The sequence below is a fragment of the Silene latifolia genome, chromosome Y (assembly GCF_048544455.1).
Source record: "Silene latifolia isolate original U9 population chromosome Y, ASM4854445v1, whole genome shotgun sequence".
Lineage (NCBI taxonomy): Eukaryota > Viridiplantae > Streptophyta > Magnoliopsida > Caryophyllales > Caryophyllaceae > Silene > Silene latifolia.
Window position 1 is genome coordinate 477178677 of NC_133538.1, and position 144179 is coordinate 477322855.

The following is a 144179-nucleotide window of genomic DNA, read 5'->3' on the forward strand; positions in this document are numbered from 1 at the left end:
TATTCCCATTAGATGTCACAAACGGACCTTGGTAGTCGATCCCCCAAACATCGAAGATCTCCACCTATAGTATGGCCCTTTGTGGCATTTCATTCCTCTAAGAGATATTCCCCGTTCTTTGACAAGCATCACAATGAATGATGAATTCCCTTGTGTCTTGTGGACAATCCGCTCGGATTGTCTTACAGCTTCTTTCTTTCTTCTTTTCTCCCTTTTCCTTCATAAAATCCTTGAGGATTTCCTCGGGGATGCAAGGATCTTTTCTCATCATTGCTCATCTACTATAGTATGTACAAAGGCCTTCTAATCTTGTCTTATCTTTGATGCTTGGTCATTGAATTCAATCAATTTAGCTTCATTTTGCCATGAAAATGCAAGGTTTGCACTCCTTTCCTACCAAGGACACAAAACCTCAAAGAATATGCAAAACAAATGACTAAAGAAGATAAATGACCCAAATATGCACTAAAAAGCATGGGAACAAGGCTAATTCGTAGACTAAATATGCTCTAATTATGGTCACATCACTACTAGTATAATCTAGTTAATTATGTTAGTAGTATTAAGGTTTTTTTTTTGTCTTGGGTGCAACATTGAGGAGGATCTCTACACTTGAGATTTGTTGGAAGATCATCCCCTTGCATTATAACACAAGAAGAAGTGAAGGTTGGAGACCTTACTTGTACCCATTTCATGCCTTTCTCAATGTAAGGAATCCGTTTTTCTTCTTCTTCTTTTGTTATGCATGCACTAGATATTCAATCACTATGTTAAAATGTTAATTACATCACTATTAGAAATGTCTAATAATAGGTATATAAACCTAACACCTAGGTCGTGGGGGATGACTACATTAGCCTCGAAATCATGCTATGGGTCTTCGGTTTCCGACTCCGGTCTCTTCATGCTTCGTCATTAGTACCGTCAATTTAGCTCCTAAATGCTCCATTTATGCATGATTTCCTCTCATTTTGCTTCATTTCCTACAAATGGACTAAAATTTTATAGAAAATGTAATAGGAAGCTAAAGACGCCGAAATGATCCTAATAAGTGCGAAAAACATGCGAAACGGGGATCAAAATGGGGTTAAAAGTGCGCTAAAATAAACCGCATCAAGTATAAACCCAGACTCGTATGTGATGGCAGGTCTCAACAAGTAGGTGTGGATTCGGGCTGTTCTTGGCATTGCATTGTCAAGATCATGGCAAATACACCAACTCGATGTTAAAAATGCTTTCTTTCACGACCATTTGCAAGAGACAGTTTATATGTATCAACCTCTTGGTTTTCATGATTCAAAAATCCGGATTATGTTTGCCTTTTAAAAAAGTCCATATACGGTCTTAAACAGGCTCTATGTGCGTGGTCCCAACGGTTTGCCGATTTTGTAGCGAAAATTAGGTTTTACCATAGTCGGTGTGATCATTCTTTATTTATTTAAAGAAATGATTCCGATAACGCCATGAAAGATTTAGGTCCATTGAGTTTCTTCTTAGGGGTTGTCGTCTCTCGACATTCTGGTGGTTTGTTTTTATGTCAATAAAAGTATGCTGATGATATACTTGAACGATCAGGTATGGCCTCGTGTAAACCGTCCGCTACACCGGTTGACACAAAGGCATAGCTAAGCGTTACAGGTACTCATTTCACTAATCCCACCCTTTATCAAAGCCTTGCAGACGCATTATAATACATGACCTTCACAAGGCCCGATATCACTTATGATGTCCAACATATTTGTCTACATATGCATACTCGTACAAGCGATCACATGATTGCACTTAAGCGTATTCTTCGCTATATAAAAGGTACTCTATCTTATGGCTTGCATTTGTATAGCACGCCTGGGTCAGATCTTGTCTCTTATACCGATGTCGATTGGGGCGGGTGTTCGGACACAGGTTGCTCTACTTCGGGTTGTTGTGTTTTCTTTGGAGATAACCTCATTTCCTTGTCTTCAAAGAGACGGCCTACTCTGTCTCGGTCAAGTGTCGAGGCAGAGTATCAAAGGTTGCAAATTTCGTCTCCGAGTCATGTTGCCTCCGCAATTTGCTTCTTGAACTTCATTTCCCACCGCGCGACACAATAATTGTGTACTGTGATAATGTTAATGCCACATATCTTTCTTGAAATACGGTGCAACATCAACGAACAAAGCATATAAAAATGGATGTTTACTTCGTTTGTGGGAAAGTTGTACGTGTGTTCGAGTACTACATGTTCCGTCTCGTCATCGGATAGCTGATATTTTTACAATATGGCTTCCGCACGTCCTATTTGATGATTTTCAAGACAGTTTCAACGTCCGTCCGCCTCCCGTTTCGACGGCGGGGGGTGATAGACTATGTTTTATATGTCAATATGCAGAAACTGTAGCGTGGTACTTAGGAACAGATTTAGAGTCTGTTTTATTTAATTGATATTCTCCTAAGTAATAGCTTGGAGTTAGTGGTTAGCTAATTAGTAGGCTTTTAGACTTGGCATTTGACTTGCTGACTAATCAGCATGTACAAATACGTTGTATTTATGTTCATGATAATTAGGCATCAAACTCCTTTATAAATTAAAGGTGGGATTTTGGTGGCTCTAAGGTGGTGGATACAGTTTAAGGTGTGGTTGGATTATGATAGAGGTGGTGTTAGATTGTGCGTGTGGATAGATTGGAGATGATAAAAAAGGCATAGTTAGGTGGTGGAGGTGTTGGTGGTGTTAGTGGTGAACATCGAAAATGGTGGGACTAAGGTACGGGATATTGACGTGTTGTGGTGGTGATGCTGGTGGCTGATTATTGGTATTGCTAGTAAAGGGTTAGAAGATGGTGGTAAGTTTAAGTGGGTAAAGATTAGCAAAATGGGTATAACACATTAATTTCTGATTTTTTGTTGATTTAACCACAATTATGACCTAATTTAGTTTATTAGGTAGCAATTTGAGAAGAGGCAATATTGTGAATAAAAAAGTATTAATATGTACTCCCTTTATTACCGTGATATGTTTACACTTACTTTATTTTGTGAGGGGGGAATAAAGGAAGTATAAACATATCACTGAAAAATCTTAAGTATAATAGATAGTAATTTGTAATTTTCGTTGTTATTATTAATGAGTAATAAACGATGTTTTGCCCATGGACAGTTCTAAAGGATGATTCATGTCAGTCGATCCCAAATCATTTTGAGATTATGGCTTTGATGTTGTTGTTGTATTATCCCCCATTTAACTAAGAGAATAAAAAGACTTGTGTTTTTCACGCTCAACTTCTACCACCTACTTAAAAGGGCCGAATTTTTCTAAGATACTACTAGCCCATATGCTTATTTCACTAATGGCTCGTATTCTAAGATACTACCTGCCATCATATGTTTCATACAGTTGGCCCATATTTCAAATCTACCCTACTCAATCAAATAAAATCAGAAAATAAAATCTGAATATAAAATCATTATAATCTGAAAATAAAATCGAATACAAAATCTCATACGTTTCATATAGTTTCATTTTTGAAGAAAATGACCCCACCTAAAATTACAATAAAATCAAAAAATAAAATCTGAATATAAAATCATCATAATTCGAAAATAAAATCAGAAGACAAAATCATCATATGTTTCATACAGTTTCATTTTGACGAAAGTAGTCCCACCTAAAATTGCAACTATAAATTAAACACTACAGATTGACTCAAATAGAATAATACATTAAAATTAAAGTTATACTCAAATTTACTTTCAAAAAAAAAACCCTTTCCCACGTTCAAACAAGCTCCATATCAATTTAAATATTCAAATTGTTTTTATATCGTTCTTTTAAATATAGCGTACACTTTTAAATTTCATGTTAATATACAACTCAATATACCAAAAACACAGAAATACCGTGCTTTAGCACGGGATCTCCACTAGTTAACGAGTAATAAGTTAATGTGAGGCCATATTATAGATCCGGAATTATAACGAAGAGAGTAAGATTTAGAAACATAATTCCCTAGCAAGTTACGACTCACGAGCCTTTTCAAATGAAATGTAATTGCATTATCATGTGTATTGACTCTTACATGTCACTATTTAGTAAGCCACTTTGAAGAGAATCTTAAATGTAAAACGGAGTCTAGACATATATCTAACACCGATTAACGATGGGTAGTAATTGGATATATAGGTAATTTTAAATGGGTTTCCCAATTACAACCATCTTGTATATGAATTTGTAAGTAAAACTATTGAGTACTATGGCCAAACTGTACTGGTGAATTAAATTAATATCCTAATCTGGCAAAGAAGGATTAAAAAATATGCTTGTATAGTTGTATGGCAATAAATCAACGTAGAGTTAGAGAGTGTACGTTATTGGCAAGGTAGAGTTCAAGAATATTAGAAATAGCAATGCAGTATACTGCTACAATTTCAAAGATAACCCAATCAAACACTCCAGTTTCCTCCCAAGCACCATGGTTTCATTAATCTTCTTGTTTTTTTTCTGCCTTTGTTTTCACATCAACGGGAGTTGGAAGTGACAATAGCTCAAAAGAACTGAATCATATATAGTGTACATGGGCTCAATTGATACACCAGAAAGGAATGAGGGTGGGATACTGTGGACATGGGGCCACGGGGGCGCTTCGGACACAAGCGTTTGTATTTGTGGAGTCGCCACCAATTTATTGAGGAAAATCGGAAACCGTTCGAATACCTCCTATCATGTCAAGACACAAAGTAGTGACATAGACACCAAGAACTCGTTACCCTTAGCATTCTATGTCTAGAATGACTCTCGTGGATGCCAATGAACACGGATGTTCACAGAGATCTGGATTAAGGGGTGAGGGTACGTATTAGGAAGATCTTTTGATCGAACACCTAATCCCGCCCGCCTCGATAGCGGCCTCTACTAATGATTAGGGAAAATCGTCTATACTCGATATATTGTCGATTATATGCATGCAATGCAACATCCAAGTTTTAATCCTAACATGTGAGAATTAACTAAGTCGGTTAACACGTAATTTAGCATACGATTAGGTCGAAGTAGGAATTTAAGCTCAATTATATGTGAAGGCATACAAATGATACAATAAAAGAAACACAATAAAATATAATAATGAAAATTACAATAATTACAATGGATTCAATTGATTTATGTCGAAAATACTTCCAAAACGGATAATTTGAGAAAGAGTAAAATAAATGAATAAGCGAACATGAATTAGGCGATAATACGATTAATAGTTAATTAAATACGTAAACTAATTAAACTAGGTCAAGACAGAACGGAAGTTCAGAGACAAAAATCAACCTGCAACAGCGCAAGAGTCAGCGCCTCTGAAGAGGCGCAGCGATTCTTGCGTCTGTTCCAAGGGTGAGTTCTGGCTCTGAAGCCGGAACTGCAAATCGTTAATGTTAATTGGTGAATTTAAGGATTAATTATGATATTTACTCGGATGACAGTGATTTAATGTGTTAATTACATGCGAATGAGTCATAAAAGCAATAAAACATGGATGAAACGAATGTCAACGAATTAATTACATGAATAAAAGATTGATTAGTGACATAGGTGAACTAAATAGGTTAAATATGACAAATTAATGACGAATGGACAGATGGAAATATATCAAAGGTCGAATTCCAGAAACTCAATATAAAAGAATCGAATCTCTACAACCCGGATTGATTTTAATGACGAAAACTCGCAAATATTGGATTACTTGGTATTTAATTCGGGGTTAACGATGAATTAAACGCATTAATAATGATAAACAATATACATGTGAAATTATTATGCTATTATGTCAAAGAATTGAAGAACAAACGAAGACAAATAACGAACGACGAATTGACAGAGGACGAAGGAAGAAGAAAGGAAGCGAGAGGCTGCGGCGGCCTCACGAAGAGGCGCGGCGAGTGCTGCGTCCCTTCGAAAGAGGCGCGCAGCGATTCTTGCGTCCTTTCTCGACGGTCATCTTCTGGTAATTCGTAAAAAGGGTTTTAAAGCATGGTTTTATAAATCGGTTTTAAGAAGTGTTTTCGATATAAACCTTACATTAATGATACAAAAAGTAAATAACAATAATAAAGGAGATATTTACACCCTCAGACTTACATGTTTGACGAAACGAGATGAACTAAGTTTATGATTAGTGATGCTCGACTCGAATGTAATGAAAGTTCCCTCGTAAGAGGAAAACGATTAAGATTAATTAAGTTGATTGATGTGGAAGTGGTCAAATTGGTCGGTCATGCAAATGAGGCTGGTACTCAGAAGGATCCGAGCTTACGTGGTCGAATGTTCAAGCACGTAGACGCCAAAAAGTAAGAACGTGGTCTAGAATGCAAAGGGAGAAGAGAAGGGCGGACACTCGTGTGAGAAATATGAGGAGCGAAGGCTCCCATTTATACTAATCGCGTGAAGGAATAGGGTTTTCGGAGAAACTTTGGAAGTGAATCTCGAAAAGATATGAAAAGATACGAAAAATACGCAGAAAAGGACCAGGGAAGAGCGCGGCGATCAGCACTGCGTCTCTTGGAAGAGGTGCGGACTGCTTTGCGTACATGTTTCCCAGTGTGGTTTCCTCCTGCGGAAGAAAGATTTCCGTGTTTAATATATGGAATAACGGATTAATCTTATTTTCCTTAATATTTTGTATGAATATTACGGGAAATTCTTTAACAAAGAATAAAAGATTGTGAAAGATTTATAAAATATGGAATAGAAATATCCGGAACATTCCAGCACATTCTGACTCGGGATTTAGCGGTTATCAGAAACTGAAGACGGTTTTAGGCCCGGACTCCAAATGTACTCTAATTACTGTCAAAACGACCATATCGGCGCGTAGATGACAACTAAGAGGTAGACATCAATGTTTGAGCAATCACTTGACTATAAACTTACAAACTGTCACAAATCGTTCCGCGTACCAAACATGCGGCCCAATCATCACCGGGTGATTTGCGGGAGGTGCAGAAATGAGGTATCTACAGAGCCCTCACTTTGACTGAGGCTTGGACAAGGCGAAAGTCAAAGTATAGCCATCAGGTCAATCGAAGATTACAACCTGACGACTATGGCGACGCGAGGCGGCTCAAGGGGTCTGAACCAAGGACCTGTCGTCGGGAATATTTTAGAGTCTGTCGACTATCGGGGAGGGTCGTTTAAAGTTCATTAGACTACGTAAGGAGGCTCACCAGCCATAAGAAGAGACCATACCTGAAACTTCTTGAGAGACGTTTCCGGAGGTTCATAGGAGCTAAGGGTAAGCGTGTGAGCTAAGGATAAGCGTAGGAGCTAAAGGATAAGGGCTAGCGTAGGAGCTAAAGGATAAGACCTAAAAGATAAGTAAGGATTGTGCTAGGGTGTGGGACCCTAAAGAAAAGCATCAACGGGAGGGAGGCCCAAAATGTAATTTTAAACTGAGGAGTAACTAAGGCTTTAGTGTAAGAACTCTGCTGTTCTAGGAACCTCTGGGGAACGATACCTTTTATTGAACTCCGTGGGGAAACAGGAAATATTGTAGGTAGCAGGACACAGGCGGGAACTGCTGGGAGAAATCTGCTTGGGTCGTCTTCAAACAAACTTCAAAAGAACTCGAGAAGGACGATTGTATGTCGCGAACTCTCGTTGGGGAAAACATTATCAGGAATTTATCTCCATGCCTCGAGAGATATTGTCTATCCGCTTACTCTCGCTGGGGGAATATAATGAAGGCGTGTCGAAACACCTGTCAAAGAATACCTGCTCGTTCTGACAAGCAAGGTCTTGGTAGCAATAAATAAAGTATAACAGTCTGTAGTTGGCTTAGAAATGCGGGTCTGAACGAAGAATCATCGTCGAACGGGCCAAAAAGATAAAATGGCATCGGGGAAGAGGCGCACCAAAGATGGGCCCACAAATAACGAACTCATAACGAATTTTTGAAAATTCGTATGAAGGGAAGCTAAGGAAGAGGCGCAGTAAGAGCTGCGTCTCTTGGAATAGGCGCAACACCTGCTTCGTTTGTTCCTGGAGGTGTCTTTTCTGCTTAAAAACGCGATGAAACAGAGGGTTTAACTCATTTGTTTCGAAACACAAATTCATCCATTTCTCTCTCAAACTTCAACCATTTCCGCCAAAATTTGACCCAGAAGCTTGCATTCGCCATGACTAATCGAGGTATGTATATCATTCTTGCATTAATCTTCTATAATGGACGAATTGGATCGACAAAATTTAGGGTTTTTAACCCTAAAATGTCGAAAATTTGGGGCTTTTCCCCTAAATGATCATTTGAGTGAAATTGAGACGGTTTCACAGCTAAACCGTAAATTGCTTCGAAAATGGCCTTAGGCTTGCCGATTTGCGATGAAACTTGACATTTGGAATCCTAGAATGATGGTTAAACTTCCTACAATCTCGGAATTTTAATTTGTGACGGCTTTTTCAGGACACCTTTCTAGGGCATAATCGCCGTTATAACGAAATGCTGCCGAAATTTTGACTCGAACCCATGACTAGGCTTCAACTTAGGCTCGACTTAACCCAAATCACCACATGAGTAATCGGGTTTGTGGGAATACGGCCAAAGATGGCGAGAAAAGAGCGACTTCGGGCTTCTAAAACTCGAAAATCCCCAAATCAAGGCTCGTCGTCACTTGACGCTGCCTAAAATTACTTTAACGTTGCAGGTGACGAGGCTTCTACTTCTGGGAGAGCTCCCATGGAGATATACACTGCTTTTGATGCTTCTCGTGCTCTCGAGGAGGCTTTTGCTGCGGCTAGGGAAGCTGGCGAGGTTGCTGAGGACGAGATCCTCGAGGAGGAGGTTTCTGAGGAGGAGGAGGCCCCGAGACGGGCCAACGTGGGGCGAGGTGGTCGTCATCTGAGGGGTGCACCTGCGTGGGCTGAGACCTGGGACAGCAGGCACTTGCTTTGGGCTGTGGAGGGTCACATGTCCTATAGGACGGTGAAGAGCTTGGTAACCTTGAAATCATTACTCATCACTCATCTTCTTTCGTTTCATTTGCTCATCTCTTTTCCAATTTCATTCAAACTAAAGATAGCTTTTGTTTCAAATCACAATAGGAGGCTGGGAACATCAGATCGTTCTCAGGCTACACGACGGCTATGGAGTACTACGAGAGGATGTCGACGGAGGAGCGGGCCATGATCGAGCGGGGAGTGTTCGGGGCCCTGGTGCAGGCTTGGAGGGATATCGCGAAGAGGAAGCTGCGGGCTAACCTTAGCCTGGTCCGCGCTTTCTTGGACCGATTCTGGGATACGACTTCCACTTTTCACATGCCTTTTGGTGAGGTGGGAGTCACGTTGGAGGACTACGGCATGATCTTTGGGCTGCCGTGCGGGAGTGAGGTGGTGGAGTGGCCGGAGACTGCCATGAGGGTGGACTCGGCCGAGGCTAGGAGGTTGATCGGCTGGAACTTAGCGCCGAAGGCTGTTACAGTGCCTGGTTTGGTGCCTAGTTCTTATGTCCGAGACTACTTTGTGGGGAAGACCATGACTCTGGTGGTAATCGACGGGAGAGAGACGGCTCCTCCTCCCTATACAGCTGAGTAGAGAGTCCGCTTGTGGCTCTGATGGTTCTTATCTTCGATCTACCTCGGAGACAAGGGAGAGAGGTTGTCGACGAAGCTTCTTCCCTTTCTTTCTGACCTGAGCTCCCTAGGGCGTTGGGACTGGGTCACTGCTGGTTTTGCGGTCCTCATCCGCTTCATGAGGGCCATGGTTCGTCCGGAGTTGATGGAGAAGGGGACTTCTCTTGGTGTTGTCGGCCCTGGACTACTGTTGGAGGTATGAACCTTCATTTGGACTAATAATCACTTCTTTTCCTTATCGAATTACGAAAGTTCGTTATTGACTATCTTGCTTCACAGGCGTGGGTGTATTCCTACTTTCCGAGCCTCTCGCCCCAGAGGACGGAGCTGCTAGAGAAGGCCTATCCCGTCGTGAGGGATTGGGTGATGTGTCGTACGAGGAGCAAGCGTTCCTCTCACGGTGTCTACCAGCGGGACGTGAACGCTCTTCAGCTGGACAGCGTGAGCATCTTACTTATATTCGTTTTGCTTCTTTATTACTTTTTACCGATCATAAGAATTATTTCTTGCTTTTCTTTTCCCAGAGGGTGCCCAGGCCTTGGGCGGAGTACGCTGGCGCTCCTCCTTTCATGGCTGAGGTCCTTCGACCTAGGATCTCGAGCCGGCTGCTGTTGAGGACGTCGATGGGTCCAGTGTGGTACTTGGACGAGCGCTTGGCTCGTCAGTGCTCTCGGGATGTCTTGACGGTTCCCATCGATCCTCCTAGGACGATGTTCAGGGAGCCTTCTAAGGCTGAGAGGGAGGCCGAGTTGGCTGGCATTGGAGGTGATGCCCTCCTTCTTCCTGGTGAGGACTACTCTGCGTTCCTGTACGGGAGGTTGGCGTACTGGCCGGTTGTGGTTAGTACTTACTCTCCTTTTGACCATTTCGAAAGTATGATGAATGATAATCGATTTAATGGTAATCCTATGTCTTTGCAGGAGGTCGAGGCGGCGGGCATCAAGCCCCCAGAGTACCTCGAGACCCTCGAGTACACTGACGCGACCGGGAGGACGACGATCTCCGAGCTGTGTGACTTTGACGTGGCTGTGACGGATGCTGGCTTAGACGATTGGCAGCATCTGATTCGGAGGGTGAGCCTCTAATTTGTATGATGTTCTTGTGTAAGAACACGTTTGATTGTATTTATCCCATTATTAAGAACTTCTTATTTGAAAATGCAGGTTGCGTCGTCCCGTTTTGTGGCGTTATGGAGGGTGACCAACCGGTTACGAGCTACTGCCGTCGAGGCACTTGTCGGCGGTCGAGGTCGTCAAGTATGAACCTTTCTTCATTTTTGAATTTTCTTATTTTCTTATGATTGTTTGAAATGATTGACATGAGCCAATTTCGTTGTTCGCAGAGGGAGCGCGAGCTGGAGCGAGAGCTTGCCCAGTCTCAGGAGGAGACAGGTCGTCTGCTGAGGGAGCTCGAGGTCCGTGACACCGAGGTTGCTGCTCTCGAGGCGAGAGTTGCGAAGTTAGGAGGCGACCAGCAGTAGCTTGGTTGTTTGTTGTTTTTGTTGGCTGTATTTTGTACATATCAGGACCTACATTTTGAACATTTGGATTTTGTTTGGGGCTCGAGCCCCCAGTTTGATGTACATATCCCCTTTTTGGTTGTATATACGACGGCCTGAGTGCCTTTGCTGCTGGGTTGTGTTGCTTGTACCTGCAGGTTAGCTTTGAGCAGGTTTGGTAGATGACGGTTTATGCCGTCACGCTGCCGAAATTTACATAGAAATCACATAGAACATGTATGCATACATATGGCCTAAATTAGCGCAAAACAAATGACTCACAAGTGCAAGAAATGCAAAAAAATGAAAAAAAAAAATTGCCGGAAATGACCGGACGGTAGGGAGGGTTACCCCCCAAAAAATGAAAAAATAGAAACCTATAAGTAAGAAATGTAACGTGGGACGGGAGTGGAGTGATTCCCCAAAAAAGAAATAAATGAAAGAAATATATAAGTTTGAAATTACATTATATAGGAGAAATGATTTCCTAAAAACAAGAACATAGAAAGAACTATGCAAGTGTGCTAAAATGACGAAAATGCTGATATTGCCTCGAAAAGCGCATCCGCGAAATTAGGAAACACGAACTATGGTAATTTGGACGTATTTACCAAAATAATAACCCGTATGAATAGGAAATTATTCGTTAAAGAATTTAGGAAAGATCTAACGCGGAAATTCACAGAAACAATGCTGAGGAAGAGGCGCAGCAGGAGCTGCGTCCCTTTGAAGAGGCGCAACAGGTGCTGCGCCTGTTCCCAGGTGTTTCCGTCCTGGCGGATTTTAGGAAACAGATTTTAGTATAAATAGAGACGTCGATAGAGGTTTTATTCACACAAATCTTCCGTCTCTTCCTCGTCTTATTACATAAAGTCCTCAAAATAAACATTCATTATGAATACTTTAGAGATTCGTCTAAAAGAATGAACCAACTAGTTTTCTAACATGGAGAAACACGACATGGGTGCTTATAATCTTGGATCATTGTTGAGTTTGAAGCTTATCAAGGTGGTCAAACCATTCCTAGATGCTTGTCTTGATTATTGGGACCCGAATTATCACGTCTTTGCTTTCCCTGGAGGTGACATTTGCCCATTTCCTGAAGAAATTGCTGCGATCGGTGGATGGGACCCAGAACACTTGCCTGCTATTCCTTCTACTTCACAAGGGTATAAGAAAAAATTTAGAGACTTGCTTGGATTAACAAGAATTGAGGCGGACCGTCTAGTGACCTCGAAAGGAGTGCGAATGTTGGACTTTATTGACCGATTCATTAACAAGGCCGACCCCACCGTCTCTTATGTTGCCAGGCGAAGGGCTTTTGGGTTTTGCTTGTTGCATGTATATGTCCTTCAAGGGCATGTTGATGAAGATTTGAGAGGTGATCCCCGTCTTCTGGGCCTAGTTGAGCAAATGGAACTGCGTAAGAGCCCAGCTTGTTTATGCTTAGGAGAGATCTTATTGGGTTAGGATAGCAGGAAAGCCAATCGTGACCTACCTTATTTGGGGGGTCCCATTATTCTGCAGGTAAAAGAACACCTTTCTTTTTCTCTCTTTCTTCTTTTTTTTTTGTTGTTTGTTTTTTTTTCGTTTGTTTTTTTTTTTTTTTTTTTTTAATACCTGCTTTTGGAGCGCCTTCGATTATGGAGCGCCTTCGATTAGATGGTTTGTACCATGGTGGCATCTCAAATCTGTCACTGGAGTATCTTCCTTGGATCCTACCCGATCTGTGCGCATTCATTGCTTGAAATTCATGGTATGCATCTTCCCGGAGAGGCTGATGAGACAGGTTGGACTGAAGCAGATGATCCCGAAGCTTGACATTGTCCCGCAGACTGCCGTGGCGCTTACTACAGAGAGCCGAAGGGAGTGGGCCATTAAATAGGCTCAAAGGAACATGTGGTTCTTGAACTCTTTTGTTAGTGCCTTATGGGTGTCAGACTCCTATCTGCGGTGGAGGAAGGCTACTACTCCATAGGAGCGTGAGAGATTGAGGAAGCGCGAGCCCGTTGACTACAAGGTGGACGAAGTGGAAAAGGAGAAAGAGAAGCATCTGACTGAGGGAGAGGAGGAAGCCGGGTTTCGAGTTATTCATCCTTCGAAGAAACCGAAGACCTCTCCTGTCGTGGACAAAGTGATTGACAAGAATGGGAAGGCTAGGCCTCGAGAAAGACCGTTGGTGATTAGGTCTGAAGTGGCTCAGGAGCGTCCGGCTCGAGGTCGTGATAAGAAGTATGACAAAAATGACAAGGGCAAAGGAAAGATGGAGGAATAGCGCAAGTCTTTATTATTGTTTATTATTATTATTATTGTAATAAGAATGTGGGGTTTTTAGAATCCTAACCTATTTTTATTTTTGTTTTAGCATTATTATAATTATTATGTAACGTATTATTATTATTATTAGAAATGAATGAAATAAAAGAGGTTAATTGGTTATGAAACCGTTTGTGATTTTCTATTCATTATTCTTGTCGAACTCCAAATGCAATTGCAGATGTCCTTCTATTTACATTTTGAAAGTAATGGGTTGTATCCCTTGAAGGATTGCCTACGTCTTCATTTAAAAATGAAATCAAACCCTTGCGCGTAGTTCGAGTAAATGTAAAAGAATAATTGTTCTAAGCAAGAGCTTGTAATGAACTTAGAAGATAAGCATGAGCTTTTACTTACTCTTAAGGTGCAATTTAGTTTATTTGATGATATGAGGATGACAAATTGTCAAAATGCAAGTGAAGAGTGACATTAGCTTATTTCAGCTTGGCTGGGGGCCGTTTATTTTAGTACCACAAAAGCGACACGTGAGGTTACGCGAGGCGCGTTTTTGTTCCTATTCTAGGCATAATACCGTTTTAGTTGGTCGAGGTTTGTCGAATTGGCGAATTCATTCCCATCTAGGTCTGTGATCCTAACCGCACCCCCTGTAAGTATGGACTTGACTAGAAATGGCCAGGCCCAATTAGGTTTGAATTTTCCCCGTGGATCGACAGGTAAAAGAGCTCTAACTAACTTGAGTACTAAATCTCCTTCCTTGATGTTCCTTGGCTTGACCCTTTTGTTGAAGGCTCGTTTGATACGTGCTTGATATGTTTGGACATTGTGTAATACGCGTAGCCTACGTTCATCCAGGAGGATGAGTTCTTCGTATCTATCCCTCTTCCAATCGGCTTCCGGGATTTGGCTTTCGAGTAAGATACGCAATGATAGTATTTCTAGCTCGACTGGCTGTACAGCTTCCATGCCATAGGTCAAATAGAAAGGGGCGGCCCCAGTGGGCATCCTAACTGATGTGCGATATCCCCATAAAGCAAAGGGTATTTTGCTTGGCCAATCTCGATAGTTGTCGATCATTTTCTTGAGAATTGTGACAACGTTCTTGTTTGCCGCCTCTACCGCGCCATTAGTCTGTGGTCTATATGGCGAAGAGTGGTGATGCCTAATTTTGTACTTGGCTAGCAATTGCCCAGTCTCGGCTTGGAAATGTGATCCATTATCACTAATGATCTCATGTGGGCAACCGTATCGACAGATGATGTTGTTTTGTATGAACTTTGCCACGTTTTTAGCCGTGAGACTAGTGTAGGAAGCCGCTTCTACCCATTTGGTGAAATAGTCAATTGCCACCAATATGAAACAGTGACCTCCTGTTCCGGCCGGAGTTATCTTCCCGATTATATCAATTCCCCAGCGGAAAATGGCCAAGGAGATGTCATCGTATAGAGCAATGAAGGAGGGACATGCTGTATGTTCCGGAAGATTTGGCAGTTGTGGCAATGTCTTACGTATTTGATGCAATCGGATTCCATTGTGATCCAATAATACCCCAAACGTGTGATTTTATTTGCCATCATGTGAAGGAAATGTAGATTCATATACATACTAACATACTCATATATGTCGAAATTAATTTGTCATAAAATTAAATGTGGATTTTATGCATGCAAACAATATGAAAAATAGAGGAGAAATCATATCCTTACATTGATGATTTCGATTTAATGGGCACAAGAGAGATCACCTTTCTCTCTTGTTCTTGAGCTTTCCAAATGGAAGAACAAGGATTCAAGTGTAGAATCCCTCCCAAAAGCATATACCCAAGGAATACATCTTAATAAACCAATACTATTTAGATCTAGTAATAATATTAGTTTTCTCATAAAAATGACACAAAATAAATTGTATTTTGGCTCTTGAAAATTTCGGTCAAGAGGTGATGTTTTTGTGAGATTTTATTTCTCTAGAATTATCATAAATTGTAGAGAGTTTTCAAGGATTTTCTTACACTAGGAAAAATAAGATGGGAGGAATGAATGATGTAAAAAGAGAAGAGCTTTCCTCTCTTTCTTGTTGGTGGCCGAAAAAGGGGCATTGGGTAGTATGCCCAATGCCTTTTGTTTTTGCTCTTCACAAGAGACTAGGCATGCAAGCCTACTACCTAGTGTCATGATTGTGTTTTTATTTAAAAATAAATAACACAATATTTACTAAACACACACCCATATTTCGGTTTTAAGTATAAAATGGAGAATCCATTTTATTTTGTCATTTGTCAAATTTGTCACATGTAACATGTTACATGACATGTTACGATGCAATGTATTTTTATCATATTAAAAATCAACATACTCATGGTCAATGGTTGTTGGATAGTAGAGGTTATTCTGTTAGTAGTGGGTATGAGTTACTAAGGAAGAAGTATCCACCTGTTCAGTGGCACAAGTATATTTGGAACTCGTGGTCTGTACCTAAGCACAGGTTCATTGGCTGGTTGATTACCAGGGAGGCTTTGCAGGTGAAGGAGAAACTGTATGCTTTTGGGATCTGCCCTGATGATCTCTGTATTTTGTGTGGGAGAGAAGCTGAATCTCATCATCATCTCTTCCACCAGTGTATTTACAGTAGAGGGATCCTAGAAGGGATGGCTAGGTTATGTGCTGTTAATATTCCAACTGATGATATTCTGAAGTGGATATGGCAGCAGCATTGGTCTAAAATCAAGAAAGGTATTCTGTGCTGTGCGTTTTCAGCCTGTTTTTATCACATATGGATGCAGCGGAATCAAGCTCGTCATGACAGTTGCCTTATGAGGCCTGCTGTAGTGCTGGAGCAGATTAGAAAGATAGTTAAATTGCGGATTAGTACTCATTGTAACCAAATTATTGGAATTGATAAAATATGGTTAGGGAGTATTGACTTGTGTAAATAGAGCTTCGACTCTATGTGAAATAGGTTGTATGGAAAACGGATAGGTTGTAATAACCTTGTTTGTGCTTAATGGAATTCTTACATTTCACCAAAAAAAAAAAACATACTCATAAAATATGTCATTTACAAAATCGACTAGTAATTCGTAATTACTTGTACCAAAATATTTCACCAATTTATAAATCGTATTTATAATAATTCATTCAAATTTAATTGTTTCTTTAAACAATAATTTCATCCGAGTAATGATACAATTCGATTACTCAGACCGTATCTCATTTAATTACATTTCAATTTGATACGTAAATTTTACTCACAAAATAATCCGTCAATTTTAAGTAGTTTAATTAACTCGTATCGGTATACGATTAATTAAAATAATCAATTAAGAGTATTTCCCTATAGGTATGACCTAAGGGGATCAACTGATCACCACCGTCGCACGACAGTAATGTCAAACTCTAGTCAGCCAATCATTACCGATATGTGTGAACCAGTTGACTGTAAAATATTACATCCCACATGTATTCTTAAAATGAGATTTAATAATGATATTTAAATCATGTGATCGCACTATTGTTGAGGACACATTTCCCAACAATCTCCCACTTGTCCTCGACAAGTGTGCGTCACCAATTCTCTTGTCCTATTACTATCTCCCACTCAATGCAAGGTGTCTTTCAGGTCGTACTTGCAAGTGATCATATCGAGAGTGGTTTCCTCGATCTGGAGAATAACTGATTGACCGGATTTATCTATCATAGATACCTTCCGAGCGTGGCCACGCATTTCCAGTTCATTACTCCTCGAGTGGCCCTGAGATATTGTTTTAACCCTGACAAGGGGATGGACAATTCCTATCGCACTCATTCCTTTCGACTAGCCATAGCCATCATAACCCAAAATATGCCCATTTGACCCCATTTACGAAGGTCGTAATAACACAAATCAAAGTTAATCTGAAACTGTGCCATCTTAGGTGAATAGTCTTTAGTCAAAAGAATCGACTCATTAGAATACTATAGTAGCTCTCGCCACGACCAGGCTATATAAATTTGCCAGAACTCTATAAGCGGTCATAAGGCCCGACAAGGTGTTCCTAACAATCTGCCTATGTGATCGACTAGTCATCTCACATGACTGTATGGCCCTTGAACTTGCCATCAATCGCATCACACTCTAGTCACTTTGAGACGTCACCTCATACAAGTGACTATGGGCGAATACTATGCTAATCCGTGTTCACTTTAACGGGGTTCAATTGTCTCCACAACCCGTTTGGATGTAACAAAGTATAATAAAAGAGTTTTAAAGTAAAACTCGAACGACAAATGTGATTATTACATATGAATATTCAATGCCTGATTACTATTTCATATTCTATAATCTAATTTGATCTTGTACGTAGTTGTTCATTACAATTTAATTGAAATGACATGACTTATCATGTTTAGCCTATGAGAAGGCTTTGGTCAGTAGGTTTTATCAACTTCTTGTACCTTACTCAACCTTAGTACATACTTGTTTTCCTTTGTAATGTATACATTTGCATCACAAAACTTTCTGAGTACGTGTCGAGATTCAATCAAGACATAGGTCCTCTAGCCTAAGAATAGCTCCCACTTTGTTTTTCACGATTAAGTGTGCGAGATTCATCCTCTTGCACATCTCATGATTGCAAGTGTACTCAATTTCCATTGTAAACATTTCATATTGTTCTTTATTGCCTAGAACGATTCTAGAAAATCTACTTCTTAATTAACATTGCAACAATGGTATCTTAACCATCCTGATGTGTTTTGATTATGGTTTTGTCGGAAACCATGCGCAATCTCAATTGTCAATTGTCACTTGTGTAACACCCTTACACAAAATTGCATCATAAACACTTTGCTTTACTTCCTTAATGCTTCTGCAAGCACTTAAGGGTAATCTTTATGGCTTACTTGGCAAAGATTACTAAAATTCGATTTTGAAAACAATTCATCATACTCAAAGTATATGAAGTGTTATACATCATTTTCTATTTAATTGATTTGGCAGCGGAAGCAAATGAAATCAATCAAATATGTTCAACTTAATTGAACTTAGTCATGAATCTTATCAACACAAGACTTCTTATATGACGCTAATATCACGTGGATTTATCTACATAAATCTAGATATTAAAGATGTATTATATTTACTCCAAAAGTCTTAAATCATTCTTAATGATCAATGTGTCATCCACATATCGGACTAATTAAAATTTTCGTAACTCCCACTAAACTTCATGTATAAACACAACTTCTCGATTTATCGAGAAACGTTTTATCACATGATCAAAATATTGATTCTTACTCATTGATGTCCTACTTAAGACCCTCTCTTAAGTTTCACATTATCTTAGGATTGCAAGAATCTAATAAACTCATGACATGTATTGAATACATTCCTTCTATTGAAGAAGTGGGTTTTAGATTCACTCGCCATGTATTTCATAACTTCATAATGAAACACAATCCCTAAGAAGATCCAAATAGACTTAAGCATTTCAATTAGTGCAAAACCCTTTGCAACCAATCTTGCTTTGAAATATTAGTGCAACACCCTTTGTCACTAATCAAGCCTTTTATTTCGGATTCTCATGGCTCTAAGCCTTGTATTGAGTTGTGACTTAAACACTCTTATGTAAGTCATATGTTCATTACTTTCTAGAAGTAATCAACTTGAATCAAACAATTTCTTTTGTAAGTTATAAGCTCTTTACTTTCTTAAAAGTAGCATGAATTCATCATTTTTAACAAGTGAAGAATTTAACCTCCTAGGTTTTGAAGAAACAACGTCTTACACAAAACGTCTCTTGTAGCCAAGAAAGACCAGTTTCTTGCGACATAAAATCTTTGTGGCACTCCTTGTGGCCCTTGAATAATTTCTCCCACTCTGTCTTCTAGAAATAAACTTGTATTTTAGAAAGATAGCTTCAGGAGCCGCAAACCCGTCGTTGTCGTGATAATAGAAAGGGAAAAATGAGCATTTGTTTCTTGTGAAAACTTACAAACATGGTACCATTACCATTTCATATCTCATATGATTTGATTTAGTGGAAAAATAATTTAGACAAAAATGATAAAATCCCCAAAAGGATCAAGTAACTCAAAGTAACTTGATTGAAGTCCAATCCATATCGAATAGCGTTTGAATTCTTATCCAATCATACATTATCCCATAATGTGTGTTTAAGAGAGATTAATTTGTGATACTATATCACAATTCATTTGGCTTATATCAAAGTCTTCACTTTGATAATCCCATCACGACTAAATCGTGATTCCTTGAACTCTTGAACTTCTTCAAAGATTTCTCTATTTACCTTATTAAGTGAACACACTAGTGTCAACTTAAATCGTTGGTAAAAGAAAATGATCAACCTATTTTGGATCAATGATTTTCAATCTCGATCTCCTTTTTCAACCAAAAGGCACGAGATATCTTGCTTTGAATACAAGATACGCATATACCATTAACAATCTAATGGTTTCAAGAGTACTCGATAACTCTTTGCGTTCATCATTCCAAAATTTTAAGGTTTAATCTTGGGTTACCAATTTGAGTCTTGCATCATCTTCATGATATATTATTCTAGTTTGGTTTAGAATATAATCACCTTGATGATGGGCTAGCCATACATCAAATCATGGTGTATAGGGTCACAAAAGTGAAACCTCTTTTGTATCTTTAACAAATTGTATTCTTATTTAGAGTTTATGTACTTAATAGTCACAATTAAGTACAACTCCAAACCCGAAAACTAGATTTAGTACACAATGACTCTATCTCTTGACTTCATTGTTGCTAGTCGTCATATTCTAATCATCCTATGTATCAAACATAATGATGAAAACCACCACCGGTTTCTAATATTGTGAAGTAATACTAGCAAAATTTATGTTTAATCAAATAAACATTTTACGAAGAAGGTCCCATTAGATGTCCCACAACTAACTTGTTGATTCTTCAATAATTTGGGGTAGTTTCCTTTCTCGTGTCTAACATTTAAGACAATGGAAACTTTATCGATCGGGATTGATAGGTTTAGTATCGCTATTCTCAACAACTTTACTTTTAACATTACCTTGTATCAATTCCATTATTATCTTTATTTCTTGAACCTCGTTCTCATCTTAACGGTTTAAGAGAATGCTCCCACTTATTTCAATGAGTCTTTGCTTTGAGAAGCAAAATTGAATTCATGAAGATTACTCTTCATTTGTTCGTTTTAGTCTTAAAACTTTCATTGAAGTGGTTGCGTTATTTTGGTCAATTACGAATTCTTGACAAAACTAATTACCAAAACAATTTATCGCTTCAATGTACTTAATTCATTTAAGTACATGGAAAAACAATCCATTGTAAGTAGATGTGTTAATCAAGAATCAAAAACCTGTTTGATAATGAATAACTTTTATCTATACTCTTTACAAGAGATCCTTAGCAATGGTTCATTTGAGGTTTTAGAAGCAAATTCATATTTGTCTTTAGTTACGATGTTATAAGGAGATTTTAATCAAAATCGAAATGATATCGTATATGAATTGTGGTAAAGAAATAGAACAATATGATAACGGAATAGTGGAAAACAAAACATTTATCGTTATAATAATACTTGTAAACAAGTATAGCATTTACATAGTGACCTCTACCCAACTATGATAAATGTTTCCAAGATCCAAATTCATATTAACTTGGGCACGGGGTAGCCGATGAAACCCTTATCAATATAACTCGGTGGATTAACTCTTTAATCGATTCTACTTTTAGAACTCTTGGTCGATAAAATTACTCTAATGTTTATCTATAGCCCAAAACACATCAACAAGGGCACGGGGTAGCCGATGAAACCCTTATCAATTACTTTTGTTGAGTTCAATCCAAATTTCGAATAAATGTGTCCATTATCCAAACCCACATTAACTTAGGCACGGGGTAGCCGATGAAACCCTCATCAACATGAATTCGGTGGATAGACATTTATCACCCACTTCCCCTACGTAACAAGGTTTGTACCCCGGGGTAGCCGAGTGCACTCCCTCGCGAAATAGGTTTTCATGGTTTCTACTATTTGGTAAGGCTATGTCTCAATTAATTGTTTTAGCGAGAGGTCATGTCAATTTATTATCCATCACGTTTTAAGTGAACTAAAGCGGTGAACTACGATAATTCTAATTGACACGGTCGATAAACTCGATAAAATAAGGATGCATGTTTTAGTTATGGCGATTTAGCGATGCATGTGACATAAAATAAAATGCAAGCATAAAAATAAATAAATCCTAGTATGGCCTTTCCTAAAATAGAAAAACTATTTAACTATTACATATTCGGAAACCAACTCCATTGGTCCCTTGAACTTCGGTTGTGGCACGCATCTCGAGGTAACACCGTCTTTATGTATCGTCATTCTTGAAGAAATCCGTCTTTGGGAACTCCGGAATGAATAAAATTACATAATAAATTACATAATTTCCTATTATACATTTGTAACTAAAATAAAATAAATCTATTAAATTACAAAACGGTGATACGAGATCACAATAAAATTACAACCGAATCGATATTCCCATACATTTCGGGAAATACCAATTAAAATCTAAGGCCATACTAAGTAAAATTACATAATTCAAAAATTACATAAATTAAAATTATGACAATCATAAAGAAAATGCAGCATTATAATATGTATGAACATGCCCAATTTTATGCTAAATCGCCTTTAATTAGCCAATATCGTATATTACTCGGTTTTTACGGATTTGCGTGATTTCAACATTTTACAATCACAAAAATACATAAACTCATATTTATGCATAAGTTAATTACCCTAACCTCTTAGGACTCAAAATTTAGTCTTCACTAATAATTTGACCATAATTAACCCATATCATATAAAATTGTTCATAAATGGACCAAAAATTACAAAAATAAGCTATTAAACTTCAAACAAATCACAAAACTTCAAATAAATTCAAAATTTGAAATTTAAACTCATGAACATTCTGGAAAAATACCATGACACTCATAATGTTCAAAAACTTAGGTTAAAAATTTCGACATTTTTCCGGAAAAACAATGTTGCGGTTTATCGGTTTTTAACAAAATAATCATAAAAACATGAGAAAAATTATATTCATTAACTTTTCAATTTTAGATCTGAAAATGATAATAAAAAGCAACATTTGTTGTTTTTCCTAAGTCATAGATTATGTTTTATTAATTTTTCACTAATAATGTCACTATTTATGCTATTTTTCTTCCAAAATCCATAAATCATGCAAAAAGACTTCTTTATAGCCAATTATTTTACACACAACTTGTAAAATTTCATGTGACAACATATTAAAAAACTATGACCAGATTCGAAATTTAACTCATATTAACCTATTTTTCACCTAAATCCGAATTTAATAATGAAAAATCCATTTTTCGAGCATAACAAGTCCAAAAATTATGAAAATTTACAGGTTATCTCAAAATAATATATATGACAACATATCCAAAAATCAATGGAAAATTCGAAGTATAGCTAATTTTAGACCAAAAATGACATTTTTACTCATAAAATCACATTTAAATGCCATTATTGTAAATTATGAACAATAAAAATCCGAAAAATTAACCAAAATATCCTAAAACATTTTAGGACCAGAAATATTAACATGCATGTAATAATTTCGTGATATATCATAATAACACAAATTTTACAAGTTTTATTTGTTATTCTTATAACTCGGAAAAACTTTTAACCAATTTGCATGCAAACAATCGTGGCTCTTGATACCGATTGAAGGAAATGTAGATTCATATACATACTAACATACTCATATATGTCAAAATTAATTTGTCATAAAATTAAATGTGGATTTTATGCATGCAAACAATATGAAAAATAGAGGAGAAATCATATCCTTACATTGATGATTTCGATTTAATGGGCACAAGAGAGATCACCTTTCTCTCTTGTTCTTGAGCTTTCCAAATGGAAGAACAAGGATTCAAGTGTAGAATCCCTCCCAAAAGCATATACCCAAGGAATACATCTTAATAAACCAATACTATTTAGATCTAGTAATAATATTAGTTTTCTCATAAAAATGACACAAAATAAATTGTATTTTGGCTCTTGAAAATTTCGGTCAAGAGGTGATGTTTTTGTGAGATTTTATTTCTCTAGAAATATCATAAATTGTAGAGAGTTTTCAAGGATTTTCTTACACTAGGAAAAATAAGATGGGAGGAATGAATGATGTAAAAAGAGAAGAGCTTTCCTCTCTTTCTTGTTGGTGGCCGAAAAAGGGGCATTGGGTAGTATGCCCAATGCCTTTTGTTTTTGCTCTTCACAAGAGACTAGGCATGCAAGCCTACTACCTAGTGTCATGATTGTGTTTTTATTTAAAAATAAATAACACAATATTTACTAAACACACACCCATATTTCGGTTTTAAGTATAAAATGGAGAATCCATTTTATTTTGTCATTTGTCAAATTTGTCACATGTAACATGTTACATGACATGTTACGATGCAATGTATTTTATCATATTAAAAATCAACATACTCATAAAATATGTCATTTACAAAATCGACTAGTAATTCGTAATTACTTGTACCAAAATATTTCACCAATTTATAAATCGTATTTATAATAATTCATTCAAATTTAATTGTTTCTTTAAACAATAATTTCATCCGAGTAATGATACAATTCGATTACTCAGACCGTATCTCATTTAATTACATTTCAATTTGATACGTAAATTTTACTCACAAAATCATCCGTCAATTTTAAGTAGTTTAATTAACTCGTATCGGTATACGATTAATTAAAATAATCAATTAAGAGTATTTCCCTATAGGTATGACCTAAGGGGATCAACTGATCACCACCGTCGCACGACAGTAATGTCAAACTATAGTCAGCCAATCATTACCGATATGTGTGGACCAGTTGACTGTAAAATATTACATCCCACATGTATTCTTAAAATGAGATTTAATAATGATATTTAAATCATGTGATCGCACTATTGTTGAGGACACATTTCCCAACATCATGGGCCCACTCATGTGAGGACCGCATTCTCCGTCATGGACTTCTTCCATTACTTTTCGCGCCTGTGAATGATCAAGGCAACGTAGGATTACACCAAGAGGTGTTCTTTTGTATAACTCTCCTTGCATGAGAACGTATTGGGAAGCTAGTAGGCGTATAGCGCGTTGTCCCCTTTTGTCCATATCCGGTGGATAGGTACCGTTGAGTTTAAAATTTAGGATTGCTTGGAACCAAGGCTCCTCTGTGACTTCCTCTTCGTCGGTGATTTGGTGGACATAAGCTGGCTCTAATCGCCGTCCGATGCACAAAGGCATTTCCACCATGTCATCTGGCATATTAATCAAAGATGCGAGTTTTACAAGAGCATCCGCAAATTGATTTTCTTCCCGAGGTAGGTGTAGATAGGTCACGTCATCAAAGAATTGGGCGACTTGGTCTATTCTCGCTTGATAAGGTGCTAAGCTTTCGCTTCGGATTTTCCAAGATCCCGTAACTTGATTGATGATCAGGGACGAATCCCCATGCGCTCGGAGGTTTTTAATGCCTAAGCTTTTTGCCGCCTGTAGTCCAATGAGACAAGCTTCGTATTCTGCCGCATTGTTTGTCACCTCGAAGTCGAGTTTGACAGAAATCGGTGTATGCTCGCCTTCAGGAGAAATGAGCCACACTCCTATTCCAAATCCTCTTAAGTTTGATGCTCCATCAAAGTAGAGGTCCCAGGAGTCTACATCGGTTTGGAGTATATCCTCGTCTGGAAATGACCAAGTATCTATTGTTTATCCATCATTGATGGGGTTTTCTGCAAAGAATTCGGCAACGGCACGCCCTTTTATAACTTTCAGGGGCACGTATTTGAGATCGAACTCTTAGAGCATCAAAGTCCATCTTGCTAATCGTCCGTTGAGGACGGGTTTCTCGAAGAGGTATTTGACTGGATCCATTTTGAAGTATATTTTGACGGAGTAGCTAAGCATGTAATGGCGTAGCGTCTTCGTTGCCTACACAAGAGCGAGGCATGTCTTTTCGAGTTGTGAGTATTTGCACTCGTACTCCAAGAACTTCTTACAAAGGTAGTAGATAACCCTTTCATCTTTTTCTACGCTTTGAGCTAGCATGGCGCCCATGGCTGTTTCGGTCACTATGAGATATAAACCAAGAGGGTGATCTCGTTGAGGTGGCATGAGCATGGGTGGTTTAGCAAATATCTCCTTGATTCAGTCAAACGCCTTTTAACAGTCATCATCCCACATGGTGTGATCTGTTTTCTTGAGCTTTTTGAAGATAGGTTCACAGATCATAGTGAGTTTCGATATGAATCGACTTATATATTGTAATTTTTCCAGGAATCCTCTGACTTCTTTCTCCGTTTGAGGTTGCGGCATTTCGACCAGAGCTTTGATTTTGGAAGGGTCTATTTCTATACCTCGTTGGCTAACGACGTATCCCAGGAGCTTGCCAGATGTTACTCCGAATATGCACTTCTGAGGATTGAGCCTCATGTTGTACTTTCGTAGCCTTAAGAAGAATTTGTGAAGGTTTTTAATATGCCCCTCTCTATCCTTGGATTTGACAATCATGTCGTCTACGTACACCTTAACTTCTTTGTGCATCATGTCATGTAGGAGTGTAGTTGCGGTGCGTTGATATGTAGCTCCGGCGTTGATTAACCCAAACGGCATAACCGTATAGCAATAGGTTCCCCATTGAGTGACAAAGGCGGTCTTGTGCATGTCTTCTATGGCCATCTTGATTTGGTTGTAACCCGCGTACCCATCCATGAAGGATAGTAACGCGTGATCTGCGGTATTGTCCACCAATATGTCGATATGTGGTAGAGGAAAGTCATCTTTAGGACTTGCTTTGTTTAAGTCTCTAAAATCAACACAAACACGGATTCTCTCGTCCTTTTTTGGTACGGGTACTATGTTGGCTACCCAGTCAGAGTACTCGGAAACTTTGATGAACCCGGCTTTGAATTGCTTATCGACTTCTTCCTTAATCTTGAGAGCCCACTCTGTTCTCATTCGACGAAGCTTCTATTTCACGGGTTTGAAACCTGGCTTAATTGGGATTCTATGTTCGGCGATATCCCTGTCGATCCCTGGCATGTCTTTGTAGGACCAAGCGAAAACGTCTTTGAACTCGTTTAGGAGGTCTATGAAATTGGCCCTTTCGGTGGGGTTCAGGGTTGTCCCTATCCTAAGTTCTTGGGGTTCTAGTTCGGTTCCTACGTTGATGGGTTCAGTGTTCTCTATTACTGGTCCCCCTTCCCCCTCTTGTAGTATTTTCTTGGCTATGTAGGGAGGTATCTCAATTGAGTCTGGGTCTGGGTCATCCTCGGTATCATCATAAATGAATTGCATTCAAGATAACACAAAGAGTAAGCAGAACCTGATTTATTCATATTAAAGTTAGAGAAAAGTTGAAACAAAGAAGCCATCTGATCTTTGGTCAGCGGCGGTAAAGGGACAGTTGTTGGGGCATTTCCCGAACTACTGTTACTATTTGAGGCTAAGCTAGGAGAAACAAAGGGAATGGGGATGACGACAGGAGGAGACTCCTTAGTGACTTCTCTAGACTCCGACTTCGACTCCGACTCTGACTCTGACTCGAATTCATCATCTTCTGCTTCTCCTTTGAACATCTCTCCTTCTCCAGTGGTGAGCTTGAAGAGGCTTCCTTGATTGTTGGTCCACTTGATTGATTTTCTCCATCCTTTCTGCTGATTCGCGTTTGTTTCTATGATTAACGCGGTGGGGTTAAAGTGGTTGTCTTGAAGTATCATAGTAATGATCTCATCCTGCGCGGCTCTAACAAATCGATCCTCTCCAAATAGCAGACTAACAGCTTGTTCGTCTAAGCAAGGTGCTTAACGAGCTTTGACGGAGCTTTGACGGTAGGAACCGTTTCTGGAGGAATGAAGTAGCAATCGTGAAAGATCTCGATTCCGGCTAGCTTCCTTTCGAGATAGTGCCAAGGTTCGGGAAATCCGTGAAAGAGTTCATGACTTCCTTCCCTAACAAAGTATCCATTTAGGGTAGGGAGATAGGGTCGCATTTGGACTCCTACGTACTTACGGTTTTGAACTTGAGCAAGCATCTCGAGAACTTCCTCTTTAGTGGGTTTGTATCCTAGGCCTAGTGGTATCCTTTTTTAGTTGCCTTTCTTGTAGGGTGCGAAGGTGTTTCTTCGGACAGGGTTCAAAGGCATTCAAGGGAAGTATCCCTGGGATTTGAGTATGTGGTTGACCACCAAGTTGGAGTAGGGATCGTAGTATAGGGGTGCCAATTCGCTTTCTATGACACTTATGCTTTGAAAGCCCCCAAGTTCATGTACTGGATCCGCAAGGACTTGATTATTTGACTTCTTTTCGATTATTGCCTTGATGGGCGACGAAATGATCGTCACCACTTTGCCGTTTAGTGGAATTTTGATCTTTTGGTGAAGGGTGGATGTTACCACTTTGGAGGCGTGAATCCAAGGTCTTCCCAGAAGTATGTTGAAGGAAGCTTCGATGTCCACTATTTCGAAGTTAACCTTTCGCTCAATTGGCCCTGTGGCTATGGTTAGGTTAACGAGTCCTACGACCTTTCGTCGTGTACCATCATATGCACGGACACCTTGATTGGTAGGGGTCCAATCCGACTCTTTCATGCCTATTTTGTATGCCGTTTTCAGGAGTATGACGTTGACCGCGGAGCCATTATCTACCAAGGTCATTGCACATTCTTCTTTAAGCAAATGACGGTGATGTAAAGAGCCAAGTTGTGACTAGCGCCAAAGGGTGGCAAATCTTCGTCTGAGAAAGTAAGAGGATTAGTTAGCCTCGGTGATTCTTGGAAGTCCAAGTTGACTACATCGTCGGGTATGGAGTTATGTGCTACATTTAGCTTGACCAAAGCTTGCAGTAAAGCTTGGCGATGTGGGAATGAGCTTGCTACCAATTGCCAGACTGATAGATCAGCCTTTTTCTTCTATAATTGCTTGAGCAAATGATCAGTAGCGTCATCTTCATTACATTTGGTGTGATCACGTTGGTTGGACCATTTGGAGTAGTACTTTGATATGGACGCCCCGAACGAGTTAGGTGGTCCACATCTTGGTCTTCACCATTTTGGACTATTTCCTTGACTAGGGAGTGTTTAATGAGATACTCGTCTTCATCGTCATCGGCCCATACTCTATTGACTGTAGCTAGTTCCCTCATTCTCATGATCTCGTCCTCTAATTGTGTGACTTGATCGACTAGTTTATCAACCACGGCGACTATTTCTTGCATAGTGGCATTTTGAGAAAAGATTAATGGCGCATGTTGTTTGGGTGTCGCATTGGGGTCATGTAAGGTTGTCACCACATTTTTCAATTCCCAAACTTGCCTATCCACACTTCTTGTCCATGCGATGAAGTCGGCAATGGTAGGGGAAATCGTAGAGTAGAACCCTTCAGTCTCGATCGCGTGGATCTTGTCTTTGACTGGAGAAATGAGGTGTGAACAATCTAAGGTAGATTCTTCACTTGTGATCACTAGAATTCCAAGAGGATTCTGAGTGATGTTGGGCTTACCTCCCGGCGGTATTGGTATTCGACCATCCTCTATCATGTCTTGAAGCACATTTTTCAATTTGTAGCATTTTTCTGTATCATGCCCCTTACCCCTATGATATTCGCAGTATGAGTTCTCGTCCCAGAACGCAGGTTCGGGCGTAGGTCCTATGGGTTGGAGTTTGCCTTGTTTCATTAGCCTTTTTAGAGCATTGGAGTAAGTGTCCCAAGATTTTTAAATTTCCTTGGTGGGGCACTCATCTTAGATGGCTCGAGGAGGTTAACTTCATCGGTCTTGCTAGTGGAGCCGTAAGATCGACTTGTTGAGCCTTGATATCCTCGACCTACCGTTTTGGACAGGAGCCCTTTACGGATGTCATCTTCGATCCTTGTTCCTAGTATGGTTAAGTCCTTGAAAGTTTTAATGTTTTGGTACCTTAAATGGTTGGCATAGATGGGCTTTAAGTTGTCCACGAATTTCTCCACGAGGGTAGCCTCATCCGGACATTCAACTAGTTGGGTACTAGTCTTCCTCCACCTATCGGTGAAACCTTCTTTGTCATTTTATGTAAGAACCTCTAAAGTGCGCATGTTAACTTGGATCTCAGCATTATCCGCATATTGCTTAGCAAACTCGACCGCGGCGTCTTCCTAAGTAGCGATCTTCTTGTGTTCTAGAGAGTAGAACCATTGCTTTGGAATGGTGCCAAGAGATGAAGGAAAGATCCTTAAGAACATCTCTGGTTTGATGCCTTTGATAGACATATAGTCCTTGAAAGCACGGATGTGGTTCAAAGGGTTTTCGTGCCCCATGAATTTAGGGATATCCTTCATGTTGAAGTTGGTTGGCAACTTGGAACTCACGGCCTCATACTTGCGATTATTCTCCCTATAAATGTCATCCCCTTTAAGATACAACAATTGCTCCTCTAAGTATTGGAGTCGTTTCTCAGCTGCAGTCATACCCATGGGAGGGTTTTCGTCCCTGAAGTCATTCATGAAGTCATCAACGACTTCACTTTCTCGAGGAGTCCTTGGTACAAACAAGAGTAAGTACCATGGTATGGATGACGTCAATCGCTATCCATCCTTAGGCCGAAATAAGAATTAGGACCGTTTAGACGGGACGATTGGTCGAATGGGTTGGGTTGGGCCTAGGAAGGCCGAATAAAATGATCTAGGAAGACCGAGTTATGAAAACCGACAATTGTCTTGTACAAACTATTCCCTAACCTTGATCAAGTTTCACCCTTTTGGTTACACGTAAGTGTATTATCCCCAGCGGAGTCGCCAAACTGTGGACATGGGGCCACGGGGGTGCTTGGTAAACAAGCGTTTGCATTTGTGGAGTCGCCACCAATTTATTGTGGAAAATCGGAAACCGTTCGAATACCTCGTGTCATTTCAAGACACAAAGTAGTGACATAGACACCAAGAACTCGTTACCCTAAGCATTCTATGTCTATAATGACTCTCGTGGATGCCAATGAACATGGATGTTCACGGAGATCTGGAGTAAGGGGCGAGGGTACGTATTAGGAAGCTCTTTTGATCGAACACCTAATCCCGCCCGCCTCGATAGCGGCCTCTACTACTGATTAGGGAAAATCATCTATACTCGATATATCGTCGATTATATGCATGCAATGCAACATCCAAGTTTTAATCCTAACATGTGAGAATTAACTAAGTCGGTTAACACGTAATTTAGCATACGATTAGGTCGAAGTAGGAATTTAAGCTCAATTATATGTGAAGGCATACAAATGATACAATAAAAGAAACACAATAAAATATAATAATTACAATTACAATAATTACAATGGATTCAATTGATTTATGTCGAAAATACTTCTAAAATGGATAATTTGAGAAAGTGTAAAATAAATGAATAAGCGAACAGGAATTAGGCGATAATACGATTAATAGTTAATTAAATACGTAGACTAATTAAACTAGGTCAAGACAGAACGGCAGTTCTGAGACAAAAATCAACCTGGCAGAGGCGCAGCAGTTGCTGCGTCTGTTCCAAGGGTCAGTTCTGGCTGTGAAGCCGGAACTGCAAATCGTTAATGTGAATTGGTGAATTTAAGAATTAATTATGATATTTACTCGGATGAAAGTGATTTAATGTGTTAATTACATGCGAATGGGTCATAAAAGCAATAAAACATGGATGAAACGAATGCCAACGAATTAATTACATGAATGAAAGATTGATTAGTGACATAGGTAAACTAAATAGGTAAAATATGACAAATTAGTGACGAATGGACAGATGGAAATATATTAAAGGTCGAATTCCAGAAACTCAATATGAAAGAATCGAATCTCTACAACCCGGATTGATTTTAATGACGAAAACTCGCAAATATTGGATTACTTGGGATTTAAGTCGGGGTTAACGATGAATTAAACGCATTAATGATGATAAACAATATACATGTGAAATTATTATGCTATTATGTCAAAGAATTGAAGAACAAACGAAGACAAATAACGAACGAGGAATTGACAGAGGACGAAGGATGAAGAAAGGAAGCAGGAACAACGGCAGCCTCACGAAGAGGCGCAGCAGGTGTTGCGTCCCTTCGAAGAGGCGCAGCAGTTGCTGCGTCCTTTCTCGACGGTCATCTTCTGGTAATCCGTAAAAAGGGTTTTAAAGCATGGTTTTATAAATCGGTTTTAAGAAGTGTTTTCGACATAAACCTTACATTAATGATACAAAAAGTAAATAACAATAATAAAGGAGAGATTTACACCCTCAGACTTACATGTTTGACGAAACGAGATGAACTAAGTTTATGATTAGTGATGCTCGACTCGAATATAACGAAAGTGCCCTCGTAAGAGGAAAATGATTAAGATTAATTAAGTTGATTGATGTGGAGTTGGTCAAATTGGTCGGTCATGCAAACGAGGCTGGTACTCAGAAGGATCCGAGCTTACGTGGTCGAATGTTCAAGCACGTAGACGCCAAAATGTAAGAACGTGGTCTAGACTGCAAAGGGAGAAGGGCGGACACTCGCGTGAGAAATATGAGGAGCGAAGGCTCCTATTTATACTAATCACGTGAAGGAATAGGGTTTTCGGAGAAACTTTTGAAGTGAATCTCGAAAAAATATGAAAAGATACGAAAAATACGCAGAAAAGGACCTGGGAAGAAGGGCAGCAGTCACTGGGTCTTTTGGAAGAGGCGCAACACCTGCTGCGTCTGTTCCCAGGTGGTTTCCTCCTACGGAAGAAAGATTTCCGTGTTTAATTTATAGAATAACGGATTAATATTATTTTCCTTAATATTTTGTATGAATATTACGGAAAATTATTTACCAAAGAATAAAAGATTGTGAAAGAATTATAAAATATGGAATAGAAATATCCGGAACATTCCAGAACATTCTGACTCGGGATTTAGCGGTTATCAGAAAATGAAGACGGTTTTAGGCCCGGACTCCAAATGTACTCTAATTACTGTCAAAACGACCGTATCGGCGCGCAGATGACAACTAAGAGGTAGACATCAATGTTTGAGCAATCACTTGACGATAAACTTACGAACTGTCATAAATCGTTCCGCGTACCAAACATGCGGCCCAATCATCACCGGGTGGTTTTCGGGAGGTGCAGAAATGAGGTATCTACAGATACTGCGAGTTTACCGCCACGGTTTCCACGGGTTTGCAGCACCTATGTCAGAGGCAGAGGCATCAGAATTGGCCATGCACCCTGGCAGTGTCTGTTTTCCCTGACCCTTTATTCCAAATTCAAACTACCTGATCATGAGACTTCCTTGAGGCTCAGACTTTATCTTACCGACCTACCACCACTGTTTTTCCATCCGAGGGGTCTGATACCATCATAGGCATTTTTGATACAGGTATGTTCTATTTTGTTTTACATTGACCAACACGGCAACACCGTATATAGTTTCAAACTAGTTTATATTAATGTAAATTTTCAGGTATCTGGCCAGAATCGAAGAGCTTCAACGACAAGACTATGGGTCACGTTCCCTCGAGATGGAAAGAACAGTGTATGGAAGGACCTGACTTCAAATCGTCCAATTGTAACAGGTATGATCTTTAATTAACTCTTAATTAGCTAAATAAGAAAATTAGCTAACTAATATTACAACAATTTGCATATGAAGAAAAATAACTGCCAATACTGTGATGTTGTCGCTTGTCTGATACACCTTCACAGCCCATTGTAATACTTCCTCAAAATCTAAACTCGTTAACAACCGTTTGAGTCCTGTCTCGAATGATGAGCGACATAAAGGAGATTAATTGTTGCCTTGTATTGATTAAACTTGAGGTATAAATACAAAGATTTCTAGCTACAATTAAGGAGTAGGTTACACTAAACTAGGTAACTAATTACCCTAAACTAGGTAACTAAATCACAAATAAATAATTACAATATTAAAAAATAATTACTTATTCTATCATACCCCCGCGGTTGAAACGGGAGGTGAACGAACGTTTAAACTGGAACGGAAATCATCAAAAAGGATGAGAGGAAGTCCCTTCGTGAAAATATCCGCTATTTGATAACGTGACAAGATATGGCTAACACGAACTTCTCCGCGTTCAACTTTCTCACGGACAAAATGAATGTCCATTTCGATATGTTTCGTACGTTGGTGTTGAACCGGGTTGCCGAGAGATAAATAACACTTACGTTATCACAATAAACGATTGTAGCTTTAGGCATAGGGACGTGAAGCTCGACCAACAAGTTGCGGAGCCAACACGACTCAGCGACAACATTCACTACCCCACGGTATTCGGCTTCAGCACTTGACCGGGATAAAGTAGGTTGTCGTTTAGATGCCCATGAAATTAAATTGTCACCTAAGTAGACGCAATAACCAGATGTAGACCGACACGTATCCGGACACTCACCCCAGTCAGCATCCAAGTAGGCTCGCAAGAGGGACGGAGCAGATTTCTGGAGCCTAAGGCCACGGTCAGCAGTGCCGTGGACATAACGAATAATTCGTTTAAGATCAGCCATGTGTTCGGTCATCGGGTTATGCATAAAGAGGCAAATTTGTTGCACAGCGTAGGTAATGTCGAGTCTAGTAAAAGTAAGGCATTGTAGAGTACCGGCAAGACTATGAAATAAAGTGGGGTCCTCGAAGGGGACCGATTGGACATCGCTTAATTTGGGTTTAGTGTCAACCGGAGTGGCCGCAACTTTACAAGATGCCATGCCAGATCTCTCAACAATCTCATTAGCATACTTGGTTTGTGACAAGAACATACCCTTGGAACTTTGCTTGACGGAAATACCCAAAAAATAATGTAGTGGGCCAAGATCCTTCATAGCGAATTCCGTTTTGAGATTACGCATAATTTGAGAGCGAAGAGCCTCGGATGAACACGTGAGTATTATATCGTCGACATAGAGTAATAAATAGGCTATATTCGTACCTTGTCGAAGAATGAATAAAGAGTGATCAACTTTGCTATGCGTAAAACCAATAAATAGGCTATATTCGTAATAAATAGCTTGTTTGAGACCGTATAAGGATTTCTTTAGGAGACACACAAAATCTGGCCGAGAGGAATCCCTATACCCAATTGGTTGGTAGATATAAACCGTCTCATTAAGGTTACTATGGAGAAAGGCATTTTTTACGTCAAGTTGGTTAATGGACCATGACTTAGATAATGCAAGGCAATGAACTGTACGAATCGTGGCTGGCTTCACAACCGGACTAAAAGTCTCTCCGCAATCGATTCCAACTTGTTGAGTCTTACCATCACCTACAAGACGAGCTTTATACCTTTCAAAAGAACCGTCAGAATTATATTTATGATGAAAAATCTACATGGAGCAAATGGTATTTACGTTCTTAGGACGAGGAACCAAGACCCATGTCTTATTATCAATAAGAGCTTTGTACTCGTCGTCCATGGCCAGTTTCCAATTTGGGTCACGAATAGCAGACACGGGATTCCTAGGAATTGGTGAAATGGCTAAGGTGTGAGACAAATTGTGTTCGGCTAGAGGTTTGACGCAGCGAAGGTTTGGTTTGTAAATGCCATGATCGGCTCGCGTTGTGGGTTTGGAGGCAGGGTGAAATTGGCGTGAGGCAGCAGCTGGTTGTGCCGTGGGTTGGGCAGGAGTTAACTCTGCCGTGGCAGAGGCAGGGGCTGTCTTTCTGTGGCAGGGGAAGTGGCTGGCTGAACCGTGGTGGGGGTGACCTGTGGAGGGGGGTCACGGTTGGATTGGTCAGGTCTTGTAGGTGTTGTGGCTGGGGAAGTCGAGGTCATATGGCGAAGGACATATGCGGAGACTTCGTCATCTAAAAAATCATAATTTCGAGTGTCCGAGCGATGGACAGACGCAAAGGGGAAGGTTTGTTCTGACGACTGATAATTATTTTATTAGTTGACATGTCAAGACACTTATAACCACGATGATCTTTAGGATATCCAAGGAACACACAAGGAGAAGACCGGGGTTGCAACTTATTTATAGTGGTAGATGGTACTAAAGGAAAGCATAAGCATCCAAAGACAAGGAGATGACTATAAATAGGTGTGCGATTGTATAGGATTTGAAGTGGTATTTTATAGGCAATGGGTTTGCTCGGAATAATGTTCAAGATATATGTAGCTATTTCAAGTGAATGATGCCAAAATCGAACTGGTATTGAGGCATGAAAAAGAAGGGTACGAACTATGTTATTAATGGAGCGAATTTTGCGTTCAGCTTCACCGTTTTGAGAAGAATTATGGGGACATGAGAGGCGAAAAAGCAACCCCTGACCCGTACAAAAATTTCGAAACAAATAGTTGACAAATTCCGTTCCATTATTACATTGAATCGTTTTAATTTTTCGCTCAAATTGAGTTTGGACGAAGGCATGAAATTTTGTTAATATGGAATTGACTTGATTTTTTGTAGCAATAGGAAAAGTCCATACAAAAATAGTGAAATCATCCAAAATGACGAGATAATACTTGTGACCTAAAGAGCTTAACACGGGTGATGTCCATAAATCACAATGTAAAATATCAAAGGGCATATAAGTACGCGAAATAGAGCTAGCAAAAGGTAATCGAACATGTTTTCCAACCGGACACGATTGACAAAACGAGTTAGAAGAATTCGAATTACAATCAATGAATTTATTTTGCCTAAGAATAGAAATAATAGGATCGCCCGGATAACCTAAGCGATTGTGCCATTCGGACGGAGCTAGAGCTGCAAAAGACAAAAACGGCGCGGCTGACTTTGTGATGGACGACACTGGATAAAGACCACCCCGACTCTCACACCTCATTAGACGAGTCCCCGTCCGCAAATCCTTCACACAAAAACCAAACGGGTCAAATTCAATACTGACCATATTATCGGTGGTGAATTTTCAAACGGAAATCAGATTTTTAACTAATTTCGGGGCAACGAGTACGTTTTTCAAGACTAAAGGAGGGTGTGGTTTGTTTAAGGTGGTGTGTCCATGACTATGAATGGGAATCGATTGACCATTTCCGACTATAATGCCATTACGAACGCTCGAATTAATAAAAGACGATAGGGTACCTGGATTCGCCGTCATATGAGACGTAGCACTCGTGTCCATGAGCCACGGTTCGGGTGGAGTGAGTCCAACAGTACACATAACCGCCTCAATATCAGTTTGAGACGGTTGCGATCTATCAGCAACTACATACGCCTAAGGACGAGGACCCAAAATCCCTTGCTGAGGCCGAGGTGTATAGGTGGGTCGCATCACCCACGAGCTAGAAGGATACGGGCAAGGTGGGTAACCCCAAGGAGATGAGGGCCACTGCCACGGCCCGTACCCTCCTGACCACTGTGGTGTCGCAGCAGGTGTGGAAGTAGCTAGAGCAGCGGCTGGAGACGATGGACTAGATTGCCCCTTGCCTCGTTTGCCACCCTTGTTTCCCTTCTTCTTCCCACTAGAACCATTGTCGCGACCACCCTTGCTGTTCCCTGAACCAGAACCCTTCGATGACTGTCCCCCATTATCGTTGTCAACCCCACCACGAGCATTGAGAACCTCTGATGAAGCCGTAGCCGCCTGCTTAGCCAAGCCAACCTCTTCGAGAGTCAGCATAGACCTAGCACGATAAAAGGCAGGTAACGGAGATTGTTGCCGAATAATGGTCTCAACACCTTGATACGCCGGAGATAGACCGGAGACCAACTGAAAAACCAGATGGCTATTAGATACAGGAGAGCCGACATTTTTCAGTTGGTCCGCCAAAGATTTAAGCCTTTGACAGTTGGCAAAGACGGAGGAGAAATCCGCCATCTCGACGTGCGAAAATTCCTGCTCGAGCGTGACTGCCCTGGAATTTACATTATCTTGAAAAATATCAGCAATACGCTGCCAAGCCTCCATAGCCGTGGACTCAGCCTCGACGATAGTTTCCAATAGTTCGGTGGAGACGGTGGAATAAATCCATTGCAACACCGTGGCATCGAGTGTTTCCCACATCTCCTTTTCGTCATTTGTCGAAGGCGATGGAATAGCGACCTTCGGTGTGATGATATGGTGAAGAACTCGATTTGATTTCGCATGTTTTTTGAACAACGCTACCCAAAGAGGGTATTGATCGTTATCCATTCCGAGTTTGACCGGAATGTGATTCGAAATGTTGTTGACGGCAAGAGCCGGGTGAAACGTCGACTTTCCTTCGGGTGCCATTGTTTTAGATGTGAGGTCAGATAGAAGAAAGAGGAAGATGATCGGAAGCGATTTCGGAAGGTGAAAACCTAGAAACCTGATACCATAAAGGAGATTAATGGTTGCCTTGTATTGATTAAACTTGAGGTATAAATACAAAGATTACTAGCTATAATTAAGGAGTAGGTTACACTAAACTAGGTAACTAATTACCCTAAACTAGGTAACTAAATCACAAATAAATAATTACAATATTAAAAAATAATTACTTATTCTATCATGACATTATGTCTTCTTTTCTGAACCTCCAAGGAAAATCGTTCTTGTGACCGCCTTAAATATCTTGGAAGCCTCATGAATTCTCATTTATGTTTGCATTTATATTAACACTCAACACCGAAGACTTCATTTTCTTTTTGTCCATTTTGATGAAATGTAATCCCTCCTTTTTATGGGAATTAGCAGAAAGTTAATTAGAGCGTGATATTACAAAAAGAGTTTGCCTGAGGTTCCGTCCCCCAGAGACACCTTTGGGCATGGTACTTGATAGATGAACCAACTCAACCAAAACCTTAAGGTGATGCCAACTATTATAAATATTCCTATTACGCTCCCTCACTCAAATGCCCATTAGGCTTGAAGAGTGGTTAGTTGTGCACCGGCTCTCCCGTACCGTATGCTGGTATTCCACGAACCCGACCTTCGGTCACACTAGCTCTGATACCATGATAGATGAACCAACTCAACTAAACCTTAAGGTGATGGTGGAGGCTCAACTATTATAAATATTCTTATTAGTACTCGCGTGGCGTCAACAGCAGCTGGGATTCCAGTACACAATGCTTCCTACTATGACGTAGCGGCTGGGACAGCTAGAGGTGGGGTCCTGGCATCACGCATAGCCATTGATACCCGTCGTGAGGTGTCAAAAATAATATTTATAAACTCCAACTAAAACTATAGCTAGCGGCAGTCGGGTCGAACCACAGAGAGGCAGACGTAATTTCTAGTTGTTTAAATTCGGTCTAAGGTAACAAAAGGTGGGGGTTTGATTGGGTTTGGTCTATAGCAAATAACAATAAAAGAAAAGTAAACTAATGAAATATATAAAATAAAGTATAAAAAGAGGTACTAGGATGGTCGGTTCGTTATAGTTTCGGCGGCAGCATATTAAAAAGGTCTAAATCAAAGACATGAGGCGGGAAATAAAGAGGTCCTCTAGGTCCACTCTTAACAAATAGCATCTTTCGATCTCGCTATAGGTCCCTAATATCACTAATACTGACTCTCGTCCTGAAAAGTGACTAATAATCTAAACTTTACCTATCTTTCGATTTCAGCATAGTTTAGTCATTTTAATTGGTGATCTAACAACTTTCCCTATCTTTCGATCTAATGGGTCAGTCATAAATTAAGCATCTAACTGGTCGCATGCATTCGATTCGTTAAATACAACATTAAAATCAATTAAAACGAAAGGTAACCTCACGTGGTCAGTCGATCGACCAGGTATGGCAGTCGATCGACTGACACGCGATTTCAGTCCAAATTAATACTACGCCGCTTACGCTATAATTCCCCTACATTCTAGAACAATTGATTTAGCTACTCATGGCTATGGCTAAAATAACAATAATATTGACGATAAAGACTACTGAATTCATGCTAAAAATAGTAGAACAAACAATTAACATAACCGATAATTGGCTTGGATTCTAACTAACAATTCTATATCTAACAACGCAATAAAGATGAACTGAAAGTAGAACAGAAGGAATACCGAAAATTGAAGAAGAATAGTAACGGAATGATTAGAAGTATGAATGAAAATTCGATGCAACCAATATTCCAAACCCTAACTATGATATTCTAAAGCTGAAGGTGAAACTTAGATAAAAACTCGATCCTTTATCTGATGTTCTAGGTTACGTTATATAGCAAACATACGTAACAACTTATTATCAAAACCTAAACATAATGGGCTTGATTTCCTCATCTTTTAATTCTCGTCTGAGTAGCGGGGTGGTCGATCGACTGAGATGACCGGTCGATCGACTGCTATACAGTGTACAGTAGTTTCTGGAACCCGCTTGTTGGTCGATCGACTGAAGGTAGTGGTCGATCGACTGCTTTAGCTGCTACTTGACTTCTATAATCTCGTGGATTTGTCTTTTGGGCTTTGAAATGCGCACCAAGCTCATTCCTCAAGTCAATACTTCACGTCAATTGCAATGCAGGATAGTCGGGGACGGGTTTAGCTCAATTTCCGTTGAATTCTTCACATTTCTGCAATAAAGTACAAAAACACGAAAGTAGACGGAAATTGGGGAAATGGAAGCTTAAACTACACAAATGAGCTCTGAAATGCGTGTAAAATGAGGTGCAAAACATCATATAAAAGAAACGCATCAAACTTCCCTAAACCAAACCCTTGCTTGTCCCCAAGCAAGAATAAGACTCGATCTAATGACCTAATGGAACGAGTTCAATCTCAGAGCGAAATGCAACATGTAAAGCCTAAACTAGTTTAATGCACAACCAATAATCAATTAGCAAATGAATCATGCAAATGAGTTATGGAGTCGTTAAAACTACTGAACCGTCAACTGTAGAGACTTATCAAATTGGACTCTCACGGGTCGCTCATATCACTCAAATAAGCACAGGTGAATAATGTAAAGATAGAAAGAATTCATTTGTAGTGACACTCACCTAACTACGACCTATAAGAACATGCCTGCAGTAAAATATGAAAACAATCTCTACAACCGTACATACGCATTCCAACCAACAAGAGACCATGACACATGCTGAGGTATATATGTGGATATGTGAGGTATGGGTAAAAAGAGGCAAAACATTTATGGAAAAGTGGAGGTACAGGTGATCAAGCTAGTATCGAAACGGAACCATATGGCAACATCCAACTTCTTGCTCAAAAACAAATGAACCGGTGCTATAGCAAGCACAAATCTCACAATCTCCAGGTATAAAGGTAATCAACTAACTCCCCATAAGATAAGAATAAAACATGGGAGCAAAAATCGCCAAAAGATAAGGATTTGAATTATGCGAATTGATTTTCTTCTCTTCTCGGACCATCCAGTTGATCGACCAATTATGCTAGTCGATCGACCGCTTTGAACAGTACAGAACTCTCTCTTTTTTTTTTTCGAATCTTTTTTTCTTTTGCTTTTGTTTCTCTCTTTCCTTTTTCATTTTCCAATCATCATCTCAACAGAGCATATGCCACCAAAAACGAGTAACAATCCCAAAAACTAAACTACTAGCTTGACAAAGGCAGGCTAAATGTAGGATGTAGTAAATAGGACAAAAAGGATATTTTTCGCAGTGTGGAGTTCATGGGCAAAACGAATAAAGGGAAACCTCTACCACATGTGTCAACTAACCACAAACGAAATGCATACAGGTATTAAGCAGATTAAGTTCATATTTATGCACATTTATGTAACATGTCTCATAAGGAGTACTACTCACATTCCTAGATGAACTGGTCATAGATGACACCAGTTATAGGCTCTAAATCTTAGAAATATGATGTAGTTTGCCAATTTTCTAAGTCAAGTCTCAAGTTCAGCAAATATTTAACGAAAACTCGTAGACTATGCATATATGATTCTACTAAAACCATGTTAATCAAGCAAGGCTTAGGCAGAAAACAGATGCAAATGCAATGTCATCCTTGAAATACTACCGTTCCGACTCGACCTATATGCTAAAATAAACATGCATTTTATTTGAAATTTTTGAAATTTTTGAGATTTTTTTGAATTTAAGAATGAAATAAACAATGCAAAACAAAATGTAAACGTGAATGCAAGCAAATGATATGCGACGCAAAACCCTTCCCCAAACCAAATCGCACAATGTCCCCATTGTGCAAAATCATGTAATGAAGAAAAGAGAAATGGGAATTTGCGGGAAAATAAACAAATAAAAATGACATGAAGTGAAAATCGGCAACTTACAAGACTTTAAGCGCAGCAAATGAAACCTCCCCAAACCAGCGTGAGCTAGGAGGTTTCAAAGAGGCAAGTTGATGCTACTAATAAGTACCTGAAAAGACAAACAAAATACCACGCATAAAATCGAGAAAGACAATAATGAAGCGGTATTATGTGAAAACTTGAGAAAAATAGAAGAAATAAATAAATGACGGAAGATAAAGTGGAGTAGAAAACTCCCTTAATTCCGCAAATCGACCAAACATAGCAGGAGAGAGGTCGTAAACAGGTACAGCAGTGCAGGTCGATCGATCGACCACATCACCCAGTCGATCGACCGAGGTGAAAGGAACAGTAGCTCCTGGAACCTGCAGATCAGCCGATCGACCACATCACTCAGTCGATCGACGGAAAATACTGCTGTTACTTCTTATTTCTTCGTATTTGCTCAATTACTTGAGTTAAAGAGGTCTAAAAACCTGCAAATGCACAATAATACGCGCCCAAAATTGCGCAAAACCCAAAATAAAGTCTAAAACGCATAAAATCCTAAGCAAGCAAAATAAAATGCAAAGTTTCGCGCGCACAAAAGCTATAAAAAGTGTTTAACAAAAGCAAATAAAAAGTTTGGAAAACATGTGATAACCTAGTAGTTGATCAAGAACGGCCACGGAATGGCCCACTTCGTCGGCTTCTGGCTACTAGAGGTAGCCTCAACGGTGCTTATCTTCTCAGCTGCACCCTTCTTAGCTTCCACGTCCGTATGGCTCAACGGATATACACTTTCGTCATCTCCCCAGTCAATGACCTCTTCTTGCTCATCAAAGTCCAAGTCGGACTTCCGTGCCTTGACCGGTTCGTCATCAACTTCCTCATCAGTGGCATAGCTAAGGCAACAAGGACCTCCTCGTGAAACGATTGGTTTATTTGCGGCTGGAGTGACTTGCAGCTCTTCCTTCCCCAAACCAGCTCCTGCAGTATCAGAAATAGACAAATCTTCCTCCAATTTGCTCCCAATCTGGGGGCGGAGGGGTTACAACAGGAATAGAGATAGGTAAATCAGGAAGCACAAAGTACGATTTCTTGTCAGAAACCGTGTTACAAGTCACAGGCCACATGGGGTCCTTTTTCTTAGATGGCTGGGCAAAAACAATAGAATGCTTGCCCACTTTAAAAGTCAAGGTTCCTAGACCGACATCTATGACTGCACTAGCAGTGTGCAGAAATGGCCTACCCAAAATAATGGGAATGTGGGCATCCTCAGGCATGTCAAGTACAATGAAGTCGACGGGGAAGAAAAACTTCCCTATTTGGACGGGGATGTCCTCTAAGACTCCTATTGGCTGGACCGCATGGATCGGTCGACCATCATCTTGTCATATCATATCACTGCGAACCTAGTCAATTTGAGCTTCCTAGCTAGACTCAAACGCATGACGCTTATACTAGCTCCTAAGTCACAAAATGCCTTCTCAATAGAGAAGGTACCCATATTGCAAGGAACAGAAAAGCTACACGGGTCCTCTAGCTTATGGGGTGCAGTATTAGACAAATAAGAGTATGACTCTTTGGTTAATGCGACAGTATGCACATTTTCAAGGGACTTTTTCTTAGACAAGAGTTGTTTCATGAATTTAGTGTAGGCAGGCACTTGATTGACCAACTCAAGGAAAGGAACTTGTACATTCAAACTACGAATAACCTTTTCAAATTTATTGAAAGATACATGTTTCTTTGTCGGCACTAGTCTCTCTGGATATGGGGCTGAGAGAAGTACCTTAGCCCTCTCTTCTAAGTCTCGCATGCCGGCATCCGTGGACTTAGGCTGAAAATACACCACCTTCTCCCTATTGAAGCTTGAACCCTCCTCAGACCGTCTCAAATGTGAGCCATTGACCGACATTGGGTCGAACTTCGGAATCGGGACGGACCCATCAGCACTCGGGTCTTGCCCCAATACTTTCGGAGTTGTCGAACCCCGGAACAAATGGTCTCTTAAATTATCGGGCATTGAAGGACGAAATTTCTCAATATCAGCAGGGGTCTCAGTCGATCGACCACCTTGCTCAGTCGATCGATTGAGATGTACAGTTCCAGAAGCTCCTGTAACCCGCATATCAGTCGATCGGCCGGGTATATCGATCGATCGGTGATATACCAGTAAACGCCTTGTTTTTGTTATTTTTCGTTAAAGCTTTCTTTTGACTCGGTTCCGCCTCATTCTTTTCAGGGGCATCCTCGACCATAGCAGGCCCCTCCAAGGTAGACCCGCTCCTCAAAGTAATGGCATTCAGGGTCTCTTTCTGGTCAGTTTGAGTCGGTAAGTGTCCGGGAGCTCGAGTGGTACTCTTACTAGCCAATTGAGCAATTTGGCTCTCTAGTAGCTTCATCCCGGCCTCTCTAGCTTGGGACTCCTTCAGCAACAAGTTCTTGAACACAGCAAAATCAGAACCATGGGATTGTTGTTGCTGCTGTGGCACATAGGGAGGCTTTTGGTATTGTTGTTGCTTATGATGAGGGGGGCATAAGCTTCTTTGTTCTTCTTTGTTGTGGAGGTTGAGTCGGATTCAGGACGTTCTGGCTACTCCACCTCAAGTTGGGGTGGACATTCGGCTCATAGTACGTGTTTGTCTGCCTATAGTGTTGAAAGGCGGCAGAAGACTAAAAGGGGACAGAACAATTTTCTCAGACATACCCCTCAGCTCCACATCTTCTACAGACGAAAGGACCGTCTGAAACAGCGTTAACATGGTACATCCCACCTTTAGAAGCTCCTCCCAATTCATATTTGTCAAACCTTGCAGTCATTGTTGTCAGAATCCCGATTCGATCCTATGATTCTACGATTTTACGATCCAAAAATGCTTGACCGATCCCGGATCCTACGATTCTATCATGTTTGTAGAATCTTACGATCCTATCTATTTGAAATTTTCTAGAAGTAGAATCATAATACGATTCTATGATCTTACGATCCTACGATTCGACTCCTTAGTAAACATATTAAAATATATTTTTATATATTGACATCGTAAATTCTAAATTTCATGTAAGTTGTAGAAACATGTTCAAGAAATGATACTAAACTCATTAATTATCGATATTTTGTGTATAAATAAGTGTTTTGATCTTCAATTATATATTTTTACCAAATAAAAAAACTATATTTAATGAATTTGTAGAATCTTACGATTCTACGATCCGATTCTACCGATTCGATCCTACCCTCTCCATCGATTCAAAGAAGAATCCCGATCCTGACAACATTGCTTGCAGTGAGAGCTTCTAGTGCAGCAACAGAGGAAGATTCAGCAGCTCTCCTCTGGTTTCCTCTCGAATTCCCATATTCAGCCTTATGAGTGGCCAAATCATCGATGATCTTCCACCCCTTAGTCTCTCCCATGTTCTCAGCAAATCGGCCATTGGCTGCAGCATCCAAAATAGCTCTCTGATCGTCATACAGCCCATTATAGAACTGGTTACAAAGACTCCATTTTTCGAACCCATGATGCGGTATGGTTCGCACCAGTTTCTTGAAACGGGCCCATGCTTCATGAAAGTTCTCATCAGGCCCTTGTTTAAAGCTCGTGATCTGAGCTCTAATGGCATTCGTCTTTGAGGCAGAGAAGTACTTTTTGTAGAATGCCAGGGCTAAGGAATTCCAGTCGGTGATCCCATGAGCGGCTCGGTCCAGATCTCTATACCACTCCCTTGCAGCATCACGAAGGGAGAAAATGAACATGGTCTCCTTGATCTGATCTTGGGTCACCGGTAGGCGGGGTATAGAGCAGCAATAATCAATAAAAATCTCTATGTGCTTGGCTGCATCTTCATTTGCAGCTCCCCCGAACTGGTTCCTCTCAACCAGGTTAATATAGGAAGGCTTTGGCTCGAATTTTCTCGCCTCCCCAGGTAGTTCGAATCCTTTGTAGAGATTCGCATCTGTAGGCTCTGAGTGACTAGCAATGGTTGCTTCTTCAGCCATATTTGGGATTTACGGAGAAGTAAGCTGTCTCGGCTAAAGAAATTGAAGCGGGAGATGTAGGTGGATCTCCTTGACGAGTGTTCTCGTAGTAGCTTGACTGAGTACTCAGCTCTTCCTCTGTCGGTAATACCCTTTGTGATCGTCTCAACTCGCGCAAGGATTTCTCGATCTCAGGATTTAATGGTACTAGTTCACCACCCTGTGACCTGCGCATAAGAAGAAACTACAAAAAGAATATAAGAAAAGTTTAAGGAACGGAAGTCCCTTAAACTAAAGAAAGACTAAATAAAAACAACTAAAAATTAGAACAATTGCCTCCCCGGCAACGGCGCCAAAATTTAACACCCGTCGTGAGGTGTCAAAAATAATATTTATAAACTCCAACTACAACTATAGCTAGCGGCAGTCGGGTCGAACCACAGAGAGGCAGACGTAATTTCTAGTTGTTTAAATTCGGTCTAAGGTAACAAAAGGTGGGGGGTTTGATTGGGTTTGGTCTATAGCTAATAACAATAAAAGAAAAGTAAACTAATGAAATATATAAAATAAAGTATAAAAAGAGGTACTAGGATGGTCCGTTCGTTATAGTTTCGGCGGCAGCATATTAAACAGATCAAAATCAAACACATGAGGCGGGAAATAAAGAGGTCCTCTCGGTCCACTCTTAACAAATAGCATCTTTCGATCTCGCTATAGGTCCCTAATATCACTAATACTGACTCTCGTCCTGAAAAGTGACTAATAATCTAAACTTTACCTATCTTTCGATCTCAGCATAGTTCAGTCATTTTAATTGGTGATCTAACAACTTTTCCTATCTTTCGATCTAATGGGTCAGTCATAAATTAAGCATCTAACTGGTCGCATGCATTCGATTCGTTAAATACAACATTAAAATCAATTAAAATGAAAGGTAACCTCACGTGGTCAGTCGATCGACCAGGTATGGCAGTCGATCGACGACACGCGATTTCAGTCCAAATTAATACTACGCCGCCTACGCTATAATTCCCCTACATCCTAGCACAATTGATTTAGCTACTCATGGCTATGGCTAAAATAACAATAATATTGACGATAAAGACTCTTTGAATTCATGCTAAAAATAGTAGAACAAACAATTAACATAACCGATAATTGGCTTGGATTCTAACTAACAATTCTATATCTAACAACACAATAAAGATGAACTGAAAGTAGAACAGAAGGAATACCGAAAATTGCAGAAGAATAGTAACGGAATGATTAGAAGTATGAATGAAAATCCGATGCAACCAATATTCCAAACCCTAACTATGATATTCTAAAGCTGAAGGTGAAACTTAGATAAAAACTCGATCCTTTATCTGATGTTCTAGGTTACGTTATATAGCAAACATACGTAACAACTTATTATCAAAACCTAAACATAATGGGCTTGCTTTCCTCAATCTTTTAATTCTCGTCTGAGTAGCGGGGTGGTCGATCGACTGAGATGACCGGTCGATCGATTGCTATACGATGTCTGATAGTTTTGGAACCGCATGTTGGTCGATCGACTGAAGGTAGTGGTCGATCGACTGCTTTAGCTGCTACTTGACTTCTATAATCTCGTGGATTTGTCTTTTGGGCTTTGAAATGCGCACCAAGCTCGTTCCTCGAGTCAATACTTCACGTCAATTGCAATGCAGGATAGTCGGGGACGGGTTTAGCTCAATTTCCGTTGAATTCTTCACATTTCTGCAATAAAGTACAAAAATACGAAAGTAGACGGAAATGGGGGAAATGGCAGCTTAAGCTACACAAATGAGCTCTCAAACGCGTGAAAAATGAGGTGCAAAACATCATATAAAAGACTCGCATCAGCCATGTACAGCGTGTCTCAATTTATGCATTGCTCCGGATCAGCTATATTAGCTGCATTTGACGACACCATAAAAGATGGCGTTGATATCCCGTCTCTGTCCTTTGGCAATGATAACCCAATAGCCTTTTTACAAGACCCTATTGTAATTGGAGCACTCCATGTTGTTCAGAAAGGAATTACTGTAAGTTGCGCGGCTGGGAATTTTGGTCCCTCCCCACAATCTATCTTCAATTACGCTCCTTGGATCATAACAGTTGGAGCAACTACTATTGACCGGTTCTTTGAGTCGAAGGTTATCCTAGGCAACGAGAAAGTTATCAAGGTATAAAATATGGATTTTAATTGCTTCACTCGTTTAAGGCCATAACACTACCTGTATATAATTTCAGGGTGAAGGTATTAATTTCTCTCTTCTGAAGAAGTCCCCTATATATGAACTTGTTGATGGAAGTGAGCATGAAAGCAGGCAAACTATAATTCTACCTTTGATTTGATTCATTTGCTCAATATTCTAACCCATTTAATATTTGTCTTCCATTTCAAGTTAAGCCTTGTATTTTTTGGTTCCGCAGAGTTTGTCAATCAAAGTCGCAACATGACCAGAATAGGGTGAAAGGAAAGATTGTGTTGTGTAACTTTAAATTTGATAACCAATACAACATAGATCAGCTGCAATCTGTTGGAGCTGCGGGTGTGATTGGAATTGTCCACAAATTGGATCCGGAGGCGCTAATTTCTAGTACATTATCGGTGACCATAGTACTCTTAGAGGATGGCTTGAGAATCGCAGACTACATTAAGTCTTCTTGGTGAGACCATCTCAAATTTAATTACATGTGAATAACTCTATGTTAATATGATTCCTTACTCTCAAGATTACTTTCATAGGAATCCCACCGGATTTATCTTGGCAACAAGAACAATTTTGTCTCATAAGCCAGCAGCTGTCATCCCTAATTTCTCATCATGAGGACCTGTGCCTGATTTACCAAACCTTATCAAGGTATATATGATTTCATTATTATTTTTACGTGTCACGGAACAAAGTGGAAAATATAACTGACAGTTGTTTATTTTTTGCAGCCTGATCTTGTGGCACCGGGTGTTCAGATCCTGGCCTCATGGATACGGAATGACACAGATATCGTGCTTCCTGGGAAAGAAGCTCCTTTATTCAACATTATATCAGGAACTTCGATGGCTTGTCTAGATCTTTCAGGCATTGTGGCAGCTATCAAATCAAAAAACCCCACCTGGACTCCTGCAACTATAAGATCTGCGATAATGACAACTGGTAAGTAAATTAGGCATTCTTAACTCAAACTCAGTACCATTTTGTCTTGCACATCAACTAGAGTTAAGATCCTACTACTAATCTAAATTAGCAAGTTTAAGAGGGCCTGTTTAGTCTCACAGGTTTAGTCTTTTGGGAGAAGAAAATAAGTTCATTTGTCCTTCGTAACAGGTTTATATCATTGATACGTGCATTTTATATAGTCTTTTTAGGCCTTTTCATGCACATATTTCCATGCTTTTATCGTAGTTTATGCTACGAAATGCCCCGAATATGCTACTTTGGTTTGTTTTGTCTTATTTGCAGGAATGAACCAGAAAGTAGTGAAATCAAGCCTTTTACCATCCTTTTAGCATGCATTTGGAGGAAGAGTGAATTTGGAGCGGGAATGTAGCTGTTTTGGGATGCGCAAAGAAGAAAGATAGCTAGGCGAGCAAAGAAAGAACTTCAAATTGTTAGTGCCTATTTTGAAGAGCCATATCTCGAGTTCTACAACTCATATTCAAGTGATTTCAATTGGAGATGAAAGCTTGTCCTCTTATCTTTCCAACGCCACCGGAATCACTCTGTTTTCCCAAGTAACGAAGAAATGGCAGCCGTTTGAAGTTCAATGCGTAAAGTAGGAAATTGTTGCTGGAAAGTACTCGATCGAGTACAATTATGTTTGATCGAGTCCTTTTTCTACTCGATCGAGTAGTTGCATTTTAGGATTTACTCGATCGAGTAGATTTTCTACTCGATTGAGTGGTTTAAGCTTTAGTTTACTCGATCGAGTGGTTTTAAATCACTCGATCAAGTGGATTCTCTTATGGGCTTGGGCTTTTTAGTTTATTTCCGTCATTAGGTTAAATAATTCCTATTTTCTTATAAATAGGAAGTTAGGACGTCATTTGTAATCACTTTTTCTTTCCTCTGGTTCTGGTTCGGACGCGTCTTTTCCCTGTTACTTTGTTTCTCTTACTTCCGGATCATTAGTTCAGTAATCTAATCTTTCCCTTTTAATTCATTCTTGTTCCTTTAATGCTTTTATTATTTCTCAATTTAGTTATCATGTCTTATGTTATTAGATTAGCAATTGCTAGTGTAGTATCCCGAGCCATGCGTAGCTAATTCCTTTAATATGTTAGGACTAGGGAAACCGTGGTAGCAATATGTTAGGATCGACTTGATTAGATTAGTTTTGCAATAAGAATTGTATTAGGCAATATAATTGTGATTAGGTTGAATGAATGCATGCAGGAGACCGATTAATTAGTTACCCCCGACCTGGAACGAAAGATTGGAAGGGAAGGCTTGCTTAATTACAATAGGTGATACCTAACTAGGGCGAAAGCTAAATTAAGGAGACCCTAGGGCGATTAGAGACCGAAAGGGTATAATCGTAGGTTTAAGGACCGAAAGGTGACGACCTCGCTCTTCTTATCAATAATTTAATCGAATCAGTTGACCAGATAGTGTAGCTGCCACGGTAGACCGATTCCTAGCATATTTCTCTCTTTTATCTGATTTACCCTTGTATTTCTTCATTAATTCCTCTTGCCTTAATTCTATTAGTTTAGTCAAAATATTTCAAACACCCAACTTGTGACATTAGACAGACCGAATAGACAAGTAGATAGTAAACCGCCTCCCTGTGGAGATCGACCCTACTTATCGCTAGCTTCTGCTAGTTATATTTAGGTATTTATTTTTGGTACATAACGACCGTATCAAATTTTGGCGGCCTTGACGGGGAGGCAACTATTTATTTATTTGTTTAATTCTGTCTGTTTTTAGCCTCAAGGGATTTTTCCCTTGAGGTCGTTCTAATCTTTTTCTTTAGTGTTGTTTCTATAGGCCTTACAGGTACTACCTAGACAGTTCTAGGTGAATGATCGTCAAAGTGAAGGCTTGAGTACCTTTGGCCCGTCACCTATGTTCCATTATATGGCGCATCAGGTGATTTACTGCGGTAGATGTGGTGCTGCTGAGCACAATGCAGCGTTTTGCATGGCAGAAAACGACGAAGTTTACGCATTCCAGCAGCGCAGTCGAGCTAGTCAAGCAGCTGTAGTTGTGCCACCACATCCACCCTATTAACGAGGCTACCATGAGCCTCCGTTTGTCTGGCCACCGCAACAAGATCCTCCTGATATTCGGGAAGAAGACATGGCGGAGCTGAAGTCTTTAATGAAGGCACTTGCATTCCAAGTGCAAGAAGGTGATAGAGACACTTTTTCGCGATTTGATAAGCTCGAGTCTGAAATAGCTCAGTTAGTTGCTGAGTCGGATAGGTGGCAACCAGAAGAGGTATACTGTACCGAGATCGGTTTTCCCCATGAAGAAACCGTGTTGTCCAATGCTGAGGATGATCTTTATGACTCGGATGACGAATTTCTATCATATTTCACCGCCTTACACGAGGATTTCAGCGTTGTACAGGAAGAATCACTCGATCGAGTGACTTATATTAGTCGATCGAGTGAAAATTCAGAAAAAAAAGTTCGATCGAGCAGATCAAAGCACTCGATCGAGTGAAAATCAGGAAGGAAGTTGTAACACCCCTATATTCAGAGGAGCCTTAACTAGGCCTTCCTTAGCATATAAGGGCGTTACCATCTCGGTTGCCCGAGGATAGTAATAATCAAATGTCGATAAAAGAACTATTATATTGTATTACAAGCGATTAAACCAACAAACGATATGAAAGATACAACTCAAAGATACTTGCTATGACTATCGAATCTCGTGAAGACTCATCCCTGCCCGGACTCCAGCTATCAACAACATCAACACCTGCTAAGACCGACTTCTCACTATAAGGGATCACGGCAGACACATAACAAACAAACAACCACACAAGGTCAGTACTGAGATAAGATACGACAACGGTAACTACAATTATCAACACAATACCAAGCTATCCAAACTCAAACACAAACATGATAACCCAACCAACTCTGTCACTGACTGCCCACTGGACCAGCCCTGCCAGTGGGGGACCGCAGCCGTTCCCACCAAATCCCCGCTCCTCATAATGAGCGATAACCCTGTCCATTAATGTGCACATCCCCTCCCGTGGCGGGTTCTACGGAGGGCGAAACTAGGGCGTGAGGCCACTCTCGCAAGTGACCTCACTCAGCCGAGGACACGCCTCGAGAACCAGAAACAATCAACCACAATCACCATCACAACCATCACCATACAACTACGATACTGAGCAATCACAATACAACCACAACGACCAACGTACTAGACTATCTACAGAAACTGAGTAGGCGAACCTACCTTTAAGCAACTGCAACCAATCCATGTCGACAAACAACATATCCAGCGACCAAGCAAAGCCTATAACCACAATACAATCATCTATTACTAACAAGCAAACCCTAACAGTAAAGTGTTGGGAAATGTGTCCTCAACAATAGTGCGATCATATGATTTACATATCATTATTAAATCTCATTCTAAAGAATACAATTGGGAAGTATTTTTACTGTCAATTGATCAACATATATCGGTAATGGTTGGCTGACTAGAGTTTGACATTACTGTCGTGCGACGGTGGTGATCAGTTGATCCCCTAGGTCATACCTATAGGGCAACACTCTTAATTGATCTATTAATTGATCGTATAATGTTACGAGTCAATTAATTTAATTAAAAATTGACGGACGATTTTGGAAGTAAAATTTACGTATCACATTGAAACTTAATTAAATGAGATACGGTCTGAGTAATCGAATTGTATCATTGCTCAGATGAAATTATTGTTTAAGGAAACAATTGATTTGAATGAATTAATATAAATACAAACTGTTGTGATTTATAAACGGTAAAATATTTTGGTACAAGTAATTATGAATTACTAAGTCGGTTTTTGTATGTGACGTATTTTTAATAATACGTTGATTTTTAATATGTTAAAAATGCACAACAAATTTATGTAATATATGACATGTGACATAAGACAAAATTGACAAAAATAATATGGATCCCATATTATAAGTGGACCGAAATATGGAGGGATTATGGTGATTAAATTATGTTTAATAATTTAAGTGGAAACAATATGATGACACTACCTACACCTAGCCTTACATACCTATTCTCTTGGTTAGAGAATCATGTCCATGCATAGGCTCCCCAATCCCTCCTCCCACCGGTTTTACCAAGGCCATTTATAGAGTTTTTCTTCTCTAATTTTTCATTCATTCAATATACATAATTTCTAGTGTGAGAAATTTAAAATTTCCTCTCTACATTTTAATGAGAAATTAGAGAGATAAAACACTCCAAAATTCTTCTACTCTTGACCGAATATTCAAGAGCCAAAACAATTATTTTGGGTCAATTTTCTTACAAAATTTATATTGTACTAGTATTTATAATATTAATTTTAATTAAGAGTAAGCTTTGAGTATAATTCCTTGGGAGAGATCCTACACTTGGGTCTTTGTTCATCCAAAAGGAAAGCTCAAGAACAAAAGAGAAGGAGATCTCTTTTGTGCCCATAAGAACCGAAATTACAATGTAAGGATGATTTCTTCTTTATTTTGCTAATTAGTTTGCATGCATAAGACCTTTATTAATTTTATGACAAATTAATTTATAACATATATATGAATATGTAAGTATATAGATCTACTTTTCCTTCAATCGGTTTGCATGCAAATCGGTTAAAAGTTTTTCCGAGTTATAAAGATTAACATATAAAACATGTAAAATTTGTGTTATTATGATATATCACGAAATTAATTCATGCATGTTAAAATTTCTGGTCCTAAAATGTTTTAGGATATTTTGGTTAAATTTACGGATTTTTATTGTTCATATAATACAATAATGGCATTTAAATGTGATTTTATGAGTAAAAATGTCATTTTTGGTCTAAAATTAGCTATACTTCGAATTTTCCAGTGATTTTTGGATATGTTGTCACACATATTATTTTGAGATAACCTGTAAATTTTCATAATTTTTGGACTTGTTATGCTCGAAAAATGGATTTTTCATTATTAAATTCGGATTTAGGTGAAAAATAGGTTAATATGATTTATATTTCGAATCTGGTCATAGAAATTTATTATGTTGTCACATGCAATTTTACAAGATGTGTGTAAAATAATGGGCTATAGTGAAGTCTTTTTGCATGATTTATGGATTTTTGAAGAAAAATAGCATAAATAGTGACATTATTAGTGAAAAATTAATAAAACATAATCTATGACTAAGGAAAAACGTCAAATGTTGCATTTTATTATTTTTTTCAGATCTAAAATTGAAAAGTTGATGAATAAAATTTTTCTCATGTTTTTATGATTATTTTATTAAAAACCGATAAACCGCAACATTGTTTTTCCGGAAAAATTTCGAAATTTTTAACCTAAGTTTTCGAACACTATGAGTGTAATGGTATTTTTACAGAATGTTCATGAGTTTAAATTTCAAATTTCAAATTTATTTGAAATTTTGTGATTTATTTGAAGTTTATAGCTTATTTTTGTAATTTTTAGTCCATTAATGAACAATTTTATAAATATGAGTTAATTATGGTCAAATTATTAGTGAAGACTAAATTTTGAGTCCTAAGAGGTTAGGGTAATTAACTTATGCATAAATATGAATTTATGTAATTTTTGTGATTATAAAATGTTGAAATCACGCAAATCTGTAAAAACCGAGTAATATACGATATTGGCTAATTAAAGGCGATTTAGCATAAAATTGAGCATGTTCATACATATTATAATGCTGCATTTTTCTTTATGATTGTCATAATTATTAATTTATGTAATTTTGAATTATGTAATTTTACTTAGTATGGCCTTAGATTTTAATTGGCATTTCCCGAAATGTATGGGAATATCGATTCGGTTGTAATTTTATTGTGATCTCGTATCACCGTTTTGTAATGTAATAGATTTATTTTATTTTAGTTACAAATGTATAATAGGAAATTATGTAATTTATTATGTAATTTTATTCATTCCGGAGTTCCCAAAGACGGATTTCTTCAAGAATGGCGATACATAAAGACGGTGTTACCTCGAGATGCGTGCCACAACCGAAGTTCAAAGGACAAATGGAGTTGGTTTCCGAATATGTAATAGTTAAAAAGTTTTTCTATTTTAGGAAGGCCATACTAGGATTTATTTATTTTATGCTTGTATTTTATTCTATGTCGCATGCATCGCTAAATCGCCATAACTAAAACATGCATCTTCTTTCATCGAGTTTATCGACCGTGTCAATTCGAATTATCGTAGTTCACCGCTTTAGTTCACTTAAAACGTGATAGATAATAAATTGACATGACCTCTCGCTAAAACCTTTAATTGAGACATAGCCTTACCAAATAGTAGAAACCATGAAAACCTATTTCGTGAGGGAGTGCACTCGGCCACACCGGGGTACAAACCTTGTTACGTAGGGGAAGTGGGTGATAAATGTCTATCCGCCGAATTCATGTTGATGAGGGTTTCATCGGCCACACCGTGCCCAAATTAATATGGGTTTGGATCATGGACACATTTATTCGAAATTTGGATTGAACTCAACAAAAGTTTTTCGATAAGGGTTTTATCGGCCACACCGTCCCCTTGTTGAATGTGTTTTGGGCTAAAGATAAATGTTAATGTAATATTATCGACCAAGAGTTCTAAAAGTAGAATCGATTAAAGCGTTAATCCACCGAGTTATATTGATAAGGGTTTCATCAGCCACACCGTGCCCAAGTTAATATGAATTTGGGTCTTGGAATCATTTATGATAGTTGGGTAGAGGTCACTATATAAATGCTCATACCTTGTTAATTATTTACAAGTATGATATTAAAAGACAAATGTTTCCTTTTCCTCCATATTTGTAGTTCTTTACAATAAATCCATCAAATGCTACCGCACCGATAACTATTGAGTCTTACCACAATGTTTTTGACGACGTTTGCTCCAACAATGATTTCGACACTACTAGAGAACTTCATTTTGGAATAGGTTCGGATGGAAACCTTAACTTCATCACTTCTTCTAAACCACCTACTACTACTAGACCTCGTGTGAGTCCGTCTCAGGAAGACTACCTCATACAATCTATAGGGTCTTTGTCTCTGGAAGATAAAGATGCCAAAACTAGTGGGAGCTCAAGCAATCAAGTTCTTGCTTCAAAGGGCAAAAAGTTCAAGAAGAAGGGAAAGAAAATCAAAAACTTAAAGCAAGTTAATGATGAGTGCCATTATTGCTATGGCATGGGACATTGGCTTAGGAATTGTCCCGTATATTTGCGAAATATAAGGGAAGGAATTATCGTTCCAAAAGGTAAAATTCCTAAAGAAATTTATGTTATTGATATAAATTATACTTCCACTACGACATGGGTACTAGATACCGGTTGTGGTTCTCACCTTTGTAATCATTTACAGGGTTTAAGAGACGTGAAGAGGCTTAGCAAGGGAGATGTGGATCTACGCCTTGGAAATGGAGCTCGGGTAGCGGCCGAATCCAAAGGAACTTATGTTTTAGCTTTGCCTAATGGATTTGAGTTGTATTTACATAATTGTTTTTATGTGCCTACACTCTCTAAAAACATTATTTCAATCGCTATGCTAGACATGGACGGTTTTTGTTTTGTCATTAAGAACAATCGTTGTACTATTTCTAGGAACGACTTGGTTATAGGCCAAGCTTCCTCTATCAATGGCATTTAGAGACCTCAAATCCAACTAATGATATCTATAACATTCAATCAAAGAAACTCAAATCAAGTGACCCAAGTGAAGCGTTCATTTGGCATTGTCGATTAGGTCACATAAACGAGAATCGCAGCAAAAGATTAATTTCGACTAATGTGATTATACCATTTAATTATCAATCATATGGTACATGCGAATATTGCCTACTTGGCAAAATGACTCGTAATCCTTTTAGTGGTAAAGGGACACGAGCTAGTGAGCTATTTGGACTCATACACACCGATGTGTGTGGACCAATGACTATCACCGCTCGTGGAAATTATGACTACTTCATAACCTTCACCGATGATTTAAGTAGATATGGGTATATCTATTTAATGAAACATAAGAGTGAAGCGTTAGAGAAATTCAAGGAATTTCAAAACGAAGTAGAGAACCAATTGAACAAAAGGATTAAGGCACTACGATCCGATCGTGGTGGTGAATACCTTAGCCTTGAATTTGATTCACACTTGAAAAGTCGTGGTATTATATCACAACTTACTCCACCCGGAACACCACAACTTAATGGTGTTGCCGAAAGGAGAAATCGAACCCTACTTGATATGGTTCGATCCATGATGAGTCAAACCGAGTTACCAAACTCGTTTTGGGGATTTGCAATTCAAACCGCAATTAGATCTTTGAACAATAGTCCCACTAAATCCACCGAGAAAACTCCATGTGAGATGTGGACGGGAAGGGTTCCCAATATATCCTATATGAAGATTTGGGGATGTGATGCTTACGTCATGTCTAAGAACGACAACAAGCTTGCCCCAAGATCCGAAAAGTGCAACTTTGTAGGTTACCCCTTAATCTCACGAGGTTACTACTTCTATAAACCTCAAGAGAACAAAGTGTTTGTGTCTTGCGAGGCTGTCTTCTTTGAAAGACAATTTATTTCTAAGAGACAGAGTGGGAGAAATTTTGAACTTGATGAAGTTCAAGAGCCACAAACCGAGATAGAGACGCAAGAAGATGTTCCTTCGTCGTCTAACGAGGTTGTACCTCCTCCACTAAGAAGAACGGGTCGAGTAATTCGCCATCCTGATCGATATGTGGGACTTATCGAGGAAGATGAAACACTTGATGTGTTACTTATGGAAAGTGACGAGCCCGCCACCTACAAGGCCGCAATCTCTAGTCCAAATTCCTCCTTATCGCTTGAAGCCATGAAGTCCAAAATGGATTCTATGCATGAAAACCAAGTTTGGGACTTGGTAGATTTGCCTAAAGGGGCAAGACCCCTTCAATGCAAATGGATATTCAAAATCAAGAATGGCATAGAAGGACATGACGATGTCTACAAAGCTAGGCTAGTGGCAAAAGGATTTACCCAAGTCCAAGGTCTCCATTATGATGAGACCTTCGCCCCCGTAGCCATGCTAAGATCCATACGGATTTTGTTAGCGATTGCCGCATTTCATGATTATGAAATATGGCAAATGGATGTCAAAACCGCTTTTCTAAATGGGCATTTAGAAGAGGAGGTGTACATGATACAACTCGAAGGTTTTGTTGATTCTAAAAATCCTAACAAAGTGTGCAAGCTTAAGAGATCCATTTATGGTCTTAAGCAAGCATCTAGAAGTTGGAATCATCGATTCAATCATGTTATAAAGGAAAATGGTTTCACTCGAAGTGTTGAGGAACCATGTTTATACATGAAATTCAGTGGGAGCAATGTTGTGTTCCTAATCTTGTATGTCGATGACATACAACTCATTGGAAATGATATTCCAATGTTGTCTTCTGTTAAGAAGTGGTTAGGTAACCACTTCCAAATGAAGGATTTAGGAGAGGCACAACGCATATTAGGTATCCAGATCCATAGAGATAGATCCAAGAGGATATTGGCACTAAGTCAAGAGTCTTATGTTGATAAGATTCTTCGACGGTTCAGCATGGACAAATCCAAAAGGGGTTTGGTACCTATGGTGACCGGGACGATATTGAGCAAGACTCAATCTCCCTCCGAACCCCATGATGTTGAACGCATGAAGTTGATCCCTTATGCTTCCGCTGTTGGATCAATCATGTATGCCATGATATGCACACGTCTCGATGTCTCGTATGCCTTGAGCATGACGAGTAGATATCAAGGAAATCCGGTGAGAGTCATCGGATTCTTTGTCAACAACATCCTTAAGTACTTGAGAAGAACTAAGGATTTTATCCTAGTGTTTGGAGGAGACACTGAGTTGCGTGTTAATGGATACACGGACTCAAGTTTTCAAACAGATAGAGATGACTTGAAATCACAAGCTGATTTCGTTTTTATGCTCAATGGTGGTGCCGTAAGCTGGAGAAGCTTCAAGGAAGCTTTAACCGCGGATTCTACAATGGAGGCTGAGTACATTGCAGCATCAAAAGCTGCTAAGGAAGCTGTTTGGATCAGGCAATTCACGGAAGGTCTAAAAGTAGTACCTACCGCCAATGATCCCATCACTCTCTATTGTGATAATAGTGGGACGATCTTCTAAGCTAAGGAGCCAAAGTCTAGTAATAGATCTAGACATGTACTTAGAAAATATCATGTAATAAGAGATTTCATTGAAAGAAAGGAAATTACGATTTGTAAGGTTGGGACGGATGACAACATAGCCGATACGCTCACTAAGCCTTTATCGCAGGCTAAACATGATGGACATATGGCGTCCATGGGACTTAAACGTGTACCAAGTCTATGTTAGATTTTGAAATGAAATAAAAGTGTTGTTTTTGTTCATGTTCATAATCACATTTGTCTTTTATCTTTAATTTATACATTGTTACATCCAAACGGGTTGTAGTGACAATTGAGCCCCGTTAAAGTGAACACGGATTAACATAGTATTTGCCCATAGTCACTTGTATGAGGTGACGTCTCGAAGTGACTAGAGTGTGATGCGATTGATGGCAAGTTCAAGTGCCATAGAGTCATGTGAGATGACTAGTCGATCACATGGGCAGACTGTTAGGAACATTTTGTCGGGCCTTATGACCGCTTATAGAGTTCTGGCAATTTATATAGCCTGGTCGTGGCGAGAGCTACTATAGTATTCAAATGAGTCGATTCTTTTGACTAAAGACTATTCGCCTAAGATGGCACAGTTTCAGATTAACTTTGATTTGTGTTACTACGACCTTCGTAAATGGGGTCAAATGGGCATATTTTGGGTTATGATGGCTGTGGCTAGTCGAAGGGAATGAGTGCGATAGGAATTGTCCACCCCTAGTCAGGGTTATAACAATATCTCAGGGCCACTCGAGGAGTAATGAACTCGAAATGCGTGGTCACGCTCGGAAAGTATCTATGATAGATAAGTGTGGTCAAAACAGTTATTCTCCAGATCGAGGAAACCACTCTCGATATGATCACTTGCAAGTACGACCTGAAAGACACCTTGCATTGAGTGGGAGATAGTAATAGGACAAGAGAATTGGTGACGCACACTTGTCGAGGACAAGTGGGAGATTGTTGGGAAATGTGTCCTCAACAATAGTGCGATCATATGATTTAAATATCATTATTAAATCTCATTCTAAATAATACAATTGGGAAGTATTTTTACTGTCAACTGATCAACATATATCGGTAATTGTTGGCTGACTAGAGTTTGACATTACTGTCGTGCGACGGTGGTGATCAGTTGATCCCCTAGGTCATACCTATAGAGCAACACTCTTAATTGATCTATTAATTGATCGTATAATGTTACGAGTCAATTAATTTAATTAAAAATTGACGGACGATTTTGGAAGTAAAATTTACGTATCACATTGAAACTTAATTAAATGAGATACGATCTGAGTAATCGAATTGTATCATTGCTCAGATAAAATTATTGTTTAAGGAAACAATTGATTTGAATGAATTATTATAATACAAACTGTTGTGATTTATAAACGGTAAAATATTTTGGTACAAGTAATTACGAATTACTAAGTCGATTTTTGTATGTGACGTATTTTTAATAATACGTTGATTTTTAATATGTTAAAAATGCACAACAAATTTATGTAACATATGACATGTGACATAAGACAAAATTGACAAAAATAATATGGATCTCATATTATAAGTGGACCGAAATATGGAGGGATTATGGTGATTAAATTATGTTTAATAATTTAAGTGGAAACAATATGATGACACTACCTACACCTAGCCTTACATACCTATTCTCTTGGTTAGAGAATCATGCCCATGCATAGGCTCCCCAATCCCTCCTCCCACCGGTTTTACCAAGGCCATTTAGAGAGTTTTTCTTCTCTAATTTTTCATTCATTCAATATACATAATTTCTAGTGTGAGAAATTTAAAATTTGCTCTCTACATTTTAATGAGAAATTAGAGAGATAAAACACTCCAAAATTCTTCTACTCTTGACCGAATATTCAAGAGCCAAAACAATTATTTTGGGTCAATTTTCTTACAAAATTAATATTGTACTAGTATTTATAATATAATTTTAATTAAGAGTAAGCTTTGGGTATAATTCCTTGGGAGAGATCCTACACTTGGGTCTTTGTTCATCCAAAAGGAAAGCTCAAGAACAAAAGAGAAGGAGATCTCTTTTGTGCCCATAAGAACCGAAATTACAATGTAAGGATGATTTCTTCTTTATTTTGCTAATTAGTTTGCATGCATAAGACCTTTATTAATTTTATGACAAATTAATTTATAACATATATATGAATATGTAAGTATATAGATTTACTTTTCCTTCATAAAGAACAAGGACACCGATGATGATTATGACATACCTATAGGGAGAAACTAAGCAAAAGACCGCTACCCGACTCAAGTGACGCTTTCCTAAGGCACAAGGATCTTCAAAAAGGCTTCCATGGAGGTTTTGAGGTGAAAGGAAGGGAAAGAGGCGACTGAAGGATAGTAGGAAAGTGGCGGAAGTGATATGCGGATTTAACAAAACGTGATATAAAACCCTCGCTGAAAACTCAGTACTCGATCGAGTACCCAACACACTCGATCGAGTGGCCCCCTACTCGATCGAGTAACCTAGCTACTCGATCGAGTAGCCTCTACTCTATCGAGTACCACTCATATCACGCAAGCCAAGATGGTTTTGGCACGCAATTCTAAGACTACTCCCGCTCCCAAGGCCAGTCAACGCTGGTCAAAGGGGCTCTAAAAGGGCGGGTATTACAGTCTTCCCCCCTTAAAAGAACTTCGTCCCCGAAGTTCAACTCACCTATCTCACGCACAAGACACGGAAAAACACGACATTACCAAACTTCCTACTCAAACCACTGCTCCATGGAAATACCATTCCCCCCCATGTCATCATCATCACCGTCTACACTTTATACCTATCGACTCTTACAACTATCAAGCAAGCATTATCACCGTTAATTGTCACTCTACATGTATGCATCAATTCTTACTAATGATTATGTATCAAACATCGACTTTGCCATACAAGCCAACACAAACAACCATCGCTCATCATGTGATAACAATTATCAACCCGAAACATCATGTGATAACAACTTATCAACCCGAAACGTATCTCGTACCAACTTCATGCTGCACAACTAACATCACGTGTTACTCACTAATTCGTTCTATCGCACCACAACTAGCCCTTTATGATGGTCCTTTAAGACATACTCTCACATTCATTTTAACGAACTAAAGTAACCAAGGTACTAGAAAATTTTGCAATTAAACAACAAAACATTATAGGCAAACAAAACGGTAACTGCAATTAAACAACAAAACATTATAGGCAAACAAAACATAATTTCAAAATCAGCCAAAATCAGCCTTTTTATTTCGCGATAATTTTCGCGACATTACTCTTCCCCTCTAAATAGGAACTTCGTCCCCGAAGTTCACTAGCGAAATTACAACACACATTACGTATTACTTGATTCATAACGTGAATTAGAAACATATTATTGATTGTGGACATTACTCGCTAAGCATAAACGCGTTAAATTATAAATCATACACCACCACCGGGATAACCTGCCGCCATTGACAAAGCACGTTAAAATCGTATGCACGAACTTATGAAGAAATGTAACTTTAATGGATGAATGATAATATGGCATATATAACATAAAAACGACAAGAAACCGTCACCACTTCACTAATTGTGACAAATGTGCATATAAGACCGGAACTTGACTTCCAATATATAAAATTAACGGTTCATAGGTGTTACTACGTACTAATAGCCACATTAAACATCAAACTTGCGATTATGAAACAATTGAACATTTTTAATTTTCGAAAACCTCCTGTAACAGTGCTACTCGATCGAGTATGTAGCGGTACTCGATCGAGTGCCATGCTACTCGATCGAGTGTCTTGACTACTCGATCGAGTAGCCTACAGGTCAGAATGCTTTTTATCCCACTTTCCTGCAGCTACTCGATAGAGTACGGGGTACTCTGTCGAGTACCTACAGGCCAAGGTGCCTTATAAAACTTGTCGTAACCCCACATACGTAAACATAGTTGTCATATAATTTGAGTCGGGATGATTTCCCGACCCCCAAAACAATCCTGCAACATAGTTAAGTGACAAATCCGGCCTTATGGCCAACAATACAAGTCCAAAATCGAAGTCTCAACAAAAACAACTACTAAAGTCTAACCACACTACTAATCACCAAAATCAACTACCATCAACAAAGATAAAACAAGGAGTATCACTCCTCCTCCTGCTGCTGCTGCTGCTCCACCATCACCTCATCATCTCCACCACCGCCAGAAGTACCTGCTCCCGATGACCCAATCCCCGCATCAACTCCTGCTCCTGCTCCCCGGCCCACGTACCATGGAGTCAAGCCACCGTAGGCAAAGGACTGAGGTGTCCCCCACGTCGACTGATCCACCCCGTAGGAATGGAAAACCCCTGTGTAGTCCCCAACTCCACTCCACCATACCGGATGCGGTCCCTCGGTCCCTATTCCCTGAGCGTACGCCATCTCGTGCATGTTCCGGAGTGTCAGGGTAGATGACACTCTCTCCGCCAAGTAGCTGGATCGCATCTCCGGGGTGTCGAGGTAAGGGTAGCACGGGAAAGGCTGCTGCTGTGGTGCCACCGGTCGTGGCCTAGTCTCCGAGGTCCTCTCCTTCACTCGACGAGGTCTTCTCCCCAACCTAGGTCTCTCCACCGCCACGACTGACGCATTGTCGCCCTTCTTCGGCTCTAGCATCACCTCGAGAATCGTGTCGTCGATGAGGTAGGTCTGCAGATGGCGGGGTCTATCATCATCCTCCTCCTCCTCCTCCTCCTCATCATCGGAGTCCACCGTCACTACCGTCGGCTCTAAGGGCTCCGTGGGTGGGAGGTGCGCAGGAGCTAGAATCTTCATCCAACTCACGCCCCACACCCTCCAAGCTAGGCTACCGTCAGCCAAAGTCCTCAACCATTTCAGGTCGAGATAGTAGTCACGGTCCATGGTGGGCACCGGGGTAACTAGAGGCACGTACTCCGAAGAAGCCTCGAAAGAGGTTAGCTTTTCAGCTAACCGAGTGGCGATGGCGCCACAACTCAAGTATCGGGAAGAGGCAGTGGCCATCAAGGCAAGGGCAGCACAAACCATCGAAGGAGCATTAAAGACCACCTTCCTGGTCCGCTCCGGGTTCAAGTAAGACATCAGAAGTAACACCTCATGGTTGTTCAGCTTACTGATATCCGGTCGATCATAAAGGAGGTTCGAGAGAGAACGGAGAAAGATCCTCAATGTGACATGCTGAAAGTCATTAATCAGCATGTTACTCGAGGTAGGAGCTGGTTTCCTGGTCAGACAAGGCATTAGGCGGCATACACCGCACTCAGCAGGGATATCGGTGATGGAGTCCTTGGGAGGCTTTGCCAACCCAAGGTGAGAAGCAAATTGGTCCATAGAAAGCAAGAAACTAGTGTTCACCAATCGAAACTCAACGGTCTGGCCAGCGGGGTCATAGATAAAAGAGCTCATAAACTCCAAGGTAAGAAAAGGATAAGAGTGTTTCCTCAGCCTATACAAACCCATAAGGCCCAAGGTCTCAAAAATGTGACGAACATCCGTCTCTATCTCCAAATCCTCCAATAAAGTAGTGTCTATACACCTTGTAGGTCTCATTTTGCGTTTTTGTAAAGCTACAAAACGCTCTCTCTGCTTGAAATCAACAAAAACAACTGAAGGGTACTCTGGAACTGCGGGTACCACAGGTCCACTCCCTTCCCCCATCTCAGGTGGATTACCCCTCCCCCGTTTACTTTGGCGGGTTCCTATGTTCAGTCTCGGCATCTGTTTCGGCATATGTTCAAACAAACTTGTATAAACATGCAAACATTTACTTCACGTAATTCGGACTTCACCCATTCAACTAGGCATACAAATTTCACCCACAAATTTGACATGTGAAGCACATAATTCATGCTATTAACCTTGAATATTAAGCTATGTACACACATTCACCAACAATTTCCCAAATTTGACATACAAGCTCAGTTTACCACTACTCATAAGCCACGGTTGTGAAAAATTTATCATGGTGATTACACATACTCAACAAATTCGAATATCCTAGCGTGATTCTAAAGGTTGTTCCAAATACAATTCTAATCACATGTGAGGCATTCTTACTAGTTCATGGAAAAGAATAACTTAGAACATATCATTATCACCCTTCAATATTATGAACAACAACTCAATTAAATTTTTTTTTTCAGACGGTCTTTACAGCTGTAACAATTTTGGCATATTTTCATCAATTATCATCCCTACAAACATATTGAAGTTTAACTTACACTTAGACAATTATACACCACACCAAATTCCAATTATGAATCACGAATTTCCATTTGAGGCACTTTTAAGACGGAGTTTTAAGGCAACTTTCTAAGGTGAAAATCATCAAAATCCATCCTTCAACATGATATAAACAAGGTATAGTACTCAATTTCATCATCTAATCCGTGTAAAATACCCAAAAATCGATTTTGATTTTCGTAACCCTAGAAATTTCGACCCCCAAATTACAAGTTTCTAATCCATATTACAACAATTAATCATCAACAATCAAGAAAGACGACATGTGAATCATACTCCAGCAGTTAAAGGCAACAAATGGATCATATGAATCGAAATTTTCAAGCTATGTAATCATCCTCCACAAGTTTAAAGCATAAAAACATGTAAATAGAGTAGAAATCATACCTTGATCAAGTAGTGAAGTAAAGGAACGAAATTAAACTAAGAAAATAACCCCAAATTAACCACCACCAACACTAGATATGAGAGATTCTTGAGGGTTTGAGAGGAAATAGGCTTAGGTTTTCGACTTATAGAGGAAGAATGAGAAGAAATAGAAAGGAGAAGGGTTTTAAGAAACCCGTAGGATTCATTGTATAGTAACCTACTCGATCGAGTGCCTAGGGTACTCGATCGAGTACCACCCTACTCGATCGAGTAGGCACTAATTCGTCGAGTATCTGCAGGAATTTTTCCCACATCCCGACGTCATAGCTTCCTAACTAGATCGAGTGAGGTCTACTCGGTCTAATAAGCACTCGCACTCGGTCAAGTATAGTTAAGTACTCGGTCAGAAATACGAAGTAACTTGAAGATTCCTGCAAAACAGCATGTGTGTCGATTCCAAACCAAGTTCGGAATTCGGCACCAATTATCGCACTTGCTCGCGCATTACCATCACTAATCACGCATATCGTATCGTCTCAACTACTAAAGTGTTCGTCACATTACGCTACACAAATTTCCCAACTCGGTTTACCTGCTACCGAATCTTCTATAAACATAATCACGCCATCATATTACACTTAAACTTACTTTACTTGTTACTACTAAACTCGTGTTCACTTCAATTTGAAGCGTATAAATAACATCAATTCTCTCTTTCACTTATCATATAAATACATACTTTTCAAAACAAATTATTCTATCATGTTTTACATTCTATCATAAGCAATTCATCTTGCACGAATCAAATATTACGCAGCGGAAAAATTTCAACCAACAAATAAGGCATAAACGCATTACTATATGCTATGTCTCGAATTATAACTCAACTATACTATAACTATCATCATAGTAATTACGGTAGGATTTATAAACTCGTATGTGACTACCTTCATCATCAACTTATAGCAAACACCAACATGTTCATCCTTAATTATAACACACCCATTCACATTCCCAAGCATTTCTATCGAATAGACTTTTGTCACGTATCTCAAAATCATCATACAAGCTCACTAATCATGCCCACACTTCACTAAACACGGCCCAAAACTAGCTATTACATCCCTATTAACGCTAACTAAGGCTCAACTACAGGTAGTTCCGACACAATTAGCATACACGCCACCCATATACACACGGACTCCACATTCTCGTACCCTATGACAAGCTTAAGTATCATGGGGCCAAGATTTTGAAATGAGGGCGCCTACTCACCCAAAACCTAGCATCAACTGGGGCTCCCATTACACATACACCAGGTTCATTTTATTAGACTCCCTACGTTCATTATGTTCATTTGTTTCAGGTTCCAAAATCGTCGCTCTGATACCACTTTGTAACACCCCCATATTCAGAGGAGCCTTAACTAGGCCTTCATTAGCATATAAGGGCGTTACCATCTCGGTTGCCCGAGGATAGTAATAATCAAATGTCGATAAAAGAACTATTATATTGTATTACAAGCGATTAAGCCAACAAACGATATGAAAGATACAACTCAAAGACTACTCGCTATGACTATCGAATCTCGTGAAGACTCATCCTGCCCAGGACTCCTATCAACAACATCAACACTGCTAAGACCGACTGCTCACCATAAGGGATCACGGCAGACACATAACAAACAAACAACCACACAAGGTCAGTACTGAGATAAGATACGACAACGGTAACTACAATTATCAACACAATACCAAGCTATCCAAACTCAAACACAAACATGATAACCCAACCAACTCTGTCACTGACTGCCCACTGGACCAGCCCTGCCAGTGGGGGACCGCAGCCGTTCCCACCAAATCCCCGCTCCTCATAATGAGTGATAACCCTGTCCATTAATGTGCACATCCCCTCCCGTGGCGGGTTCCACGGAGGGCGAAACTAGGGCGTGAATCCACTCCCGCAAGTGACCTCACTCAGCCGAGGACACGCCTCGAGAACCAGAAACAATCAACCACAATCACCATCACAACCATCACCATACAACTACGATACTGAGCAATCACAATACAACCACAACGACCAACGTACTAGACCATCTACAGAAACTGAGTAGGCGAACCTACCTTTAAGCAACTACAACCAATCCATGTCGACAAACAACATATCCAGCGACCAAGCAAAGCCTATAACCACAATACAATCATCTATTACTAACAAGCAAACCCTAACAGTAAAGAACAAGGACACCGATGATGATTATGACATACCTATAGGGAGAAACTCAGCAAAAGACCGCTACCCGACTCAAGTGACGCTTTCCTAAGGCACAAGGATATTCAAAAAGGCTTCCATGGAGGTTTTGAGGTGAAAGGAAGGGAAAGAGGCGACTGAAGGATAGGAGGAAAGTGGCGGAAGTGATATGTGGATTTAACAAAACGCGAAATAAAACCCTCGCTGAAAACTCGGTACTCGATCGAGTACCCAACACACTCGATGAGTAACCTAGCTACTCGATCGAGTAGCCTCTACTCTATCGAGTACCACTCATATCACGCAACCCAAGATGGTTTTGGCACGCAATTCTAAGACTACCCCCCCTCCCAAGGTAAGTCAACGCTGGTCAAAGGGGTTCTAAAAGGGCGGGAATTACAGAAGTGGTCGATCGAGTAACAATTCTACTCGATCGACTGAATTGGCCATTGAGAGCATTGATTCGTCATGTGGATTTGTTTTGGATGACGATTTTGACGATAATGATGGATACGGCGAATCTCCCCTATTCAAAGACGAGTTGGATGCACTTGAGGCTGCGATTTACGGGTTAAAATCCACTGAGGAGGGTGACGAGGAAGCAGCTGAGTCGGTAATTGCTCCTAGCATGGAAGAGGTAATATCTTCCTTTGTCAATGATTCCGTCATTGAGAGCGACCAACCCGAGGTAGTAAACGATAATTTATTTATTGTTTGTTTAAATAGTATATTGCCTCAGTTGACTTATGCTTCGCATTCTAATGCTTTACCCTCTCCCAGTTGGTCAATCAATTAAATGCCTTTTCACCGTACTTATCGTCACAAACTTGTTAATATGAAACGGGACCCCACTTTATTGTCAATTGCTCCTGGGCTCCTCTATTTTGTGGGGAAATGTAGGAGCTCCCATAAGAAATTTGTCAGGCTTAAACGATTAATTATTTCAATTTCCTATTTTATTATAATACTTTGGTGCTACTTATGCTCTTGTGTAGCACATGCGCAGATGTACGATCTCATGCTAAGAGCTTTGAGCTGTTTTGATTATGACTGATTGAAGCAGCTGATGAGAAAGAAGGTCGAGCTGGGACCTGACTGAAGCTAGCGCTACCCGGAAGGCAATCCGGAGATTTATTTTTAATTGTTCTTCATTTTATTTTAGTTTTAGCTGTGATAAATGGTCTTCGTACCATAGACTATATCAGTTAGGCTTGTTTTTGTTAGTTTGCGGGCTGTTTTCATTGCGTTTTGCAGGAACACACTGAGGATCACTCGAGCGAGTACTTTTTGTACTCGATCGAGCACTTTTGCTGCTAAATCCTCTCGATCGAGCAGTTTTCCTACTCGATCGAGCACCTGCAAAGAGAGAATTACTCGATCGACCTAATTTCTTTTCGATCGAGCAGTTTTGGATGCCCAACCCACTCGATCGACCACTGTTCGAGTGCCATCGAGTGTTTTTGACTTGGATTAGCTTCCTGTGACGGTATTCCGGGCCTTTAGCAACCTCTCATGTTCATGGCTGGTTTGGGGAGGTCCCTCTTTCACGTATCTTGTAAGCTTTCCGTATTTATTCTCTTCTTCCTTTAGTTTGCATTTCCTTTCCATGTTTTGGTACAATAGAGCATTGTACGGTTTGTTTTGGGGAGGTTATGCATCCATATCTGTGTCTGCATGTTGTTTTTATTGCATTTCTGTTGTCACGTTTAATTTTTGTATGTATTGTTGTTTATTTTCATATAATATTTAAAATCCCATAAAAATTGGAAAATTGTTAAAAATTCAAAAAAAATCACGTTTATTTAGCATATAGGTTGAGTCGAAACGGTTGATTTCAATGATGAAATTGCACTATAAATTGTCTTTTTGCTTAAGCCTTGCAATAAACTTTTATCTTTTAGCTTTGTCTTATTGCATATCTACGAGTTTATGTTTAAATTTAGCTGAACGAATAGACTTGACCTGAAATTTTGGCAACCTACTTATATATTCTAAGGATTAGAGCCTTATAAACTGGTGTCATTTATGACCAGTTTCATGTAGGATTGTGAGTAGTTACTCATTTCGTAACATGTATCATCAATTTGCACAAATATGAAATTCAATTGCTTTTTGCCTACATACATTCGGGTTAGTGGTTGGTGTCACACGCAGGGAGGTGCTTACAATTTCCTTTTCTTTCATTTTTACCCATTTAACTCCACATTAGCCAAATTTGGATGTAGCATGTTGACCCTTAGCTACATCCAAATTTAGCCTGCCTTGTCGAGCTAGTATAATGTATGCTTTTGCGGTATATAATTTATTGTGCCAAGTTTGGTTTATATTGCATGATTTGGAGTTGGTAGAAAAAAAAAGGAGGATGAATTGAGGAAAAGGTTTATGAAAAAAAAAACGTGAAAAATGAAAAAGAAAAAAAAAAAGATGAAAAATGAAAAAAAAATACGTGAAAAAGAAAAAAAAAAGACAAGAAAAAAGAAGAAAAAAAAAGAGGTTATATTGTTGACGGTTTCGCTCCTATGCTTTATCTATATCATTTGAGGAGTATTTTCAGTTCGGTTTGGTGAGTTTTATGCCAAATGAAGGGCATGTGCTTAATTCTATAATTGAGTTGGAAATGGATGCTGTCATATGGTTTTGTTTAGGTACTAGCTTGGCCGCCTATACCTCCACATTCCCATAAATGTTTTGCCTTTTCTTACCCATTGCTTCACTTTACCATATTTTTGTAAGCCCTCGGCTGTGACAGGACCTTGTTTGGTTGGAATGTGTGTACGGTAGCTAGAATTGTCTATCATATTAGTTGCATGCATGTTTATGTGGGTCGTAGTCTAGGTGAGCGACTATTTTTCTTTCTCTCTTACATATATATGTTCACCCTTTGCTTCATGAGAGAAGAGTGACCCGTGAGAGTCCATTACTAAAGGTCTTGCAAGGTCGACGGTTCAGCTTTATTATAAACATCTTATAACTCGTTTGCATTTGACTGTTTGCTATAAGTGTTAGTTTGCTTGCATTAAATTGGTTTAAGTGAGCATTTGTAGCTAGCTCTGAGTTATCTTTTCCGTTCCATTAGTTTGCATTTAGTTTACTCGAGGACGAGTAAAGGTTTGGTTTGGGGAGATTTGATACGTGCATTTTATATAGTCTTTTTAGGCCTTTTCATGCACGTATTTCCATGCTTTTATCGTAGTTTATGCTACGAAATGCCCCGAATATGCTACTTTGGTTTGTTTTGTCTTATTTGAAGGAATGAACCAGAAAGTAGTGAAATCAAGCCTTTTACCGTCCGTTTAGCATGCATTTGGAGGAAGAGTGAATTTGGAGCGGGAATGTAGCTATTTTGAGATGCGCAAAGAAGAAAGATAGCTAGGCGAGCAAAGGAAGAACTTCAAATTGCAAGTGCCTATTTTGAAGAGCCATATCTCGAGTTCTACAAATGATATTCAGGTGATTCCAATTGGAGATGAAAGCTTGTCCTCTTAGCTTTCCAATGCCACCGGAATCACCCTGTTTGCTCAAGTAACGAAGAAATGACAGCCGTTTGAAGTTCAGTGCGTAAAGTAGGAAATTGTTGCTGGAAAGTACTCGATCGAGTACAATTATGTTCAATCGAGTCCTTTTTCTACTCGATCGAGTAGTTGCATTTTAGGATTTACTCGATCGAGTAGATTTTCTACTCGATTGAGTGGTTTAAGCTTTAGTTTACTCGATCGAGTGGTTTTAAATCACTCGATCAAGTGGATTCTCTTATGGGCTTGGGCTTTTTAGTTTATTTCCGTCATTAGGTTAAATAATTCCTATTTTCTTATAAATAGGAAGTTAGGACGTCATTTGTAATCACTTTTTCTTTCCTCTGGTTCTGGTTCTACTTTGTTTCTCTTACTTCCGGATCATTAGTTCAGTAATCTAATCTTTCCCTTTTAATTCATTCTTGTTCCTTTATTGCTTTTATTATTTCTCATTTTAGTTATCATGTCTTATGTTATTAGATTAGCAATTGCTAGTGTAGTATCCCGAGCCATGCGTAGCTAATTCCTTTAATATGTTAGGACTAGGGAAACCGTGGTAGCAATATGTTAGGATCGACTTGATTAGATTAGTTTTGCAATAAGAATTGTATTAAGCAATATAATTGTGATTAGGTTGAATGAATGCATGCAGGAGACCGATTAATTAGTTACCCCCGACCTGGATCGAAAGATTGGAAGGGAATGCTTGCTTAATTACAATAGGTGATACCTAACTAGGGCGAAAGCTAAATTAGGGAGACCCTAGGGCGATTAGAGACAGAAAGGGTATAATCGTAGGTTTAAGGACCGAAAGGTGACGACCTCGCTCTTCTTATCAATAATTTAATCGACTCAGTTGACCCGATAGTGTAGCTGCCACGGTAGACCGATTCCTAGCATATTTCTCTCTTTTATCTGATTTACCCTTGTATTTGTTCATTAATTCCTCTTGCCTTAATTCTATTAGTTTAGTCAAAACATTTCAAACCCCCAACTTGTGACATTAGACAGACCGAATAGACAAGTAGATAGTAAACCGCCTCCCTGTGAAGATCGACCCTACTTATGGCTAGCTTCTGCTAGTTATATTTAGGTATTTATTTTTGGTACATAACGACCGTATCATACTAGCTCCATTTTAATTACAAAGTTACGAGTATAACTTACTTCGACTTACAAAAGTCAATAGACAACATTGGCTTATAATTCCTATATTATTAACGATCTTATTGCTTAATTGACAGCCATCCCAACTAACAACCTGAAAGAGCCAATAACCACGGAAATCGGAGAAGTGGCTACACCTTATGATCTTGGGGCAGGGTTAGTGAGCAGAACAAAGGGGCTAAGACCAGGACTGGTTTATGAATTGGAGTTTGTCGACTATTACAAGTTTTTGTGCTACATTGGTACAACCTAAGTAGCATAAAGCTAGTCGCTGGTAAACTTCCCAAGGGATTTTCTTGTAGCAGTAATTCAAGTGAGTTGAAATCGAACTTGAATTACCCTTCAATAGCTACAATGTAGTTGAAATTAGAGAAACGAAAACCTTGAATAACACATGATTTTATTTAAAATAATTACTATAAGTCTTGTAGTAGCTGAAACTACAACCTCTTCACATCATCAAGATAAATTCTTCACTGCAAATGGAGTTCGGACTTTATTTTTTCCACTTGTCCAAGTGATTGCTCCAAAAGTGTTGTTCTTCATAACAAACGGCGGTGATGAAGAAAATGTTACACTGTAGATCACCCTTCTATGGTGTTTGTTAAATTTAAGTTCATTCGGAACCACAAGTACGGCCAAACGTGGTGGTGCCTCTACACTACTAGTGTAAACTCTTTCATCACCACCACACATATTAGTGAGTGTTCTTTGTACTGTGACTCTCTGTCCAAACCTCCAGGATATATCTATTGAGGACTTGCTTGGGATGGGAGTAATTATTAAGGGAGTAATGAGAGCTAAAATAACAAGAAATGGAAGAAGATTGGTGGTTAGTGGTGGTTGTGGAGAGTGGAAATAGGAGGAGAGGGAGGAATTATTACCTCCACAAGAAGGTAATGCATTACTTGAAGGGGAGGGGACTGGGGAGTAACAATTACACCCTTAATGGAGGGATTTTACATTATATTTCCTCATTTCTATCAATTTCTACCTCCAACCTTCATCCATTCTTTCCATTTTTGAGTTCATTTTAGCTATATCCTGGAGGTTTGGACAGCGAGTCACGGTACAAAGAACACTCACTAATATGTGTAGTGGTGATGAAAGAGTTTACACTAGTAGTGTAGAGGCACCACCACGTTTGGCCGTACTTGTGGTTCCGAATGAACTTAAATTTAACAAACACCATAGAAGGGTGAGCTACAGTGTAACATTTTCTTCATCACCGCCGTTTGTTATGAAGAACAACACGTTTGGAGCAATCACTTGGACAAGTGGAAAAAATAAAGTCCGAACTCCATTTGCAGTGAAGAATTTAGCTTGATGATGTGAAGAGGTTGTAGTTTCAGCTACTACAAGACTTATAGTAATTATTTTAAATAAAATCATGGGTTATTCAAGGTTTTCGTTTCTCTAAATTCAACTACATTGTACCTCAATAGAACAAAGGGTACTTAGAAAAACTGAGGTCATATTAATACTCATCTGGGTGAAAATGCAAGCCTAAGAAAGTTAAATGATTTAATGTGTTTATTATTCTGCAGTATTTTTTGGATAACTAGCAGATTGGATTAGGATTTTGATCAATGATCCAATAAAAAATCGTGCAATACATTCTCTTGTTCTAAATACCGTCAAAAACTGATAGTCGTATATGTGAAACGACTATATTTCAGTAGCGCACGTATCCAAAACTTTTATGCAATTGACTAGATAATACATGTTGGGCCCGGTGGAAATGGAAGAAGTAACTCGTTTTGAATAACATGGATTGATGACAAGAAGAGGAAAACAAAGCCATGGAACTCAGGATGGATAGCGCTAACGATAACTAAACAGTGTACAATATACTCCCTTCGACCTAGTCACTTATCCTTGGCGCTATCCCTCCTGAGCTTCACAGAATTATCCCTCATGATCATAGGTTCATGAGATATAAGAGGAGATATGTATGTTGTGATATGTGAAATTGTGTGAAGTTGCCATCATATTTATAGGAGTCTATGTTACTCCGACTCTCTTCTAATTTCCTCGCGTATCCGTGTCCGATATTTGACACTCGGACATGAGTATGACACTTGGACACCTAATTTTAGACCAAAATATGCATATTTTTCAAAAAAACCGAGTTCGACACTTGGACACGCACCCATATCGAATACTTCTAAACGAGTCCGAATAACATAGATAATAGTTAGCAGGTAATGGTGCAGCCCAAGCCACTCACTTTCTGCGTCTCTTTTTTGGGTTTGACCATCTTACAATAATGGTTTGGTTTGACTATGTCACTTATACATGATGTTGCTTAGTGACTCAGTAGTAGAGTCTCTTATGGGTCACTTTCTCATGTATATTGCCAAAACCCCTTGTTTTTTAGTGGTCGCTATATATTAGCTGCATTTAGATCCTCTTTCGGTTTTAGCTCATACTCTTAGAGTAACTTTAGTAGACAGTTACATTACCTTATAGCTTCAATTTTCACCTTAGCTTTTCAAGCAACTATGCATTTTGGCTACAAAGTCGTCTAGCGGTAAATAGTAGTCTAATAAAGAAATGGTATAAAATAGAATCTTTAAATTTATGGTGTATAATTATATATTATGGGATGTGATTAGCATAGGTCTAAGATGATGGTAATATTCCACCTAACTTGCACTATAAATAGAGGTGCTTGGCACTTGATATAAGCAAGCTAAGTTGTGTTATACCTCTCTTAAACATCAGTCATAAACCTTTCTTGTAAAATATATCCACTTCTTAATAATTTAGACTTGGCAAAATGGGTCAACGGGCCGGGTTCGGATCGGGTCATTTTGGGTCTCTTATCGATTTCGGATTAATTCGGGTCGAGACGGGTCATTTCGGGTTTCGGGTGTGTTTCGGGTCAAGCGGGTCGGGTTGTTTCTGGTCGGGTCATTTCGTGTCAATGAATAATAAAGAAATAGACATTTCATGTCTTTTTGGTCATTTAGAGTTATATTTTGCCGGGTTATTTTTGAGTTCGGTGGTTTAGGATCAGGTAATTTACGGGTCGGGTCAGCTACGGATCAAGAAAATTCGGGTCATGTTCGGTTCGAGTCCGGTTAATCCCGGTTTTCGGGTCACATTCGGGAGATGTAGTTCGGGTCACTTTGGGTCTCGGGTTAGTCTTTTCGAGTCGGGTCAATTGGGTCGGGTTAAATCGGTTCGATTTAATTCGGGTTGAATTAATTTCGATTTCGTTCGGGTTCATTACGGCAAGCAACTTTAATCGATTTGTGCTATTTCGAGTTCAATACAATATGGGTCGGGTTTATTTTAGTTCAATTGAATTTCGAGACATAGTTTTCTCGAATTGAGAGTAAAAAAATGGCTTAAATGGACCTTATACTTTCCAATTTGAATGTAATAATTGATAATACTATTAATAAATAAATAATCAATGAAAAAACACCTAAATTTGAGTGTATTTATGAGAAAATAATCAGTTTTCATTCAAGTGAATCAGTTCAGTTTTTATCGGTTCAGATCTATTCAAGATCGGGTTTCATTGGGTTATTATGGAGTTCGATTCAGTTTCGGTTTGATTCGGATGGAATCGGACTCCGGGTACTACTTAATTTATTCATATCGAGTGGTCGATCAGTTATCAATTCAGATGTTTAGATCGGTTTTTTGGGTTCGGTTTTATTTTGTCAGGTATACCTTTATCTATAATCTTGTCAAACTTATTCATAATAATAATCTTAAAAATACATTGATCATGTAAAATCTCATTTGTGATTGTATTCACTTTGTGTCCATAATCTTGGTATCAGCCATGGCGGAATAAACTTTGGCTATTATCCTCCAAAAAACAATTTTAAGCAAATAATGGGCAATCTCATACAAGGTGTTAAAAGTGGCAAGTATGCTTTGTGGTTGCCACTTAGTAGATCTTCCTCAACGGAAATTCAGTTTAAAAATATGAAAAATAATATGAGAAAATAATACCATTGAGTTCTATGTGTCTTGTACCTTGAGGTGGAAATTGATGAATAGAAGAATCACCTCGGTTTTATAATCATAAGAACCCAAGTATTATCTTCTCATACTCATGTGCCTCATTTTTTAAAAAAGAGATAACTCGTTATTCTTACAAACTTCAAAGCAATAAAGTGGCTATGTTATGGTTTCTGGTCCATTATCACAAAAATGGAAAACACATCAAATATCCTATTATGCTCCTCTTCATCCTCTACCTACAGAAAATCTAATGCTAGTAAAATTGATTATCTTTATGAAATTGAATATATGATTGAAGATAGTAAGGTCCCTATTGCAGTGTAAAACCCAAGGACGGTCAATAAAAAAAAGAACACTGACAGAAAATTGACTGATAAGAACTGGATGCCATAAGCTTATGTATTTTAATAGAATACCAAATGGATCCTAAATTCTTGAATATTTGTGACAAATAACTTTAATATGATGACTGACTCTGAGTGAAATTTCAGGAATTTTAGACCATTATAACTATTTTTAATAAATTCATCACATTTGTCCAATAGATGAGCAAACTGACAATTTGCCTGAACCGAACTATTTTGGAATTTAGATGACACAACGATATAATTAGAATCTAAAATTCCCACAGAAGATTCACAGGAAACTTAAGAATATAATTTAACAAGTTTAATTAAAGAATTCCACAGATTAAACACAGGAATCCTAGGCTTAAACCTGACAACACAACGAAGTTAATCCACACCCAAGCACATGATTAATCTAATTAATGCGAAATAGAACATTGATCAAACTAACCACAAATTAAGACAGGTTAATTTATCAAGTCTAGACTCAAACTACAGCTTTCCACAAGTTTGAAATGGTTGAGAGAAATCTCAGGTTTTCATTCATTCAAAATAATCTGCTTTTCTCAACTGGAGGCAATGGTCCTTATATAGGCAAGCCTTTGATTACAGTTGAGTACAATGTGATCCAAGGGCTACAAATCCATCTGGAAAATACATAACATAAGATAATATATTACAATGAGGTCAATTAAGGTAAAAGCATAGGTAAAACACAGTGAAATTCAGCCTGTCAGTCCCCTTTTGTTTTGTTATGGTGCAGGCCTTTAGCTGTTTGCTTTCTTTATAAGTTCATGGCTCCAGTTGCTTTTTCAACTTAAGCAAAAGATGCCTTGTTCTTGTGGTATACTTCCAAAAGGCCTAGATTCTTTGCTTGGTCTTTGCTTGATCAAATGAGCAAACCATTACAATGACATTTCATATACCAGTTGCTTTATTATTCAACTGCTAAATGAACTTAACTAGGATTGTTAACCCTAGAACTTTGAAAGACTTGTTGCTTTTTTAAGGTTGCTATCAGCTGGCCAGATTGACAATTGATAACTGGACATTGTGAATCTCTTGGTAACCTGAGCATTGGATGAGCCTGCCTGAGCACTGGTTGAGCCTGATTGACCTTGGCCTCATCTGTGGCTTTGATCAGTTGAGCCCTGTATGTCAGCTCCTGTTGTATCCTCCGTGGTTGGAAAGAGCTTGACCTCAAGCCTGGTTCCTCTTCATCCTCTGACTCACCATAGTATAGACTCAGATCACGAATATTAAATGTTCTATGAACACCATACTCACCAGGAAGATCAACTTTGTATGCATTTGGACCAACCCTTTCAATGATTTCAAAACGACCCTCAACTCTTAGCCTTTACTTATTCTTTCTTTTAGCTGGGAACTTTTTTTTCCTGAGATGAATCCACACCAGGTCCCATGGTAAAAATTCTTTCTTCTTCCTTGAAACCCTAGCCTGCTTCTGATAGGACTCATTTGTCTTCGCAATTTGTCTCTTGACATCAGCATGCAGTTACAACATCTGTTCTGCCTGCTTCTTAGCATCATAATTGATCTCTTTCTTTGGTACACTTGAACGGTCTAAAGGCATTAAAGGATTAATTCCATAAACCACCTCCGATGGACTGTGGCCTGTAGCAGATATTGGTGCCCTATTGAAGGCAAATTCAACCGCAGTCTTTCAATGACATGTTGACAATACACCTCAAAATCCTTCTCACTGTCTTATTAGTGACCTCAGTTTGGCCATCTGTCTGTGGATGAGGAGATGTGGTGAATGGTAATCTTGTATTTAGCAACCTCCATAAGGTCGTCCAGAAATAACTCATCAACATAACATCACTGTCAGATACAATGGTTTTAGGAACACCATGTAGTCTGACAATTTCCTTCAGATAAAGCTCAGTAATGCTTGCAGCATCCTCATTTTTCTTGCAAACTACAAAATGAGCCATCTTATTGAACTTGTCAACAACCACGATGATAGAATCATTTCCTCTTTAAGTCCTAGGTAATGCAACAATAAAATCCGTATTGACATCCTCTTATGGCTTGCTTGGCACTGGTCGTGGGGTATAAATGTATAATGACCTGCCTGATATGAGCTCTTGGCTTGTTGACATAATGAACATCTTCTCAGGGCAATCTGAACATCTGCCATCATCTTAGCCAATAAAATTGGTCCTGCAATATTTCTATAATTTTTTGAACCCCAAAATGCTCTCCAAAACCACTGAAATGGACCTCCTTGATTGATACATCAATGTAGGAGCCTCTTGGAACACAGAGTTTATTTCCATGAAATAAAAATCCTTTTTTCAGTGAAAATTTGGTTCCCTGAACCCTATTTCCTTCAGTTTGAATTTGCCAGTCTTCATAGAAATTTGGATCATCCATGTACAGTTATTTCATTAATTTAAATCCAAGGACCCTTTTTTCATGATGCCAAAGAAGGAGTGTCTCCTAGACAGTGCATCAACAATAATGTTCTGCTTGTCTTCCTTTAATTTTCTTAAAAATGTAAATGACTGCAAGAATTCAACCCACTTAGCATGCTTGTGGTTCAAGTTATGCTGGCCGCTGATATATTCCGAGGCCACATGATCAGAGTGCAGCACAAATGGCTTGAGTTTAAGGTAATGACTCCAATGCATAAGTGCCCTGACAAGAGTATAAAACTCCTCAGCTTGGCTCCATTTAATTTCTCACTGAAATAAGCTACATGTTTCCTTTCTTGAATTAATACAGCTCCAATGCCAACACCACTGGCATCACATTCAAACTCAAACAGATCATGGAACTCAGGCAATCTGAGGACATGTGCTTCACACATCAGCTTCTTGATATTTTTGAAAGTCTATTGAGCACTCTCAGTCCACTTAAACTCTCCCTTATTCATGCCTTCGGTAATTGGAGCAGCAATGACACTGAAATTCTTGATAAATCTTCTGTAAAATGAAGCAAGGCCATGAAAGCCTTTCACTTCTGTAATGCTCTTGGGGGACTGTCCAAGATTTAACTGCTTAAATTTTCTCTTGTTCTACAGAAATACCTCTCCCAAAGACAATGTATCCAACGAGTTTTAATTCAGTTGTCAGGAATGTACAATTCCCCAATTTGCCAAACAGTTTACTATCCCTCAGAATTTTGAATACAGCTTCAAGGTGATTTAAATGCTCCTCAGTGGTCTTGTTGTATATTAGGATATCATCATAGTACACCACAACAAACCTTCCCAAATAAGACCTCAACACCTCTGTCATAAGTCTCATAAAGGTGCTTGTGAATTTGACAACCCAAATGGCATGACCAGCCATTCATAGAGTCCTTGCTTAGTTTTGAAGGCAGTCTTCCATTCATGACCTTATCTGATTTCTTACTTGATGATAGCCTTGCCTAAGATTAATCTTGGAAAAGATCATGGCACCACTTAGCTCATCCAACATGTCATTGATACTGTCGTTTCGTACCAAAAATAAATACCTAAGTTACTACTAACAGAAGTCAGCGGTAAGTAGGGTCGATCTCCACAGGGAGGCTAAGTTTCTATTTATCTGTCTAATTCGGTCCGTCGGGGTGTCACAGAAATGGGGGTTTTGAATTGATTTAACTAAACTAGAGATTAAGGCAAGGGAAATGAATAAGAGAATTAACAGTAAGAGAAGGGAGTATGCTAAGAGTCGGTCCACCGTGGCAGCTATCAGATCTTATACTATCGGCAATACTAAGGCGATTAGACTATTGATAAGAAGAGCTATGGTCGTCACCTTTCGGTCCTTAAACCGCCCTAGAGCGTAAACAGCTTAACTTTCGCCCTCACTGCAATACCCTATTGTAATTAAGCAAGCCTTCCCTTCCAATCTTTCGATCTAGGTCGGGGTTAACTAAATTTATTGGTCTCCTGCATGCATTCATTCGACCGGATAACAGTTAAATTGCCTAATACAATTCTTATCGCAGGGCTAATCTATTTAATACAATTAAAGCATGCTACCACGGCTTCCCTAATCCTAACATACTAAGGGGATTTAGCTAGACATGAAATTAATAAGAACAATAAATAAAGAGGGAGAGGGAATAATAAACATTAAAATAAAAAGAGAGAAAAGAGGGAAGAAATTACTGATATAAATGATCCGGAAATTGAGCAAGCATAAAAGTAACAGTGTATAAAGAAGAAAAGTAACGTATGGTGATCCTTCGATGATTACAAATGACAACCTTTACTCCTATTTATAAGAAAATAGGAATAGGATTAAACCTAATGACGGAATTAGACTAAAAAGCCCAGCCCGTAGCAAAGTCCACTCGATCGAGTAACTAAATCACTCGATCGAGCAAAGGCATAAAAGGAACTGGTCGATCGAAAGGACAAATAGTCGATCGAGTACTTATTCATCCTAAACCACTCGATCGAGAAGAAGTGTCTCTCGATCGAGCAAATGGGCTCTCGATCGAGTAGAAATAGTACTCGATCGAGCACTTCTCAGCGCGTAATTCCTGCTTCGCGCACTGAACTTCAAACGGCTGCCATTTCTTCGTTACTTGGTCAAACAGGGTGATTCCGGTGGCATTGGAAAGCTAAGAGGACAAACTTTCATCTCCAATTGGAATCACCTTAATAACTATTGTAGAACTCGAGATATGGCTCTTACAAGCAGGAACATGCAAATTGAAGCACTCTCTTGGCTCGCCTAACTTCCTTACTTCAATGCGCATCTCAAAATAGTACTTTCCAAGCTCCGACTCAACTCATCTCCTAAATGCATGCGTAGGGACATGTTTTAGGCTTGAATCTACTACTTATTGGTCCATTCCTGCAATTAAGACAAAATACACCAAAGTAGCATATTCGGGGCATTTCGTAGCATAAAACCATGATAAAAGCATAGAAATACGTGCATAAAATAGGCTAAAAAGACTATATAAAATGCACGTATCAAATCTCCCCAAACCAAACCTTTACTCGTCCCCGAGTAAACTAAAATGCAACTAATGGAACGGAAAAGATAACTCAGAGCTAGCTACAAATGCCCACTTAAGCCAGTTTAATGCAAGCAAACTAACACTTATAGCAGAACAGTCAAATGCAAACGAGTTATAAGATGTTTATAATAAAGCTGAACCGTCGACCTTGCAAGACCTTTAATAGCGGACTCTCACGGGTCACTCTTCTCTCATGAAGCAAAGGGTAAGCATATGAATGTAAGAGAGAAAGAAATATAGTCGCTCACCTAAACTACGACTCACATAAACATGCATGCAACTAATATGATAGACAATTCTAGCTACCGTACACACATTCCAACCAACAAGGTCTGTCAACCGAGGGCTTACAAAAATATGGTAAAGTGAGGCAATGGGTAAGAAAAGGCAAAACATTTATGGGAATGTGGAGGTATAGGTGATCAAGCTAGTACCTAAACAAAACCATATGAAACATATCCATTTCCAACTCAATTATGAAATAAGCACATGCCCTTAATTTGGCATAAAATCTCACTAAACCAACCAAACATACTCCTCAAATGATATAAGATAGAACATAGGAGCAGGAACCGATCCTTTCAAACAACCAACATCTTTTTTTTTTTTTGAAATCTTTTTTCTTTTTCTATTTTTTTTCGGTTTCTTTCTTCACATTCTTTTTCTGAATTCTTTTTTCATTTTCCAATTCTTTTTTTTTTTCAACTTCTTTTTTACGTTTTTTTTCATCAACCTCCTTTTCTTCATAAATTACCAACTCCAATTCAACAGAATACATGCCAAACTTGATACAATAGACGATATACCGCAGGACAATCTAAACTAGCTTGACAAGGCAGGCTGAATTTGGAATGTAGCTAAGGGTCAACAGGCAAATTTGGCTAATGTGGAGTTAAATGGGTAAAAATGAAAGGAAGGGAAATTTGTAAGCACCTCCCTGCATGTGACACCAACCACTAACCCGAATGTATGACGGCAAAAAGCAATTGAATTTCATATTCGTGCAAAAATAATGATACATGTTATGCAAGGAGTAACTACTCACAATCCTACATGAAACTGGTCACAAACGACACCAGTTTATAAGGCTCTAATTCTTAAAAATTATAAGTAGGTTGCCAAAATTTCAGGTCAAGTCTATATGTTCAGCTAAATTTTAACATTAACTCGTAGATATACAATAAAACAAAGCTAATAAGATAACGGTCTAATGCAAGGCTTAAGCAAACAGACAAATATAGTGCAATTTCATCACGGAAATCGACCGTTCCGACTCAACCTATATGCTAAAATAAACGTGAATTTTTTTTGAATTTTAACAATTTTTCAGTTGTTTATTGAATTTTTTTGAATTTTAACAAAAATAAACAATAATGCAAGCTTAAATTAAACATGATAACTGAAATGCAATGAAAACAAAATGCAGACACAGATATGGATGCATAACCTCCCCAAACCAAACCGTACAATGCCCCCATTGTACCAAAACATGGAAAGGAAATGCAAACTGAAGGAGAAAGAGAGTAAAAGCGGAAAACTCACAAAATGCGCGAATAAGGGGACCTCCCCAAACCGACCATGAAATGGGAGGTTGCTAAGGGCCCGGAAAAACCGTCTCAGGAAGCTAATCCAAGTCAATAGCACTCGATAGCAGGGATAGTAGCTGATCGAGTAACATGGGCGTCTAAAATCGCTCGATCGATCGGAATAGGGATCGATCGAGTGGATTTCTTTCTGCAGTACTCGATCGAAAGGAATGGTAGCTCGATCGAGAGGATTTCTCAGAAAAAGTACTCGATCGAGTGGAAAAACCACTCGATCGAGCGATCCTCGGCGTGTACCGCAAAACATAATGAAAAACAAGAATCGACAAAAACAAGCATACTGAGATAGTCTATGGTATAAAACCATTTATTACAACTTAAAGTGAATAAAAATGCAGAAATAAATCGCCGGGTTGCCTCCCGGGTAGCGCTAGCTTCAGTCAGGTCCCAGCTCGACCTTCTTTTCTTCGAGCCACTCAAACTAATCACAATCAAAACAGCTCAAAGCGCAGACAACTTTGTCAAATAGCTGCGCATGTGCTACACAACAAAGATAAGTAGCACCAAAGTGGAATCAAGAAATAGGGAATGAAATTAAACAACCGTTTGAGTCTAACAAATTTCCTATGTGAGCTCCTAAATTTATCCACATAATAAAGGAGCGCGGGAGCAACTGTCAATATATAAGGGTCCCGATTCAAATTAGCAATTTTGAGATGACATGTACGGTGAGAAGTTGCTAATTTAAACGTCCACATATGAGAGGGTGTAGCATTAAAAGAAGGAGCATAAATTAAACGAGGCAACATACTGTTAAAACAAACAATAATGAAATTATCGCTTACTACCTCGGGTTGGTTGCTCTCAACGACGGAATCACTGACAAAGGAATGCATTACCTTATCCATGCTAGGAGCAATTACCGTCTCAGCTGCTTCTTCATCAACCTCCTCAGTGGAGTCCATCCCGTAAATTGCAGCTTCAAGTGTATCCGACTTGGCTGTGAATAAGGGAGGTTCACCGTAACCTTCATCATCGTCAAACTCGTCATCCAATATGAACCCAAGTGACGGAGTTAAGCTCCCAATGGCCAAATCAGTCGATCGAGTAAAGTACTCACTCGATCGACCAACTTCCTCCCGCATCTCACTCGATCGAGTAACATACTCACTCGATCGAGCACTTTCCTCATGCATGTCACTCGATCGAGAAGAGATATTACTCGATCGAGGACTTTCTTCTGTCTGTGTGACATCCTTGCATACACTGGAAATACGATAGAAAGTCGTCATCCGAAATATAGAAATCATTTTCAGCATTGGGCATCGCGGGTTCTTCATGGGAAAAACCGCTCTTGGTCAAGCACACCTCTTTTGGTTGCCGAGCAACCAACCCAGCTGTTAACCGAGCAATTTTGATCGCAACTCAGCAATTTCGGTGACTTGAGCACCCATATGTCTATCGAATTCCAGAACTAAGGATCTCAGCTCCGCGATTTCTTTTTTCTGTATATCATGAGGATCTTGTTGCGGTGGCCATTGATGCGGCGGATGTGGCGGCACAACTACGGCTGCATTGTGCTCAGCAGGACCACATCCCCAAGACTTCTTCCTTTCCCAACTAGGTGGTGACTCAGCTTGGGCTTCAAACTGAGCAATTAGTCGGGAGACGGATGTCATCTTGGCAAGAGGGATCGAAGGTACTCAAGCCTTCCCTTCGATAATCTCCCAAGAGTCTGTCTAATAAACCTGTAAGCCTATCAAAACAGCACTAAAGAAAAAGATAAGAACAGCCTCAAGGCACTTAGTCTTCCCTTGAGGCGAAAGGACAAACAAAGTAAAACAGATAAAAAGCGTCGCCTCCCCGGCAACGGCGCCAAAATTTGATACTTTCGTTTCGTACCAAAAATAAATACCTAAGTTACTACTAACAGAAGTCAGCGGTAAGTAGGGTCGATCTCCACAGGGAGGCTAAGTTGCTATTTATCTGTCTAATTCGGTCCGTCGGGGTGTCACAGAAATGGGGGTTTTGAATTGATTTAACTAAACTAGAGATTAAGGCAAGGGAAATGAATAAGAGAATTAACAGTAAGAGAAGGGAGTATGCTAAGAGGTCCACCGTGGCAGCTATCAGATCTTATACTATCGGGAATACTAAGGCGATTAGACTATTGATAAGAAGAGCTATGGTCGTCACCTTTCGGTCCTTAAACCGCCCTAGAGCGTAAACAGCTTAACTTTCGCCCTCACTGCAATACCCTATTGTAATTAAGCAAGCATTCCCTTCCAATCTTTCGATCTAGGTCGGGGTTAACTAAATTTATTGGTCTCCTGCATGCATTCATTCGACCGGATAACAGTTAAATTGCCTAATACAATTCTTATCGCAGGGCTAATCTATTTAATACAATTAAAGCATGCTACCACGGCTTCCCTAATCCTAACATACTAAGGGGATTTAGCTAGACATGAAATTAATAAGAACAATAAATAAAGAGGGAGAGGGAATAATAAACATTAAAATAAAAAGAGAGAAAAGAGGGAAGAAATTACTGATATAAATGATCCGGAAATTGAGCAAGCATAAAAGTAACAGTGTATAAAGAAGAAAAGTAACGTATGGTGATCCTTCGATGATTACAAATGACAACCTTTACTCCTATTTATAAGAAAATAGGAATAGGATTAAACCTAATGACGGAATTAGACTAAAAAGCCCAGCCCGTAGCAAAGTCCACTCGACCGAGTAACTAAATCACTCGATCGAGCAAAGGCATAAAAGGAACTGGTCGATCGAAAGGACAAATAGTCGATCGAGTACTTATTCATCCTAAACCACTCGATCGAGAAGAAGTGTCTCTCGATCGAGCAAATGGGCTCTCGATCGAGTAGAAATAGTACTCGATCGAGCACTTCTCAGCGCGTAATTCCTGCTTCGCGCACTGAACTTCAAACGGCTGCCATTTCTTCGTTACTTGGTCAAACAGGGTGATTCCGGTGGCATTGGAAAGCTAAGAGGACAAACTTTCATCTCCAATTGGAATCACCTTAATAACTGTTGTATAACTAGAGATATGGCTCTTACAAGCAGGAACATGCAAATTGAAGCACTCTCTTGGCTCGCCTAACTTCCTTACTCCAATGCGCATCTCAAAATAGTACTTTCCAAGCTCCGACTCAACTCATCTCCTAAATGCATGCGTATGGACATGTTTTAGGCTTGAATCTACTACTTATTGGTCCATTCCTGCAATTAAGACAAAATACACCAAAGTAGCATATTCGGGGCATTTCGTAGCATAAAACCATGATAAAAGCATAGAAATACGTGCATAAAATAGGCTAAAAAGACTATATAAAATGCACGTATCAGTCATCCAGCCTAGGTTATGGGGAACCTGTATTTGACTGTATTGTTGTTGATGGCCTTGCTATCAATACAAATCCTCCAAGTACCAATCGAAAATACAAGCCATACACATTGTTTGGTACCGTCATCGTGCATTATTTCACTTGACCGACCATATCGACCATCTACACCATCACTAAACTTAAACAAAAAAAACACTCTTTACATTGCTAAAACGGTTTTCAACTGAGTTTTCCGACCAAACAAGTTGATACACTTTCGTCGATTTCTCATCTCAAGCCTATCATGTAAGTATGAGGGTGTTAAAATCCTCTTCTTTCATGTTTTTCATCTGTTTTATGACTATAACATGCTAAAACATGCATAACATGATTCAAATAATGGTTAGAAGAGCCAAAAACGGATTTTGGCCAGAGACAGGGGCTACTTGGGTAGCAGGAGGGCTCGCGCCTCTATGCCCTCTCAGGCCTTAATCCAGTCGTGTTTGCTCTCATCTTTCCTCTTTATTTTATTTCTTATTTTCAATCGGTTTTTACCATTTCAAATATTTCAAATCATTTTTAAGATAAACTTTTAACCATGAAATATTTTCACCCTTGGTTCCTTATACCATGACGGTTTAATTCGTGTTTTGATGATAATATTTGGTTCTTAAATATATTTTAAAAGGTATTTTAAAACCTTTTATTTCATTTCTTTACATTTCAAAACAAACATATTAGTCATAACTACAAAGTCATCCTTGGTTTACGATGATAAACTTTGACTAATTACAAGCAAATGAACTCAAAACAATTAGTTCATAATCATTTTTCAAAACTATTCATGTCAATCTTGCAAAACGGATCTCGACATCGAATATTATCAACACAATGATGATTATTCAAGTCCCATTCTTCATATTGGCATAAAAGCGGTCTAAACGACCTTTTCAAACAAAGACGGGTTCAAACACCCTTTTACAAACCGTTTTAAAAATGATTTCAAACAATTAGACGATATACCTTTGGATCGTCTACAGTCCCGCGCCTAAACAGGCTAACTATTTTCCAATTTTCAGACCTGGACAGACCTGCTTGCATCGGTGATGTAACCGTTAGTCACTGAATTAGCCTTGTTCCCTGGCTTTTTAGTGCATATTTGGGTCATTTATTGTCTTTAGTTCTTTGTTTTGCATATTCTTTGAGGTTTTGTGTCCTTGGTAGGAAAGGAGTGCAAACCTTGCATTTTCTTGGCAAAATGAGGCTAAATTGATTGAATTCAATGACCAAGCATCAAGGAGAGACAAGATTAGAAGGCCTTTGTACATACTATAGTAGATGGGCAATGATGAGAAAAGATCCTTGCATCCCCGAGGAAATCCTGAAGGATTTTATGAAGAAAAAGGAAGAAAAGAAGAAGGAATGAAAGTGCCTGACAATCCGTGCGGATTGCCCTGAAGACGCCTGTCCCTCACACAATTCGAGCGTTTTCCTCATCAAGACGCCCGGGCAAAACCACCCAAAGACGCCCGTCTTCACCCTCTGGACGCCCGTCCAGAAGCTCCCAAATCCGCCCGTCCCGTGCTAAAGACGCCCGGATTCCCAGACAGTTCCATTTCCTCTTCTACAAGCTTCAAGGAAGGATGCACATCTTTTTCTAAGACCGGCGAAAAAGAGACCGGAGTCTCCCTAGAGACCGGCGATTCCTCAAGGACTTAATCGTCATTTAAGCCCTTAGTAAACCCTAATTTATGTACCTAATCCCCACTATAAATATCCCATTAGTCTATTTAGAAGAGCATGTTCTTCTTAGCAATCTTTAGTGTAGTTAATATCAATCAAATCTCTCTTTAATATTGTAATCAACATTTAATCAAGTTTTAATGCAAGTTTTATTTCCTTAATCTCTCTCTTCTTCATCCTTTATTTTGGGTAATTGAAGATTATTTGGGTTATTATTGGGAGATTGACAACCTTCCAATCAAGCATCAAGTACTTCTTTTATTCTTTACTTTATTATTGGAATCATTAGTAGGTATAGTTCTCTTAATCCCTTTTTAATTATTGTTAATTACTTTCATTTATTCATCATGTTTCATTTTGTTGGTATGATTGACAACCTTGCTAGCATGTTCAACATGATAATGAGTGAGTAGTTTCCTTAGCTAGGGTTAATGGGTAATTAGGGGAAACCAACATGGGGAATGATTCATGCTTAAATTAATATGCTTTCATAGTTTATTTGCTTGCTTGTTGTGATCTCAACTTATGCACATGTTATGTTTGATGAAATGCGAGCCTATGAATCCTTGCATTTTTTACCCATCACCTATCTTTTCAATGAGACTTGTAAGACATAAACCAACTCGAGTCTCATTAGACCATGCATATTGTTGAGTAGGGAAGATTAAGTCGACTTGTAGGTGTTGTACAATCTAATCGATTCGGCTCCGGAACCCAAACTTTCCTAGGATTGTAAGATATGAACCAACTCGATCCATCACAACAATAATTGCTTGCTTATAATTTGAGAACATGTTTGTATGATCAATTCCCATGAATCCCCTATGACCCCATGACACCCTAGTGCCTTTTATCAATTGTTTACATCCCTTTTAATCCATCTTGCTTGTTTACTTTCATTGCTATTTAGTTTAGTGATCTTCTACTTCAAACCCCAATTGTGACACCCTTAGACACCACTAGTTGCAATAGAAATCTCATCTCAATTCCCGTCCCTTAGGATCCGACCTTTACTTGCCTCTTTACTAATTGTAGAGTTGTTTGTGAAGTTATAAATTGTATTTTGGTCTAGGTGCTCCTAACGACAAGTACTGAAAACTAAACCCAACGAGGGATCCCGATCAAAAATGGCACCGTTGCCGGGGACGGTGTTAACTTGATTTAGATTTTCTTGTATTGTTATTAGTTGTGTCTTTCTTTGCCTTGGGGAAGTAAAACTCCTCAAGGTTTGTTCTAATTATTTTCGAGTTGTTTGATATTGTGCATGTCTAGAAGATCACAAGGTAACTTGTTACCCTTTGATCACGAAATTGAAAGGACTTTGACAACCAATAGAAAACTTGCTAGGAGAACTTTGAGAGGTATTGGTGAGGTTGTAGATATTCAACCAAATACTATTGAGTTCATCAACCCTTTTGCAAGAGAAGGTGAGCAGAACCCAACACAAAATCCAACACAAAATCAACCCACAATGCCTAAGTTTTCATCATATTCCGTACCCACCAAGGAGAACCTACCCAATGGTACTCCCACACCACAACATCTAACCGGAAATTTTATTGCCAAAACCGCATTTATCCAATTAGTCGAAAGAAGCCAATTTGGGGGGATGCCAAGTGAAGACCCTCATTCTCATATGGGGACCTTTTGTGACTATTGTGATGCGATTTCTCAAACCGGTGTAACTCAAGACCAAATTCGACGGGTCTTATTTCCTTTTTCTCTAATTGGCATCGCGAAACAATGGTTGAAAGGCCTTGATAAGGCTACTCTAGGAACTGATTCTTGGAAAAAGTTGGCTCTAGCTTTCTACAAAAAGTTCTATCCACCGGAAAAGACTAACATGCTAAGAGCTCAAATTTCGGGCTTTAAGCAAAGGGATGAAGAATCTTTGTATGAAGCTTGGGAGCGATTCAAGGGAATTTGTCGCTCATGTCCTTGTTGGAGGTGGTGTCCTCCAGTTAGTGCGGATAACGTCATTGCACATACACTTGTACGGACAAGTGGGAGCTTGTTGGGGCTGGTGTCCTTTACAGTTAGTGCAAGGACTTATAAATCTCTAAAAGGATCAAAGGGTATACTTTTGTATCATAATCAGTTGGTCCACGTTTATCAATAACGGTTGGCTTGCTAGATAAGTTTGACGTTATTGTCATACAGATGGCGGTGATCAACTGGTCCCTAAAAGTCACACCTATAGGATACATTTGAGAGATGTGACGGTATGAAAATACAGTCATGTAGATGCCAAATTTGACTAACCAGTTAGTCCGAGTTATTTGACTAATAATTAGTCAAAATGTGATGTTGAGATATTTTATTTAATACGGATTAAATAATAACGGCTAAGGCGAATTAAGCAATTAATTCGTAAATTAAATATAAGCGACTTATATTTGATTAATGTATATTGAATAAGTTAATTATACAATATTGTCTTTGTCGGACATGTATTAACATTTCAACTAATCCGTGTTATTAGTTAATGTTTTAATTACCGATAACCGATGACAATTTATAATTAGAAAACCCGTCGTATACGTTTTAGCAATTTGCGAACCGGACCATGAGCTAAAACTAAAAGGAAGTGGAAGCCCACTTCCCGAGTGAGCCCATGGATGGCCGGCCAAGTGAGGACAAAAGAGAGTTTTTTCTCTCTTTTGAAACCTAATTCATTTGGATAAAAATTTTAGGGTTTTGAGAGACATTTTTCCTCTCTAAACCTAGATCTCTCATCTAAAGAAAAACTCACAAAAATAATCCTCTCAATATTGCAAGGCAATTAGAGGATTCATTCTAGCACAAGGGCATTTCTCAGACGATCTTGGGTGCATCATTTAGGAGGAGATCTACTTTGATCTCTCATTGCCAATTTGCACTAGGACCGAAGGTTATTTCTTAATCTTTATCGTTTCATTGTTGTTTTCGTTTATGACAATAAATTGCATATAAAATTTGCGTTATAATCCTATAATTAAAGGGTTTTATACGGATATTACCCTACAAGTGGTATCAGAGCAAGGCCACGTAAATTTTTCTATGTGATTTTCATCAAACGAATTTTGAATCGATGATTTTTGATTAAATTCCTTGCGGCAACAATTTTTTTTATCTCGGCATTTTTTTTATATGCTGCGTTTTTTTTGTGTTGGGAACCGTGTCATGTTTACACGGTGATGGTTGTCGTTTGTCTTGTTTTCATTTTGATCTTTGCATATTGTTTTGTAATCGATATTCATCGCAATATGTTAAACATCTATCAAAATGTTTGCATAAAATTTCGTGCGGCACTATTTTTTTGTCTCGGCCAAAAAAAAAAAAAAAAATTTTGGAAAACCGTGTGGCCTTGATGTTCACGGCCTGTTTTTCTTGTTTTTTTTGCATTGATTTGCGTGCCACACATTTTTGTTAGATCGTTCGATCTCTTGTTTTCAATCGTTCTTTACATGTTGTAATTTTAATCGATAAATATTGCAATATGTTAAAGATGTATCAATTGTAGTTTGAATTCTATACGGATTAGATTAAATTGCAATTGGGTTTTATCAAATAGTTTGTTTTGATCTTTGTTGCTCACGTTTTGAGCCGTTTTTTTGTTTTTGTTGCTCTCGGTTTCAGCAACTTTTATAAAAAAAAAAAAAATAAAAAAAAAATAAAAAAAAAATTTCGTGGTACTGTTCACGTAATCAGACGTGAAGAAAAAAAATTTTTAAGTTTTTTTTCCGGCCAAAACTAGTGTACAATACGAATTTTGTGCATTTCGCTTGATAGTGAAATGGTTCACTCACGTACCATTTAGTTACTTTAAAACGATTTAAAGTAACGGATTATCATGAATTAAAATTAAGTTGATGAAGCGGTTTTGTCACATAATTTTAATTATCTTTGGTGGTTTGGATAATTTAACATAATTACGGAATTATGTCACGAATAAATTTAATTTAGTTGATGCATTTTATTTATCGTTTTTGATTATTTTGAATGCTTTTAATTACGTATTTATTTATTTTTGCAAACGGTTGTAACTTAGTGTGGCCTTAGTAGAACGTGTTACCGTAATGATGGAACACGGTCTTGGTTGTATTTTGAGATCTCGTATCTCCCTTTTTATTTCTTTTAATTACAGTTTTTATTTAGAATGTAAATAGGTTTATATTTTGTAAATTTTAATTGTAATTTTGAGAAGACTAAAGAAGGAGATCGGATGCTCACTCCCGCTGCATGGACAAAGATGGAACATCAAGACAAGCTTTTCGGGTCCAACGGTGGATTCCAAAGTTGTATTATGTTCATTTTACTAGGATAGGCCACACTAGGAATTTTATTTACGTATTGCATTCTTTTATTTATTTTCATGTAACGATAGTATGCATCATTTTCCGCCTAAAAACCAAACCACCTAATTATTGCATGAAAACTGACTCATGTAGAGGTCACGCGTTAGTTTTCTATGACATTCTTATGTCACACGATCATTTTTTAAGCCATCATCTAAATTAATTCATTCACGCAGTTGCTAGTTATTCGTTCACTTAAAATGAATTGAAACTTAGTTGATGGGATCTTCCTCGTATAAACGAAAATTGAGAACGGTCTTTATAGGTCAAACTCCAATGAATCCCTTCTTCGTCGGTAGGCATAATATGACCCCTTCTACGTCGGGTAAGTTGGAACCGATTGACCTATTTTATCTCAACACTATGGTCACTCGTACGATCCTGTGATTATGGTGGACTATAGATAGGATTTACGGAAATCTATCGACCAAAGGTTCTTACGAAAGAATTAGCTAAGCAGTTGGCTTATCAATTTACGGAAATTGAGTCTTGGGATCACTTGTATTATTCTTGAGGGAGATCAATTATGCAAGTGCAATGAGTCTACACGATTAAAATGAATTTTAAATAGACTTAAATAACCTCGATGAGTTGCTTATTTCGTTTTTTTGCTTTTCTTTTCAAAGTGTAGAACACGCATTTTAAATCGCTAATAACTTAATGGTGGCATCCTCGATGACCCAATGCCAAGTGCCACATTGGACCGTGAGTCCGGCCGGATCTTCATAAATCGGATGAATCGTCTACTAGATCGAAGAATGATGGATCAAATTTCGCGGATCGGGAGGCGGCATTACGGAATGCGCCCCTGGCGACGGGAAGCTCAAGTATCTAATCGAGCCCCTCCCGCCAGCCCTGGTCCCACGGCTCGAGTTAACGAGGTCTCCACGTATAGCGACTTCGTCATGGAAGCGGGTGCGATTAAAAACGTACTCATTTTTGCAATGGAATCCAATTTGCAGAAACGCTTCATAGCCCAAGGTGCAAACAAGATTTTCACCACGCTCACCAAGGAATTCTCGAAAGCACCGAGAATCGTGACCTATGAGCATACCACTCGCTTCTTTGATGCGAGACTCCAGAAGGGCCAACCGGTTAGCCCACACATTCTCAGCATGATTGAGAATGTCGAGAAACCGGAGGCGCTTGATTGTAAAATCAGCGAGAACATCGTGATTGACCGCATGCTTCATTCACTCCACGATGGTTTTGCGCTCTTTAGAGCGAATTACTATATGAATGATTTGAAGAAAAGTCCCCATGAACTGCACTCCCTTCTCGTACAGACCGAGAAGGACATGAAGTTCAGTGGGAGCTTGAAACAGGATGTTCTCGTTGTAACAAACAAGGGAAAGGGTAAGGGCAAAGCTCGTGCAAACCTAGCGAAAGAAGTAAACCGAAGTTCAAGAAGTCGGGTCCGGTAAGAGTGGGCCTGGTGAGTCGAGCACCTCTCATCGGGCGCGACAAAGAGCAAGAATGAAAACATGGAATGCCATCATTGCCACAAGACTGGGCATTGGAGGCGTACATGTCCTGTTTATCATGAGGACTTAAAGGCAGGTCGCGTTAAACCTGTTGGTATGTCTTCATCCTCTTCTACTTTTATTCATATGATTGAGATTAACCATGCATGTTACGGAACTTGGGTACTTGATACTGGTTGTGGTTCTCATCTGTGTAATCATGTGCGGGGACTCAAACATCGAACCCCTCGTAAAGGGTGAGGTGGACTGCGTGTCGGGAATGGAGCACGAGTGGCTGCCGTCTCAAGGGGAACATATGTGATCCAACTTCCTAGCGGATTTGAGTTATTTTTATATAACTGCTATTATGTACCCAGTCTTTCCAAAAACATTATTTCGGTTTCGCACTTGACAAACTTGGATTTTCATTTGTAATAGAGAATAATACTTGCATTTTCTCATTACACGATATGATTTATGGCAAGGCGGTCTCCATGAACGGAATTTATGTTTTAGATCGGACCACCGAAATATTACACGTAATGAATAAAAAGTTAAAGGTTGGTGACAAAGATCAAACGTATCTATGGCAATGCCGTATGGGACACATTAATGAGAAACGCGTAAAACGGCTCATCAAAAATGGAGCTATCTCGGCCTTTGATTTTCAATCATTTGGCACGTGTGAATCATGTCTCATCGGTAAGATGACTCGAATTTCCTTTAAAGGTGTTGGAATGCGCGCTGCTGACCTATTAGGACTCATACACACGGATGTATGTGGACCTATGTCAATCACCGCACGAGAAGGCTATAGGTATTTCATCACTTTCACGGACGATTTAAGTAGATATGGCTATGTCTACTTAATGAAGCACAAAAGTGAATCCTTTGAGAAATTCAAGGAATACCAGAATAGGGTACATAACCTATTGGGTAGAAAGATTAAAACACTGCGTTCGGATCGTGGTGACGAGTATCTTTCTCACGAGTTTGATCAACACCTAAAGGACTGTGGGATTGCCCTACGATTAACTCCACTGGAACACCTCAATTGAATGGTGTGTCCGAACGGAGAAATCGAACACTACTTGATATGGTTCGATCCATGATGAGTCACACCGTGTTGCCTGACTCATTGTGGGGTTATGCTCTTTTGTCAGCCGCTCTAATACTTAACCGAAGTCCGTCTAAAGCTGTTGACAAGACTCCATATGAACTATGGAAGGGAACGGTCCCTAACTTGTCCTTTATACGGGTTTGGGGCTGCGAGGCTTATGTCAAGTGGAGACACGAGGATAAGCTCGGCCCGCGATCGGTCAAGACATACTTTATAGGTTATCCTAAAGGAACACTTGGTCATTACTTTTATTCGCCAACCGAACAACGTGTTTTTGTTGCGGCTAGTGCGACATTCTTAGAGAAGGAATTTCTCGAGAATGCAAAGAGTGATAGAACCTTCGACCTGTCGGAGATTCCAGAACCAAATACCGAGCAACCATTGGAGGAACCAATTCCTTCAATCCCGGCTGCGGTGAATATTCCTGAGGAACCTAGGAGGTCGGGAAGAGTCTCTATTCCTCCAAACAGATACATTGGTATGGTCGAGGAACATGACATAGATGACGTTCTACTCTTAACGAGTAGTGAACCCGCAACCTATAAAGGTGCCATGACTAGTTCCGACTCAAAGCTATGGCTTGAGGCCATGCAATCCGAGATGGACTCTATGTATGAGAACAACGTATGGGATCTTGTTGACTTACTCGCTAAGGTTCGTCCCCTTCAATGCAAATGGCTTTACAAGATAAAGCATTCCGTGGAAGGTCAACAAGATATCTATAAAGCACGACTAGTTGCTAAAGGTTTCACCCAAGTGCCAGGTTTGCACTACGATGAAATTTTTGCACCCGTAGTCATGCTGCGTTCCATTCGGATTATCTTAGCGATTGCCGCTTTTCATGACTATGAAATTTGGCAAATGGATGTGAAAACCGCCTTCTTAAACGGCTTTTTGGAGGAAGAGTTGTACATGGTACAACCCGAAGGTTTCGTCGATCCAGAACATCCTAAGAAAGTGTGCAAGCTTAAGCATTCCATTTATGGACTTAAGCAAGCATCTCGGAGTTGGAATCATCGCTTCGACCAAGTGATTAAAGAAAATGGATTTACTCGATCGGTCGAGGAACCATGTCTTTATATCAAGTCGAGTGGGAGCAAGATTGTCTTCTTAATATTGTATGTCGATGACATACTCTTGATTGGGAATGACATACCTCTCTTAACTTCGGTGAAAGTATGGTTGAAAAACCATTTCCAGATGAAAGATCTGGGAGAGGCACAAAGAATTCTAGGCATCCGTATCTATCGAGATAGATCACGACGGATGTTATCTCTCGCCGGGAGTCTTACATAGACAAAGTCCTAGAGAGATTCAGCATGACTAACTCCAAGAAGGGGTTTCTTCCTATGGCTCCAGGGGTGCATTTGAGCAAGTCTCAGTCACCAGAGACACCGGAAGAGAAAGAGCGCATGACACGGATTCCTTATGCCTCGGCTATAGGATCAATCATGTATGCCATGATATGCACACGTCCGGACGTGGCATATGCATTGAGTATGACAAGTCGATTCCAACAAAGATCCAGGTGAATCACATTGGATGGTGTCAAGACCATTCTTAAGTACCTACGGAGGACTAAAGATTGGGCATTGACTTATGGAGGCGATCAAAAGCTATGCGCAACCGGTTACGCAGACGCTAGCTTCCAAACGGATCGTGATGACTCGAAATCTCGATCCGGATTCGTTTTTACTCTTAAAGGCGCTGCAGATCGGTGGAAGAGTTCCAAACAAATCACATTAGCAGATTCTACGATCGAGTCCGAGTACTATGCCGCGTGCGAAGCTACAAAGGAAGCGATATGGATGCGTCAATTCTTACATGGACTATCGATAGTGCCTAGTTCGAATGACCCGATCACCATCTATTGCGACAATAGAGGTGCCATCTTCCAAGCTAAGGAGCCAAAGTCTAGCAACAAGTCTAGACATGTACAACGGAAAGCTCATCTAATCCGAGATTACGTGGAGCAAAAGGAAGTAGTGATAGAAAAGATTGCTACGAGATGATAACATAGCGAGATCCTCTCACTAAACCATTACGACAAGATAAGCATGAAGGGCATGTTAATTCCATGGGAATTAAACGTGTTCCTAAGTTGTAGTACTCTTTTATGGATTAGATTCATTCTCTTTTGTACTCTATACGACATCATCGTTTTGACATTTATATATATTTTGTTTTTCATGTGGTTTTGTACGACATTTTTGAACACCACAAAGTGAATCGAACAAACATTATATTTTATGGTCCTTAATTACCCACGTGAGCTGATAACTCAAGGTAATTATTTTGTGACGTTGGTTGATGGTGGGTTCAACGAGCCATAAGTCAACAGGGTTGGTGACCAATCACAGAGGCGATTTATACGGATACCTCGTAGGACACAATTGTGACATCAACGTGGAGTCCTAAATGTTTTACAACATTCGGTGTCGGTGCCGTGGATAGGACCTCCATGATGATCCTAAGAGTCGATTCTTTTGACTATCGATTGTCTCTTGAGACTAAGGCAGATTTTGGGTGACTTTGGTTTCTTTCTCACGGTCATCCGTAAGAGGGGGCCAAGTAGATTGTTTCGGGTCATTTCATACGTGCTTAGATCGGAAGGAGTTCGAGTTGAAGGAAATATTCACCTTTATCGGTACTCGATATTTCTCGGGGCCACTCGAGGAGTCAGAATCGAAATGCATGGCCATGCTCGAATACGAATTCGTTTTATCAGTTAAGTTACTCTCTAGTCGGGGAAACCACTCTAGATACAGATCGATTGTAAAATACGACCTTTGCGGATCCGGATCTGCAAATTGTTTTACATTGAGTGGGAGAAATTTTAAATGAATATGAGAATCGGTTATCGCACATACACTTGTACGGACAAGTGGGAGTTTGTTGGAGGTGGTGTCCTCCAGTTAGTGCGGATAACGTCTGTTGGAATATGTGTCCTCCGACAATAATGCGATCACGACTGTTGATCATGATGATCACATGTTTAAGTCTCATTAAAATGAATACAATTGGGAAGTAATTTTGTTATCGTCAATGGTCAACATATATCGGTAATGATTGGTGACTAGAGTTTGACATTACGTCGTGTGTGACGGTGGTGATCGTTGACCTCTAGGTCATACCTAAAGGGCAATACTCTTAATTGATTATTTAATTAATCGTATAATGTTACGAGTTAATTAAATTACTTGAAAATTGACGGACGATTTTGGAAGTAAAATTTACGTATCATATTGAAATGTGATTAAATAAGGTACGGTCTGAGTAATTGAATTGTATCATTACTCGGATGAAATAATTGTTTAATGTAGCAATTAAATTGAATGAATTGTTATAAATGCAATCAGTTGTGATTTATAATTGGTAAAATATTTTGGTACTAGTAATTATGATATTACTAAAGTCGATTTTGTATGTGACGTATTTTTATTAATACGTTGATTTTTAATAAGTTAAAAATTACATAACAAATATATGTGACATGTGACATGTAACATATAGACAATTGACAAAAATAATATGGACACCATATTATGTAAAGGGCCGAAAAATTAGAAGGTGTTTTAGCTAATTATAAGTTGTTTGTGATTAGTGGAAAACACAATGAATAAAAAGCAACCTAGCCATGCAAGCCTATTGTTCCTTGTGAAGAACAATTTCTCCATGCATTGGCTCACCCTAAAGCTCCTCTTACACGGTTTTGGGAAGCAAAATGTGATCATTGTTTTTCTTATAATTTTACCTAATAACACTAAAATGTTTTAGTGGGTATTCATTCTAATTCATTCATCCAAAATTAGAGTTTTAGAGAGAAATAAAATCCTCCCTTTTATCTCTCTAAAAACCGAAATAATATAAGAGTTTATAAATATTTTGGTTCCATTTTTCTACCTTGATTAATATTATAACTAGTATTTGTAATATTAATTTAATTAAGAGAAGCCTTGGGTATAAAGCATAGGGAGAGATCTTACACTTAGATCTTTGTTCTTCCATTGAAAAAGCTCAAGAACAAGAAGAGATAGGTGATCTCTCTTGTGCCCTAATAGCCGAAATCCATTTTGTAAGGACATGATTTCTCCTCTATTTATATCATTGTTTGCATGCATAAGATCCGTTTTAATTTTATGACAAATTATTTAGACATATAAGAGTATGTTAACATGTGTATGAATCTACATTTCCTTCAATCGGTATCAAGAGCCACGGTTGTTTGCATGCAAATTGGTTAAAAGTTTTTCCGAGTTATATGAATAACAAAATAAAACTTGTAAAATTTGTGTTATTATGATATATCACGAAATTATTACATGCATGTTAATATTTCTGGTCCTAAAGTGTTTTAGGATTTTTGGTTAATTTTTCGGATTTTTATTGTTCATATTTAACAATAATGGCATTTAAATGTGATTTTATGAGTAAAAATGTCATTTTTGGTCTAAAATTAGCTATACTTCGAATTTTAAGTTGATTTTTGGATATGTTATCACATATATTATTTTGAGATAACCTGTAAATTTTCATAATTTTTGCACTTGTTATGCTCGAAAAATGAATTTTTCATTATTAAATTCGGATTTAAGAGAAAAATAGGTTAATATGAGTTAAATTTCGAATCTGGTCATAGAAAATTTATATGTTGTCACATGCAATTTTACAAGATGTGTGTAAAATAATTGGCTATAAAGAAGTCTTTTAGCATGATTTATGAATTTTTGAAGAAAAATGGCATAAATAGTGACATTATTAGTGAAAATTAATAAAATATAATCTATGACTTAGGAAAAACGTATAATGTTGCATTTTATTATATTTTTCAGATCTAAAATTGAAAAGTTAGTGAAAATAATTTTTCCATGTTTTTATGATTATTTTATTAAATATCGATAAACCGCAACATTGTTTTTCCGGAAAATTTTCGAAATTTTTAACCTAAGATTTTGAACATTATGAGTGTCATGGAATTTTTCCAGAATGTTCATGAATTTAAATTTCAAATTTTGAATTTATTTGAAATTTTGTGATTTATTTGAAGTTTAATAGCTTATTTTTGTAATTTTGGTTCATTTATGAACAATTTTGTAAATAAAAGTTAATTATGGTCAAAATTATTAGTGAAGACTATATTTTGAGTCCTAAGAGGTTAGGGTAATTAACTTATGCATAAATATGAGTTTATGTATTTTTGTGATTATAAAATGTTGAAATCACGCAAATCCATAAAAACCGAGTAATATATGATATTGGCTAATTAAAGGCGATTTAGCATAAAAATTGAGCATGTTCATACATATTATAATGCTGCATTTTTCTTTATGATTGTCATATTTTTAATTTATGTAATTTTGAATTATGTAATTTTACTTAGTATGGCCTTAGATTTTTAATTGGTATTTCCCGAAATGTATGGGAATATCGATTCGGTTGTAATTTTTATTGTGATCTCGTATCACCGTTTTGTAATTTAATAGATTTATTTTATTTTAGTTACAAATGTATAATAGGAAATTATGTAATTTATTATGTAATTTTATTCATTAGGAGTTCCAAAAGACGGATTTCTTCAAGAATGGCGATACATAAAACGGTGTTACCTCGAGATGTGTGCCACAACCGAAGTTCAAGGGACCAATGGAGTTGGTTTCCGAATATGTAATAGATTAATAGTTTTTCTATTTTTAGGAAGGCCATACTAGGATTTATTTATCTTTATGCTTGCATTTTATTTTATGTCACATGCATCGCTAAATCGCCATAACTAAACATGCATTGTCTTATTTTATCGAGTTTATCGACCGTGTCAATTCGAATTATCGTAGTTCACCGCTTTAGTTCACTTAAAACGTGATAGATAATAAATTGACATGACCTCTCGCTAAAACAATTAATTGAGACATAGCCTTACCAAATAGTAGAAACCATGAAAACCTATTTCGCGAGGGAGTGCGCTCGGCCCCACCGGGGTACAAACCATGTTACGTAGGGGAAGTGGGTGATGAATGTTAATCCACCGAATTCATGTTGATGAGGGATGTATCGGCCCCACCGTGCCCAAGTTAATGTGGGTTTGGATCATGGACACATTTATTCGAAATTTGGATTGAACTCAACAAAAGTATTTGATAAGGGATGTATCGGCCCCACCGTGCCCTTGTCGATGTGTTTTGGGCTATAGATAATAGTTAATGTAATATTATCGACCAAGAGTTCTAAAAGTAGAATCGATTAAACGTTAATCCACCGAGTTATATTGATGAAGGATGTATCGGCCCACCGTGCCTAAGTCAATATGAATTTGGGTCTTGGAATCATTTATCTAGTTGGGTAGAGGTCACTAGAAAAATGCGTAAAACTTGTTTAAATCATACATTTTTACGAGTATAATTAAAACGACAATTGTTTTACTCCTTATATTTTGTTTTGTAGACCACTTCTTTTTCATAACAAATGGCAACATCAACACCAACTCCTAATGCTACACCACTCGCTACTTCATCTTGGCTCCGATCCTTTATGGATCGATGTAAACTTGAAAAGAATGGGTCAAATTTCTCCAAGTGGGATGCCCAACTCAAATTAGCCGCCGAAGGTGACGACAAGCTTCGTTACCTTACCGAGGCCTCTCCACCCGAACCCTCCACTAGGTCCACCGCGGCCACGAGGGAAGCCTATGAGACTTACCAAAAGGAGTCCGCCGCAATGAAAAATGTCTTAATATTTGCGATGGAGGCGGACCTCCAAAGGAGAGCCTTCAAAATGGGCAATGCTAATGAGATTTACTCCAAACTTGTGACCATGTTTTCACAAACTCCGCGGATCATCCAATATGAGTCGGCCGCGGCATTCTTTGATCTCGACTTCAAAGAGGGCCAAAAGGTTAGCCCTCATGTGCTCAAACTCATGGAGCTTGTCGAGACCTTGAAAATTCAAAAGGTTGAAATCCCCAAAGAACTCATTGTAGATAGGATTCTACACTCCTTGTCCAAAGTCAAGGCATATGTGCAATTCCGGGTGAATTTCAACATGCAAGACAAGGACGTGTCTCTTGAGGAGTTGCACAAGTTACTTGTGCAAGCCGAGAGGGACATGGGGTTAAATGTGAACCCTCCCAAGGATGTGCTCAATATAAGCACAAAGAGTAAGGGGAAGTTCAAGAAGAATGGGAGAAAGGGCAAGAAGCAAACTCCCACATTCACCAAAGCTAAGTCTTGTGAAGCTAGCACCTCCAAAGTCAAGAAGGGTCCTCTTGATAAGTGCCATTATTGTAATGGCATGGGGCATTGGAAAAGAAATTGTTCCAAATACCTTGGTGATATCAAAGCTGGAAAGATCACTCCAGTAGGTAAATGACTAACCTTCTTTTATGTTTCTAAATTCAACTATGGTATTATGATGCAAAGTTGTGATAATGTATCTCCTTTTTATTGTAAATAGGGCCTCCACCAAGCAAAGACAAGGGAAAAGAAAAACAAGCATGAGAAACCAATAAGAAGCTAAGGATAGCTTTTATGGAGCTTTGTTTTTCATTGTCTTATTTTAAGTTATGTTTTGAATTTTAGAACTTTAAGTTTCCGTGTTCGACATGGAAAGGTATTTTGGATAATGGTTTGTATTTTGGATGATGGTGACTTGGTTTGCAACCCAAGTCACCCGTTTTATCATTTATCCTTTATGTTCTAAAATTTCATCTTTAAATGCTTGCGTTTTGAAACATAAGATTATTCACTTAAAAGTGATCCCATAGACAATTATAATGACGGGTTTCATTATATGTCCACATGCTTAAGGCTTGTGTATGATCATTTATAAAGCGATTTTGAGTCTATGAACTCTCTTAAAGGTATGTCAACCACCAAGTACACATATGAAATCGATAACAATTAGTCAACCTATGAGGTAGTTCTCCTTATAATTCAACATCATTAATTTGTGTCTCATATGCTATCTTTGAATGTTTAGTGTATTCATTCTAAAGATAGAGTGGGAGAAAAATGAGGACACAACACACAAGACAAAGATCAAATTGTGTACTTGTGTAAATAAAGATCTACGCAAGAGAAAATGATTTGAATAAAGGTATATCTATTTACATAGTATGCCGAATAGATGAGATCTATGGTCTCAAGTTAGTTCTATATGACTAAAGAGACCAAGTGTAGTAATCGTAAGAGTATATTCTCAAGATAACTACACGAGGAGACCAAAAGAAGTTTTGGATGAAAATGACTAATGCAAAGTCTTAACAAGTTTTTTGACTAAGTTCTATATGATAAATTTTGACCTAATAGTTTCAATCATGAGTTTTACTTAAGAGCCTAAATGAATCAAAGTAACATACTAGTTATGATCAAAATCAAGTTGCAAAGTTTGATATTCCGATATCTCCTATAGCCAACGTTTTAACCATACAAATGTCATTGCTTAACCTCCCTATGAAATGGTTAAATCTCCTTCCAAAAGGGTATTTGCGAAGGACGTATTCTAAATATTATTTGTATTTGAATATTGACATTGCTACACATCATTATGACATGAGTGTGTTAGAGATTTAAAATCTCTTTCCGTAAGGTTGAGATAAGACCACTTCAAAATAGGCATTTTGAAAGGATATGATGGGAACATATATGGTTTTATCCTAGTAACTTGGCAAAGCAATTTATATTTATATTCTTGACAAATTTCGATTAAGAAGTCAATTTCGAAATATGTAGAATTGAGTGGGAGTTAGGAAATTCTCATGTGAAGACATAGAATTTAGTGGGAGCTATCATCCTTGAATGTGTAAAACTCATTACTCATTAAAGAATGACGAGCTAATACCTTCTTTCATAAAGAAGCTTTTGAGTTTTCAATTCTGGATAAAAATGGACAATGATGAATCCAATTACATCATGAGATGTTGGATTAGTATTAAAGAGATACACATCGTATCAACATTTACATAGGTTATTCATATGAATGAAAAATGGGATTACCATTAGCAGTCATGGTAGTTCATTGAACCTGAGAACGGTTGATCTCATGATTATTAGTAACTAATGTTTCCGCCATTAGAATAATCATGTACATGTCCAATTATGAATCATATGCATAAGAGCATGATGATTGACTTGGTGAGCCATAATAGAAGCGTCATGAATTCTCGAGTAGAATCCGATGAGCGATTTCAGTGATTGACGGATGTTCTATTGTGTGTCAAGAGTTTGCACATATTGTAGAAAATCCGAGCACATATGAGGATTTATGAGAATCCCAAATCTTTCAAGCCCAGAAAAGAGAAATGAGAAGTTTTGGAAAGATACTTGGTTAAATAAGAGGTTATTCAAAACAATCTTTCCTAATAAAGCTAGGACTTGTGAGAAGTACTAAGCTAATAATCTTGTCAATTGTTACAAGATTCTACAAAACATATACCTAGTGCATTGTGTATGGATGGAATACTTGATCGGTACAAGTTGTATTATTCATCGCAAATTCGTTCGTTATGAGATGATCGATAAGAAAGTTCTTTCAAGTTAAAGAACCAAAACCAAGGTCGAGAACCTTGATGTGTGCTTGGTAAAATTCATGGTATGAGAACATGAATGTGAAGGAAATTGCAAGTGTAAGAAGTTTGAACACGTGGACACATGGGATGTTAAACTTCTATTGCAATCAATAAGTGTTTACACTTATGATAAACATCACAAGGTTGTAATATGATATTGACTACCCGAGTGTGATGTCGACACTTGTCGTTTGAGTTATTATTAACTCACCTTGAACATTGTTATATCCAAACGGGTTGTAGAGACAATTGAACCCTGTTAAAGTGAACATGGATTAACATTGTTTTTGCCCATAGTTACTTATATGAGGTGACGTCTCGAAGTGACTAGAGTGTGATGCGATTGATGGCAAGTTCAAGTGCCATAGAGTCATGTGAGATGACTAGTCGATCACATAGGCGATTGTTAGGAACTTTCGTCGGGCCTTATGACCGCTTATAGAGTTCGGCAAATTTATATAGCCTGGTCGTGGCGAGAGCTACTATAGTATTCGAATGAGTCGATTCTTTTGACTAAAGACTATTCTCCTAAGATGGCACGATTTCAGACATTAACTTTGATTTGTGTTACTACGACCTTCGTAAATGGGGTCAAATGGGCATATTTTGGGTTATGATGGCTGTGGCTAGTCGAAGGAATGAGTGCGATAGGAATTGTCCACCCCTTGTCGGGTTATAACAATATCTCGGGGCCACTCGAGGAGTAATGAACTGGAAATGCGTGGCCACGCTCGGATGGCATCCAGAGTGGATAAATCCGGTCAATCAGTTATTCTCCAGATCGAGGAAACCACTCTCGATATGATCACTTGCAAGTACGACCTGAAAGACACCTTGCATTGAGTGGGAGATAGTAATAGGACAAGAGAATTGGTGACGCACACTTGTCGAGGACAAGTGGGAGATTGTTGGAATATGTGTCCTCCGACAATAATGCGATCACGACTGTTGATCATGATGATCACATGTTTAAGTCTCATTAAAATGAATACAATTGGGAAGTAATTTTGTTACTGTCAACTGGTCAACATATATCGGTAATGATTGGCTGACTAGAGTTTGACATTACTGTCGTGTGACGGTGGTGATCAGTTGACCCCCTAGGTCATACCTAAAGGGCAATACTCTTAATTGATTATTTAATTAATCGTATAATGTTACGAGTTAATTAAATTACTTGAAAATTGACGGACGATTTTGAAGTAAAATTTACGTATCATATTGAAATGTGATTAAATAAGGTACGGTCTGAGTAATTGAATTGTATCATTACTCGGATGAAATAATTGTTTAATGTAGCAATTAAATTGAATGAATTGTTATAAATGCAATCAGTTGTGATTTATAATTGGTAAAATATTTTGGTACTAGTAATTATGATATTACTAAAGTCGATTTTGTATGTGACGTATTTTTATTAATACGTTGATTTTTAATAAGTTAAAAATTACATAACAAATATATGTGACATGTGACATGTAACATATAGACAATTGACAAAAATAATATGGACACCATATTATGTAAAGGGCCGAAAAATTAGAAGGTGTTTTAGCTAATTATAAGTTGTTTGTGATTAGTGGAAAACACAATGATTAAAAAGCAACCTAGCCATGCAAGCCTATTGTTCCTTGTGAAGAACAATTTCTCCATGCATTGGCTCACCCTAAAGCTCCTCTTACACGGTTTTGGGAAGCAAAATGTGATCATTGTTTTTCTTATAATTTTACCTAATAACACTAAAATATTTTAGTGGGTATTCATTCTAATTCACTCATCCAAAATTAGAGTTTTAGAGAGAAATAAAATCCTCCCTTTTATCTCTCTAAAAACCGAAATAATATAAGAGTTTATAAATATTTTGGTTCCATTTTTCTACCTTGATTAATATTATAACTAGTATTTGTAATATTAATTTAATTAAGAGAAGCCTTGGGTATAAAGCATAGGGAGAGATCTTACACTTAGATCTTTGTTCTTCCATTGGAATAGCTCAAGAACAAGAAGAGATAGGTGATCTCTCTTGTGCCCTAATAGCCGAAATCCATTTTGTAAGGACATGATTTCTCCTCTATTTATATCATTGTTTGCATGCATAAGATCCGTTTTAATTTTATGACAAATTATTTAGACATATAAGAGTATGTTAACATGTGTATGAATCTACATTTCCTTCAACGTCATTGCACATACACTTGTACGGACAAGTGGGAGCTTGTTGGGGCTGGTGTCCTTTACAGTTAGTGCAAGGACTTATAAATCTCTAAAAGGATCAAAGGGTATACTTTTGTATCATAATCAGTTGGTCCACGTTTATCAATAACGGTTGGCTTGCTAGATAAGTTTGACGTTATTGTCATACAGATGGCGGTGATCAACTGGTCCCTAAAAGTCACACCTATAGGATACGTTTGAGAGATGTGACGGTATGAAAATACAGTCATGTAGATGCCAAATTTGACTAACCAGTTAGTCCGAGTTATTTGACTAATAATTAGTCAAAATGTGATGTTGAGATATTTTATTTAATACGGATTAAATAATAACGGCTAAGGCGAATTAAGCAATTAATTCGTAAATTAAATATAAGCGACTTATATTTGATTAATGTATATTAAATAAGTTAATTATACAATATTGTCTTTGTCGGACATGTATTAACATTTCAACTAATCCGTGTTATTAGTTAATGTTTTAATTACCGATAACCGATGACAATTTATAATTAGAAAACCCGTCGTATACGTTTTAGCAATTTGCGAACCGGACCATGAGCTAAAACTAAAAGGAAGTGGAAGCCCACTTCCCGAGTGAGCCCATGGATGGCCGGCCAAGTGAGGACAAAAGAGTGTTTTTTTCTCTGTTTTGAAACCTAATTCATTTGGATAAAAATTTTAGCGTTTTGAGAGACATTTTTCCTCTCTAAACCTAGATCTCTCATCTAAAGAAAAACTCACAAAAATAATCCTCTCAATATTGCAAGGCAATTAGAGGATTCATTCTAGCACAAGGGCATTTCTCAGACGATCTTGGGTGCATCATTTAGGAGGAGATCTACTTTGATCTCTCATTGCCAATTTACACTAGGACCGAAGGTTATTTCTTAATATTTATCGTTTCATTATTGTTTTCGTTTATGACAATAAATTGCATATAAAATTTGCGTTATAATCCTATAATTAAAGGGTTTTATACGGATATTACCCTACAGTCCTCACCATGGACTTAGCGAGTGGTTCTTGGTACAACAATTTTGGAACGGTCTTTATGAAGATTCAAGGAATATTCTCAACATGGGATCAAATGGAATGTTCACCGAAATTGATGACAATCAAACTTGGAACAAAATTGAGGAAATGGCGGTCCATAACTCACAATATAGTAGACCTTGCAAGGCTACTAGAGGAGGAAAGCATGAAGTGGACTCCATTACTCAATTGGGTGCTCAACTTAGTGCTCACATTGATACCATCAATTTGAAGTTTGAAAAAGCTATGGCTAGACTTGAAGAAGCCTCAAAATCACCAAAGCATCATGTTAATGCCATGACGGCATCTTCATCGATCCCAAGTGGGATATGTGAGAATTTTGGAACTTTGGGACATGACCAAAGTGAATGTAGGGGAACAAATGAACAAGTGAATGCTTTCCAAGCATACAAGAGTGGTACCCCTTATTTAAATTATTACAATGAAAACACCAAATTCCACCCAAATCTCTCATACAAAAGCCAAAATGTTCAAAACCCTCAACCAACATACACCCCATCTCCCATGAGAAACCAAAATCAAAGACCCTTTTATAACCAAAACCAAGGTTACCAAAATCAAACTCCATACAATCAACAAAATGACCAAGGTTTTGATGTTCAAAAAGCGGTCCTCCAAATGCAAAAGAATCAACAAGAGTTTTTCACTCAAATGCAAAAAGATAGTCAAGCAAAAGAAATCACCATCAACAACATCGTAGCTCACACCAAAATGTTGGAAACCCAATAGACTCAACTAGCATCTTCAAGCTCACAAAGACAAAAGGGGCAATTACCACCTCAAAGTAATCCCCCAAGACATGAAACGGTTAATGCCATTCACTTGAGAAGTGGTACAAGGTATGAAGCACCGAAGAAGCAAGTTGAGGATGAAGTTGTGGAAGCTAGTAACAAAGAAGAAATTGTGCAAAACTCCAAGGATGGAGAACCATCAAAAGAAGAAATTTCAAAGAAAAATGAAGACAAGGTCAAGGAGAAGGAGCCCATTGTGATTAGACTTCCTTTTTTGAGTCGTCAAGCGAAGCCCAAATTTGATGACCAACTTGGAAAATTTATGGAAATTGTGAAGAATTTGGAAGTCTCGATTCCTTTCACGGAATTAATCAATCACGTGCCGGCCTATGCAAAATACATGAAAGACATCCTCACAAAGAAGAAGTCGATCCGGAAGCTTGAGACTATCGTCTTCACTAAGGTGAGTAGTGCAATCCTTCAAGGGAGTTAACCTCCAAAACTCAAAGATCCGGGAAGCTTCTCAATACCGTGTACCATTGGCGACACCACGATCAACAAAGCCTTATGTGATCTAGGGGCTAGTGTGAGTGTTATGCCGTACTTAGTGAGTAAAAGGTTAGGGATGGGAGAGCTTAAATGCACCAATATCACACTCCAAATGGCCGATAGATCGACGAAGACACCATTAGGGATATGGGAAGATGTTCCCGTAAGAGTTGGGAAATTTTTCATCCCGGTGGACTTTGTCATTGTTGACATGGAAGAAGACTCCAACATTCCAATCCTTCTAGGAAGACCTTTCTTACACACCGCGGGTGCGGTGATTGATGTGAAGCATGGAGAGCTCACTCTAGAAGTGGGAGATGAGAGCATAACTTTCAACCTTGACAAGACCATGAGAGCTCCCCGTTTGCATGAACCATGTTTTATGATTGATCATTATAGCCGGAAGGATGATAGGAAGAAGTCGGAATTCCAATGGAAGAAGAAAATTGATGATGCTCCATTCAAAGAGCAAGTGAATTGTAACAAAGAGAGCTTGAAAAGCTCACAAAAGTCAAGCAATGAAGAGAATGGCCTCATTGGCCAAGACAAGAAAGTGGGAGTGTTGTCTCTATCAACTCAAGAGATCTTTAGTGACCAAGTAGATGAAGTTTGTGGTCTTTGGGACAATGAGTTCGAAGGGATTTTCAATCCCTATATTGGTAATGCTATCGATAAAGACCGACATGAAGGACAACAAGGGCAAAGGTATATTGAAGATATTTATCATGATAATGAACAAGCTTTTGACTACTTTTTCAAGGTGTTGAGCAACATCAACAACACCTTGGACATGCCCCCATGACATCTCACTAAGGATGAGACTTTGGTGAAGTCCTCTCTAAACCACCATTTGTAAATATTTCTAACTCCCTAACTTGCATTTTAATTCTTACATTGCATTTTTGTCATTTTTGGATTTTTATGCTTTGATCAAGATAATTATCATTTTTGAGAGAAGTGAGGGAGGGACTAATGATTTTATTGATGTGTAGTGCTTTAAGCTTAGTGTGGGGATAGCAATTGCCTAGGCTATTCATGCCTTAGTAGTGCCCCTACAATGAAGAACACGGGATTTGAAGAATGAAAAATGACAAGGGATATGCAAGTGCACGGATGGAACTGAATCCGGGTAAAATAAGGAGAATCCGAGCGTCTTCGTGGGAATCCACTCGTCTTCAGTAAACCCGAGCGTCTTTGCCAGAATCCGCCCGTCCATTTTAACTGAGAATTTGAAATTTTGGGACTGTCTGACAATCCGAGCGTCCTGGTAGAGAAGACGCTCGTCTTCAGAAATTCGCCCGTCTTTGCAGGAAGACGCCCGTCTTTTTGCCTGTGAAAAACAAGAAAGCCTGCTGTCTATGAATCCGCCCGTCTTCAGCAGAAGACGCTCGTCCTGCAATCAAAGAATCCGAGCATCTTTGCTGAAAGACGCCCGTCTTTAGGCGAGAATCCTGAACCCAAAATAGGCTGAATCCGAGCGTCCCGAAGGAAAGACGCCCGTCTTCCCCTGCAGTTTAAAATTTTTCAGGTATTTGGAATACCCCATCCCACCTTCATTTCTCCATTCATTCATTCAAAACACTACCCATAAACCCCAAAACTGAAAACCCTCATCCTCTCCATCACCAAAACAAGATTTCCTCAACCAAATTCAACAAAATCAAATCCAAACTTCCTTTTAACAACAATTAATCACTCCTCTTCCAACAAAAATCAAACCAAGCACCAAAATCTTCAACCTTTGAGTCGATTTTTGAATTACAAAGGCAAAGCCTTTCATCTTAAAATCGATTTGGGTATACTTGGAAATTGAAGATTTTCACTCTTTTCTTGGTATAATCATCAATGGCAAGGACAAAAGGATCAACAATGGCACCTAAGGCAAAGGCACTCTCAACAAGACAAAAATGTCTTCAAGCAAATAAAGCCTCATTGGATATGGTGGTAGTTAGTTCAAACTTAGAAGTTCAACAACAAAATTCTCCCTTGGAAGCAACAACATCAACAACTCCGGAAATTGCTCAATTATCAAACTATCCGGAGGTAATTTTAATTTCTAACTCCCATAGGGATACATTTGCCAAGTATGCTAGAAAATCCTTTCTACCCACCAAATTCATATGTGAAGATGCCTTGAACGAATTGGGTGTCCTTGAACAAACAAAAGCCTTCTTTGAAGCCATGAGGTTGGGAAAATTGTTTGCTACATCGAGTTCCGCCTTGCCAATATGAGTAGGCGCATTACCTTTGATGAATTGGGTAAAGCATTGGGTCTTAGTGATTCACCTAGTTATTACAAGAATCCCGAAAAGTATGACCCCGCTCCTCTTTGGGAGGCGATTTCCGGGAGGAAATTTGAGAACTATCATGCTAGTCGCGCTCTATTAGTCCACCATCCGGGCATTGGAGTGTGGCACAAGGTCATCGGGAATACTATCATTGTAAGAAAAGACACTAACCACTTTACCAAACTCGATTGTGTTCTACTTGAGTCGGCCTTAAATATTGGAAGGGAATTCACCAAGCCTTACAATTCTCTAAGGCTTTTGGTGGAAAGATGGCTCAATGTTGATTGTGGAAAGCAAGGCACCACTTTTATTGTAAATGGAGGTCTAGTCACTCTTTTGGCTAAGTACTTTGATCCGAATTTCAACAAGGATAGCAAGTATGTGGCGAAAAAGGGGGGTCATCTCATTGACATGGATGCCATGATTAACAAGTACAAGTGGGTCACTCATAACCCTCTTGACACCAAATATGGGTGGCTCACCAATGAAGCTAGATCTTTTACTTTGCCTTCCAAGATATGCCGTTTGGGTGTCCATCGGACCAACTACCTTCTTTCCCTCTCAAAAGAAGCCGAATAAATCATCCGTCAACAAAGAGGTGAAATTGAAATGCCCTCCTTCTCCATTGTCACACCACCCTATCCATTCAAGTATCAAGAGTTCAAACCCAAAGGTGTTAAAGCAAGCAATGACTACATGACTCTACTTAAGCAAGAGATGCACAGACAAGCTTTTAAGGATCGGGAAGATGCATAATTAGCCCAATATCCACCCCTCCTTCATTTAGCTAGGCAAGGACTACTTGATCCTTCATGTCCTTTGCCTAGTTGGGCGGATAGGGAAGTCTTATTTCCAAGTGCATCTAGGGGTGAGAGACCGGGTGACGATGAGGTTGTCGGTGATGAGGTTGTTGATGAAAGCATTGATGAAGAGGTAAATGAAGAGGAACAGGCTAATGAAGAAGAAGAGGATGATGAAGGAAGTGAGCAAGGAAGTGAAGAGGGAAGTGGAGATGAGTCCACTTCTATTGAGGAAGATGATGACAACGATGATATGGTGGAAGACTAGCAAGCTTTGGAGTCTCCTACCCTCTTGAGGTTTGTCTACTTCTTTCTTTGTTTTGTTTATTTTATCTTGATCATGGTTGGAGAGTCCTAGAAACATAGAGGACTAACACCTCAGCCCCATTGAGGTGTTCTTATTTCATTGTTCCCACTTTTGAAAATCCAAATTGACAAATTTAGTTTCATGCATTGCATCTTATGTGCATGAACTACCCCCAACTTTAGGACATTAGAAATAATGTCTATCTCGGTTTGGGGAAGTACATGCATACACAACAGGAGGTAATCTAAATTACGCTCTCCGTCATAAACAAAAAACCCATGCATCATGTAGTGTAGATTAGTATAGCTTGCATTTAGTATAGAATTCATGAATCATGTTTGCATAATTTCCAGTCATTTTGGCCATTGAGGACAATGCCCATATTAGTGTGGGGATGGGGAATTCTAACTTAACTTTTATTCAAAAATCCAAAAAAAATCAAAAAATTTCGAAAAACCATAAAAATTGAAAAAATTTGAAAAACCAAAAACAAGTTCATTTCCTTTGTAGTGTAGTCATGTATATATTGTTTTATATATTGTGTTTGTTTTATCCTTGTTCACATTGATCGACAACTCCACATCCGAGACATGAGGATCATGAAGACCGCATGGTATGATCTTTCCAATCTCCTTTTTCCTCTTTATGTTAATGACTATGTGGCTTTATTTTGATTGATGCGGTATAACAATGTGAACTTAGGACTTGCATTTAGTTTATATGTCATATTAGTTGGTAGAAGCATATGCATTAGGATGTTTATATGCTAGTTGCATCATGGCATGTAGTTGCATGTTAGAAAAATTTTGCGGAACCGTCTACTTGGGAAGCTTGACAAGTGTATATAGGCCCTAGTAGATGCTTTTTCTTCTTAAAACTTTGCTTGTTAGAATGCTTGTAAAACACCCTAGGATGTGTCATGCTAGTATCCTTTGACCCATGGATTAAGGCCTAGTCAAGAGTACCTTGTTGTGTGATAACTCCTTGGCTACCGTTTATTCCAAGGTGACCCTTGAAACAATGCATCCATCATCCATGTTCTACCACATTTATGTCATCAAAGGGAATGGGCACAAAAAAAAAAGAAATTGATTTGAGTTCAAAGAAATGAAAAGTGAAAGAAAGTTTGCAAAAAAAATGCATCAAATGAAAAGAGGAGCAAAAATAGACTCCTATGCTTCAAATATAAGGCACCCTCGTTACTAATTGGGATGACTTTGAAAATGTTCCAAAGAAATGCAAAGAAAAGTTGAAAGTTGTCAAGTGTTGAAAAGCCAAAAATCAAAAGAAATGGCAAAAAGAAAGTGTTCTCAAATGTTATATGCCACAAGAAATTGGGGGGAAAAACAAACAACAAAGCAAACTCCCAAGTAAAACTCAAATTCTATCGATCCCTTTATCCATCGTATCCATTTTTGTGCGTGGTAGAGAGGGGACGGCCCTTCTTCTTGTCTAGGCAAGAGGGGGAATTCCGCGATCCTCCAGTGTTTCTAACACCATAGGGAGTCTATTCTTGACAAAAGCATTTAACGATTGAGGTTAAAGGTACCCTAGCTTGACACAACTTGGAGGTGATTTATTGGTATCCTTCTAGGCTTAGTAGTTTGAAGAAATGTCATCTATGAAGGAGTGTGTACCCCTGAATTGCTTCCCTTGTAGATAATTTCCGCCACTTAGATGAGGAAAGTGGCTATTCTTTTGTAGATGCATCCATCACTTGATTTTGTGTGCTTAATGTTTGGATGTGTCGCCATTTTGGCAAGACCCACCTTGCCTTGCAAGAAGGCATCCTACCTCATGGTTGTCTTGTTGTGAGTTGAAGGGGCGGAGTGAGACCCGTTAATTGTCTCATATCGGCTATGTTATTAGGGTAGTTTAAATAATGGTCCTAGTCTATGTCACCTCTTTACTCGGGATGAGCAAAGGTTCGGTTTGGGGATATTTGATGTGACCATAATTAGAGCATATTTAGTCCCCGAATTAGCCTTGTTCCCTTGCTTTTTAGTGCATATTTGGGTCATTTATTGTCTTTAGTTCTTTGTTTTGCATATTCTTTGAGGTTTTGTGTCCTTGGTAGGAAAGGAGTGCAAACCTTGCATTTTCATGGCAAAATGAGGCTAAATTGATTGAATTCAATGACCAAGCATCAAGGAGAGACAAGATTAGAAAGCCTTTGTACATACTATAGTAGATGGGCAATGATGAGAAAATATCCTTGTATCCCCGAGGAAATCCTCAAGGATTTTATGAAGAAAAAGGAAGAAAAGAAGAAGGAATGAAACTTCCTGACAATCCATGCGGATTGCCCTGTAGACGCCCGTCCCTCACACAATCCGAGCATCTTCCTCAGCAAGACGCCAGCGCAAAATCACCCATAGACGCCCATCTTCACACTCTGGACGCCCGTCCAGAAGCTCCCAAATCCGCCCGTCCCGTGCTAAAGACGCCCGGATTCCCAGACAGTTCCATTTCGTCTTCTACAAGCTTCAAGGAAGGATGCACATCTTTTTCTAAGACCGGCGAAAAAGAGACCGGAGTCTCCCAAGAGACCGGCGATTCCTCAAGGACTTAATCGTCATTTAAGCCCTTAGTAAACCCTAATTTATGTACCTAATCACCACTATAAATACCCCATTAGTCTATTTAGAAGAGCATGTTCTTCTTAGCAATCTTTAGTGTAGTTAATATCAATCAAATCTCTCTTTAATCTTGTAATCAACATTTAATCAAGTTTTGATACAAGTTTTATTTCCTTAATCTCTCTCTTCTTCATCCTTTATTTTGGGTAATTGAATATTATTTGGGTTATTATTGGGAGATTGACAACCTTCCAATCAAGCATCAAGTACTTCTTTTATTCTTTGCTTTATTATTGGAGTCATTAGTAGGTATAATTCTCTTAATCCCTTTTTAATTATTGTTAATTACTTTTATTTATTCATCATGTTTCACTTTGTTGGTATGATTGACAACCTTGCTGGCATGTTCAACATGATAATGAGTGAGTAATTTCCTTAGCTAAGGTTAATGGGTATTTAGGGGAACTGAACATGGGGAATGATGCATGCTTAAATTAATATGCTTTCATAGTTTATTTGCTTGCTTGTTGTGATCTCAACTTATGCACATGTTATGTTTGATGAAATGCGAGCCTATGAATCCTTGCATTTTTTACCCATCACCTCTCTTTTCAATGAGACTTGTAAGACATAAACCAACTCGAGTCTCATTAGACCATGCATATTGTTGAGTAGGGAATATTAAGTCGACTTGTAGGTGTTGTACAATCTAATCGATTCGGCTCTGGGACCCAAACTTTCTTAGGATTTTAAGATATAAACCAACTCGATCCATCACAACAATAATTGCTTGCTTATAATTTGAGAACATGTTTGTATGATCAATTCCCATGAATCCCCTATGACCCCGTGACACCCTAGTGCCTTTTATCAATTGTTTACATCCCTTTTAATCCATCTTGCTTGTTTACTTTCATTGCTATTTAATTTAGTGATCTTCTACTTCAAACCCCAATTGTGACACCCTTAGACACCTCTAGTTGCAATAGAAATCTCATCTCAATTCCAGTCCCTTGGGATCCGACCTTTACTTGCCTCTTTACTAATTGTAGAGTTGTTTGTGAAGTTATAAATTGTGTTTTGGTCTAGGTGCTCCTAACGACAAGTACTGAAAACTAAACCCCACGAGGGATCACGATCAAAAATGGCGCCGTTGCCGGGGACGGTGTTAACTTGATTTAGATTTTCTTGTATTGTTATTAGTTGTGTCTTTCTTTGCCTTGGGGAAGTAAAACTCCTCAAGGTTTGTTCTAATTATTTTCGAGTTGTTTGATATTTTGCATGTCTAGAAGATCACAAGGTAACTTGTTACCCTTTGATCATGAAATTGAAAGGACTTTGACAACCAATAGAAGACTTGCTAGGAGAACTTTGAGAGGTATTGGCGAGGTTGTAGATATTCAACCAAATACTATTGAGTTCATCAACCCTTTTGCAAGAGAAGGTGAGCAGAACCCAACACAAAATCCAACACAACATCAACCCACAATGCCTAAGTTTTCATCACATTCCGTACCCACCGAGGAGTTGTTTGTGAAGTTATAAATTGTGTTTTGGTCTAGGTGATCCTAACGACAAGTACTGAAAACTAAACCCCACTAGGGATCACGACCAATCGCTTGACGGCTCGCGCCTCAACAGGCTGCCTGATGCAGACCCTGTTTTCCTTCCAGCACTTGTTTAGGATGATCCCGACTTTGGTTAACTCCAATACATGACGGATCAGATGACAAATCTGCCTCTTTTACATTGTATTTGCAGAACGCCTTTCTAAGACAAATGGATCACGTTATGCACCATAAACCTAACTCGGCAAATGGTTGTTTATTTCCGTCTTGCATGCAAATCAACATTATATCCAACTTGACATCAATTACATTATATTTGGATAAACAACCAACATAGAAAGCTCACATGTTAGGTTCAAACTTGTGGATGCGCATTCATGCATTTACCTGTTTTATCAACTTTTCCATTTAACCGACCAAGATCGATCAGTAGAGGCCGCTACCGCGGGCGGGATTGGGTGTCCGATTAAAGGGCTTCCCAATACTTACCTTCACTTCTTACTCAGAAACTTTGGATAGTGGACGACCTTACCCAGGGCGTATGAGAGTCATTCTAGAGATAGGATGCTAAAGACGGACGACTCCTTATCTTTAGTACCTATGTCAAACACTGCTATTTGCCTTGGTTTACCTAGGTATAAAGTGAATTCGAATGGGTTCCAGGCATCCCACAAATGCGTTGTGGTGACTCCGAACATCTCTTGCATCGTTTCGAGATCCTTGCCGAGACGAAACCGACCGTTCGAAAATGATCCGGTCGAAATCATTTTTACGCCGCCGAGCGTGGCTTTCAAAAGACCGCTATACACCCATAGATCAACTTGGCGTATAGGTTGCATGTCAACACAAGGATATGACTATAATCTAAAATTCTCACTGAAGATTCACAGGGAACTCCATAATATAATTTAATAAGTTTAATTAAAGAATTCTACAGATTAAAGACATGAATCAAGCTAATCCACAACCAAGCATAGGATTAATCTGATTAATGCCAAACAGAATGTTGATCAAACTAACCACAGATTAACATAGGTTAATTTATCAAGTCTGGACTCAAACTACAGCTTTGCACAAGTTTGAAATGGTCGAGAGAAATCTCGGGTTTTCATTCATTAAAAATAATCTGCTTTTCTCAGTTGGAGGCAATGGTCCTTATACAGGCTAGCCTTTGATTACATTTGAGTACAATATGATCCAAGGGCTAAAAATCCATCAAGGAAATACATGACATAATATAATATATTACAATAAGGTCAACTAAGGTTAAAGCATAGGTAAAAACAGGGACATACAGCGTGTCAGAACCCTTTGTTTTGTTCTGGTGCAGGCCTTGAGATGTTTGTTTTATTTATTAGTTCAAGGATCCAACTGCTTTTTAAATTAAGCAAAAGATGCTTTGTTCTTGTGGTATACTTCCAAAAGGCCTAGATTCTTTGCTTGGTCTTTGTGGACGGGGGCCCACGGGGGCGAAAAGCGAAGCAAGCTTTTCACTCTTTTGGTTTGTTTGCATTTGTGGAGTCGCCACCAATTTATTCTGGAAAATATGAAACCGTTCGAATACCTCGTGTCATGTCAAGACACAAAGTAGTGACATAGACACTAAGCACTCGTTACCCTTAGCATTCTATGTCTAGAATGACTCTCGTGGATGCCAATGAACACAGATGTTCATAGAGATCTGGAGTAAGGGGTGAGGGTACGTATTAGGAAGCTCTTTTGATCGAACACCTTGGGTACTCGATCGAGTGTCCGGTTTTACGGGGAGTTTTCTCGGGTTTTGTTAATTATGCGATTAAGGTATTTAAACATATTCGTCATTGTTTTAAATCACTTTTGCAAAACCTAAAACCCTGTTTAAGAGAGAAAGCAGTCAGTTCATCTTCCTAATCGCATTCTTAGCAATTCCCGGAGTTCAGACGGTCGGTTCTTGTCGTTTTTCGTGTCGTTGGATTCTTTGCGTCGAGGGTAAGCTTTTAATATAGTTTTTATAATGTTTAATTAAGTTAGGTTAAACCCTAATTTAGGAATTGGGGGTTTTTATTTGTAGTATGTGATGTATGGTCTATGTGTGTTATATGATAGGAGGAGGGTTCGTAGAAGAGGCGTTTTGATACAGCTGTAGATACCGTCTCGCTTGTTGTGCTTTCCGGGTAGGATTTCCTACTCGGTATTAGTCCCATAATGGGATATTGGTGATGTCTTTGTAGTTAGTTGTTTGATATGATGATTGTGATTGTGATTGTGATTGTGATTGGTTGTCTATGGCTCTCGAGATGCGTTCTCGGCTGAGTGGGGTCACTTGCGGGAGTGACTTCACGCCCTAGTTTCGCCCTTCGTGGAACCCGCCACGGAAGGGGATGTGCACATTAATGGGACAGGGTTATTGCTCGTATGATGAGCGGGGCTTAGGTGGGAACGGCTGCGGTCCCCATCGGCGTGTGGCTGGTCCGGTGGACGGTCGTATTGAGATGATGGGAGTTGGTGGTGTTGTGTGTGTGTGTGACAGTTCAGCTGTCTGTTTGCCTTATTATTGTTATCTATTTTGATTGTGTGATTAGTACTGACCCCGGTGTTGTTTTGTAAACCTGCGGTGATTCATTCGGGGATGGTGAGCAGATATTGAATAGGTATAGAGATGAGTACTGGGATAGCTGGGATGGCCACGACATGACGATAGAGTCTTCCGCAGTAGTTTTGCATTTATTTACATTTCAGTTGAGAACAGATAGTTTGGAATAATGTATTGTACTTTTAGTTTGGTTTGAGGATTGTAACTCTTCGCTAAAGCATTTATGATTAAACGTTGTTTCTGTTTTGTCTATTTGATTATCATACCTCGGGCGACCGAGATGGTAATGTCTTCATACCTGAGTGGTCCTGGTAAGGCACTTGGAGTATGGGGGTGTTACAACCTAATCCCGCCCGCCTCGATAGCGGCCTCTACTAATGATTCGGGAAATCATTCATACTAGATATATTGTCGATTATATGCATGCAATGCAACATCCATTAGATTAATCCTAGCATGTGAGAATTAGACTAAGTCGGTAGACACGTAATTTAACATACAATTGAGTCGATGTTGAAATTTAGGTTCAATTACATGTGAAGGCATACAAACGGTAAAAGAAATACAATAATAAATACAATAATTAAAATTACAATAATTACATTGGGTTTAATCGATTTATGTCGAAAATATATTTAAAACGGATGATTTTAGAAAAGAATGAATAAAGAAATAAACGAACATAAATTAGGGTGGTAAAACGATTAATAGTTAATTAAACACGTAGTTAATAAACTAGGTCAAGGCAGAAACGGGAGTTCAAGGACAGAAATCAACCGGGAACAGGCGCCGCAGAGCTGCATCCCTTGGAAGAGCGCGCGAAAGAAAGAGTCGCGTCTGTTTCTGGTTGAGTTCTCGTCGTGAAGCGGAACCGCAACTCGTTAATATTCATTGGTGAATTTAATGCTTGATTAATGGTATTTGACTCGGATGGAAGTGGTTAACATATTATTTACATGTGAATGAGGTCATAAAAACGATAAAACATGAATGAAACTAATTGGAACGAATTATATACAAGATTAAAAGGTTAATTACGGATTAAGAAACTAATCAAATTAATTAAGTTAAGCAATGGAGAACTAATGTTGATGACGATAAACAACAGATGTACAAATATCAAATGATGAATTCCAGAGATTCAATATGAGTAAATCGAATCTCTAAAACCCAAATTGACTTTAATGACGAAAACCCGCAAATATGGATTATAAGGGATTTAAGTCGGGATTTAAAAGATGAAATAATTAATGATTTTTACAGGTCAAAATTATCATATTCAAATCGTTATGCTAATGAAACAATGAATAGTTGAAAGCAAAAGCAAAACAAACGGATTAACCAAAGACGAAGGAAGAAAAAAGGAGGCAGGAACTACGACAGCCTCACGAAGAGGCGCAGCAGTTGCTGCGTCCTTTCTCGACGGTTGTCTTTTGATAATCCGTAAAAGGGTTTTTAAACAAGGTTTTACAAATCGGTTTTAAGAATACTTTCGACATAAATCTTACAGTAATGATTACAATAAATAAAGAACAAAAAATAAAAGAAGGATTTACACCCTCAGACTTACATGTTTGACGAAACGAGATGAACTAAGTTAACGTTTAGTGATGCTCGACTCGAATGTACGACGAAAGTGCCCTCTAGGAGGAAAACGAACAAAGCTGATTAAAGTTGATTGATGTGGAGTTGGTAAAATTGGTCGGTCATATAAAACGAGGCTGGTACTCAGAAACATCCGAGCTTACGTGGTCGGAAGTTCAAGCACGTAGACGCCAAAAAGTAAGAACGTGGTCTAGAATGCAAAGGGAGAAGAGAAGGGTGGACACTCGCGTGAGTAATATGTGAGACCGAAGGTCTCTATTTATACTAATCACACGGAGGAAATAGGGTTTTCGGATAAACCTTGGAAGAGGCGCAGCACCTGCGGCGTCCTTTCGTCGGTGGGTTCCTCCTGCGGAAGAAAGATTTCCGCGTTTCTATTATGGAATAACGGAGTAATCTCGTTTCCTTAATATTTTGTGTGAATATTACGGGAGATATTTTAACATAGATTAAAAGATTGGAAAATATGGAATAGAAATATCCGGAACATTCCAGAACATTCTGACTCGGTTTTAGAAAATGAAGACGGTTTTTTGACCCGGACTCCAAATGTACTCTAAATACTGTAAAAACGCCGGTATCGGCACGTAGATGACAATTGAGAGGTAGACACAAGTGTTTGAACGACCACTTAACGATAAACTTACAAACTGGCCCAAATCGTTCCGTATACCAAACATGCGGCCCAATCATCACCGGGTGGTTTGAGCGAGGTGCATAAATGAGGTATCTATAGAGCCCCCACTTTGACTGAGGCTTGGACAAGGCGAAAGTCAAAGTATATCCATCAAGTTAATCGAAGATTACAACCTGACGACTATGGCGACGCGAGACGGCTCAAGGGGTCTAAGCCAAGGACTTGTCGTCGGGAACGTTTTAGAGTCTATCGACTATCGGGGTGGGTCGTTTAAAGTCCATTAGACTATGTGAGGAGGCTTGCCAGCCATAAGAAGAGACCATACCTGAAATTCCTTGAAACTCCAGGGGAAACAAAACGCGATATTGGGAGGAGGCAGCAGGACATAGTCAGGAACTGCTGGGAGAAATCTGTTTGGGTCGGCTTCAAACAAACTTCGGAAGAGATTGGGGTCGATGTTGATCTCCATGTCTCGAGAGGGAATTTCTATCTGCGTACTCTCGCTGGGGGAACATAATCGGGAACTGATCTCCATGTCTCAAGAGGGAATGTCTATCTGTGTACTCTCGCTGGGGGAACATAATAAAGGCGTGTCGAAACACCTGTCAAAGAAGAACCGCTCGTTGTGACAAGCAAGTTCTTGGCAAAAAAAACATGGCAACAGTTTGCTGTTGACTTGGAAATACGGGTCCGGGCGAAGAATAAATGTCAAACGGACCAAATACGCGACATGACATCGAGGAAGAGGCGCACCAAAGATGGGCCCACAAAATAACGAACTTATAACGAATCTTCGAAAATTCGTATGGATGGAAACTGAGGAAGAGACGCAGCAAGAGCTACGTCCCATGGAATAGGCGCAGCACCTGATGTGTCTTTTCCTGAGTGCGGCATTTCTGGGTAAAAACCCGATGAAACAGTGGTTTATGTTTCATAATTTCGAAACATAATTCTCTAATTTCTCTCTCAAATTCAAACCAACTTTCATCAAAATTTGATTAAAAAACCCGCATTTGCCATGACTAATAGAGGTATGTGTATTAATCTTGCATTAATCTTCTGTATTTGATTGAATTAGACCGACAAAATCAGGGTTTCAACCCTAATTATGTCAAAAATTTGGGGCTTCGCCCAAATGAATTTGCCTTGTAAAATTGACCTTGTAAATGGCTAATTGGTAGTATAGGGATCATAACCATGTATTTGTTTCGAAATTTCGTTGGGTTTTGAGCATTTGGGTGAAATTGAGACGGTTTCACAGCTAAATCGTAAATCGCTTCGAAAACAGCCATAGGATTGCCCTTTTGTGACGAAAATTGATATTTGGAATCCTTGCATGATGGGTAAACTTCCTATCATCTCGGAATTTTGATTTGTGACGGCTTTTCATGATACTTTTCTAGGGCATAATCGTCGTTATAACGAAATGCTGTCGAAATTCCGACTCGAACCCATGACTAGGCTTCAACTTAGGCTTGACTTGACCCAAATTTTCCACATGAACGGACGGGTTTGTGGAAAAATTGTCAAGGATGGCGAGAAAAGAGGGACTTCGGAGCTCCGAAAACTCGAAAATCCCCTAATTAAGGGTTGTCGTCACTTGACGCGGCCAAAATTCACTTTAATTTTGTAGGTGATGAGGCGTCTACATCAGGGAGAGCTCCCATGGACGTGGACACTTCCATTGACCCTTCTCGTTTGCTTGAGGAGGCGTTAGAGCAGGCTTTTACTACCGCGGTGACGGCTGCTGAGGACGAGGTCCTTGAGGAGGAGGTTGTTGAGGAGGAGGAGGCCCCGAGATGGGCCAACGTTGGAAGAGGTGGTCGTCAGCTGAGGGGAGCATTTGCGTGGGCTGAGACTTAGGAAAGTAGGAACCTTCTTTGGGCTGCAGAGGGTCACCTGTCCTACAGGATGGTGAAGAGCTTGGTCAATCGAATTCATCACTCTTCATTCATCCTCTTTCATTCCTTCTGTCATTCCTTTTCTTCTTCATTCGAGCTAAATATAGCTTTTGTTTTGAATCCAAATAGGAGGCCGGGAACATCAGATCGTTCAAGGGCTGCACGACGGCGATGGGGTGCTACGACAGGCTGTCAGCGGAGGAGTGAGCCATCTTCGAGCGGGGAGCGTTCGGTGCTTTGGTGCAGGCTTGGAGGGATATAACGAGGAGGAAGCTTCGGGCTAACCTCTGTCTCGTCCGAGCTTTCTTGGACCGGTTTTGGGACACTTCCAAATTTCACATGCCTTTTGGTGAAGTGGGGGTCACTTTGGAGGATTACGGCATGATTTCTGGTTTGCCGTGTGGGACTGAGGTGGTGGAGTGGCCGGAGATAGGCATGAGGGTTGACTCGGCTGAGGCTAGGAGGTTGATCGGCTGGAACCTAATGTCGAAGGCTGCTGTGGTGCCTGGATTGGTGCCTAGTTCTTACGTCAGGGACTATTTTGCGGGGAAGACCCCGACGTCAATGGTGATCGAGAAGAGGGAGACGGCTCCTCCTCCCTGTACTGCAGAGCAGAGAGTCCGTTTGTGGCTCTAGTGGTTTCTGTCTTCGATCTACCTCGGAGACAAGGGAGATAGGCTTTCGACGAAGCTCATTCCCTTTCTTTCTGTCCTGAGCGACCTAGGCCGTTGGGACTGGGTCACTGCTGGTTTTGCGGTCCTCATTCGCTTTATGAGGGCCATCGTTCGTCCGGAGTTGATGGAGAAGGGGACTTCTCCTACTGCTGTCGGCCCTGGGTTGTGTTGGAGGTATGAACCTTCATTTCATTTCAGGAAAGATCATTTCCTTTTCTTATCGAATCATGAAATATCGTTGTTGATTATCTTGTTTTACATGCGTGGGTGTACTTCTACTTTCCGGGCCTCGCGCCCAAGAGGACGGAGCCGGTGGAGAAGGCCTATCCCGTAGTGAGGGATTGGGTGATGTGCCGTACGAGGAGCCGACGCTCCTTCCACGAAGTCTATCAACGGGAGGTGAACGCTCTTCAGACGGACGGCGTGAGTACTTCACCTTGCATTGTTTGTCTTTCTTCTTTATTTTTAGAACTGATGATAAGGATGACCCTTCGTTTGCTTATGGGTGGACTACGCTGATGCTCCTCCCTTTGTGGCTGAGGTCCTTCGACCTAGGAGCTCGAGCCGGTTGCTACTGAGGACGTCGATGGGTCTTGTGTGGTACTTGGGCGAGCGTTTGGCTCGTCAGTGCTCTCGAGATGTCTTGACGGTTCCCATCGATCCTCCTCGGACGATGTTTAAGGAGCCTTCTGAGGCTGGAGGGAGGCTGACCTGGCTGGCGTCGATGGTGACGCCCTCCTTCTTCCTGGCGAGGATTACTCGGCGTTCCTCTATGGGAGGTTGGCGTACTGGCTGGTCGTGGTAAGTGTTTTACTCTTTATTTTTGATTATTTTGAGAACACGATGAATGATCATCGGTTAATGGAAATCACTTGACTTTGCAGGAGGTCGAGGCGGCGGGCATCGAGCCCCCAGAGTACCCCGAGACCCTTGAGTACACTGACGCGAAGGGGATGACGACAATATCCGAGCTTCGCGACTTTGACGCGGCAGTGAGAGATGCTGGCTTGGACGAGTGGCAGCATCTGATTCGGAGGGTGAGTCTCCTAACTTGTATAATTTTGTGTAAGAACACATTTGCTTGAGTTTGTCCAATCGTTAAGAATCTCTTTTTTTGAAATATAGGTTGCGCCATCCCGGTTCGTGGCTTTATGGAGGGTAGCCAACCGGCTGTGGGCTACTGCCGTCGAGGCACTTGCTGGCGGCCGAGGACGTCAGGTATGAACCCTCTATTTACTTCATTTTCGAATTTTACTAACTTTTCTTATGTTTGAAATGATTGACATAAGCCAACTCTTGTTGCTTGCCGAGGGAGCGTGACCTGGAGCGAGAGCTGGCCCAGTCCCGGGACGAGACAACTCGCCTGCTGTGGGAGCTCGAGGTCCGCGACACCGAGGTTGCTGCTTTTGAGGCGAGAGTTGCTGAGCTAGACGGCGACTAGCAGTAGCTTGTTAGTTGTTTTTTGTTTTTTTTTTTGGGCTGTATTTTGCACATTTTGTACATTTTTAGGACCCACATTTTTAACTTTCGGACTTTGTTTTGGGGCTCGAGCCCCGGTTTGGTGTACATATCCCCTCTTTATTGTATATATGATGGCCTGAGTGCCTTTGCTGCTGGGTTGCTGTGTTTGTATCAGCAGGTTAGCTTTGAACAGGTTTGGTAGATGACGGTTTATGCCGTCATGCTGCCAAAATTTACACAAAAATCACAAATAACATACATTTGTACAAATGGCCTAAATTAGCGCAAAACAACGACTCAGAAATGCAAAAAAAGCAAAAAATTTGCCGGAAATGACCGAACGGTAGGGAGGGTTACCCCCTAAAAAAAGAAAAAAAAAGAGAAACCAATAAGTTTGAAATGTAATGTGGAACGGTAGTGAAATGATTCCCCAGAAAGAATTTTTTTTTTTAAAAAATGTATAATTTTGAAAATGAATGAATTAAATTGGTGAAATGATTCCCCAAAAGAGAAATATAAAAAGAAATGTATAAGTGTGCTAAGATGACGAAAATGTCGATATCGCCTCGAAATGCGTGCCCGTGGAATTAGGAAACACGAAACATGGCAATTTGACGATTTTACCAAAATAATAACCCGTATGAATAGGAAATTATTATTTGAGGAATTAGGAAAGATCCAACGCAAAAAATCACAGAAAAAAGGCTAAGGAAAAGGCGCAGCAAGAGGTGCATCCTGTTCAAGAGGCGCAGCAAGTGCTGCGGCTGTTCCCCAGTGTATCCGTCCTGACGGATTTTAGGAAACAACTTTTAGTATAAATAGAAACGTCGAGGGAGGTTTTATTCACATAATTCTTCCGTCTTTCTTTCTTCTTATTACATAAAGGTCTCAAAATAAGCATACATCATGAATACTCTCGAAATTCGTCTAAAAGAATGGACAAATGAGTTCTCTAATGTGGAGAAACACGACATGGGTGCCTATAACTTTGGATCACTTTTGAGTTTGAAGTTGATCAAGGTGGTCCTACCGGTCCTAGATGCTTGTCTTGATTACTGGGACCCGAATTATCACGTATTTGCCTTCCCCGGAGGCGATATTTGCCCATTTCCCGAAGAAATTGCTGCGATTGGTGGTTGGGACCCGGAACATTTGCCTGCTATTCCCTCCACTTCTTAAGGGTATAAGAACAAGTTTAGGGACTTGCTTGGGTTGGCAAGAGCTGATGTGCACCGTCTTGTGACCTCTAAAGGAGTGCGAATGTTTGATTTCATCGATCGATTCATCAATAGGGCAGATCCCACTATCTCTTATGTTGCGAGGCGAAGGGCATTCGAGTTTTGCGTACTACATGTATATGTCCTTCAAGGGCATGTTGATGAGGATTTGAGAGGCGACCCTCGTTATTTGAGCCTGATTGAGCAAATGGAGCTGCGCAGGAGCCCAGCTTGCCTCTGTTTAGGATAGATCCTGTTGGGGTTAGATAACTGGAAAGCCAATCGAGACCTTCCTTATCTGGTGAGTCCCATTATTTTGCAGGTAAAAGAATTTTTTCTTTTTTTTTTTGTATTTTTTTTTTGTTCATTTTTTTTTTGTGTGTCTAATTCCTGCTTTTGGTAGATTTGGCTTATGGAGCGTCTTTGATTGATCGAGCTCCCAGTTAATGTTCCTGCTTATCATGCTCGCTCAATTGCAATGAGGACCAGGCTCTACAGGGTGAACTTCACTCGAGTCTGCAACTACTGGGAAAACAAATTGAAGAGTGAAGATGGCCCCTTGATTAGATGGATCGTACCATGGTGGCATATTAAATCTGTCACTGGAGTATCATCCTTGGATCCTACCCAGTCCGTGTGCATCCCTGGCTTGGAGTTTATGATATGCATCTTTCCGGAGAGGTTGATGAGGCAGGTTGGATTGAAGCAGATGATTCCAAAGCTTGACACTGTCCCGCAGACTGCCGTGGCGCTTACTACTGAGAGTCGAAGAGAATGGGCCATCAAATGGGCTCAAAGGAATATATGGTTCTTGAATTCTTTTGTTAGTGCTCTATGGGTGTCGGATTCCTATCTGCGGTGGAGGAAAGCTACTACTCCAGAGGAGCGCGAGAGACTGAGGAAACGCGAACCTGTTGACTACAAGGTTCGTGAGGTAGAAAAAGAGAAAGTGAAGCATCTGACCGAGGGAGAGGAAGAAGCCGGGTTTCGAGTTGTTCATCCTTCGAAGAAACCGAAGACTTATCCTGCCGTCGAGATGGTGTTTGACAAGAATGCCAAGGCTAGACCACGATAGAGACCATTGGTGATTAGGTCGGGAGTGGCGCAAGAGCGTCGGGCTCGAGGTCGGGACAAGAAATATGATAAAAATGACAAAGGCAAAGGGAAAATGGAAGAATTGCCTAAGTCTTTATTATTATTTATTATTATTATTGTAATAAGAAGGTGGGGGTTTTTAGAATCCTAGCCTATTTTTATTTTTAAATCCTTTATTATGTAGCGTATTATTATTAAAAGAAATGAAAATAAATGAGGTTGATTGGTTATGAAACCGTTATGATTTTCTATGATTATTCTTGTCGAATTCCAAATGCATTCTCAAATGTCCTTCTATTTACATTTAAAATAATCAATGGGCTGTATCCTGTGAAGGATTGCCTACGTATTCATTTAAAAAAATGAAATCAAACCCTTGCGCGTAGTTCAAGTAAATGTAAAAGAATTATTGTTCTAAGCAGGAGCTTGTAATGAACTTAGAAAATAAGCATGAGCTTTACTAACTCCTAAAATGCATTTCAGTTTATTTGATGATATAAGGATGTCAAATTGTCAAAATGCAAGAGCAAGATGATATTACCTTAATTCAGCTTGGCCAAGGGCCGTTTATTTCGTGCACAATAGCGACACGTGAGGTTACGCGAGGCAAGTTTTTTTTTCCTCCTATTCTAGGCATAGTAACGTTTTAGTTGGTCGAGGTTTGTCGGGTTGGCAAATTCGTTCCCATCTAGGTCTGTGATTCTAACCACACCCCCTGGAAGTATGGACTAGGCTAGAAATGGCCCGGCCCAATTGGGTTTGAATTTTCCTCGTGGATTGACAGGTAAAAGAGCTCTACTTGATTTGAGGACCAAGTATCCTTCTTTTATATTCCTTGGCTTAACCCTTTTGTTGAAGGCTCGTTTGATACGTGCTTGGTATGTTTGCACATTATGTAATGCACGTAACCTTCGTTCATCCAGGAGGATGATTTCTTCATATCTATCCCTCTTCCACTCGGCTTCTAGAATTTGACTTTCGAGTAAAATATGCAAGGATGGTACTTCTAGCTCGACTGGTTGTACAACTTCCATGCCGCAGGTCAAATAGAAAGGGGTGGCCCCAGTGGGCGTCCTAACAGATGTATGGTATCCCCATAAAGCAAAGGTTATCTTGCTTGGCCAATCTCTATAGTTGTCAATCATTTTCTTGAAAATTGTGCCAACGTTTTTGTTTGCCGCCTCTACCGCGCCATTGGTTTGTGGTCTATATAGCGAGGAGTGGTGATGCTTAATTTTGTACTTGGCTAGCAATTGTTCAGTCTCAGCTTGGAAATGTGATCCATTGTCACTGATGATCTCATGTGGGCAACTATATCGACAGATAATGTTGGTTTGTATGAACTCTGCCATGTTCTTGGCTGTAAGACTGGTGTAGGAAGCCGCTTCTACCCACTTGGTGAAGTAATCGATTGCTACTAGGATGAAACAGTTGTGACCTCTGTTTCCTGGAGTGATCTTGCCGATGATGTCAATTCCCCAAGCAGAAAATGGCCAGCGAGATGTCATGGTGTAAAGCAATGAAGGAGGGACATGTTGTACATTTCCAAAGATTTGGCAATTATGGCAATGTCTTACATATTTGATGCAATCGGATTCCATCGTGGTCCAATAATACCCCAAACATGTGATTTTCTTTGCCATCATGGTTCCACTCATGTGAGGGCCATATTCTCCATCATGGACTTCTTCAATCACTTTCCGTGCCTGTGAATGATCAAGACAGCGTGGGATTACACCAAGAGGTGTTCTTTTGTATAATTCTCCTTGCATGAGAAGGTATTGGGAAGCTAGTAAGCGGATAGTGCGTTGTCCCCTTTTGTCCATTTCTGGTGGATAGGTGCCATTGAGTTTGATGTTTTAGGATCGCTTGGAACCAAGGTTCCTCTGTGATTTCCTCCTTATCGGTGATTTGGTGCACATAAGCTGGCTCTGACCGTCATTCGATGCATAAAGGCATTTCTACCATGCTATCCGGCATATTAATCAAAGATGCGAGTTTTTCAAGAGCATCTGCAAATTGATTCTCCTCTCGAGGTAGGTGTAGGTAGGTTACTTAATCGAAGAATTGGGCAACTTGGTCTATTCTGGCTTGATAAGGTGCTAAGCTTTCACTTCGGATTTTCCAAGATCCCGTAATTTGGTTGATGATCAAAGATGAATCCCCAAGCACTCGAAGATTCTTGATGCCTAAACCTACTGCTGCTTGCAATCCTATAAGACAAGCCTCGTATTCTGCAGCGTTATTTGTCACCTCGAAGTCGAGTTTGACAGAGATTGGTGTATGCTCGCCTTTAGGAGAAATGAGCAACACTCCTATTCCAAATCCTCTTAAGTTCGATACACCATCAAAATAGAGGTCCCAGGAGTCTACATCCGTTTGGAGTATATCCTCATTTGGAAACGACCAGATGTCTATCGTTTGTGTATAATTAATGGGATTTTCTTCGGAGAATTTGGCAACGGCGCGCCCCTTTATAACTTACAAAGGTACATACTTGAGATCGAACTCTGAGAGCATCAAATTCCATCTTGCTAAACGTCCATTGAGAACTGGTTTCTCGAAGAGGTATTTGACGGGATCCATTTTGGAGTATATTTTGACGGAGTAGCTAAGCATGTAATGGCGTACCTTCATCGTTGCCCACACAAGAGCAAGGCATGTCTTCTCGAATGGAGTATATTTTCACTCGTACTCCAAGAACTTCTTACTAAGGTAGTAGATATCTCTTTCTTCTTTTCCTACAGTTTGAGCTAGCATGACGCCTATGGCCGTTTCAGTTACCGTGAGATATAAACCAAGAGGTTGTTCTCGTTGAGGTGGCATGAGCACTGGTGGTTTGGCTAGTATTTCCTTGATTCGGTCGAAAGGCTTCTGACAGTCATCATCCCACATGGTGTGATCTGTTTTCTTTAACTTCTTGAAGATAGGTTCGCAGATCATGGTGAGTTTTGATATGAATCGACTTATGTACTGCACCTTGCCTAGGAATCCTCTAACTTCTTTCTCCGTTTGAGGTTGCGGCATTTCGATTAGAGCTTTGATCTTAGAAGGGTCTATTTCTATTCCTCATTGGCTAACGACGTATCCTAGGAGTTCGCCAGATGTTACTTCGAATGCGCATTTTTGAGGATTTAGCCTCATGTTGTACTTTCGTAGCCTTAAGAAGAACTTGCGAAGGTTCGCGATATGCCCCTCTGTTTCCTTGGACTTGACAATCATGTCATCTATGTATACCTCAACTTCTTTATGCATCATGTCATGTAAGAGCGTAGTTGCGGTGCGTTGGTATGTAGGTCCGGCGTTGATTAACCCAAACGGCATAACCGTGTAGCAATATGTTGTACTTTCGTAGCCTTAAGAAGAACTTGCGAAGGTTCGCGATATGCCCCTCTGTTTCCTTGGACTTGACAATCATGTCATCTATGTATACCTCAACTTCTTTATGCATCATGTCATCTGGTTATATCCTGCGTATCCATCCATGAAGGATAGTAACCCGTGATCTGCTGTATTATCCATCAATATGTCGATTTGTGGTAGAGGAAAGTCATCCTTAGGACTTCCTTTGTTTAAGTCTCTAAAGTCAACACAAACACGGATTTTCCCATCCTTTTTGGGTACAAGTACTATGTTAGCTACCCAGTCTGAGTACTCGGAAACTTTGATGAACCCGGCTTTGAATTGTTTATCGACTTCTTGTTTGATCTTGAGAGCCCATTCTGTCCTCATTCGACGAACCTACTGTTTCACGGGTTTGAAACCTGGTTTGATTGGGATTATATGCTCTGCGATGTCCCTGTCGATCCCTGGCATATCTTTGTAGGACCAAGCAAAAACGTCATTGAACTCGTGCAGGAGGCCTATGAAATTGGCCCTTTCGGTAGGGCTCAAGGTCGTCCATATCCTAAGTTCTTGTGGTTCTAGTTCAGTTCCTACGTTGATGGGTTCAGTATTTTCTATCACTGGTCCCCATTCCCCCTCTTGTAGTATTTCTTTGCCTATGTAGGGAGGTATTGCTTTACCTGATTTATTCATATTAAAATTTGAGAAAAGTTGAAACAAAGAAGCCATCTGATCTGTAGCCAGTGGCGGTAAAGGGTCAGCCGTTGGGACATTTCCCGAACTACTGTTACTACATGACACTAATCTAGGAGAAACAAGGGGAGTGGGAATGACGACAGGAGGAGACTCTCTAGGAGCTTCTCTAAACTCCGACTCTGACTCCGACTCTGACTCTGATTCGAATTCATCATCTTCTGGTTCTCCTTTGAACATCTCTCCTTTTCCAGTGGTGAGCTTGAAGAGTCTTCCTTGATTGTTTGTCCACTTGATCGATTTTCTCCATCCTTTCTGCTGATTGGTGTTAGTTTCTGTGATTAACGTGGTAGGGTTGAAGTGATCGTCTTGAAGTATCATGGTAATGATCTCATCCTGCGCGGCTCTAACAAATCGATCTTCTCCAAATAGTAGACTCACAGCTTCTTCGTCTAAGCAAGGTGCTTGACGAGTCTTGACGGTAGGAACCGTTTCTGGAGGAATGAAGTAGCAATCGTGAAAGATCTCGATTCCGGCTAGCTTCCTTTCGAGATAGTGCCAAGGCTCCGGAAATCCGTGAAATATATCTTGACTTCCTTCCCTAACGAAGTATCCATTTAGGGTAGGGAGGTAGGGTCGCATATGGATTCCCACGTTCTTACGGTTTTGAACTTGAGCGAGCATCTCTAGAACTTCCTCTTTAGTGGGTTTGTATCCTAGTCCAAGGAGTATTCTTTTTGAGTTACCCTCTTTGTAGGGTGCAAAGGTGTTCCTTCGGATAGGATTCAAAGGCATTACCGGGAAGTATCCCTCGGATTTGAGTATGTGGTTGACCACTAAATTAGAGTAGGGATTGAAGTACAAAGGTGCCAACTAGCTTTCTATGACGCATATGCTATGGAAGCCCCCAAGTTCATGTACTGGATCCACAAGGACTTGATTACTTGACTTCTTTCCGATTATTGCCTTGATGGGCGACCAAGTGATCGTCACCACTTTACCATTTAGTGGGATTTTGATTTTCTGGTGGAGGGTGGATGTTACCGCTTTGGAAGCGTGAATCCAGGGTCTTCCCAGAAGTATGTTAAAGGATGCCTCAATGTCTACTATTTGGAAGTTAACCTTTCGCTCAATTGGCCATGTGGCTATGGTTAGGTTAACAAGCCCTACTACCTTTCGTCGTGTACCATCATATGCGCGAACACCTTGGTTGGTATGGGTCCAATCCGACTCTTTCATGCCCAATTTGTATGTCGTTTTCAAGGTTATGACATTGACTGCGGAGCCATCATCTACCAAAGTCATTGGCACATTCTTCTTTAGGTAAATGACAGTGATATAAAGAGCAAAGTTATGACTAGCACCAAAGTGTGGCAAATCTTCATCCAAGAAAGTAATAGGATTACTTAGCTTTGGTGATTCTTGGAAGACCAAGTTGACCACGTCGTCGGGTGTGGAGTTATGTGCCACATTTAATTTGGCCAAGGCTTCAGTAAAGCTTGGCGATGTGGGAATGAGCTTGCAACTAGTTGCCAGACTGAAAGATCAGCCTTTGTCTTCTGTAGTTGTTTTAGCAAATGGTTAGGTGAGCCGTCTTCATTATCATTTGGTGTGACCACATTGGTTGATGCTTTAGCTATGGGGTCGTTTTGAGAAGTGTTTTGGTATGGGCGTTCCGAACGAGTAAGGGGGTCTACATCTTGGTCTTCACAATTTTGGACTATTTGCTCACTGACTTTGACTAGGTCGTGTTCAGTGAGATACTCATCTTCATCATCATCGGCCCATATCCCATTTATGGCAGCAAGTTCCCTCATTCTTATGATTTCGGCCTCCAATTGGATAATTTGGTCGATTAGTTCATCAACCACGTCTACTACTTCTTGCATTGTAGTGTTTTGAGAGAAGACTAGTGGTGCACGTTCTTTAGGTGTGGCGTTGGGATCACGTAGGGTTGCCACTGCATTCTCTAGTTCCATAACGTGCCTATTCACACTTTTTGCCCATGCAATGAAATCGGTGATGGTTGGAGAAATGGTAGAGTAGTTCCCTTCATTCTCTATTGCATGAATTTCATCTTCAACTGGAGAAATGGTGTGTGGCGTTGGGATCACGTAGGGTTGCCACTGAATTTCATCTATGGTAGATTCTTCACTTGTAATCACTAGAATTCCAAGAGGATTCTGAGTGTTGTTAAGCTTACCTCCAGGCGGTATTGGTAGGCGACCGTCTTCAATCATATCTTGAAGTACATTTTTCAGTTTGTAGCATTTTTCTGTATCATGTCCCTTGCCTCTATGGTATTCGCAGTACGAATTCTCATCCCAAAACTTGGATTTCTTTTCTGGTTCGGGTGTAGGGCATATGGGTTAAAGTTTACCCAGTTTCATCAACCTTTTTAGAGCGTTAGAATACGTGTCCCCTAGATTTGTTAATTTCCTCGGTGGCGTACTCTTCTTAGATGGCTCGAGAAGGTTAACTTCATCGGTTTTCCTAGTAGAGGCGTAAGAACGACTTGTTGAGCCTTAATATCCACGACCTACCGTTTTGGACAAGAGTCCTTTACGGATGTCATCTTCGAACCTTGTTCTTAGTACGGCTAAGTCTTTGAAGGTCTTAATGTTTTGGTACCTCAAATGATTTGCATAGATGGGGATGCGTGTCCTAAATATGATGTTTTACACCCTCTTTTACACTCATTTCAGAGCTCAATTAGGTAGTTTATGCTACTATTTTCCCTATTTCCGTCAACTTTCGTCTTTTTGTGTAATATTACAGAAATGTGAAGAATCCAGCGAAAATTGAGCAAATCCGTCCATAAGTGCTTGGCATGGGATTTGACATGAAGAATTGACTCGGGAAGCGAACTTAGTGCACGTGTCAAGGCCTGAAAGATAGATTTGCGAGAGTTTCAGAAGCGGATTACCAGCTGCAGTGGTCTATAGACTAACCTACGCGGTCTATAGATCGTTAGAATTCAAGCAGTCTGCGGGAAAGAGGAGCGATCGATCGTGATGCCTTGGGTCGATCGACGGAGGATGATTATCGAAGCTTCAGACAACAAGATCTTAGTCGATCGACCGGCCTTAGTGGTCGATCGACCGCTATTTTAATCTGACGCAAATTAAAAGGATGAGAAGTTAGAAGCCCAATTGTAATTAGGTTTTAAGAAAAAAGAATCACGCTATATTCCTATATAACGTGAACCCTATGTTTCAGAACAGGCATCCGGTTATTCTAGGGAATTAATTAGGGTTCATCACACAAAAAAGGTTGAATTTTGGTTATTCCATTAGTTTTGATTAATTTTCCGTCAATAAAGTTTTCTTTTGCATTGGGTTTGATCTTTTCTCTTCAATTCTTCATTACGGTATTCTCTGTTCCTTTGTTCAATTTTTTGCTTTAATTCTTCCGTAGTTTAGAATTGCTAGTTTAGATTTCCCAAAGCCAAATTATCGTTTCATGTTAGTTATTTATTTAGTTAATTCAATTATGAATTCGATTGCTTTATTTTTTAATTTTATTGATGTTATTATCACCATCATGAGTAGCTAAATCCTTTTTGTTAAGATGTAGAGGATCTGTAGGTTAGACGGTTTCGGCTTAGGCGACCTGTTATCGGGCTCTGGTCGATCAACCGACCTACATGGTCGATCGACCGCCGCGTGTTAGACTGGCTGCGTCTTATTTAATTTAATTGCTATATTTGACGAATCGAGTGCACCCGACTAGTTGAATGCTTACGAACTGACCGACCCGATAGATCGAAAGATGGGGAGGGAAATAGACTGCTTAATTAAGACGACTAAATTAATAAGATCGAGAGGTAAGTTACATTAGGTTTTAAGTATCATTAATCAAGAACGAAAGTTAGTATTAGTGAGATTTAGGGACCCGTAGCTTAGGCCGAAAGGTTGCTACCTGTTAAATTGGACCGAGAGGACTTTTTATTTTCGCATCTAACATGCTTAAAACAGTCTACCGTCGAAACTACAGTGAACTGACCATCTTAGCATCCTTTTAATATTTGTTTTCATCTGTTTTCATCTACTGCTCATTTATTTGTTTTAAGTTTAATTTTAATTTGATTGCCTTTAGTTATAGAACTGTTCAAATCAAACCCCCTTCACAACTGTTACTTTAAGACTAAAATTAGACAACTATTAATTGCATCGCCTCTCTGTGGTTCGACCCTGACTGCCACTAGCTATAGTAGTAGTTTGGATTATAAATTTATCTTTGATACTCCACGACGGTATCAAATTTTGGCGCCGTTGCCGGGGAGGCAATTGTTTAACTTTTTAGTTGTTTTTATTTTAGTCTTTATCTTAGTTTAAGGTACATCTGTTCCTTAAACTCTTCTCATATTCTACTTGTAGTTTCCTCTTATGCACAGGTCACAGGGTGGTGAATTACGACTGTTAGATCCTGAGATCGAAAGTACTTTGCGTGAGTTGAGACGATCATCTAGAGTATTGCCAACAGAGGAAGAGCTGACTACTCTGTCTAGTTACTACGAGAACAAGTTATTTGAGGAGGATCCACCTTCGTCTCCTATTTCAACTTCTTCAGCTGAGACTGTTAGATCTCCAGATATTGCTGAAGAAGAAAGTATAGCCAGTCCCTCCGAGCCAAAAGCTGAGAATATCTATAAGGGATTCGCGTTGCCAGCCGGGACAGAAAGAAAATTCGAAGCAAAACCGTCCTACATCAAATTGGTTGAGAGAACCCAATTTGGGGGAGCTGCGAATGAAGATGCAGCTAAACATATGGAGATATTCATTGACTACTGTTGTTCCATACCCCCACCAGCAGGTGTGACCCAGGACCAGATAAAAGAGACGATGTTCATATTCTCTCTGCGTGATGCTGCTAGGGAGTGGTGCCGAGATCTGGATCGAGCTGCCAATGGGATTACCGATTGGAATTCGCTGGGCCTAGCATTTTATAAGAAATATTTCTCTGCATCAAAGACCAATGCGATTAGAGCTTAGATCACAAGCTTTAAACAGGGTCCTGATGAAGATTTTCATGAGGCATGGGTCCGTTTCAAGAAGATGGTGCAATCTATTCCGCACCATGGGTTTGAGAAATGGTTTCTGTGCAACCAGTTCTATAATGGTCTTTATGATGATCAGAGAGCTGTCCTAGATGCTGCAGCTAATAGGAGATTTGAAGAAAATAGCGGTGAGACAAAGGGGTGGAAAATCATCGATGACCTGGCCACCCATAAAGCTGAGCATGGGAATTCTAAAGGAAATCAGAGAAGATCAGCTGAATCTCCTGCTGTAGCTGCAATAGAGGCCCTTACTGCGAGATTTGACAAGCTAGATTTTGAGGGATCCCAAAAAGGTGGGATATATAAAGTTAAAGTTGTTTCAGACGGTCCATTTACATGCAAAAGATGTGGCGGAGAGGGACATGTTTCGGAGTTTTGTACTTGTTCTAATGAAACATGTGCTGCCTATCAACACTTTAGGCAGACTGGTACTTATCCCGACCCCTCTAATGTCCACCCCAATTTGAGGTGGACTAACCAAAATGTCCTTAATCCGGGTCCGCAACAGCATCAGCAGCAGCAAAATTATGTGCCCCCTCATAAGCAGCAGCAGCATCAAAAGCCTCCCTATGTGCCTCAGCAGCAGCAATTTATCGGGTTTGCTGCAAAAGGAGTCTCTAGCTAGAGAGACTTCTCCAAAAATGTTGGAGAGTCAAATTGCCCAATTGGCAAGCAAAATTGCAACTAGAGCTCCGGGGCATTTACCGTCGCAGCCGGATCAAAAAGAGACTCTATATGCGATTACTTTGAGGAGTGGGTCTACCCTTGATGGGCCCACTATGGTCGAAGATGTTACTGGAAAAGATGAGGCGGAACCGAGTAAGAAAAAGGCTGGAATGAACAGTAGCAAGAAAAAGACGATCAACAGGTACATCAGTGGATCGACTGAAGGTGCTGCTAATTGTGAACCTTTTCGTCCTCCAATGCCAGATAACTTGAGGGACTACTTATTTCGGGGTACGACGACTCTGAAATTATCGAGGCAAGATCCAAATGCTGATGGGTCAGTTCCAGTTCCAAAGTACGACCCTACGATGGTTAATAGTTCATTCCTGAGACGGTCTGAAGAAGGTTCGAGCTACAACAAGGACAAAGTAGCGGATTTTCAGTCTAAATCAACTGATGCCGGTATGAGGGACCTAGAGGAGAGGGCTAAGTTGCTTCTTACAGCACCGTACCCAGAGAGATTGGTGCCGACAAAGGAACAGGTATCGTTTAACAAGTTTGAAAATGTTATTCGTAGTTTAAATGTGCAAGTTCCTTTCTTAGAATTAGTTAATCAAGTGCCTGCTTACATGAAATTTATGAAGCAACTGTTGTCTAAAAAGAAGTCACTTGATACTGTGCAATCTGTCGCACTAACTGAGGAGTCATGTTCCTATTTGACTCACACTGCTCCACATAAGTTAGAAGATCCAGGTAGTTTTTCAGTCCCATGTAATATTGGCACCTTTTCTATTGAGAAGGCATTGTGTGACCTAGGGGCCAGTATTAGTGTTATGCCTTTGAGTCTTGCTAACAAATTGAAATTGACTAGGTTTGCAGTTACTAATATGACTGTACAGATGGCTGATCGTTCTGCGGTCCAGCCTATAGGAGTCTTAGAGGATATTCCTGTGCAAATAGGAAAGTTCTTTTTCCCAGTTGACTTCGTTGTGATAGATATACCCGAGGATGATCATATCCCTATCATTGTTTTGGGATGGTGTCAAAAGATGAAGGAAAGATCCTTAAGAACATCTCGGGTTTAATGCCTTTGATAGACATATAATCCTTGAAAGCACGGATATGGTTCAAAGGGTTTTCATTCCCCTTGAATTTAGGGATATCTGTCATGTTGAAGTTGGTTGGCAACTTGGAACTTACGGTTTCATACTTGCGATTATTTTCCCTATAAATGTCATCCCCTTTGAGATACATCAATTGTTCTTCCAAGTATTGGAGTCGTTTCTCAGCCGTAGTCATACCTATTGGAGGGTTTTCGTCCCCGAAGTTATTCACAAATTCATCAGACACTTCACTTTCTCGAGGAGGCATCCTTGTATCCACGCCATATATTCGGCCCTCGATTGTGTCAAGGCGATCGTATACTTGGTCTTAAGTGACTTGGAGACGAGCTAGCGCAGCTAGGATTTGATCATTACCATTCTTGAGTTGGTTGAAGTTCACGTCGCGTGTTTCAGGCATCTTGGGAACTGGATAAGAGATCAACGAGGAATCAAAACACGATCGACCATTCTAGCACACTTACTTGAAATCAAATGTTTTGATTTTTGAAGTGGGAGTGTGCCACTTGTGTCAAGTGAGTTTTGAGGAAATGACGAAGTTCGAAAATGTTGGTCCTAGTCAACTTTAGTGTAGTTGTAGGAGTGGACTCGAAGTGAGGCTTTGAAATGGGTTTTGAGGCCCGAATTTTGACTCGACAATTGGACAGAGTTTCGAGTGGTTTTGCGCTAATGTTAGGCCTAAGTTTCGAAATTTTTACATTTAAAAAAGGATTTTGATTTTAAAAAAATCGTCATGGTTTTGTTTAGAAATGGTGATCACATATGGTACAAACATTATACAAGCATTATAACGGGATGCTGAGTGCATTTAGAAGGGTAAGTACCATGGTACAAACATTATACAAGCATTATACCGAACAATCAAACCGGAGGTCTGTGGAGAGGCTTGTACCAAACAAGAGTAAGGCCGATTCCTAGTCCATTTCCTCAAGTAGTGAAAGTCCTTGATACAAACAACAGTAAGTACCATGGTATGGATGACGTCAATCGCTATCCATCCTTAGGCCCAAATAAGAATTAGGACTGTTTAGACGAGACGATTGGTCGAATGGGTTGGGTTGGGCCTAAGAAGGCCGAATAAAACGATCTAGGAAGACCGAGTTATGAAAACCGACAATTGTCTTGTACAAACTATTCCCTAACCTTGTTCAAGTTTCACCCTTTTGGCTACACGTAAGTTTATTATCCCCAGCGGAGTCGCCAAACCGTGGACGCGGGCCCACGGGGGCGAAAATCGAAGCAAGCTTTTCACTCTTTTGGTTTGTTTGCATTTGTGGAGTCGCCACCAATTTATTGTGGAAAATTAGAAACCGTTCGAATACCTCGTGTCATGTCAAGACACAAAGTAGTGACATAGACACTAAGCACTCGTTACTCTTAGCATTCTATGTCTAGAATGACTCTCGTGGATGCCAATGAACACGGATGTTCACAGAGATCTGAAGTAAGGGGCGAGGGTACGTATTAGGAAGCTCTTTTGATCGAACACCTAATCCCGCCCGCCTCGATAGCTGCCTCTACTAATGATTAGGGAAATCATTCATACTCGATATATTTTCGATTATATGCATGCAATGCAACATCCATTAGATTAATCCTAGCATGTGAGAATTAGACTAAGTCGGTAGACACGTAATTTAACATACAATTGAGTCGATGTAGAAATTTAGGTTCAATTACATGTGAAGGCATACAAACGGTAAAATAAATACTATAATAAATAAAATAATGAAAATTACAATAATTACATTGGGTTTAATCGATTTATGTCCAAAATATATTTAAAATGGATGGTTTTAGAAAATAATGAATAAAGAAATAAACGAACCGAAATTAGGGTGGTAAAACGATTAATAGTTAATTAAACACGTACTTAATAAACTAGGTCAAGGCAGAAACGGGAGTTCAGGGATATAAATCAACCGGGAACAGGCGGAGCGGAGCTGCGTCCCTTGGAAGAGGTGCGTCAGTCGCTGCGTCTGTTCCTGGGTTGAGTTTTGGATGTGAAGCCGGAACCGCAACTCGTTAATATTCATTGGTGAATTTAATGCTTGATTAATGGTATTTGACTCGGATGGAAGTGGTTAACATATTATTTACATGTGAATGAGGTCATAAAAACGATAAAACATGAATGAAACTAATTAAAACGAATTATATACAAGATTAAAAGATTAATTACGGATTAACAAAATAATCAAATTAATTAGGTTAAGCAATGGAGAACTAATAATGATGACGATAAACAACAGATGCAAATATATCAAACGATGAATTCCGGGGATTCAATATGAGTAAATCGAATCTCTAAAACCCGAATTGACTTTAATGACGAAAACCCGCAAAAATGGATTATAAGGGATTTAAGTCGGGATTTAAAAGATGAATTAATTAATGATGATTAATGAATTAATCGTCAAAATTATCATATTCAAATTGTTATGCTAATGAAACAATGAACAATTGAAAGCAAAAGCAAAACAAACGGATTAACAAAAGACGAAGGAAGAAGAAAGGAAGCAGGAACTGCGGCAGCCTCACGAAGAGGCGCAGTAGTTGCTGCGTCCCTTAGAAGAGGCGCAGTAGTTGCTGCGTCCTTTCTCGACGGTTGTCTTCTGATAATCCGTAAAAAGAGTTTTTAAACAAGGTTTTACAAATCGGTTTTAAGAATACTTTCGACATAAATCTTACATTAATGATTACAATAAATAAAGAACAATAAATAAAAGAAGGATTTAGACCCTCAGACTTACATGTTTGACGAAACGAGATGAACTAATTTAACGTTTAGTGATGCTCGACTCGAATGTTCGACGAAAGTGACCTCTAGGAGAAAAACGAACAAAGTTGATTAAAGTTGATTGATGTGGAGTTGGTCAAATAGGTCGGTCATGCAAAACGAGGCTGGTACTCAGAATGATCCGAGCTTACGTGGTCGAAAGTTCAAGCACGTAGACGCCAAAAAGTAACAACGTGGTCTAGAATACAAAGGGAGAAGAGAAGGCCGGACACTCGCGTGAGAAATATGTGAGACCGAAGGTCTCTATTTATACTAATCACACGGAGGAAAAAGGGTTTTCGGAGAAACTTTGTAAGTGAATATCGAAAAGATAAGGAAAATACGCAGAAAAGGACCGAGGAAGAGGCGCAGCAGGCACTGCGTCCCTTGGAAGAGGTGCAGCACCTGCTGCGTCCTTTCCTCGGTGGTTTCCTCCTACGGAAGAAAGATTTCCGCGATTCTATTATAGAATAACGGATTAATCTCGTTTCCTTAATATTTCGTGTGAATATTACGGGAGATATTTTACCAAAGGTTAAAAGATTGGAAAATATGGAATAGAAATATCCGGAACATTCCAGAACATTCTGACTGGGTTTTAGAAAATGAAGACGGTTTTTTAACCCGGACTCCAAATGTACTCTAATTACTGTCAAAACGACGGTATCGTTCCGTATACCAAACATGCGACCCAATCATCACCGGGTGGTTTGCGGGAGGTGCAGAAATGAGGTATCTACAGTCTTTGCTTGATCAAATGAGAAAACCTTGACAATGACATTTCATATACCAATTGCTTTATTATTCAGCTGCTAAATGAACTTAACTAGGATTGTTAACCCTGGATTTTTGAAGGACCTGTTGCTTAATAAAGGTTGCGACCAGCTGGACAAATTGCCAAATGATAGTTGGACCTTGTAAATCTCTTGGTAACCTGAGCATTGGATGTGCCTCCCTGAGCACTGGCTGAGCTTGCTTGGTCTGGCCTGAGCTGTGGCTTTGATCAGATAAGCCCTGTATATTAGCTCCTACTGCACCTATCAACCAACTTCCTCAACTAAACCCATACAAAGGTTTCACAAACCAAGTTCATCTTTCCCAAAAATAATTCGAGATGCTTTTTGTCCCAACAAAAATGCGGTCGAAGAGCTCATATAAGCATCACAGTTAGAGCAACATCTTTTTCCTTCTACTGAAGCTGAACAAATGATTCCACTTCGTCTCAATAAGGCTATGATTCATCAATGTGTGGACACGGCCCACGGGGACGCTTGGGAAACAAGCGTTTGCATTTTGTGGAGTCGCCACCAATTTATTGTGGAAAATTGGAAACCGTTCGAATACCTCGTGCCATGTCAAGACACAAAGTAGTGACATGAACACCAAGAACTCGTTACCCTTAGCATTCTATGTCTAGAATGACTCTCGTGGATGCCAATGAACACGGATGTTCACAGAGATCTGGAGTAAGGGGTGAGGGTACGTATTAAGAAGCTCTTTTGATCGAACACCTAATCCCGCCCGCCTCGATAGCGGCCTCTACTAATGATTAGGGAAAATCGTCTATACTTGATATATCGTCGATTATATGCATGCAATTTAACATCCAAGTTTTAATCCTAGCATGTGAAGATTAACTAAGTCGGTGAACACGTAATTTAGCATACAATTGGGTCAAAGTAGGAATTTAAGATTCAATTATATGGAAGCATACAAATGATACAATAATGAAATTACAATAATAAAAAATAAATACAATAATTACATCGAATTCAATTGATTTATATCGAAAATACTTCCAAAACGGATAATTTGAGAAAGAATAAAATAAACAAATTAACGAACAGGAATTAGGGTGATAATACGATTAATAGTTCATTAATACGTAAGCTAATTAAACTAGGTCAAGGCAGAACGGAAGTTCAGAGACAGAAATCATCCTGGAACAGGCGCAGCAGATGCTGCGTCTGTTCCAAGGGTGAGTTCTGGCTGTGAAGCCGGAACTGCAAATCGTTGATATTCGTTAGTGAATTTAAGGATTGATTATGATATAAGACTCGGATGAAAGTGATTTAACAGATTAATTACATGCGAATGGGTCATAAAAGCAACAAAACATGGATGAGACGAACGTAAACGAATTAATTATATGAACGAAGGATTGATTAGTGACATGGGTGAACTAAATAGGTTAAATACGATGAATTAACGACGAACTAATGATGATTATGATAAATAACAGATGGAAATGTACCAAAGATCGAATTCCAGAAACTCAATATGAAAGAATCGAATCTCTACAACCCGGATTGATTTTAATGATGAAAACCCGCAAATATTGGATTACTTGGG

At 39.4% G+C, this 144179-nt stretch overlaps 1 protein-coding gene, 2 non-coding genes and 2 pseudogenes across 3 annotated transcripts; 3 read left to right on the top strand and 2 right to left on the bottom strand.

The window, feature by feature from the left end:
• The first annotated feature begins 45055 nt into the window (after nt 1-45055).
• LOC141636279 (small nucleolar RNA R71) lies at nt 45056-45162 on the top strand. Its single transcript, XR_012540900.1, has one exon. It is a non-coding gene; the product is annotated as a small nucleolar RNA R71 (small nucleolar RNA).
• A 2186-nt stretch (nt 45163-47348) lies between these two features.
• LOC141632997 (subtilisin-like protease SBT5.1) lies at nt 47349-48663 on the top strand. The gene is made up of 5 exons (XM_074445495.1): nt 47349-47708; nt 47776-47852; nt 47959-48195; nt 48275-48389; nt 48470-48663. Exons 1-4 carry the CDS (start codon nt 47349-47351, stop codon nt 48354-48356), a joined length of 756 nt encoding a protein of 251 aa, XP_074301596.1. The 3' UTR covers nt 48357-48389; nt 48470-48663.
• Nucleotides 48396-72832, top strand: LOC141632998 (CO(2)-response secreted protease-like; annotated as a pseudogene).
• Nucleotides 72833-90275: 17443 nt separating this feature from the next.
• LOC141635655 (small nucleolar RNA R71) lies at nt 90276-90375 on the bottom strand (annotated as a pseudogene).
• A 46806-nt stretch (nt 90376-137181) lies between these two features.
• LOC141636827 (small nucleolar RNA R71) lies at nt 137182-137288 on the bottom strand. Its single transcript, XR_012541409.1, has one exon. It is a non-coding gene; the product is annotated as a small nucleolar RNA R71 (small nucleolar RNA).
• Between the last annotated feature and the right edge of the window lie 6891 nt (nt 137289-144179).

Bases quoted from the DNA above. Each gene is read 5' to 3' on its own strand.
- LOC141632997 (XM_074445495.1), top strand. From the start codon at position 47,349: ATGAGGTGCAAAACATCATATAAAAGACTCGCATCAGCCATGTACAGC. The intron at 47,709-47,775 runs GTATAAAATATG...ATATAATTTCAG, and splicing joins GCAACGAGAAAGTTATCAAG to GGTGAAGGTATTAATTTCTC. The intron at 48,196-48,274 runs GTGAGACCATCT...TTACTTTCATAG, and splicing joins GACTACATTAAGTCTTCTTG to GAATCCCACCGGATTTATCT.